General features: G+C 43.7%; 1 protein-coding gene across 2 annotated transcripts; it reads right to left on the reverse strand.

The window, feature by feature from the left end:
- Positions 1–46344: 46344 nt before the first annotated feature.
- Positions 46345–88937, reverse strand: SGMS2 (sphingomyelin synthase 2). Of its 2 annotated transcripts, XM_075287216.1 has the most exons (6): positions 88855–88937; positions 64266–64760; positions 62121–62238; positions 57908–58061; positions 49732–49898; positions 46345–46966 (listed from the first exon to the last, which is right to left on the reverse strand). In XM_075287216.1, exons 2-6 carry the CDS (start codon positions 64718–64720, stop codon positions 46763–46765), a joined length of 1098 nt encoding a protein of 365 aa, XP_075143317.1. In that variant the 5' UTR covers positions 64721–64760; positions 88855–88937; the 3' UTR covers positions 46345–46762. The 2 variants fall into 2 exon arrangements, with proteins under 2 accessions (XP_075143317.1, XP_075143324.1); XM_075287223.1 differs by lacking the exon at positions 88855–88937 and having other exon boundaries at positions 64397–64546.
- Between the last annotated feature and the right edge of the window lie 55242 nt (positions 88938–144179).

Here is a 144179-nt window from a genome sequence, read left to right on the forward strand (position 1 = left end):
CTCATACTGGTTCTGGCTCTCACCTCTCAGATTTATTCTGGCTCTGACCTCTCATACTGATTCCGGCTCTGACCTCTCAAACTGATTCGGGCTCTGACCTCTCAGACTGATTCCCGCTCTGACCTCTCATACTGATTCGGGCTTTGACCTCTCAGACTAATTTTGGCTGTGACCTCTCATACTGATTCGGGCTCTGACCTCTCAGACTGATTCTGGCTCTGACCTCTCATACTAATTCTGGCTCTGACCTCTCAGACTGATTTTTGCTCTGACATCTCATACTGCTTCTCGCTCTGACCTCTCAGTCTGATAACGGCTCTGACCTCTTAGACTGATTCTGGCTCTGACCTCTCAGTCTAATTCTGGCTCTGACCTCTCATACTGATTCTGGCTCTGACCTCTCATACTGATTCTGGCTCTGACCTCTCAGACTACTTCTGGCTTTGACGTTTCATACTACTTCTGGCTCTGACTTCTCATACTTCTTCTGGCTCTGACTTCTCATACTTCTTCTGGCTCTGACCTCTCATTCTAATTCTGGCTCTGACCTCTCTTACTGATTCTGGCTCTGACCTCTCATACTGATTCTGGCTCCGACCTCTCAGACTGATTCTTGCTCTGATCTCTCATACTGATTCTGGCTCCGACCTCTCAGTCTGATTCCGGCTCAGTCCTCTCATACTGATTCTGGCTTTGATCTCTCATACTGATTCTGGCTCTGACATCTCATACTGCTTCTGGCTCTGACCTCTCAGACTGATTCCGGCTCTGACCTCTCAGTCTTATTCCAGGTCTGATCTCTCAGACTGATTCTGGCTCTGACCTCTCAGTCTGATTCTGGCTCTGACCTCTCATACTGATTCTGGCTCTGACCTCTCAAACTGATTCTGGCTCTTACCTCTCAGACTGATTCTGGCTCTGACCTCTCATACTGATTCTGGCTCTGACCTCTCAGACTGATTCTGGCTCTGACCTCTCAGTCTAATTCTGGCTCTGACCTCTCATACTGATTCTGGCTCTGACCTCTCAGACTGATTCTGGCTCTGTCCTCTCATACTGATTCTGGCTCTGACCTCTCAGACTGATTCTGGCTCTGACGTCTAATACTACTTCTGGCTCTGACTTCTCAGACTGATTCTGGCTCTGACCTCTCATACTTATTCTGGCTCTGACCTCTCAGACTGATTCTGGCTCTCACCTCTCAGTTTGATTCTGGCTCTGACCTCTTATACTGATTCTGGCTTTGATCTCTCATACTGATTCTGGCTCTGACCTCTCATACTTCTTCTGGCTCTGACCTCTCATTCTAATTCTGGCTCTGACCTCTCATTCTAATTCTGGCTCTGACCTCTCTTACTGATTCTGGCTCTGACCTCTCAGACTGATTCTGGCTCTGAACTCTCATACTGATTCCGGCTCTGACCTCTCAGTCTGATTCTGGCTATGACCTCTCATACTGATTCTGGCACTGAACTCTCATACTGATTCTGGCTCTGACCTCTCAGACTGATTCTGGCTCTGAACTCTCATACTGATTCTGGCTCTGACCTCTCATACTGATTCCAGTTCTGACCTTTCATACTGCTTCTGGCTCTGACCTCTCATACCAATTCTGGCTCTGACCTCTCATTCTAATTCTGGCTCTGACCTCTCAGACTGATTCCAGCTCTGACCTCTCAGTCTTATTCCAGGTCTGATCTCTCAGACTGATTCTGGCTCTGACCTCTCAGTCTAATTCTGGCTCTGACCTCTCATACTGATTCTTGCTCTGACCTCTCAGACTGATTCTGGCTCTGTCCTCTCAGACTGATTCTGGCTCCGACCTCTCAGACTGATTCTGGCTCTGACGTCTAATACTACTTCTGGCTCTGACTTCTCAGACTGATTCTGGCTCTGACCTCTCATACTTATTCTGGCTCTGACCTCTCAGACTGATTCTGGCTCTGACCTCTCAGTCTGATTCTGGCTCTGACCTCTCATACTGATTCCAGTTCTGACCTTTCATACTGCTTCTGGCTCTGACCTCTCATACTGATTCTGGCTCTGACTTCTCAGACTGATTCTGGCTCTGACCTCTCATACTTATTCTGGCTCTGACCTCTCAGACTGATTCTGGCTCTGACCTCTCAGTCTGATTCTGGCTCTGACCTCTCATACTGATTCCAGTTCTGACCTTTCATACTGCTTCTGGCTCTGACCTCTCATACTGATTCTGGCTCTGACTTCTCAGACTGATTCTGGCTCTGACCTCTCATACTGATTCTGGCACTGACCTCTCATACTGATTCTGGCTCTGACCTCTCAGACTGATTCTGGCTCTGAACTCTCATACTGATTCCAGTTCTGACCATTCATACTGCTTCTGGCTCTGACCTCTCATACTTCTGGCTCTGACCTCTCATTCTAATTCTGGCTCTGACCTCTCAGTCTGATTCTGGCTCTGACCTCTCATACTTCTTCTGGCTCTGACCTCTCATTCTAATTCTGGCTCTGACCTCTCTTACTGATTCTGGCTCTGACCTCTCATACTGATTCTGGCTCCGACCTCTCAGACTGATTCTTGCTCTGATCTCTCATACTGATTCTGGCTCCGACCTCTCAGTCTGATTCCGGCTCTGTCCTCTCATACTGATTCTGGCTTTGATCTCTCATACTGATTCTGGCTCTGACATCTCATACTGCTTCTGGCTCTGACCTCTCAGACTGATTCCGGCTCTGACCTCTCAGTCTTATTCCAGGTCTGATCTCTCAGACTGATTCTGGCTCTGACCTCTCAGTCTGATTCTGGCTCTGACCTCTCATACTGATTCTGGCTCTGACCTCTCAAACTGATTCTGGCTCTTACCTCTCAGAATGATTCTGGCTCTGACTTCTCAGACTGATTCTGGCTCTGACCTCTCAGACTGATTCTGGCTCTGACCTCTCAGTCTAATTCTGGCTCTGACCTCTCATACTGATTCTGGCTCTGACCTCTCAGACTGATTCTGGCTCTGTCCTCTCAGATTGATTCTGGCTCTGACCTCTCAGACTGATTCTGGCTCTGACCTCTCATACTTATTCTGGCTCTGACCTCTCAGATTGATTCTGGCTCTGACCTCTCAGTCTGATTCTGGCTCTGACCTCTTATACTGATTCTGGCTCTGACCTCTCAGACTGATTCTGGCTCTGAACTCTCATACTGATTCTGGCTCTGACCTCTTATACTGATTCCAGTTCTGACCTTTCATACTGCTTCTGGCTCTGACCTCTCATACTGATTCTGGCTCTGACTTCTCAGATTGATTCTGGCTCTGATCTCTCAGTCTGATTCTGGCTCTGAACTCTCAGTCTGATTCTGGCTATGACCTCTCATACTGATTCTGGCACTGACCTGTTATACTGATTCTGGCTCTGACCTCTCAGACTGATTCTGGCTCTGAACTCTCAAACTGATTCTGGCTCTGACCTCTCATACTGATTCTGGCTCTGATCTCTCATACTGATTATGGCTCTCACTTCTCAGACTGATTCTGGCTCTGACCTCTCAGACTGATTCTGGCTCTGACCTCTCAGACTGATTCTGGCTCTTACCTCTCATACTGATTCTGGCTCTGACATCTCATACTGCTTCTGGCTCTGACCTCTCAGACTGATTCCGGCTCTGACCTCTCAGTCTTATTCCAGGTCTGACCTCTCAGTCTGATTCTGGCTCTTACCTCTCATACTATTTCTGGCTCTGACCTCTCAGACTAATTCTGGCTCTGACGTCTCATACTGCTTCTGGCTCTGACCTTTCAGGCTGATTGCGGCTCTGACCTCTCATTCTGATTCCAGCTCTGACCTCTCATACTGATTCTGGCTCTGATATCTTATACTGATTCTGACTCTGATCTCTCATACTGATTCTGGCTCTGACCTCTTATACTGATTCTGGCTCTGATCTCTCGTACTGATTCCAGTTCTGTCCTTTCATACCGGTTTTGGCTCTAAACTCTCATACCAGTTCTGGCTCTGACCTCTCAGACTTATTCTGGCTCTGACCTCTCAGACTGATTCTGGCTCTGACCTCTCATACTGATTCTGGCAATGACCTCTCAGACTGATTCTGGCTCTGACTTCTCATACTGCTTCTGTCTCTGACCTTTCAGGCTGATTACGGCTCTGACCGCTCATACTGATTCCAACTCTGACCTCTCATACTGATTCTGGCTCTGACCTCTCATCCTGATTCTGGCTCTGACCTCTCATACTGATTCTGGCTCTGACCTCTCATACTGATTCTTGCTCTGATCTCTCATACTGATTCTGGCTCTGACCTTTCAGACTGATTCTGGCTCTGACCTCTCATACTAATTGTGGCTCTGACCTCTCAGACTAATTCTGGCTCTGACGTCTCATACTGCTTCTGGCTCTGACCTTTCATACTGGTTCTGGCTCTGAACTCTCAGACTTATTCTGGCTCTGACCTCTCAGACTGATTCTGGCTCTGACCTCTCATACAAATTCTGGCTCTGACCTCTCAGTCTGATTCTGGCTCTGACCTCTCATACTGATTCCGGCAATGACCTCTCAGACTGATTCTTGCTCTGACCTCTCAGACTGATTCTGGCTCTGACCTCTCATACTGATTCCGGCTCTGACCTCTCATACTGTTTCTGGCACTGATCTCTCATACTGATTCTTGCTCTGTCCTCTCATACTGATTCCGGCTCTGACCTTTCCTACTGCTTCTTGTTTTGTCCTCTCATACTGGTTCTGGCTCTGACCTCTCAGATTTATTCTGGCTCTGACCTCTCATACTTATACCGGCTCTGACCTCTCAAACTGATTCGGGCTCTGACCTCTCAGACTGATTCCCGCTCTGACCTCTCATACTGATTCGGGATTTGACCTCTCAGACTAATTTTGGATGTGACCTCTCATACTGATTCGGGCTCTGACCTCTCAGACTGATTCTGGCTCTGACCTCTCATACTAATTCTGGCTCTGACCTCTCAGACTGATTTTTGCTCTGACATCTCATACTGCTTCTCGCTCTGACCTCTCAGACTGATTCCGGCTCTGACCTCTCAGTCTGATAACGGCTCTGACCTCTTAGACTGATTCTGGCTCTGACCTCTCAGTCTAATTCTGGCTCTGACCTCTCATACTGATTCTGGGTCTGACCTCTCATACTGATTCTGGCTCTGACCTCTCAGACTACTTCTGGCTCTGACGTTTCATACTACTTCTGGCTCTGACTTCTCATACTTCTTCTGGCTCTGACTTCTCATACTTCTTCTGGCTCTGACCTCTCATTCTAATTCTGGCTCTGACCTCTCTTACTGATTCTGGCTCTGACCTCTCATACTGATTCTGGCTCCGACCTTTCAGACTGATTCTTGCTCTGATCTCTCATACTGATTCTGGCTCCGACCTCTCAGTCTGATTCCGGCTCAGTCCTCTCATACTGATTCTGGCTTTGATCTCTCATACTGATTCTGGCTCTGACATCTCATACTGCTTCTGGCTCTGACCTCTCAGACTGATTCCGGCTCTGACCTCTCAGTCTTATTCCAGGTCTGATCTCTCAGACTGATTCTGGCTCTGACCTCTCAGTCTGATTCTGGTTCTGACCTCTCATACTGATTCTGGCTCTGACCTCTCAAACTGATTCTGGCTCTTACCTCTCAGACTGATTCTGGCTCTGACCTCTCATACTGATTCTGGCTCTGACCTCTCAGACTGATTCTGGCTCTGACCTCTCAGTCTAATTCTGGCTCTGACCTCTCATACTGATTCTGGCTCTGACCTCTCAGACTGATTCTGGCTCTGTCCTCTCATACTGATTCTGGCTCTGACCTCTCGGACTGATTCTGGCTCTGACGTCTAATACTACTTCTGGCTCTGACTTCTCAGACTGATTCTGGCTCTGACCTCTCATACTGATTCTGGCTCTGACCTCTCAGACTGATTCTGGCTCTGACGTCTAATACTACTTCTGGCTCTGACTTCTCAGACTGATTCTGGCTCTGACCTCTCATACTGATTCTGGCTCTGACCTCTCAGACTGATTCTGGCTCTGTCCTCTCATACTGATTCTGGCTCTGACCTCTCAGACTGATTCTGGCTCTGACGTCTAATACTACTTCTGGCTCTGACTTCTCAGACTGATTCTGGCTCTGACCTCTCATACTTATTCTGGCTCTGACCTCTCAGACTGATTCTGGCTCTGACCTCTCAGTCTGATTCTGGCTCTGACCTCTTATACTGATTCTGGCTTTGATCTCTCATACTGATTCTGGCTCTGACCTCTCATACTTCTTCTGGCTCTGACCTCTCATTCTAATTCTGGCTCTGACCTCTCATTCTAATTCTGGCTCTGACCTCTCTTACTGATTCTGGCTCTGACCTCTCAGACTGATTCTGGCTCTGAACTCTCATACTGATTCTGGCTCTGACCTCTCAGTCTGATTCTGGCTATGACCTCTCATACTGATTCTGGCACTGAACTCTCATACTGATTCTGGCTCTGACCTCTCAGACTGATTCTGGCTCTGAACTCTCATACTGATTCTGGCTCTGACCTCTCATACTGATTCCAGTTCTGACCTTTCATACTGCTTCTGGCTCTGACCTCTTATACTGATTCTGGCTCTGACTTCTCAGACTGATTCTGGCTCTGAACTCTCAGTCTGATTCTGGCTCTGAACTCTCAGTCTGATTCTGGCTCTGACCTCTCATACTGATTCTGGCACTGACCTCTCATACTGATTCTGGCTCTGACCTCTCAGACTGATTCTGGCTCTGAACTCTCATACTGATTCCAGTTCTGACCTTTCATACTGCTTCTGGCTCTGACCTCTCATACTTCTTCTGGCTCTGACCTCTCATTCTAATTCTGGCTCTGACCTCTCAGTCTGATTCTGGCTCTGACCTCTCATACTTCTTCTGGCTCTGACCTCTCATTCTAATTCTGGCTCTGACCTCTCTTACTGATTCTGGCTCTGACCTCTCATACTGATTCTGGCTCCGACCTCTCAGACTGATTCTTGCTCTGATCTCTCATACTGATTCTGGCTCCGACCTCTCAGTCTGATTCCGGCTCTGTCCTCTCATACTGATTCTGGCTTTGATCTCTCATACTGATTCTGGCTCTGACATCTCATACTGCTTCTGGCTCTGACCTCTCAGTCTTATTCCAGGTCTCATCTCTCAGACTGATTCTGGCTCTGACCTCTCAGTCTGATTCTGGCTCTGACCTCTCATACTGATTCTGGCTCTGACCTCTCAAACTGATTCTGGCTCTTACCTCTCAGACTGATTCTGGCTCTGACCTCTCATACTGATTCTGGCTCTGACCTCTCAGACTGATTCTGGCTCTGACCTCTCAGTCTAATTCTGGCTCTGACCTCTCATACTGATTCTGGCTCTGACCTCTCAGACTGATTCTGGCTCTGTCCTCTTAGACTGATTCTGGCTCTGACCTCTCAGACTGATTCTGGCTCTGACGTCTAATACTACTTCTGGCTCTGACCTCTCAGACTGATTCTGGCTCTGAACTCTCATACTGATTCTGGCTCTGACCTCTCATACTGATTCCAGTTCTGACCTTTCATACTGCTTCTGGCTCTGACCTCTCATACTGATTCTGGCTCTGACTTCTCAGACTGATTCTGGCTCTGAACTCTCAGTCTGACTCTGGCTCTGAACTCTCAGTCTGATTCTGGCTATGACCTCTCATACTGATTCTGGCTCTGAACTCTCATACTGATTCTGTCTCTGACCTCTCATACTGATTCCAGTTCTGACCTTTCATACTGCTTCTGGCTCTGACCTCTCATACCAATTCTGGCTCTGACTTCTCATTCTAATTCTGGCTCTGACCTCTCAGTCTGATTCCGGCTCTGACCTCTCAGTCTTATTCCAGGTCTGATCTCTCAGACTGATTCTGGCTCTGACCTCTCATAATGATTCTGGCTCTGACCTCTCATAATGATTCTGGCTCTGACCTCTCAAACTGATTCTGGCTCTTACCTCTCAGACTGATTCTGGCTCTGACCTCTCATACTGATTCTGGCTCTGACCTCTCAGTCTAATTCTGGCTCTGACCTCTCATACTGATTCTGGCTCTGACCTCTCAGACTGATTCTGGCTCTGTCCTCTCAGACTGATTCTGGTTCTGACCTCTCAGACTGATTCTGGCTCTGACGTCTAATACTACTTCTGGCTCTGACTTCTCAGACTGATTCTGGCTCTGACCTCTCATACTTATTCTGGCTCTGACCTCTCAGACTTATTCTGGCTCTGACCTCTCAGTCTGATTCTGGCTCTGACCTCTCATACTGATTCCAGTTCTGACCTTTCATACTGCTTCTGGCTCTGACCTCTCATACTGATTCTGGCTCTGACTTCTCAGACTGATTCTGGCTCTGAGCTCTCAGTCTGATTCTGGCTCTGAACTCTCAGTCTGATTCTGGCTCTGACCTCTCATACTGATTCTGGCTCTGACCTCTCAGACTGATTCTGGCTCTGAACTCTCATACTGATTCTGGCTCTGACCTCTCATACTGATTCCAGTTCTGACCTTTCATACTGCTTCTGGCTCTGACCTCTCATACTTCTTCTGGCTCTGACCTCTCATTCTAATTCTGGCTCTGACCTCTCAGTCTGATTCTGGCTCTGACCTCTCATACTTCTTCTGGCTCTGACCTCTCATTCTAATTCTGGCTCTGACCTCTCTTACTGATTCTGGCTCTGACCTCTCATACTGATTCTGGCTCCGACCTCTCAGACTGATTCTTGCTCTGATCTCTCATACTGATTCTGGCTCCGACCTCTCAGTCTGATTCCGGCTCTGTCCTCTCATACTGATTCTGGCTTTGATCTCTCATACTGATTCTGGCTCTGACATCTCATACTGCTTTTGGCTCTGACCTCTCAGACTGATTCCGGCTCTGACCTCTCAGTCTTATTCCAGGTCTGATCTCTCAGACTGATTCTGGCTCTGACCTCTCAGACTGATTCTGGCTCTGTCCTCTTAGACTGATTCTGGCTCTGACCTCTCAGACTGATTCTGGCTCTGACGTCTAATACTACTTCTGGCTCTGACCTCTCAGACTGATTCTGGCTCTGACCTCTCATACTTATTCTGGCTCTGACCTCTCAGACTGATTCTGGCTCTGACCTCTCAGTCTGATTCTGGCTCTGACCTCTTATACTGACTCTGGCTCTGACCTCTCAGACTGATTCTGGCTCTGAACTCTCATACTGATTCTGGCTCTGACCTCTCATACTGATTCCAGTTCTGACCTTTCATACTGCTTCTGGCTCTGACCTCTCATACTGATTCTGGCTCTGACTTCTCAGACTGATTCTGGCTCTGAACTCTCAGTCTGATTCTGGCTCTGAACTTTCAGTCTGATTCTGGCTATGACCTCTTATACTGATTCTGGCACTGACCTCTCATACTGATTCTGGCTCTGACCTCTCAGACTGATTCTGGCTCTGAACTCTCATACTGATTCTGGCTCTGACCTCTCATACTGATTCCAGTTCTGACCTTTCATACTGCTTCTGGCTCTGACCTCTCATACCAATTCTGGCTCTGACCTCTCATTCTAATTCTGGCTCTGATCTCTCAGACTGATTCCGGCTCTGACCTCTCAGTCTTATTCCAGGTCTGATCTCTCAGACTGATTCTGGCTCTGACCTCTCAGTCTGATTCTGGCTTTGACCTCTCATACTGATTCTGGCTCTGACCTCTCAAACTGATTCTGGCTCTTACCTCTCAGACTGATTCTGGCTCTGACCTCTCATACTGATTCTGGCTCTGACCTCTCAGTCTAATTCTGGCTCTGACCTCTCAGACTGATTCTGGCTCTGTCCTCTCAGACTGATTCTGGCTCTGACCTCTCAGACTAATTCTGGCTCTGACGTCTAATACTACTTCTGGCTCTGACTTCTCAGACTGATGCTGGCTCTGACCTCTCATACTTATTCTGGCTCTGACCTCTCAGACTGATTCTGGCTCTGACCTCTCAGTCTGATTCTGGCTCTGACCTCTCATACTGATTCCAGTTCTGACCTTTCATACTGCTTCTGGCTCTGACCTCTCATACTGATTCTGGCTCTGACTTCTCAGACTGATTCTGGCTCTGAACTCTCAGTCTGATTCTGGCTCTGAACTCTCAGTCTGATTCTGGCTATGACCTCTCATACTGATTCTGGCACTGACCTCTCATACTGATTCTGGCTCTGACCTCTCAGACTGATTCTGGCTCTGAACTCTCATACTGATTCTGGCTCTGACCTCTCATACTGACTCCAGTTCTGGCCTTTCATACTGCTTCTGGCTCTGACCTCTCATACCAATTCTGGCTCTGACCTCTCATTCTAATTCTGGCTCTGACCTCTCAGACTGATTCCGGCTTTGACCTCTCAGTCTTATTCCAGGTCTGATCTCTCAGACTGATTGTGGCTCTGACCTCTCAGTCTGATTCTGGCTCTGACCTCTCATAATGATTCTGGCTCTGACCTCTCAAACTGATTCTGGCTCTTACCTCTCAGACTGATTCTGGCTCTGACCTCTCATACTGATTCTGGCTCTGACCTCTCAGTCTAATTCTGGCTCTGACCTCTCATACTGATTCTGGCTCTGACCTCTCATTCTAATTCTGGCTCTGACCTCTCATACTGATTCTGGCTCTGACCTCTCAGTCTGATTCTGGCTCTGACCTCTCAGTCTGATTCTGGCTCTGACCTCTCATACTGATTCTGGCTCTGACCTCTCATACTGATTCTGGCTCTGACCTCTCATACTGATTCTGGCTCTGACCTCTCAGACTGATTCTGGCTCTGACATCTCATACTGCTTCTGGCTCTGACCTCTCATACTGATTCTGGCTCTCACCTCTCACACTGATTCTGGCTCTGACCTCTCATACCGATTCTTGCTCTGACCTCTCATACCGATTCTGGCTCTGACCTCTCATACCGATTCTGGCTCTGACCTCTCATACCGATTCTGGCTCTGACCTCTCACACTGATTCTGGCTCTGACCTCTCATACCGATTCTGGCTCTGACCTCTCACACCGATTCTGGCTCTGACCTCTCAGTCTGATTCTGGCTCTGACCTCTCACACTGATTCTGGCTCCGACCTCTCACACTGATTCTGGCTCCGACCTCTCACACTGATTCTGGCTCTGACCTCTCACACTGATTCTGGCTCTGACCTCTCACACTGATTCTGGCTCTGACCTCTCACACTGATTCTGGCTCTGACCTCTCAGACTGATTCTGGCTCCGACCTCTCATACTGATTCTGGCACTGACCTCTCATACTGATTCTGGCTCTGACATCGCATATATATGCTCTCATGCGGGTGTCCCATATTTATATGTGCTCATGTATGCGCGCATTTTTTTGGGACACCCAGTATATATATATATATATATATATATATATATATATATATACACACACACACATACATACATATACTCGAGCACATATATATGGGACACCCACGCGAGCGCATATATATGCGATGTCAGAGCCATATATGCAAGCGCATGTGTATGCGAGCGCATGTATATGCGAGCGCATATATATGGGACACTCGCGCATATTTATATATATATATAAATATATGCATATATATAGAGGGTGTCCCAAAATAATGCACGTGCACATGTGCGCAGGTGTCCCATATATATCCCATATATGGCTCTGACATCGCATATATATGCGCTCGCGCGGGTGTCCCATATATATGTGCTCGAGTATATGTATGTGTAGTAAAGTGTGGGGGGGGGGGAGTTGGACTCGGGTGGGTGAGTGGTGGGTATGGTGGGGGTGGGTGGTTTGGGGTTATAACAGTCCGTGGAGTCTCATCTTCCTCTTCGTTGATGACCGTTATATGGGGAGGTTGGGTGGGGCGGGGCGGTTGGTTTGGGGTATAACAGTCCGTGGAGTCTCATCTTCCTCTTCGTTGGTGACCTCTATATGGGGAGGTGGGGGTGGGGTGGGGCGGGTGTATTGGGATAAATATAATAGTCCGAGGAGTCTCATCTTCCTCTTATTTGGTGACAGTTGGACACATATTGGGCAGCGATCTCCACAGTGGCCTCTTCTTCTCCCAGTAGGATGTAGAGTTTCCTCTTCTCGTCTGCAGATATGAAGTCTGGGATGTGGGCAGAGAGTCTTTGGTAGTAGACGGCCCTCACAGCTGAGTATTTGGTGCAGTGTAGCAGGAAGTGGGTCTCGTCTTCTAGGGCCCCCTGGTCACAGTGCTGGCACAGTCTGTTCTCCCGTGGCTTGTACGTCTGCCTGTATCGTCCCGTCTCTATCTCTAGGTTGTGGGCGCTCAGTCTGTACCGGCTCAGGGTCTGTCTGTGCTTGGGGTGGCGTATTCTCTCCAGGTAGGTGGCCATGGTGTAGTCCCTTTGTAGGGATTGGTACACGGTGAGTTTCTTGGAGTTATTTATTTCCTTTCTCCATTCTTCAATGTACCGCTCTCTGTTTGCCTCTGTGGTCGCCTTTATTTCGGCCTTGGTTATCAGCTGTTGGTGTTTTTGGTTTGGTGGTTGGCTGCTGTTTGGTTGGTGAGTGTCTGGTTTGCTCAGGTGGCTTAGCCAGGCTTGGTGGTGGTAGGAATCAGGCTTGCTCCCCTGGATGTGTGCCTGGAAAGCTAGCGCCCTCTTCTGTATGGTGATCCATAGGGGGAGTCTGCCTAGCTCTGCCCTGCAGGCCATGTTGGTGGTGTTGCGATGGACATGGAGCAGGTATTTGCAGAACTCCAGGTGGAAGTTCTCTGTTGGGCTGGAATCCCACTTTGACTGGTCTGGGTAGGTGGCTGGGCCCCAAACCTCACTGCCATAGAGAAGGATCGGGGAGATGACAGCGTCAAATATCTTCAGCCAGACCCTCACCAGTGGTTTGAGGTGGTACAGTTGTCTTCTGATGGCGTAGAAGGTTCTGCAGGCTTTTGCTTTCAGGGTTTCTATTGCTGCTTTGAAGCTTCCTGATTGGCTGAGCTCCAGCCCCAGGTAGGTGTAGCTGTTGGTTTTCTCCAGTGTGGAGCCGTTCAGTGTGAATTGTGGGGTGGAGGCTTTATTGTGGCCCTTCTTCTGAAATACCATGACTTTGGTCTTCTTCTGGTTGATGGGTAGGGCCCATGTGGTGCTGAATTTTTCCAGCACTGACAGGCTTTCTTGGAGGTATTTCTCGGTGGGGGCCAGGAGTAGGAGGTCGTCGGCGTATAGCAGGAACTTCACCTCTCGATTGTTCAGGGTGAGGCCTGGGGTTGGTATATGCGCTCCCATATATATGCGACACCTGCGCACATGTGCGCGCGCATTTTTTTGGGACAACCTCTATATATATGCATATATTTATATATATAAATATGCGCGGGTGTCCCATATATATGTGCTCGCATATATATGGGACACCTGCGCACATGTGCGCACGCATTTTTTTGGGACACCCTCTATATATATGCATATATTTATATATATAAATATGCGCGGGTGTCCCATATATATGCATATATAGAGAGGGTGTCCCAAAAAAATGCGCGCGCACATGTGCGCAGGTGTCCCATATATATGCGAGCGCATATATAATAGAGCGCATATATATGGGACACCCGCGCACATGTCCCATATATATGCGCTCGCACATATGTATACATTTTTTTGGGAACCCTGTATATGCGCGCACATATATTTATATTTAGGGTGTCCCAAAAAAATGCGCGCGCACATGTGCGTGCGTGTCCCATATATATGCGCTCGCATATATGGTTCCCAAAAAAATTTATACACATTTTAGCAGCTGATATCTCAATTATTTATTCTTTCTTTACAGACTGAACCCATTAAACCGAGTGATGGCATACAGACTTGACTTTGAAAAAAGGAAATTTATTCTAAAATGCTACTGGAAGTATGAAAACGCAGTAGAAGTGCAAAGACAATTTAGGAGGGAGTTTAACAAAGAACCACCTACACGAGTTACCATCACTCAAATTAGAGATAAGTTTGAAGCTGATGGAAATGTTCAGGACGTCCATAAGAAGCGTTCTGGAAGACCACGTAACAATTATAATATACTAGCTGGTACCCGCGACTTCGTCTGCGGTGATTGTAGAAGTGGGTATATATGAAATGTAACTTTGTTTTTTGTTTTTGCTGTAATTCAGAGAATACGTGAGACTTTTGTGTTGGATGTAATTTGTATTTGAGCTGCTATACAGTGTTGTGAGAAACTTTACATAGTGACTTTGGGACAGAAGTATTTGAAGTTAACCCTTTCCCGCCGATGGCGTTTTTCGTTTTTGACTCCCCTCCTTTTAAACCCCATAACTTTTTTATTTCTCTGCTCCCAGAGTCATATGAGGTCTTAATTTTTCCTGGGACAAATTTTTCTTCATGATGCCACCATTGTTTATTCTATATAATGTACTTGGAAGTAGGGAAAAAATTCTGAATGGGGTGGATTTGACGAAAAAATGCATTTCTGCGACTTTCTTACGGGCTTTGGTTTTACAGCGTTCACTGTGCAACCAAAATGACATGTACCCTGTATTCTGTGTTTAGTTACGATGCTGGGGATACCAAATTTATATGGTTTTATTTACTTTTTGACCCTTTAAAAAAATCCAAAACTGTGTTAAAAATTATTTTTTGAAAAGTCGTCATATTCCAACAGCCGTAACTTTTTTTATACGTCCGTGTACGGGGATGTATAGGGCGTCTTTTTTTGCGGGGTCGGGTGTACTTTTTAGTTCTACCATTTTCGGGAAATGTTATTGCTTTGATCACTTTTTATTCAAATTTTTATCAGAATCAAAACAGTGAAAAAACGGCGGTTTGGCACTTTTGACCATTTTTCCCGCTACGGCGTTTACCGAACAGGAAAAATATTTGTATAGCTTTGTAGAGTGGGCGATTTTGGACGTGGGGATACCTAACATGTATGTGTTTCACAGTTTTTAACTACTTTTATATGTGTTCTAGGGAAAGGGGGGTGATTTGAATTTTTAATCCTTTTTATTTGTTTTTATATTTTTTTTACTTTTTTTTTAAACTTTTTTTTTGCGTTTATTAGACCTCCTAGGGGTATTGACATGGGTGGGCGGTGTCGCGGATTGTCAGAGCGGTGGGGGTTGGCAAACATGGCTGCTCCGGAGCGTTAAAGAGAACCTCCTGGAGTATCGTTAAGGTGAGGGGCAAAGTGGTAAAGTATATGTATATGAGATTGTGTGGGGTTAAGGGCTAGGCTGTAGAGGGCAATATGAATTTTGTGGCTTGCTATGGTCCAAAGTGTGTGAGATTGCAGAGATGGTGGTGTGAGTTTGGGTTTTGTGGGGGTCCTGGCACAAACGTATGTGCACTATTGTGACGAAAAGTAGCATATTGCGCAATCGGGTGTATTAACTATGTTTGTGGAAACGTTCAGCCAAATCGGTCGAGCGGGTCTTGCGTGATTGAGTAACAAACACACAAACCCACAAACATCCAAACTCACAAACTTTCACAGGATGTATCTATGTCCAGGAATGTGTATTTCCTGTATTCTTATTGATAATCATATACATATACAATGTCTCTCTTGGCCAGTTATGGCTCCTTCCTATAGACACTCCACTCTACCGTAGCTGCTCCTGTAGTGATGTGACTAGATTGGAGTTTCTGGCGGTAGCTCCTCTAAGCAACTCCATTCTAGTCACTTCAGTACTGAACAGTCTACATTGGAGTTGATTCTAGTAGTTCCTGCCTCCAGCCACTCCAATCTAATCACCTCACTAGTGAATTGTCTAGATTGGAGTTGCTCCTGGTAGGTCCTCCCTACAGTAACTCCATTCTAGCCCGTTCACTAGTGAGGTGACTAGATTGGAGTTGCTGGAGGGAGGACCTACCAGGAGCAACTCCATTCTAGACGCAACCCTAATACTACACTCCTGTAAGGACCTGCTGACGTCAGACGTCACATGACAAGGGAAGGGGGCGTGTCTATGCTTGTAACACGATCCTTCATATGAAGAAGAGATATCAGTGAGGAAAATGGAGAAACGCCAGGTGCCTGGTGTACTGTGTGACAGGAGCAGAGTGTACTGTGAGGGGGACAGAGATATGAGGAGCAGAGTGTACTGTGAGGGGGACAGAGATATGAGGTGCAGGGTGTACTGTGAGGGGGACAGAGATGTGAGGTGCAGGGTGTACTGTGATGGGACAGAGATGTGAGGTGCAGGGTGTACTGTGAGGGGACAGATATGAGGTGCAGGGTGTACTGTGAGGGGACAGAGATGTGAGGTACAGTGTGAGGGGGAGAGATGTGAGGTGCAGGGTGTACTGTGTGACAGGGGCAGAGTGTACTGTGAGGGGGACAGAGATATGAGGTGCAGGGTGTACTGTGAGGGGACAGATATGAGGTGCAGGGTGTACTGTGAGGGGACAGAGATGTGAGGTACAGTGTGAGGGGGAGAGATGTGAGGTGCAGGGTGTACTGTGTGACAGGGGCAGAGTGTACTGTGAGGGGACAGAGATATGAGGTGTAGGGTGTACTGTGAGGGGACAGATATGAGGTGCAGGGTGTACTGTGAGGGGACAGAGATGTGAGGTACAGTGTGAGGGGGAGAGATGTGAGGTGCAGGGTGTACTGTGTGACAGGGGCAGAGTGTACTGTGAGGGGGACAGAGATATGAGGTGCAGGGTGTACTGTGAGGGGACAGATATGAGGTGCAGGGTGTACTGTGAGGGGACAGAGATGTGAGGTACAGTGTGAGGGGGAGAGATGTGAGGTGCAGGGTGTACTGTGTGACAGGGGCAGAGTGTACTGTGAGGGGACAGAGATATGAGGTGTAGGGTGTACTGTGAGGGGACAGAGATGTGAGGTACAGTGTGAGGGGAGAGAGATGTGAGGTGCAGGGTGTACTGTGTGACAGGGGCAGAGTGTACTATGAGGGGGACAGAGATATGAGGTGCAGGGTGTACTGTGTGATAGGGGCAGAGTGTACTGTGAGGGGGACAGAGATATGAGGTGCAGGGTGTACTGTGAGGGGACAGAGATATGAGGTGCAGGGTGTACTGTGAGGGGACAGAGATATGAGGTACAGTGTGAGGGGGGAGAGATGTGAGGTGCAGGGTGTACTGTGTGACAGGGGCAGAGTGTACTGTGAGGGCGACAGAGATATGAGGTGCAGGGTGTACTGTGAGGGGACAGAGATATGAGGTGCGGGGTGTACTGTGAGGGGACAGAGATATGAGGTGCAGGGTGTACTGTGAGGGGACAGAGATGTGAGGTACAGTGTGAGGGGGAGAGATGTGAGGTGCAGGGTGTACTGTGTGACAGGGGCAGAGTGTACTGTGAGGGGGACAGAGATATGAGGTGCGGGGTGTACTGTGAGGGGGACAGAGATATGAGGTGCGGGGTGTACTGTGAGGGGGACAGAGATATGAGGTGCAGGGTGTACTGTGAGGGGGACAGAGATGTGAGGTGCAGGGTGTACTGTGTGACAGGGGCAGAGTGTACTGTGAGGGGGACAGAGATATGAGGTGCAGGGTGTACTGTGAAGGGACAGAGATGTGAGGTGCAGGGTGTACTGTGAGGGGACAGATATGAGGTGCAGGGTGTACTGTGAGGGGACAGAGATGTGAGGTACAGTGTGAGGGGGAGAGATGTGAGGTGCAGGGTGTACTGTGTGACAGGGGCAGAGTGTACTGTGAGGGGGACAGAGATATGAGTTGCAGGGTGTACTGTGAGGGGACAGATATGAGGTGCAGGGTGTACTGTGAGGGGAAAGAGATGTGAGGTACAGTGTGAGGGGGAGAGATGTGAGGTGCAGGGTGTACTGTGTGACAGGGGCAGAGTGTACTGTGAGTGGGACAGAGATATGAGGTGTAGGGTGTACTGTGAGGGGACAGAGATGTGAGGTACAGTGTGAGGGGAGAGAGATGTGAGGTGCAGGGTATACTGTGTGACAGGGGCAGAGTGTACTATGAGGGGGACAGAGATATGAGGTGCAGGGTGTACTGTGAGGGGACAGAGATGTGAGGTGCAGGGTGTACTGTGAGGGGACAGATATGAGGTGCAGGGTGTACTGTGTGATAGGGGCAGAGTGTACTGTGAGGGGGACAGAGATATGAGGTGCAGGGTGTACTGTGAGGGGACAGAGATGTGAGGTACAGTGTGAGGGGAGAGAGATGTGAGGTGCAGGGTGTACTGTGTGACAGAGGCAGAGTGTACTATGAGGGGGACAGAGATATGAGGTGCAGGGTGTACTGTGAGGGGACAGATATGAGGTGCAGGGTGTACTGTGTGACAGGGGCAGAGTGTACTGTGAGGGCGACAGAGATATGAGGTGCAGGGTGTACTGTGAGGGGACAGAGATATGAGGTGCGGGGTGTACTGTGAGGGGACAGAGATATGAGGTGCAGGGTGTACTGTGAGGGGACAGAGATATGAGGTGCAGGGTGTACTGTGTGACAGGGGCAGAGTGTACTATGAGGGGGACAGAGATATGAGGTGCAGGGTGTACTGTGTGATAGGGGCAGAGTGTACTGTGAGGGGGACAGAGATATGAGGTGCAGGGTGTACTGTGAGGGGACAGAGATATGAGGTGCAGGGTGTACTGTGAGGGGACAGAGATGTGAGGTACAGTGTGAAGGGGGAGAGATGTGAGGTGCAGGGTGTACTGTGTGACAGGGGCAGAGTGTACTGTGAGGGCGACAGAGATATGAGGTGCAGGGTGTACTGTGAGGGGACAGAGATATGAGGTGCGGGGTGTACTGTGAGGGGACAGAGATATGAGGTGCAGGGTGTACTGTGAGGGGACAGAGATGTGAGGTACAGTGTGAGGGGGACAGAGATATGAGGTGCGGGGTGTACTGTGAGGGGGACAGAGATATGAGGTGCAGGGTGTACTGTGAGGGGGACAGAGATGTGAGGTGCAGGGTGTACTGTGTGACAGGGGCAGAGTGTACTGTGAGGGGGACAGAGATATGAGGTGCAGGGTGTACTGTGAAGGGACAGAGATGTGAGGTGCAGGGTGTACTGTGAGGGGACAGATATGAGGTGCAGGGTGTACTGTGAGGGGACAGAGATGTGAGGTACAGTGTGAGGGGGAGAGATGTGAGGTGCAGGGTGTACTGTGTGACAGGGGCAGAGTGTACTGTGAGGGGGACAGAGATATGAGTTGCAGGGTGTACTGTGAGGGGACAGATATGAGGTGCAGGGTGTACTGTGAGGGGAAAGAGATGTGAGGTACAGTGTGAGGGGGAGAGATGTGAGGTGCAGGGTGTACTGTGTGACAGGGGCAGAGTGTACTGTGAGTGGGACAGAGATATGAGGTGTAGGGTGTACTGTGAGGGGACAGAGATGTGAGGTACAGTGTGAGGGGAGAGAGATGTGAGGTGCAGGGTATACTGTGTGACGGGCAGAGTGTACTATGAGGGGGACAGAGATATGAGGTGCAGGGTGTACTGTGAGGGGACAGAGATGTGAGGTGCAGGGTGTACTGTGAGGGGACAGATATGAGGTGCAGGGTGTACTGTGTGATAGGGGCAGAGTGTACTGTGAGGGGGACAGAGATATGAGGTGCAGGGTGTACTGTGAGGGGACAGAGATGTGAGGTACAGTGTGAGGGGAGAGAGATGTGAGGTGCAGGGTGTACTGTGTGACAGAGGCAGAGTGTACTATGAGGGGGACAGAGATATGAGGTGCAGGGTGTACTGTGAGGGGACAGATATGAGGTGCAGGGTGTACTGTGTGACAGGGGCAGAGTGTACTGTGAGGGCGACAGAGATATGAGGTGCAGGGTGTACTGTGAGGGGACAGAGATATGAGGTGCGGGGTGTACTGTGAGGGGACAGAGATATGAGGTGCAGGGTGTACTGTGAGGGGACAGAGATATGAGGTGCAGGGTGTACTGTGAGGGGACAGAGATGTGAGGTACAGTGTGAGGGGGACAGAGATATGAGGTGCGGGGTGTACTGTGAGGGGGACAGAGATATGAGGTGCGGAGTGTACTGTGAGGGGGACAGAGATATGAGGTGTAGTGTGAGGGGGGAGAGATGTGAGGTGCAAGGTGTACTGTGTGAGACCAGTAGTATTATTACATGTACATTAGATTTATGTCTGTCAAAATAAAGCCAAAAAATATTCCTATCTAAGGCCTGATTCACATCTGCGTTGGGGGTAGTCTACTTGGAGACCCCCCCCCCTTCCCAAACAAAATACTGAACACATTAAAAAGCAGTTATCTAAGAAACCACATGGACCCCATAGACTACAATGGGGTCCGTGTGTTTTCCATGTAGTGTCCGCACGAATAATGCAGAGGGAAATGTAGTGCTTGAAGCACTATTCTCTTTGTGTGATCTGTGCAGACACCGCACGGAAAACACACAGACTCCATTATAGTCTATGGGGTCTGTGTGCTTTCTTTGCTAACCTCTTTTTAATGCATGCAGTATTCTGTTCCGGGTTCCCCAAGCAGACTCCCCGAATGGGATGCCGAATGCAAATGTGAACCGGGCCTAAAGCTCCATTCTCACTTGCATTGGATGACCAGAGTCCCCCCCTCCCCCCGTTTAAAATGTGGAGAGAAAAGTCCTGAAAGTCTGTGAGTTTCCGCGGGTAACCGCATTTTAAGCAGCGTTGCCGCCGTTGCTTTTCCCACGGCAATCTTTCCCACGGCAATCCCCCCCCTCGAATGGAATGCAATTGCAATGACTGGAGAAAAAAAACCCAGTAATTTGGACATTCTGATACATTTTTTTCAGGTGTCCACTGTATAGTATTGCAGAATATTCTGTACACCACACTCAGCTTTACACCTTGCCTCTAGCATGGCATAATGCAAGCTATACACTTATAAGTTTGGAAGCCTTGGATCTGATAACACATCAAAGTTATGACACATGTATTACATAGTCAGAGTCACATGTCAAATAGTGAATAATCTTATAAGACCAATTTGTAACAGGATGTACAAAAAAAAAAAGCTTCCTCATTAAGGTGTAAATCATGTAACCAAGGCATAGAAAGCAGCCCTTCGTTGAAGTAGATGGTACAACTGGGCACTACTTTTTGAAGGACCAATGCCTCAGGAATACCAACCTATCTTTCGAATTCGGAGATCTACAATAGAAAAGAAGGGGCTGTCTCTACATAGGCCAATGTTTGCGTACAATTTCAGCTACTCTATTGCTGACTTCTGAATGTGTAGAAATAAATGCCACCACAAACCTGACTCTTGAAATAGGGTGAACCTGCACATTCAGTGCCTTGCAAAAGTATTCATATACCTTGAACTTTTTCACATTTTATAACTTTATAACTTGAATGTATTTTATTGAGATTTTAAGTGCTAGACAAACTCAATGTGGCAAATAATTGTGAAGTGGAACAAAAATGGTTTTTAAAATTTTAATCAAATAAAAATATGAAAAGTGTGACGTGCAAAAGTATTCAGCCTCCTATATATTCTGAGAAGGTTACAGGCAATCTCGCTGTAGCTCCCCCAGGTTTTTAACTTATTTGTAGTCCAGTGGGGGTCTTGAGTATGCCTCAGCTCCAGGTGTGAGTCCTTGGCTTGGGCAGAAAAAGCTGCAGATTCTGCACACCAATGCCGATCCAGGGAGTGAAAGGCGTCGTTCACACGGGGCACGGGACCGCGTATTTTGGTCCTGATTCTGATGCAGGAGGCCGCATCAGAATAGGACCAAAATGTGCCTGTCGCGGCTTCCGACAGTCGCGTCTTCCCGCTCTGAAGTAGGCCCAAATGAATGGGCCTATTCAGGAGGGTGCTGTCGCGAGGCGGACGCCGGGGCTGACTCAGCTGCGGAATCCGCCTGAAGAAAGGGCAGCTCGCTTCTTTTTTCCGTGAGCCGGAAGCTAGTGTTCTACATAGACCTCTATTGTGAGGAGGTGGATTCGGCGTCAGAATCCGCCCCCTCTTGCTCTGTGTGAACGAGCCCAAAGGAAGTGCAAGGGTCTGTCCTGTAACCCTGAGTCCGATGTGACAAAGTTGTGCTTGTTTTGTTTGTGTCTGTAGTAAGCCACACGTATACGTTAACTTGTGAATTTGATGGTTTCATCAATTATATTTAAAAATCCATGGAAATCCTCCAACTCAAACATCCCACCAATCCAAAATAAGAAAATATCATCAATACATTGCCACCACTTTACAACCGTACTGAAGTGGTAGGTAGGATACTTATACAAAGCTCTCCTCCAATTACTGCGTGTAAATATTCCCGAGAATACCGTAATTCTATCATTATTTTAACATCACCCAGTTTTATTTAAAAAATCAGCAGTGTCCTTTATGTAAGAAGTCTCTGTATCTATGATGAATAACACCGCCTGCCTTTGGTTTTATGGTGAGGGTGTCATAATGGGTATGAGCTTGTAATGCTACCATTTTGCCTCAGGTCATGTTTGCATATATAAAATGTGTATCATCATCTCTCCATGTCAGATTTCACCGCTGTAATAAATACATGATCAACAATGGAGATATCGCCTGGAGGAGGAAAATTAATTATTAAGCAGTCCAATATCACTCAAAGCTGAGGCTAGGCTCACACTTGCGTCAGGCTCTCCATCGTTTCAGTCCACCAGGGGACACCAAATGACAGAGAGCCCGTCCGCTAAAATTGCAGTTTCCCACAGACACCCATGGACCCCATAGACTATTATTTGGTCTGTTACGTTTCTGCCGTTTTTATATCAAAACTGACTTAAAGAAAAGTCCTCCATGCAGGACTTTTCTCTCCGCTACCTTTTAGCGGAATCTCTCAGACGTGGATGTGAAACTAGCCTAATTCATTATTCTTAACAAGAGGTACGTTCCTAGCTCAGTAAACCTCGCCTTCAGCTTAATGTTTCTAAATAATTGATATACTGTAAGTCCACATTAAAGTTGAAACTTCTCTCACATTGGCTTTCAGACAGAAACTTAAACCCTTATTCAACACCAATAATTGACTAATAATTTACCACTAGATTTTCTTTATGTCGACTGCCCATCAGGTTACCAATGGCTGGTAACAGTCCTTCCTAGACGATGTTACTGAGTAAGCGGACATTTTATTGTGGCCGCTGGCATGCGCAGTTGGCTCTGCCCGAGGCCTAGAAGATTGAAACCCAGGACGGAAGAAGACACATCGAGAGGCTGTTCCAGAAGAAGATAGAGGCTTTGCTGGAGAGTTCTCTCGCAGCATTGGGGACGCCCCCAGTGCCGTTTGAGCACTGGGGACCGCCCCCAGTGCTGCGAGAAAACTAATTTGCATACCAAAGAAAACACGGATTTCTACTGAACGGCGGCACGGAGAAGATATCTAAAGGTAGGAGAAGAATAGCCTTTCTTAAGGCTATTCCTACGTGTTAGTAAGAAAAAAGGGTATCTAATGATACCTTCTATATCCTTGATACCTGTCCCAAGTATCAAGTATAGGATCCCTTTAAACCTGTCCTCAATATCTCAAACACCTATGCAGAAAGAGGAGTCCTCAATTGACCTTCTATATCCTTGATACCTGTCCCAAGTGCAGCAATCTCCTTTTACAAAAAAATCATTATTTAACACTAGACTAGAAGTCCCAGACATTTCAAGCTCCCATTTGAAGCAATGGTAGAAATGTTAAATGACCCCTCTCTGGGACTTCTAGTGTTAAAGGGGCTCTGTCAGCAAAATTTTGCTGTATGAGCCCCATATATGCGTGAATAGCCTTTAAAAAGGCTGTTCAGGCACCGCTAATCTAATTTTAAACCCTCCGTCCCATTTTAAAATAAAACTATAAAAACATATATGTAAATCATACCTAAACGTGCATGCTGGGCGATCGTGCACAATTAGACGTCATCTTCGGTCCCTCCTTCCTCTTCTTTCTTCTTCCAGCGACGTCCTCCTCTTCTGGATCTTCTCCACCTTCATCTTCAGTTTTTCCGGCGGATTGTATTCATAGCCCGTGCATATGTGGGGCTCGTACAGCATAATTTTGCTGATAGAGCGCCTTTAAAATAATGTTCAGAGCATAATTATTATTATTATCTGAAACTTAGAAAAAAGTCATGGATTCTGTGTAAACAGCTTAGGCTGTATACTTGATCTCATACCTCTAGGAATCCTCTTAAATTTGTAGTATTCACCCATTGTTGCCAAGAGTAGCTGTAGTGATGTCACCCTCTTACAGTCACTTTCCAACCTCCTTTTTAAGTCCATAACTTAAGCTGTCTTAAGAAATCCAGCGTCTCCCATGTTCTCTCCAAGGATACAGTCCACATCTTCCTCCTGTAGCTAAAAACATCTAAAGATAAACTGTAATTTCAATAGAAAAAGCTCAGAGTAATGAAGTTATCCAGAAAGCCAATAAACAATAAAAAATATTATCTGCAATCATAAAGAAAAAGTAAATATATATGTACACTCATAAGCAATGAAGTATGAGAATATAGACGTCGTCAAACAATTTGCTTTTTGCACCTTGCCATGCCGCTGACTGCAGTGAACACTGCAGCTTTATAAGTCCCTGAATATGCAGTTAAAACTACAGTTCCCAGGGCGCTGATGGTAAGTGCTGGTATTCAATATCAAGCTGCTCCTCATAATACCACACCTATGAAGGGCAACACGGTGGCTCAGTGGTTAGCACCGCAGGCTTGCAGTGCTGGAGTCCTGGGTTAAAATCCTGCCGGAAACAACATCTGCAAGAAGTTTGTATGTTCTCCCCTGTGTTTATGTGGATTTCCTCCCATATGCCAAAGACATACAGATAGGGAAAAATATACATTGTGAGCTCTATATGGGGCTCACAATCTACATTAACAAAAAAAAAAAAAGTCAAGACGGACACAAAACATGCAGCAAACTGGTTTGTTTAGAAAAAAAAAAAAGAAAATAAATAAACCTTGACTTCAGGCACAAAATGAGCAAAACAAAATATAGCCTTAACTTCAGGCAAAAACAAACTACCGTATTTTTCGGACTATAAGACGCACTTTTTCCCCCCCCAAATTTCGGAGGAAAATGAGGGTGCGTCTTATAGACCAAATGTGGGGGGAGGAGCGGATTTACAGCATGGCCGCGCTACTGCCACCGCTGGTTTTCTGCAGCGGCAGGAGCGTGACAATCTGCAGGCCCCGGCAGCTAAGACAGTCCCCGGCATCCGCCGGTCTATTACAGCAGATGCCGGGGAGTGTCTTAGCTGCCGGGGCCTGCAGATTGCCACGCTCCTGCCGCTGAAGAAAACCAGCGGTGGCAGTAGCGCGGCCATGCTGCAAATCCACTCCTCCTCCACAGGTCCCGGCAGTCAGTTAGCCCCCCCCACCGGCCCCATACCTTTAGTGATGCAGGCCGGCTCCTGCACGGCGAGGCCGCAGGAGCCGACCTGTTCCGATGACAGCCGGGAGCCTAATGAAGGCTCCGAGGCTTGTCATAGATATATATTACTATCGCGGCTGGTCTATGGCACTCCGCGATAGTAATGTATAGAATACACTTGTATTGCCGTCTATGGGACTTGCAATCAAATGATTGCAGGTTCAAGCCCCCTAGGTGGGGGATAATAAGATAGTAAAAAAAAAAAAAAAAAACACTTAAAAAAAAATATAATAAAAAATAAAATAAATATTCACCTCCTTTCCCTAGAATACATATAAAAGTATAACATTACTGTGAAACATATACATTAGGTATCACTGTGTCTGAAAATGCCCGGTCTACTAATAGTTTTATGTACAGTGAACATCAAAATCAAAACTGCTAAACCACCGGGTTTTTCTCTCTGTTTTGCCTCTGAATTAAATAAAAGGTGATCTAAGCAATAAACATTTCCCAAAATGGTATAACTAAAAAGTACACCTGGCCCCACAAAAAAAAACGCCCTATACATCCCTGTACAGCTGCAGGGTCACCTGTCAATGTGGCCTTGCAGCTGTTCCAAAACTACAACTCCCATACATTAGATATTTTACCATTTTTTGACTGAAAATTTTTTTTCCCCTATTTTTCTCCTCTAAAACCTGGGTGCATCTTATAGTCCGAAAAATACGGTAAATACCTGCTGGCCTGAGCCGCTAGCTAAACAGAACTGATCACCTAGCTACCATGTTTCCCCGAAAGTATGACACCCCCTGAAAGTAAGGCATGCGGGGGTTTCTGTTGAATTGCCTAATATAAGGCATCCCCCCAAAAAAAGGCATGCCTGGCAGTGGTGTGCGGGGTTTCGGGGGGCGGGGCTTAGCGGAGGTATCAGGGGCGGGGCTTAGCGGAGGTTTCAGGGGCGGGGCTTAGCGAGCTCCACTTCACTGACACAGCAGCCGTGCTCCGTGTGCACAGCAAAGCCGGCTGCTGCCTCTGCTGTTGTAGGATGAGCTCTCCCAGCTCATCCCAGAGGCAGAGACAGCAGCGGCCATACAGAAGAGGCGGCATCCGGCTTTCCTGTGCACACGGAGCACAGAGCACGGCTGCTGTGTCAGTGAAGTGGAGCTTGCAAAGCTCCGCTAAGCCCCGCCCCCCAAAGCATCGCTAAGCCCCGCCCCCCAAAGCATCGCTAAGCCCCACTCACCACTTCCAGGACGAACAGCAGCACCAGCGCTGCTAAGAAGAAGGGAAAAGTAAGTAGGATAACTTCCCCCCTCCCCTACACTACACTACACTACCTACACTACCTACAACCGGCAGTTATGCTGACGCTCCACAAGGAAGTGCCGGCATGACTGCCGGTTATAATAAGGCAACCTCCGAAAATAAGACAGGTTCTATATTTAGAGTGACAATTTAATATAAGACACTGTCTTATTTTCGGGGAAACACGGTATACATGTGGCTTACTACCAGGCACCGGACTTAGGGTTACAGGACAGAACCACACATAATTTTGGCAAGTCTGTCTGGAACAGCTTGGGTTACTAGGGCGTTTGTTATATATTGCTGCATGTTCCAGTTGACGGTGTAATTTTCTTGGTGATAGGGATCGGAGCTGAGGCACAGTATAGCCACTTCTTTATAGATGTCGCCCCTACCTGTAACAGCCAGAGCAGTTCAGAATACCTGCTACATGTCACTTCATGTATCAAGAACAACATGGAAGGGACTGTATTTATTTCCCCCTCTCAGTGATAGTGATCAGGGCAGAAGAATAATGGAGATTCACATATCATATGACTGGCAATCTCTTTGTATGCATTGATTTGATGGAAGTCAGGCAATGAATAAAATCTAAATTTGGAACAATGGAGGGAGATGGTTTATTTAACCTCTAAATTGCCAGTTTTTGTATTAGTGGAGGTTGGATACACAGACTTATTAAGGCTGAGGCCACACACTGCAGAAAACCTGTGTTTTTGTTGCACTTTGAATGCATTCTTTTGAGCCAAAGTGGCTTCTAAAGGAATTTCAAACAATCCGCAACTGAAAACATGCAGGAAAATGGAAACCTTACTCCACATCTGTTGGGACTCGGGAGGGCTATATGAAGGCTGTGTTACATAGTCAGATGTAGGTCCACAGAAGTGTCGATCAATGAGAAACATGGTGATCGGCTCTTGTCTGCATCAGCCTAATGAATGGGGGGGGGGGGGGACACGGACTCTACTGCAATATTTTCTCCCCCATTTGACTACATTCATTATTAGCAGAATTGTCTTTACTTATGGGGATGTCCTGATAATCTGCATCTATCAGCTGACCAGCAGCTATATTAGTCCGGTGGCAGACGACAGGCCCACTCTTTTCTATGGGCCCATACACGTGACTTTGATCTTCCATTCTCAGAGCCATATGAAATTTTAAAATCCACGCAAACACAGGGAGAACATATAAACTCCTTGCAGATGTTGTTCCTGGTGGGATTCGAGCCCAGGACTCCAGCGTTGCAAGGCTGCAGTGCTAACCACTGAGCCAACTTATTGTCCCATATATTATCATCTTATCCCACTAGTTGACTTGAACCAGCGGTCTTCTACTCTCTGGTTCAGTAGTGTACACTGCATTACTTTTTTTTTTTTACAGTGAATATAGAAAGTCAGCCATTGCAGACTATGTATGTGACACAGGCAGACCCGGACTCACTAATCAGACCCTGGGCTGCCATTAACGGGGCTCTATCAGCAAAATTATGCTAATAGAGCCCCACATATGCGTGAATAGCCTTTAAAAAGACTATTCAGGCACCGTAAATGTTATAAAACCCCGGTCCCGTTTTTAAATAAAAGCATTAAAACATATATGCTAATCGTACCTGAACGTGCACCATGGGCGGGGATAAACGGTGCGACGTTAGCTTCGGGCACGCCTACCTCTTCTGTCTTCTTGTAGTTACGCCCTCTGGTTCCGTATCTTCTTCCGTCTTCTTGTCTTCAAATCCCACGCCTGCATAGTAGCGCTTCCCTCCGGAGCTTCCCTCCGGAGCGCTGCTGCGCAGAACACTCGTGAACTGCCATTAAGTAAAATGGCGAGTGAGCCTGCGCAGTAGTGCTCCAGACCCACTGGGTCTGTTATTTCTTTCTCTCCAATACCCAAAGTGCAAGGTTCTCTGGAACTAGAGCTTTATTATCACCCCGTCATCAGTGTGTTCTCTGCACCTCAGGCAAGAAACCTCAACACAGATTTCCTGCTCTTCCTGTTTTACAATATAGTTGTTTTCTGTATGAAAAAAACAACTATGCAGCACATTTTCTTATAACTCTATATGGCGCACTTCCTGTTATTCTACCAGAAAATGTATAACTTGAGAACTGGATGTTATTGTTCTCCTTGATATAGCATACAATTCAATACAAAGTTGCCATATGTTCTGCGTCAAATATTATATTTTAGTTCACCACTAGAGGTCTCCCTTTTACCACTAAACAGAATCACATTCCATTGAATGCTGTATTTATAGATCTATGTACTGTTTACATAAACTTTATAATAAAAATGGGAAAAATAAATGAAAAAAACATTTCTCAGTTCTCATACGTAGTTACTCACTTGTCTAACTAGAAACGAATGGCAGTGTACAATTATACAGCAAGGCATGATTAGTGATGATTAGTGACCATAAATTTTTAAATGGGGCCTCTGATACATGTACATATATATATATATATATATATATATATATATATATATATATATATACACACTCACACACAAAGATGACATGGTGGGTCACGTTTGGAAGGTTTACATTTAGGGGCATAACTAGCAAAGACTGGGCCCCATAACAATTTTTGGACTTGGTCTCCCCTTCCACCAACATAGCTTCCCCTTTCCTGGCCCCCACACAGTATAACACTCCATTTGCGCACACTATAATATCCCATAGCAACCCCTCCTTACAGTATAATGTCCCATAGTGGCCCTTCTGAAGAGACCCCATGGTATAATAATAGCAGTATTTGTTCTGGTTTGCTCAAGAAATACCCTTGCCAGGAGATCCCAGGTTTACTCCAGCATGTAATAGCTTTTTGAAAAAAAGTAAGGGGGGGACGACCCAGTCTTTGCTAGTTATGCCCCTGTCCATATTGTTTTAATTCCCGTGAAAAAGGCTTGCGAAACTTCCCAAATGCAGTTCTGAATTATTGAAAATGAAGGGGGAGTTAAAAACCCCTTCAGAAATGAGGGGTCCCTAACAAATGGCTTTCAGATATTTTATTGTAAATAGGAACAACGCTGTTACAATTGTAAGCCTTCTAGTGTCCACAGTAAGTTGAAGAACGATTAAGCGTCTAAAAGTTATTGCCACATAAAGTGACACATGGCAGTTTTAAAAAATGGGGCCCGGTCCATAAGGGTTTAAAGGAGTTATCGGCTTTATTTTATTTTTTTTAATTAATGGGTCTATCTTTAAGATTTAGGTCATAGATTTTAGATTGGTGGGTGTCTACATACCAGGATCTCTGCCAATCGGCTCCCAGCTTGTAAACAATACAACACAACTAACTTGTTACTACATTACTATGGTGAGAAGGAGAAGAAGCCTACAGAGGTGATATGTTGATGTGTGATATATACCGAGTGTAATTCTAAATATCTGCCAACTCTATTGCTATGTTTATAGATAACGCACTGTGCCATTTCTAGTGCTCCATGCATAAATGCTGCACATTACTACGCCTATTGCCATATACTGTATATGGCATATATACACAGTGCAGTTGTGTGTATATATCTCTTTATCTTATAAAAATGAATTTCTGTCTGTCTGTTTTCTATGCGCGACCAAACGACTGGAATTATCTTCACCAAATTTGGCACAGAGATATTTCCGGTGTCCAGGAAGATTTAAGATGAGAACCCAACTCATTCGGACGTACCATTCCGGAGATACAGCTTTCCCAATACCCTGACCCCCCATTAGCCAAAACAAACCTGCAAGTCTTTCACTCGTATTCCAACTGCCATACACACGGTCACTCCACATTAGATACGCACTTCTGCACACAATACCACACCGGGAGGGTTACACACACGCATCTGCACACAGTACCACATGCCAGAGGATTAGATACGCACGTCTTCACACAGTACCACACGCCAGAGGATTTGATACGCACCACTGCACACAATACCACATGTGGGAGGATTAGATATGCACATCTGCACACAGTTCCACACACCACAGGATTAGCTATGCGCAACTGTACACAATACCACATGCTGGAGGATTGGATATGCACCAATGCACACAGTAATACATGCCACAGGATTAGATACGTGCATCTACACACAATTCCACATGCCGGAGGATTAGATATGCGCATCTTCATACAGTTTCACATGCCAGAGGATTACATACGTGCATTTATACACAGTTACACATGCCGCAGGATTAGATACGCACATCTTCACACAATACCACGTGCTGCAGGATTAGATACACACGTCTGTACTCAGTTCCACATGCCGCAGGATTAGATACACCCATCTGCGCATAGTTCCACTCGCCGGAGGATTAGATACGCACATCTTTACACAATACCACACAATGGAGGATTAGACACACGTCGCTGCAAACAATACCACACAGCGGAGGATTAGATACGCACAGCTGCACACAATACAACACGGGGAGGGCTAGATACATGTGTCTGCACACAGTACCACTTGTCAGCACACAGTACCACACACCGGAGGATTAGATACATGCATCTATACACAGTTACACATGCCAAAGGATTATATATGCACGTCTGTACACACTTTCACATGCCAGAGGATTAGATTCGTACGTATTTAAACAATACCACATGATGGAGGATTAGATATGCGCCACTGCACACAATACCACACGCTGAAGGATTAGATAGACTCTACTGTGCAAAATACCACACGGGGAGGGTTAGATAGATACGTTTGCACACAATACCGCATGTCAAAGGATTAGATTTGCGTATCTGCACACAATACCACACACGGGAGGATTAGATACGCGCCTCTGCACACAGTACCACATGCTGGAGGATTAGATACACAAGTCAGCACACAGTATCACAAAACCAGGGAATTAGATATGCGCGTCTGCACACAATACCACAAGCCGTAGGATTAGATACACAAGTCAGCACACAGTACCACACGTGGGAGGATTAGATACATGCGTCTTCACACAATTCCACACGCAAGAGGATTAGATATGCACCACTGCACACAATACCACAGGCTGGAGGATTAGATACACGGCTCTGCACAGAGTACCACATATTAGAGTTTTAATCCAGGTTTCCATAACAACCAAGCCATTTTTCTTCACTGCTTTAAAGGGGAAGGGTGCTGTGGATGACACTGTTACACAAGGTCACATACACACAGCTTTACTCCAGGTCTCTAACAACCGATCGCAGGTTTTTCACTGATATCCGAATTGAGATGCTTATGGAAACACACAAACGATATACAAAATACACCAGGGCAAAACTGGACAATTCTTATGGGGCCACTACACCGGGTCCTCCTGCTAGTAACATTATATATACAGTATATATATACAGTATATATATATATATATATACACACACAACTGCAGTGTGTATATATTGTATATATTAACTGCACCTTTATATCGACGCTGCACAATACCACTTCAATTGCCCTTTAATGAAAATTATTACTATATATAACTATATAAATTTATTATTGCTGCGATTGTACTGATCCACAGTACAGTGGTAATATATATCATTTTGGCTGTACAGTGAACACTTTAAAAACTAAACCCATAACAAAGTGTCACAAATGCAATTTTTTTCCTTAGGGGGCATTCACACAGAGTAAAGTGGTGCTGATTCTGCCATGATAACTCGCGGCAGAATCAGCGCTGATAAACAGACTCCCATTGACTTCAATGGGTTCCGTTTAACGTGCAATCCCCAAAATGCTATAAATAAGGCCCCCAAAAATGGGCCTTAAACATGCTTTGCAGGTGTGAGAATGGCAAGAATTTTTATTTTTCAAAGTTTTGGATTTTTGTAACAGTAGTGAAATATAATAATAACCACATTGCCATGATCATATTGACCCTCTGAATATGGGTAACTTCATTTTTTCTGCACAGCTTTCCAGTATATGGTACTGAATAATAAATGGTGCCATTGTGAAGTACAAATTGTCCTGCAAAAAAATAGGCCCTCATGCAGCGTGTGAATGGAAAAATAAAAAGCTAAAGCTTCTGGAACGCAGGAAGTGGAAAACGCAAAAACAAAAAGATGGGAAGGGTTTAAAAAAAAAATTAAAAAAATAAGATAACGTCAGAATTGACAAATAATACAGTGCCCACAAAGCCAGTTAAATATACGAGATCCAAAAATAGGAACCTTCATGTGTGCTGTAGTGTATACTGTAGCTCATTCAGCAGTCAATCCATGGCCATTAGAGAAGAGCTGTGCTTAGTGTTATACTCATGCTAAGTGATGTGCATTAAACTAAATGTTTGTTGTCTCTTTCTGTAAAGATGTAAGATACAGTATGAATACAGTGCACAGTTAAATGGATTATAAAATTGCATTAACGGCAAAATAGCAATGAAAGAAAAATTCTGCCTGTCATTTCCCTGCAATTACCTTAATGTCAAATGTGTGTTGCTTAAGACTCAGTTACGGCAAGCTCAGTTCTTAAGGCCTACAGCTATTCTCTGATGCAAGAGTCTTGTGTAATACAGACATTGGTTTACAAAAAGTCTGATTTAAGTTCTCCAATGGATTACAGTGATCAAGGTGTATACTATATTATATGACACAATATATGATATAATATGTTTTTTTAATTACAGCATGGTGCCTCATGTATAGTTGTAACCACTGCTATAAATCATACAGGTATTCCTCTGTTATGTTAGCAAGGTTGCATGACTAATTAACCCCTTCCCACCGATGGCACTTTTTGACTTCCTGACCAAGCTCGATTTTTCAAAACTGAAATGTGTCACTTCATGTGGCAATAACTTTGGAACGCTTTAACTTACCAAAGTGATTTTGAGAATGTTTTTTCGTAATGCATTGTACTTCATGTTAGTAGTAAATTTTGGTAGATATGTTTTGTGAAATGATGAAAGAAAAGGAAATTTGGTGGAAATTTTGAAAAAAATATGCATTTTATAAAGTTTGAAATGATGTGCATTGCATACAGATAGTCAGCCCACCAAAATTATATCATAAATCTCATGTCCCAGATCTCTGCTTTATGTCGGCATCAAACTTTAGTCACCCTTTTATTTTTTACGGACATTATAAGGTTTACAAGTGAAACAACAATATTCAAAATTTTCAAGAAATTTCCAAAACCCATTTTTTAAGGGACTAATCCAGTTATGAAGGCGTTTTGAAAGACCCTTGTATTAAAGCCCCCCATAAATCACCCCATTTTCAAAACTGCACCCCTTAAATAAGCCAAAACAACATATATCTAGTATTTTAACCCTATAAGTGCTTAACAGGAATTAAGACAAAATGGAGATGAAATTTACACATTTGATTTTATTTTACTAATATTTTCGTTTAGCCCTAGAATTTGCACATTCACAAGGCATTAAAGGAGAAAATGCATCCCACAATTTGTTATGCAAGTTCTCCCGACTACCATAGTACCCCACTTGTGGGTGTAAACTAATATATGGACGCACCGCGAGACGCAGAAGGGAAGGCGCGCCAAAGAGCTTTTAGAGGGCAGATCCGGCTTTGAACAGTTTCAGGAACCATGTCGCATTTACAAAGCCCTTGAGGTGTCAAAACAGTGGAAACCTCTAGAAAGTGACCCCGTTTTTAAAACCGCACCCCTCAAAGAATTTATCAAGTGATGTAGTAGCATTAGTAACCCCGAAGTGAATGTGTAAGCTATGCGGAGTAAATTGGGTCACCAAATCCCATTCTATTTTCCCCACCAGCTCCTATGACGCGGACGGGGAAGAGGGGCATTCTGGGGGATCAGCGCTGGTGGTGTCTTCTCTCTTATAAGCTCTAAATATGGGGTGTCCCCTGAAAACACTCGCACAGCTTATACATTTCCTTCTAGTCGCAGCCACTTATGTCCTAATGATTGGACGACTTTTGGGGTTTTTGTCTTCACATTGTACAAGCTAGATTTTTATTTTTATTTTCTGGCAATGTGGCCATATGAGGGCTTGGTGTTTGCGGTATTAGATGTACTTTTCAATGCCACCATTTTGGGCCCTGTAACTTATTGACTACATTTTATTAACTCTTTCTGGGTGGGATGTAAAAGGAAACATCAATTCTGGCATTGCTTTTTAGCATTTATTTTTTTCCCGTGCAGCGTACAGCATAAGTAACATGTTACCTTTATTCTGTGGGTCGGTACGGTTACGGCAATACCTCATTTATATTATTTTTTTAATGCATTGCTATTTGTGCAGAATAAAATTCAATTTAGGAAAAAAATAAATTATTTTGTATCGCCATCTTCTGAAAGGCATAACATTTTTATTTTTCAGTAGAAAGAGCTGGTTGAGGGCTTAATTTTTGCGGGATAACCTCTGCTTTTTATTTGTACCCTTTTGGTTTTCATCTGACCATTTGATTACTTTTTATTGAACATTTTGTAAGGGAAAGGTGGTGAATAATCATTATTTTGTGCGGTTTTCTAAATTTTTTTCATGATGTTCGCAGTTTGGGTTAAATGTTTTAATTTTATTGTTCAGGTTATTATGGACGTGGTGATGCCAAATATGTAATTTTTTTTTCCCGATCGGCACCATAATATATCGAAACCCCTGAGATGTCAACCACGAGTGTTCCAGGGCATGGTCAGCCGTAACATATGGCTGACACTTGCAGGGCATGGTGCGCACACAGGTTCTGAGCATGCACCATGCAGCCCCTGTAGTACTAAGGTGGTTTGCGGGAAGTCCTTCCTGGCAGCGCCATACTATTACAGCAGATGTCGGGAAGGGGTTAAAGGGATTCTACCATTACAATCCTTTTTTTTCTCGTTGACACGACAGTATAGCCTTAAGAAAGACTATTCTTCTCCTACCTTTAGATGTCTTCTCCATGCCGCTGTTCAGTTAAAATCCTGTTTTTCGCCGGTATGCAAATGAGTTCTCTCGCAGCACTGGAGGCAGTCCCCAGCGCTCAAACAGCACTGGGGGCATCCCCAATACTGCAAGAGAACTCTCCAGCACCGCCTCCATCTTCTTCAGGAACCGGGTCTTCACATCTCTTCTTCCGGGGGTTGGGTTCAAACTTCTAGGCCTCCGGCCTAGGGCAAAGCCCTATATATTGTTCATTGAATGCTTGTAGGAACTGGTTTATTCCCAATTACCACCTCAGATACCTGTGTAAAAGCCCCACTTTGCAGAAATGTAACATTTTTTTGTTTCAGATTTTGCTGTGGTCTAAGTGCCGAATTTTAATTTTTTATTCCATTTCAAGCCACTCCTGACTCTGGCTCTCAAAACCGCAGCAAAACCTGCAACAACAAAAAAAACACTGCGTTACTGCAATGTGGGGCCTTAGCCTAAAGCAGGTTTCCCTCGTCGTTGATTCACTTGCTGGCTCTCTTCTTCCATCCTGTTTTTGCCAAAAACCTGGAGGGCAGGCTTAAGGTGTTTGATGGGCAGGCCAACAGCAAAATGATGCCACCAAGGCGCTGCTGAAGCGCACATTGCCAAGCATTATGCTCCACCGATCTCTTGAATGTGAAACCAACTATGGTAAAACAGGTTGTTACAGTCACACTGAATTTTCTTCAGTTATTGTCCAAGCACACTGTTGTAGCCCTTGTCAGGGCTCAGTAGATAAGTGTAGTTCACTTAGTCTGTCCGTAGTGCTATATTGTGTGTGTGTGTGTGTGTGTGTGTGTGGGGGCTTTCCTCACCGCTCAGCATAATGACTGGGCCATAAGAAATGCCCCCTCTTACAGTATAGCACTATGGACAATGGACTATGGCAGGAGGGGCATTCCCAGCTAGATTGTCAGGAACGCCCTTCTAACAGTGAAGAGCTATCAGCAACGGCACCGATAGCTCTTCCCCTGGGGCACATAACAGGAAAGCCAACCGTGCGTAGAATTCAGAGCACTGAATGGGCCTTGGTGGAATCAGTGCACTGTTGGCTTTCCCGTTATGTGCCCCAGGGAAAGAGATATTGGTGCAATTACCGATACCTCTGCACTGTCAGAAGGACGTTTCTGACAGTCTAGCTGGGCTGTGAGGAATGCCTCTCCTGACAGTAGTTTCTGTAGCACTGTACTGTCAGAGGCTGAGCGGTGAGGAACGTTCCCTCCACCCCCTTCCTGACAGTACTCGTCCATAGACAGTACTTGGGGGGGGGGGGCATTCCTCACTGCTCAGTGTCAATGACCATTCCCACTATACTTCATACCATGAGCACTTTCATAGTCTACAATTGTTGATTTTTTTTTTTTCTTGTTCTCCTAAATTGACTGATTTTTTGGGGGGGTCAGTTGCAGGATTTTTCTATTTTTGTTTTAACATGACTGATGGTGGTTCTCAAATGGTCAATGATGGTCATTCACGTTCACTGGCAAAGATGCTGGCTGCAATACACAGTGGTCTTTGGCTGTGTGATCTCTGTTGAGGCCGAAGTCACTGTATAGCTCCCACCCTAGAGATAAGCGTCTATCTTGGTTATAATTTATTATTAGAGATGAGCGAACAGTGTTCTATCGAACACATATTCGATCGGATATCAGGCTGTTCGATGTGTTCGATTCGAATCGAACATCACGTGGCAAACTCCAAAAAGATTTGATTCCCCTCCCACCTTCCCTGGCGCTTTTTTTGCACCAATAACAGCGCAGGGGAGGTGGGACAGGAACTACGAGAACGGGGGCATTGAAAAAAATCGGAAAAAGTCATTGGCTGCCGAAATCAGGTGACCTCCATTTTAGACGAATAGTGGATTTCAGATCCGGGTCATATGAGACTGTGAACTTTGTGACTAAGAGACAGGGATAGCTGTACAGGCAGGGATAGCTAGGGATAACCTTTATTTAGGTAGGAATGTTATTAAAAATAACTTTTTGGGGCTCTATCGGGTGTGTAATTGTGATTTTTGTGAGATAAACTTTTTCCCATAGGAATGCATTGGACAGCGCTGATTGGTCGAATTCCGTACTCTGGCCAATCAGCGCTGGCTCTGCTGGAGGAGGCGGAGTCTAAGATCGCTCCACACCAGTCTCCATTCTGGTCCGACCTTAGACTCCGCCTCCTCCAGCAGAGCCAGCGCTGATTGGCCAGAATACGGAATTCGACCAATCAGCGCTGGACAATGCATTCTATTAGCATGATGAAGTAGAGCTGAATGTGTGTGCTTAGCTCAACTACGCCGGTGGAGTAGTTGAGCTAAGCACACACATTCAGCTCTGCTTCATCAGGCTAATAGAATGCATTGGCCAATCAGCGCTGGCCAATGCATTCTATTAGCGTGAGCTGAGTGTGCACAAGGGTTCCAGTGCACCCTCGGCTCTGATGTAGCAGAGCCGAGTGTGCACAAGGGTTCTAGTGCACCCTCGGCTCTGATGTAGCAGAGCCGAGTGTGCAGAAGGGTTCTAGTGCACCCTCGGCTCTGATGTAGCAGAGCCGAGTGTGCAGAAGGGTTCTAGTGCACCCTCGGCTCTGCTACATCTGATGTAGCAGAGCCGAGTGTGCAGAAGGGTTCTAGTGCACCCTCGGCTCTGATGTAGCAGAGCCAAGTGTGCAGAAGGGTTCTAGTGCACCCTCGGCTTTGCTACATCTGATGTAGCAGAGCCGAGTGTGCAGAAGGGTTCTAGTGCACCCTCGGCTCTGCTACATCTGATGTAGCAGAGCCGAATGTGCATAAGGGTTCTAGTGCACCCTCGGCTCTGCTACATCTGATGGGCTGACCGGCACACGGTGTAGTTGAGCAGAACTGGCTCAACACTGCTGAGTCTCTGCATACCCATAGGAATGCATTGGCCAGCCTTCGGCCAATCAGCGCTGGCTCTGCTGGAGGAGGCGGAGTCTAAGGTCGGACCTGAATGGAGACTGGTGTGGAGCGATCTTAGACTCCGCCTCCTCCAGCAGAGCCAGCGCTGATTGGTCGAATCCACCAGCATAGTTGAGCTAAGCACACACATTCAGCTCTACTTCGTCATGCTAATAGAATGCATTGGCCAGCGCTGATTGGCCAGAGTACGGAACTCGACCAATCAGCGCTGGCTCTGCTGGAGGAGGCAAAGTCTAAGATCGCTCCACAACAGTCTCCATTCATGTCCGACCTTAGACTCCGCCTCCTCCGGCAGAGCCAGCGCTGATTGGCCGAAGGCTGGCCAATGCATTCCTATGGGTATGCAGAGACTCAGCAGTGTTGAGCCAGTTCTGCTCAACTACACCGTGTGCCAGTCAGCCCATCAGATGTAGCAGAGTCGAGGGTGCACTAGAACCCTTGTGCACACTCGGCTCTGCTACATCAGAGCCGAGGGTGCACTGGAACCCTTGTGTACACTCAGCTCACGCTAATAGAATGCATTGGCCAGCGCTGATTGGCCAATGCATTCTATTAGCCTGATGAAGCAGAGCTGAATGTGTGTGCTTAGCTCAACTACTCCACCGGCGTAGTTGAGCTAAGCACACACATTCAGCTCTACTTCATCATGCTAATAGAATGCATTGTCCAGCGCTGATTGGCCAGAGTACGGAATTCGACCAATCAGCGCTGGCTCTGCTGGAGGAGGCGGAGTCTAAGGTCGGACCAGAATGGAGACTGGTGTGGAGTGATCTTAGACTCCGCCTCCTCCAGCAGAGCCAACACTGATTGGTCGAATTCCGTACTCTGGCCAATCAGCGCTGTCCAATGCATTCCTATGGGAAAAAGTTAGCTTGCGAAAATCGCAAGCTGACAGGGATTTCCATGAAATAAAGTGACTTTTATGCCCCTAGACATGCTTCCCCTGCTGTCCCAGTGTCATTCCAGGGTGTTGGTATCATTTCCTGGGGTGTCATAGTGGACTTGGTGACCCTCCTGAGACGGATTTGGGTTTCCCCCTTAACGAGCATATGTTCCCCATAGACTATAATGGGGTTCGAAACAGTGAGCGGCTGTTCGAATCGGATTTCGAACCTCGAACATTTTAGTGTTCACTCATCTCTATTTATTATGTATCATCATAGAGAGAATTCCTTAATATAGTCTGTAAGCTTTTAGGAGCAGGATAACCTCACATCAATACAAGGGATGAGAGTCACAATGTATCTAAAACTATGCATATTGTAAGCCTCTAAACAATATTGTTAGGCTGTAAACTTTCCTAAACAGGATAACCCCCATCATCACTGGGGATGATATTATGTTTTATTATTGTATACACATTTATGAACATTGTGAGCCTTGAGCATTATTTCCTAGTCTGTAAGCTTTTCCTGGCAGATTTCTTGTATGGGGCAGCAGTAGGCAGATGGATAGACGTGATCCAGGGTATATCGTCAATCGCCATATTTGGGGTCAGGGAGGAATAATTTTTTCCGCTGAGACTCAGATCTCAGAAGTTTTTCTTTGCCTTCCTCTGGATCATCAGGTTGGGGCTCTTATCTCAGGATCTTATTATTGGATGTTCAGATGAACCATCACAGGAGCCCAGACTCCAAGGACCTGAGATAAGAACCACAACCCATATCATTTAGTATAATATAAGACAAGCTGTTATTTAAAAAACAAAAAAAAAAACCCACCTTCACAGCATGGCAGCAGCGGAAATAACGGAGTGAAGAAAAAAAACAAAGCTTGAAGCCTAGTAGACTCATCCCAAATTACAAGTTGGGATGAGCGAACCAGATTCGACCTGAGATTTCCAAAAGTTTAAGGTGGGCCCAAACACTAAACCTTTGGCGTTTACCACCCAACAAAACAGTATTATACTATGGGGTCTTCTCAGACCTCAGAGTATAATAAGTGAAGTACCCAAGTTGTGCCCAGAAAGCATTCTACATACCATTACTTTGCCTCCAGAAGTCTGAACTGATGACAATTGGCAGGAAAGTGTCACCAATACATGCTGCTTCAGTCAAATTCCATCAGTATGGTACAACAGAAATTTGGATTTATCTTACTGGGCAATGTTTTTCCACTGCCCTTTCAATTTTTGCACTTGTTTGCCTTGCCATTCAGCTTCCCTTAGACAGCAATAGCACTCAAACCGGCATCTGCTGTTCTAGTTCCATCAATGCTAAGGTACGAGTCGTGCACTTGGACACACTAGTTGGCGCACCAGTGTTGTATTCAGCAATTCCTCACATCCTCCTCTGACTTCCCTTTGCCCACGAATTGTTTACATTCACATGATCCTCCTTCGATTGTTGGTCCTTAATCACCTCATTCTTGCAATACTCTTGCCACTAAGACATGAGAAAACCACACAAGTCTGACAGTTTTAGAAGGCTATTCTAGCACTGATGACTGATCATTTGCTTAAATCATTCCACTTTTCCATTCTAATGTGGATTCACTCTGATCCACAGAATATGTCTTCACTGGATAATGCTGAACTCTGTAATATCCATACGGTAAAGCTCTAATCACGAAAGGGCAGGGGTCTCTAATAAAGTGGCCATCTAGCAAACCCAGGGTCTACATAGCTTTTTGTTGCTATAGCAGTTGCTCAGCAGTTTTTGATATACAGCCAAGATAAATTTTTAATGGAAACGATATATACTTGTCAAAGATAGTCTAAGAAGCAAGGACAGCAATATTTCCGAAAGTGGTATAAGATGTGTTATCAGTATAAAAAGGTCTTAGAAGAAGATTAATGGATAAACTGAGTGATGTGCAGGAAAAACACTAACAGCTATACACCTCGGATCAGTCAGCAATGCTTAATATCCAGCTAAAAATACTGCTAACTACGCTGAGCTGCACTTAGAGGCCACTACAGCTCATTCATCAATTGCATAACATACAAGGTTCACACACATCTGATCCACGTATTTATTTTCTTGGAAACCCACACATATACTTTTTATTGCATTCTGGATAATAATGGTAACCAACATGGTCCTCCAATGATTCGGACAAAGCTGGATATTTTCTGTAGCTCCCACCACTCCTGAGCAATCAGTTCAGTTGACTTCAGGGTCTGATACACTAATTAGACTCTCTACTGTCAAGTGGGCGGAGTCAAGCAGAATCAGACTTGATTCTGAAGTCTGACACTGCCTTTCTCTGATTGTGATCTTGACCGCTGACACTGTCCATTCTCTTGTCAATTAACTACTCCTGAATGCAACCCCAGATTCAGCGGAGTGCCGCCTATTGAAGGATGCAAAAAAATGGAGAGGGAATAAGATCTTATTTAACAAAACATTGTAAATTTGTTAAAAAAAACAAAAACACTGTGATCCCTCTCAGGTCTGGCTGCGTAGGCCTCAGTATGTGACAAAAAGTATAGTGCACGTAAGATGGGTTGAAACGTGGACCATGTAATCTTAGATGAGCATCAATGACCCAATTAAACATGCTGAAGGCTCATGCCCATAGCCATAGTACAAATCTGTGTTGCACTGATGTAGTACTTATAGACTAGTATCCATACTGAACCTCTGTGGTCCCTCTTCTTTTACATTTTTCATATTTCTTTGCACGCCAGAACTATTTAAGGGAATATAATGTTCCTGTAACTCTATAATATGAAACTGTAGGGACTCCCCATGATGTTGTATTAGGTTTACAGCGTGCATGTGGCCTAAGGATTCTAATTTACAAAGAAATCTCTGTGGTAGAATTTACTGAATCCGAACCCAACAAGGACTTATAGGAAAAACTACAAGACCATAACAAACATGAAGAAATATATTAAAAAAAAAAAAAAAAAATCTATTGCCAAGTAAGAGTTATGTTTTTCATCAAAGATTGTGTAGAAATAGCAGACAGAATAACAAAGTGATAAAAACATGACAGCACCATCTTGTTTTATTTTATATTAACAATTTTATCAAAATTTTAACCATTTGCATATTCTTGGAAAATAAAAAACATCTCATACTGTGTACAAAAATATGCTATGTATACACTTACCGGTTTTTCCATTAAAAGCTTAGATTTAAGTCACTTTTTGGTATCAAGAAACCACAAATGAATGAAAACATTGGGATGATTGCATGTTATCCTTGTGCCGGCATTAGACGTGATACTAAGGAATTGCAAAGAAACCAAAACAATCTATGATATACCTTCAAGGTGCAAAACAACAAAGGGGTACATAGAAAGAACGCACAATACGTACATGACATAAAAGGTCAAGATAACATAGTAAGTAATGAATATTCATCATCACAATATGTTTCACGCTTTATCGTGCAAGGAACTTCTATTCTTACTGTAGAACAAAAGTGTGAATGTCTCAAAATCAACCTTAGCAATTTTGTTTCTTGACTGTTGTAAGGGGTTGTTTACATGGAGGAATTTGAAGCTGATTTTAAAACAATTTTTTTTCTCAGTATGCTGAAAAAGAAGTGTCCTGCTCTACCTTCCCATCGATTCAGGAGGCGATTCAGCCACAGAACCAGGGCCGAGGCGCATGATGAATAGCCCCATTGTTTCTAATAAACATGCAAATTCCCTTTAGTACATTACTTTGGCTTTTCAATATGGGTTTACTTACGGACAGAATTTGGAGGGGAGTCCAAGGCAGAAGACCACTTCAAATACTGATTTTGATGTGGATTCTGCCTCCTATGGTTTTCAGTGAGATACTAGGATCAAAGCAGGACACTATAAAATTACATATTCTGCTTGATTCATCCGTGGCTAAGTGAATGAACTTTGTGAGTGAAAGCCTGTCCTGTCACTGGATGGAGATCTGACTCAAATTCCTCCATCCGAATCCACTGTGTGAATGGGTTCTAAGCGAGGGCTCTATAAGAATCACTGCATTGTTGGAAAACCATTTCAGTTGCCTTTGACAAGATATCAGCTGAAAATAATGGCAGGAATGGCTTGGTGATATATAGGAGACTATTTGTATATATATCACAGTGAAGGTCACCATGGGTACCCCAAGTGAAGTAGAGTCTAGGTAAGGCTTTGATGCCATAGCTAAATACCTAAAATATTGCTCTGTCATCTAAACATATAGCAACTTGACCCCATTATAAGTATTGGCTGGTGTTTTGTTAAAGAGGACCTTTCACCACTTTTGGGCACAGGCAGTTCTATATACTGCCAGAAAGCTGACAGTGCGCTGAATTCAGCGCACTGTCGGCTTTCCCGATCTGTGCCCGGTGTGAAGAGCTTACGGCCCGGTACCGTAGCTCTTCTATGGTCAGAAGGGCGTTTCTGACCATTAGCCAGAGACGTCCTTCTGCCTCGCGGCGCCTATCGCGCTGTGCTGTGGAGCGGGGAGGAACGCCCCCTCCCTCTCCTGATAATGCTCGTCTATGGACAAGATGTGTGAGCAGAGGGAGGGGGCGTTCCTCCCGGCTCCACAGCACAGCGCGATTGGCGCCGCGAGCCAGAAGGACGTCTCTGGCTAATGGTCAGAAACGCCCTTCTGACTGTAAAGCGCTACGGTACCGGGACCGATAGCGCTTTACACCAGGCACAGATCGGGAAAGCCGACAGTGCGCTGAATTCAGCGCACTGTCAGCTTTCTGGCAGTATATAACACTGCCTGTGCCCAGATATGGTGAAAGGTCCTCTTTAATGTACATCTCACAGCTCCAAGAATTGCTAATATTTAGTTGGGGTCATTCTTAATACGTCAAAGGTTTTCATACATTTTACCACACTAAAGAATCACTATTATTCGTAGTTTCAAGTTGCTGCAGTAGTCAGTTATGCCATTTGTCATCTCCAACCCCATCCTCCCTATTAGAAAGCCCATTTTGGAGAATTTAATAAAAGGTTCTATCCCAGTTTTCTGGTGAGAAAAGTTGGAATTTTTGGGCACGTAGTCGGTTTTGCTTTAAAAAAAAACTAAAAAAAAAATAAAATAAAAATGGATGGGTCTTGGCAGAGAGGGTGGCTTCCCTTGGCCAAACAGATTTATTATAATTTACTCCTTAAACTAGTGTAAAGTATAGCTCAAATCTAGGCTAGCTGGCATAGACTTGAGTTCCTAGCACACAAGAGGACAGAAGAGGACACATTGCCTCTTCGGTGCATCTCCTGGCGCACAGGGTTTTATAACTGGTGTAGGAAAAATTCACCACCTATTCCTTGGAGGATTTTCAAACATGTAGGAAAATCTTTTGAGTCACGTTGCTTAAGCATATTCTATGTAATGTGTCCTGGGATGCTTCTGACTTTTAAGGATAAAGGTTGGGCCTTTGGATTTCAACTACCGATCATTTTGTCCCCATATAGATAAGTGTGTGGCTGTGGCTTTCTCCCCTCTCTCCATGCAGCAGAGATGCATGCTCTGCCAAACCTAGTAGACATGTGTATGGTGTAGTTGTCAGCTATATAAAGACTAGATAACTAAAGATTTCTGTTTCTTGAAAAGCAACCAAAGTCCTGTAGCGTGTCTAACAAATGATAAATGATAAATTACAGATAAATAAACAATGCACATAACATGGTGATAACATACAGTAAAGGTAGCCGACACCCTGACGCTTCCAGTATTCTCTTCTTGTATAACAGGAAGAAACCTGGATACCTTAGTAGAATCTTAGACATTTAGAAAGAGAAAAATATAACATATATTTACACATACATAAATGAAATTCAATTAAATACACAGCAAAATCTGATAACAAATATAATATATTGATAGATTCTTTTTTATTGTGCCACTAAAATACGTAAACTTTAGAAGCTAAAAGTATATGTTCACCTTTGAACACCATTCTACTGCTTATTTGTATATATTTATATTATATTATAATCAAGCTACATGAAATGTTACCATCTGTGGAGCTGGAATCTCCCAGAATCCTTCACTGGCTCAGTGTTTGGTCAGCACCTTTCTAGGGCTCTAGACTAGACAATCTTAACCTGCGACAGATACCGCATATCAAAGTGTCTGATACGGTTTGATAAATTTGTCATATTCTTAGACTGTCTACACTAAGAACTAGAAATCCCCTTTTGGCTAAGGAGTCTCCTAGCGAGCTGTTAGTCATGTTTTTTTTCGCAGCGTTTTTCACTGAAAGTCTTGAGAATTTTGATAACTTCTATTATACCTATACGGAATATGCCAGCATTTCTGTAGGTATAATTCACTTGCTGCAATTTGCAAAAACGCCTTTTTGAAATCACAACAATTGGGCTCCGGATTTTTTTTCTACAATGTGTCGATGTGATTAGCCAGAATCCCATCCACTTTGCAGGTAAAGTTTTTTGCAATGTTTGGCCCCGGCCTTAAAGCCTCTTAACCTTATCTGTAAATTATATCTATATACACACTTGTTTGAAGGTGAACACATGCCTTATGGCCAAATACTCATCTCTGAAACAGTCCATAAGACTGAAGGTGTCAGTACTATATAGTACTTATAACACATTTGCCTCTCTTATTGCAAGTTCATAGTCTAAAGGCAAACTTTTTCCATTTGGATTTTTTTTTAGTATTTACATAGTTCAGGTAATTCTTTAGTATGTGTACTGCATGTAGTATCATTTTGAGTGACTGTCAGAATGCTTGATATCTATTTTGAACTACGTTTTCCTTCACATACACCATTTTGTTTGATTTTTGATTTTTTAGACTGTTTGTTAAAGAAAAATCTCCTTGATCTTGAAGTGCTTTTTTTATACGGACATTTTTGTCATACATGTTTTGGCTATAGAGAAACCTAAGGGAAAATGTCTGAAGAAAATGCCTAGAGCTGAGTTTTGATGCCATGAACCCAAGAAACACTTCAAAAGTGAAGGAAAACACCCAAAGGACATAATATGTCCCCCCCCCCCAAAAAAAAACAACCCTCCCCTAAGAAAAGGTGGAATTATTCCATCTCTATGTCTGAGGTCACTTTAAATGTATTTGTTTTGGAAAGGACTCTTATATCTCCTATATGGCCCCCCATTTAACGCAATAGACTATAGAGAGTCAAACATATTCTGTATAAACAATACCCTTAATAGCATTTTATGGGGGACCCAAATAGGGTTCACAGACATTTTATGGGCTACGCCACTCTTTACCTGACAGGGATCCAAAAACTGTAGTGCAAATAGTAAAAGAATGTGTTGAAAGACGAAGTGCGCTACAGAGCGATACTTGCGTATCTGGTGTGCAACTACCTTTGTAATCAAAGATATAACATTTGGTCCAGTTTGTTATTTACATTTGCATCTTCTTAGAACAAGAAGATATTCCTTTGGTTAAGAAAATATTATTAAATAGTTTTTGTCTCTTCATGGGTGAATTTAGGTGCATTTTTCAACATCTTCTCCTGTCTTCTGAACCCTGGAGTAGGTTTTACATGAAGATTTGAAGCAACTGGGAGGCCAAGAGATGGGCCAAGAGAAGCTGCATGGTATACAACCCTGGACATTCTTCTCAAAGAAGGCAAAAACAGGAAACCACCAAGTTCGAGAAAGAAGATTACTTGCAGATGAAGTTTTCAAACACTGAAATATAGATAAAAGTTTACCATATTATTTTTTTTATTGAAACTGCAGAAAAAACAAACACCCCCCCCCCCTCAAATACAGAGATCACCTTTCACCACCTCCACCAACTACAGTTTATAACATCAGTTAGTAGGCTCTGCTCCACTGATTCCAGCGCAGTTGGAACTTTTTTCTCTGACTCCCACCATTCTTGAGCAATCAAGGCCATTAGTTTTGGTATCTGATATGCTATTTAGGTTCTGTACTTTCAGGTGGGCAGTGTATGTTAGGAGTAGAAATGTGGTGTGAGGTGGACAGTATCAAAGTTCAAAAACTGCACCATCACCACATTTTAGTTGGCTCATTTTTGGCACATCTTAGTGCATTTAGGAAAACTGAGCAACAGTTTCATAAACCACCTTACAACATCCTGTTAAAAATCTAGCATGTGCCATGCTGTATAAAAAAAGGAGCTTACCTTTAGCCTGAGGATTTTTTTGTTCCAGATTTTGCTGCAGTTTTTTGAGCCAAAGCCAATAATGGATACAATAGGAATGGGGAATATATAGGAAGTACTTCTACTTCTTTTCTCTGCTTAAAGAGGACCTTTCACCACTTTTGGGCACATGCAGTGTTATATACTGCTGGAAAGCTGACAGTGCGCTGAATTCAGCGCACTGTCGGCTTTCCCGATCCGTGCCCGGTGTAAAGAGCTTACGGTGCCGGTACCGTAGTGCTCTATGGTCAGAAGGGCGTTTCTGACCATTAGCCAGAGACGTCCTTCTGCCTCGCGGCACCTATCGCACTGTACTGTGTGAGCGGGAAGGAACGCCCCCTCCCTCTGCTCACACATCTTGTCCATAGACGAGCATTATCAGGAGAGGGAGGGGGCGTTCCTCCCCGCTCCACAGCACAGCGCGATAGGCGCCGCGAGGCAGAAGGACGTCTCTGGCTAATGGTCAGAAACGCCCTTCTGACCATAGAGCACTACGGTACCGGCACCGTAAGCTCTTTACACCGGGCACGGATCGGGAAAGCCGACAGTGCGCTGAATTCAGCGCACTGTCAGCTTTCCAGCAGTATATAACACTGCATGTGCCCAAAAGTGGTGAAAGGTCCTCCTTAATCCATGTCTGGCTTTGGCTCAAATCCCTCCCTCCCCCCCAAAACCTACAAAATCTGTAACAAAAAAAGTTGAATTTCCACAGCGTGGGGCCTCAGCATTAGAAACACTTCTCTGCGTCTGGACACATACAGGCTCACTGAAAAAGAGGCCACATTTACCTGACGTTATGTGACACTAGGAATGCTAGGCTTTATTAGTATTTTGCACTTGTGCAGTCTCTACCATATACCATGTGGGCCTGTCTGCATCCTGCAGTGAGCCATTGCTTTATCCAACATCAGATATATGCGCTCTTTTCCAGTGATATGGGTTTCGACATGTAACATCACAACTTTTCAATAGTATACAGGGGTTTTTTGTTTTTTTTTTAGCAGCATCCCAAGCAAGGTTTTAAAATAAAATTAAAAAAAAAAATTATTTAGTTATCTTACTGATCTAATAACATTGCAAAACCTATTGGCTCACATTTACTGATAGTCCTGCAGTGTAATCTTAGTCAGGTAGTCTGAAAATTTGCCAAAAAAGTTTTACATTTAAAAAGAAAAAAAAAATGATATATAAAATTCAAATAATTTCTTTTCCCTAAAATATTTCCTATATTGCTCTTGGGTGCCTGGTATTTAAAACAGAATGCACAGATCCTGAAAAGCAGCTATGCAAAAATCATAACATCTGCCGTGATAGTATGAAACGTGTCCTTAACCCATTTGTGACTAGCCCATTTACATTAACAGGATGCTGCAGCCCATTCATTTAAGTGTTCTCTTAACACTGCACATAGCAATCCTGTTATACTCTGTATCTCTCAGTACTGGCCAGAACTAGCATTATTCACATGACAGTGCTGTTTTTCATGAACTCAAAATCATATCGGCCTGTTCAAGTCCACTGAAGGGATTTATTCACATGACTGAATAACTTCCATTTTTGAAATGGCACCATTACAAAGAACAATGGTTCCCATAGAAAATAAGCACTCAGATAATTATGAACAGAGAAAAAAAAATTATGGCTTTTACTCAAAGTATGAGTAAAACAGAGATGCCAAAAGTTTTAGGTCCATCATAACACCAGGATATGTCATCTCATTTTAACTGCTAGGGGTTCATTCACACAGAGGAAAATGGTGAGGAATTTGGTGTGGAATTTCAGCGCTGAAAAAAAGCCTCCCATTGACTTCAATGGGTTCCTTTAAATAAGAATCTGATAATATTTTTAAGAATTTACATTAGGGACTAAAGAGTAGAAGTACCCGCCACACGTGACTGCTGCGGCCAATCAGTGGCCTCAATAAAGGAATGGGGGAAGGGATGTAATTTCCGGTGACATCCCTGTTACCTTCTAGAGGCCGCTGATTGGCCTCAGCAGTCACGTGACCACTGAAGCCAATCAGTGGCCTCAAGAAGAGAACTGGGATGTCACAGGAAATTACGTCCCTGGTTCCTTTATTGAGGCCGCTGATTGGCCTCAGCAGTCACGTGGCCACTGAAGCCAATCAGTGGCTTCAAGAAGAGAACTGGTATTTTTTTCTCACCTCCCCCTGCCTAATTAGAAAACATGGCAGAAAACAGCAGCTAGAACAAGGTTTCCAGCAAGAAAAAAAAAATCTGGAAAACATAACCAATTAAACAACAATATACAATGCAAGTCTGCTTACCTTTTCATTAGCCATGGCATGATACCACCAGAAGAGCCTAGTGGTTATGAAGTAAGCCACTATTACATCCACAGTGTAGTGCTCATGTGCAACCAAAATGCAGATCACTCCAGAAGCGCTTAGCAGCCAGCAGACTATGTGATACCACCAGAAGTGACGTGGGGAATCTGCAAAAAGAAAAAACAACATGAAACCACCATAGCTAAACCCTGTGACCCATTCACAGTTACCGTAATTTATCTACATTGTAGTTCCATCTCCAAATGCTGATACAGTATGTGTGCAGACTTGGGAATTTCAGATTGTTTACACCAGTAAATGACTTAAGAATAACTAGTCTGCTTCGCTGTCAAATTCTTAGGTTCATTTATAATACTGTTCTTTAAGAACCCTGGTAAGTGTCCAGATGTTCTGCCAAGTACTCGAGCAGTAATGTAATACCGCAAGAAACTATTTTCTCTTTTGTAAATGGGTCTGCAGTGATACTCAGCTAAGTACAGAAGTGTGCCTGCTACACGTGTAAATCCTGGGATATGTACACTGAGTGAAGGCTTTGTATACATGCACAGCACATTGAAGTTAATCATTCTCCATACATTACACTTTACAAAATCAATTTCATCTCTTTTACTGCTTGTAGTAAAACTTGCTTTCACAGTCAATTGTATTGACATCCAATCTATATACACTGGCATGTATATTAAAAAGCTAGATCCTAAGTCACTCACACCTTTATAATATACAGTACCTCCATTTGAAACGCAGGTTTGACCGAGTTAGCTGTAATTGTCAGGTTCTGGGGAACACAGTTATACGCTGCTCCTTGAGCTAAAGAACTGGTCTGAATTTTAAGGTACAAACAAAATTTCTCTAACAAAACAGTTTGTCTGTAGGAGGACTGCAGGTACATTCAGATGGTCAGTTTAGAGGCAGTTAAAGAGGACCTCTCACAAGCTCTACAAAGTCCAGCTGTTTGCATTACAGTAGGTGCTGCTCCACTGATTCCAGTTGCAATTTCTTCTTTAACCCCTCCATTCTTGAGTCCTTTTAGTTTCATGGATGGTGTCAGGCAGGAGAAGGAAAGATATGCAATTCCGTGCTTTGACGCTGTCCATCCCTGATTGGAGCGCTGAATCACAACTCCTTGCTTTCTCCAGAGACTAAATAGCTTATCAGGCACCAAAACTAACTGCACTGATTGCTCAGGAATGGCAGAGTCTAGGCTAATAATTCAAACTGCACCAGAATTAGTGGATCAAGAGATGATAAAAACTGGAGTTGGTGGAAGTGGTGAAAAGTCCTCATTAAAGTTACATTATAATATTAGGAAAAATAGCCTTAAATTTTGATGTAGCTTTGGTTGTTACAGAATTAACATGTTAAGTAAAAATGTCTCTTCTGAAGAAAATAATCCCCCCCCCCCCCAAAAAAAAACCCCTTTACAACCATATAAAAAACTGCAGCAAAAACACATTTGTTTTATTCAATTTGTTTTTCCAAAGCTGTTTTGATACAGTTTAAACTGCACCAACCTGACCATCTTCTACTCCATAGATATCAAGTACTGATGTTAAGCTGGGGCCTCACATTGCAAAAACACTGTGTTTTACATTACCTGCAAAGTGGATGGGATTCTGGCTATTCCATCTACACATTGCAGAAAAAATCCCCTATTATCCCCTGGATATTGGGGTCCCTTAGGTGTTGAGCAGTATCCGCCACTCACTTCTCAGGATATGTGAGGTAGTAGTGGAGCAATACCCACTACTACCTCACATATTCTAATAAGTGAGTAGCGGACACTGCACATCATGTAAGGGACCCTTGATATCCAGGGGATTATAAGACCATTTGCCTCTGGTGAGAATATAACCAGAGGGGATTACAGCATGGTCGTGGGACCTCACGAGGACGTATTCATCCATAACATAGGATGTTCTATTTTGGAATTTACTGCACAGAATTGTATTTTCTCTAAAACCATAGAGAATCTGATGAAGGCTTATATAATGCACAAATCTGGATTTGGGGAATGCCTGGCGACCACTTGTGCATAGTGCCTAATGTAAAATTTGGTAGTAGAAAGATAATGGTACAGGGTGGGGGCTATGATGTGGCTGGATGATCTTAAGTATAAGAAAACGAGAAAATATTACATTTTCTGACAACTGAATAATTAAAGAATACTAATATCATGTTACTAACAGTAATGTTCACATTACCCTAAGGAATGATCCTAGAAACTGGAAGTCAGTAAAAGCCAGTGAGAAGGCTGAAAAATGGAGCACATGCTGGGACTACTGCAGGCTGTTCAGTCTGTCTATCTGTCTGCACTGTACCAGATGGAGTAAATGCAACTCTTTAAAAAGTCTTAAAAATTGTTTCAATCTCACAAATTCGGAGTAGAGTACAAAATAGGGCAGCACCTCAGGACAGATGTTACACTTACAGAGACAAATTCAGTGCAAACTGTCCCACTGCAAACCCTAGCTAAACGGACTAGAAAAATTACTGTGTCAAAGTAATGTGTCTCATTAGGGAGATACGATACAGGGACATATAAGACATGCATGCCCTGGCAAGAATTCTGGGTAAGGAATATGCAAATAATATCTCATAGGTGAAAAGGAGGAATTTGCTCCCCACAGGCTAATGACTCACTTTCAAAGAAGCCTAAAAGCAAAATCTTGGAATAGTAGCCAAGACAGAAAACTTCCTCCAAAAGAAAGAAGGTCCCATCTGCAAACAGCTGTTTTGAGCTAGCTGCCTCTCATCAGTGCCGAGCAGAGTACTGGCTGGCTGTGTGAGGTCTCTGCGAGAGATTCTGTTTTTACGTTTATTTGACTTTGTGTTCATTTTTGTGGGACAAATACGTACGGGGAACCTGGGGAAAAAAAAAAACAACTCTTAAGGGCTTTGTTTTTATGGTCTTCATTTGTGCAGCCAAAATAACAAGTCACCTTTATTCTATGGCTCCGGGTACAGCAAATTAAAAAAAAATCCAAGATTTTCAAAAAAAAAAAAAAAATAGAATGAAGGGGGCTTTTTTTGCGGGGCCAGATGTACTTTGTAGTTATACCATTTGGGGGAATGTCTATTGCTTTGATCACTTTTTATTCAAATTTTTATCAAAGGCAAAACAGCAAAAACAACGACAGTTCGGCTCTTTTGATTTTTGTTTCTTGCTACTGTACGGGAAAAATATTTCTAAAAAACTTTGTAGACCAGACACAAGGATACCTAACTTGGGCACAAGGATACCCAATGTGTGTGTTCAATATTTTTTTTACTTCTATATGTGTTCTTAGGAAGGGAGCTCTATTCATTTTAAAAAATTAATTTTTTTTACTGTAATTATTAGACCCTCTACGGGTCTTCAACCCCAGAGAGTCTGATCATTAATGCAATGCATTACAAAATTACTGGCACTTCTAATACAGGCTGATAGAGTAGCCTGTAATAGAATTTAATGCCAAACAAATCTGGGAGCCTTCATCAGGCACCCATCTGTCATGGTAATGGATCACTGGACCAGGGCCGCCGATAGGCCAGTACTACTGGTACTGGCGTCAGGGGCCCGGCCAAATTGAAAAATGGGGGGGGGGAGGGGGCCCGGTTTTGGCCCGCAACCGTGTGCCGGCCCCCTGGCGCCCGTAGCAGTCATTGTGTATGTCCTATTTCAACTCAGATCTGCATCCAGAGGACGCAGATCTGAGTTGAAGACATACGCGGCTGAAGCAAGGAGCTGACACAGGTCAGCTTCTCGCTTCGCGCCTCTCTCCCTGACACATATGCGGCAGAAGCAAGGAGCTGACATGTGTCAGCTCCTCGCTTCGCCGCCGCTGCTAATGGCTTGTAGACGCAATGTGATCACATCGCGTCTAAAAGCCGGTAGCCGGCGGCAGCGGCGAAGCGAGGAGCTGACACAGGTCAGCTCCTCGCTTCAGCCATCGCGTCTACAAGCCAGTAGCCGGCGGCGAAGCGAGGAGCTGATACAGGTCAGCTCCTTGCTTCGCCGCTGCGCGCCTCTCTCGCTGTCACATATGCGGCTGAAGCGAGGAGCTGACCTGTGTCAGCTCCTCGCTTCGCCGCCTCCGCTACTGGCTTGTAGACGCGATGTGATGATGTCACATCACGTCTATAACTGTGCGCCAGTGAGAGAGAGGCGCGCAGAGAGCTACGAGGGAATGAAGGAGAAGGTAAGTCAGTCAGTGTAATGTGGAACGTGAAACTGGGGGCAGAGAGAGGACGGCATGACACTGGGGGCAGAGATGGAGAGGACGGCATGACAATGGGGGCAGAGATGGAGGGGACATGAATATGGGGGCAGAGATGGAGAGGACGACATGACAGTGGGGGCAGAGATGGAGGGGACATGAATATGGGGGCAGAGATGGAGAGGACGACATGACAGTGGGGGCAGAGATGGAGAGGACGGCATGACAATGGGGGCAGAGATGGAGGGGACATGAATATGGGGGCAGAGATGGAGAGGACGACATGACAGTGGGGGCAGAGATGGAGGGGACATGAATATGGGGGCAGAGATGGAGGGGACATGAATATGGGGGCAGAGATGGAGGGGACATGAATATGGGGGCAGAGATGGATAGGACGACATGACAGTGGGGGCAGAGATGGAGGGACATGAATATGGGGCAGATATGGAGGGGACATGAATATGGGGGCAGAGATGGAGGGACATGAATATGGGGGCAGAGATGGAGAGGACGGCATGACACTGGGGGCAGAGATGGAGGGACATGAATATGGGGGCAGAGATGGAGGGGACATGAATATGGGGTAAGAGATGGAGGGGACATGAATATGGGGGCAGAGATGGAGGGGACATGAATATGGGGGCAGAGATGGAGGGGACATGTATATGGGGGCAGAGATGGAGGGCATGAATCTGGGGGTAGAGATGGAGGGGGGGGGACATGAAACTGGGGGCAGAAATGGATGGGCAGACATGAATCTGGGGGCAGAGATGGAGGGGGGACATGAAACTGGGGGCAGATGAAGGGTGTATATGAAGCTGGGGGAGAGATAGAGGGGGGACATATAATGTACGGGTGACTGTAGGAGGATTATACTGTGTGCGGGCACATGAAAAATTAATGAGAATGGGTGGAGTCAACATAACGGTGGGTGGGGCTAAATTTGCCACACATTTTGTCCCACTTTTGGTTCTTCAAAAGTTGGGAGGTATGGGTACAGGGGGCAGTGGAAAGACGTTAGAAGGTGGACGGGGGGGGGGGGGGATTGTTGGGGCATCGGGTGTGCGGCACTGCGGAGAGGGAACTGGGGCCTGATTAAGCCTTGTAAAGCTGCTAAATAAAGGTAAATGTAATAAAGAATTGGTATGTCGCAAAATAAAGTAGTTTTAAAATGGCGGCAGCGGGGGGGGGGGGGGGGGCCAGACACTTAGGCTGTATGGGGCCCCAAAATTCCTGATGGCGGCCCTGCACTGGACTGTCGATCCTCCCCAAAATGGCAAGTGCAGGACTGGGGAAAATGGCACCTCAATCAGTTTTGACCAAGGTTCCCAGGACTTTAATCCCGTTCTCGTATCGATCGCCTGATCTTTGCAGATGTCGGTAAGGAGTTAAACCTGTTCAGTCCTTTGAACTGTGCCCGATGGAGTGTTCATTCTTGTTTGGTCTTCAGTTTGGTGACTTTGGTTTGTTTCCCGACTCCACTTTTGTTACCATCCTGATGTGTTGTTCTTCGATGTATGACATTTGTTTTCTCATGACTCTGCTTCTCTTCTGTCTGACCCTAACCTTTGGACTGGACTGATCTACACTTTTGCCTATGTACTTTGCACTATCTTTCTGGACTTTGGGTCAGCTGCCACCTGAGACAATTCATAGAGGTAGCGACCTGGTGGTCCCCTGCTGCAAAGACCAGATCCTTGTATAGGAATCAATGGGTGAAAACCAAGACAACATCTTCAGGAGTAGCTCAAAATCAAACCGGTTACATGGCACAGTGGGTCGATGATCTACTGTCCATTATAAGGTGTCGCTCTTTTTTTTTTTTTTTTTTTTTGTACCAATGAGGTCTTGCATTTCATTCACACGTCCCAAATAATACACTGCTAAAGAATGTATGGAAGGGATAAAAACTGCAATCCCACTGTCTATGCCCTTCAATTCGTGAGAAAAAAAAACTGGAAAAAAAAGTCCTTGAAGCAAGAAAACACTCAAATAGGTGCAATAGAAGCCTGGTAGATCATTATCAAAAAAGATACAAAGTATGTGGTGTCAATAAACCATTAACTTTAAGTCAGGTCACAAAACATGGCTGGATTAAATATGTGCAGTTAAACCCTCCAGTTATAAACAACTTTTCATAAAGGAATTAAAGGAATAGTATATAAGAAATGTTATAAGCCAAGGGGGGGGGGGGGGGAATACAGCAGCTAATGGAAAATTTCAAAAATGAAAATGGTCGGAGTTTTTGGGTGCAGTAGATGCTGGGTGCTGGAGAAGGGGAGGGGGTGTTTCGGTTGTCTGTCTGCCCCTTCCCTGAGCTTGAGGACTTTTTTTTTTCCCCCACTTGGAATTCTTGAAACACTTGACTCAAATATAAGCTGAGGGAGACTTTTTCAGCACAAAAACTGTGCTGAAAATCTCGGCTTATACTCGAGTATATGCGGTAAGTATTAAATGAAAAAAAAAAAAAGTGATAATTAAAGAAATATGTTTTTGTCTCCACTTTTCAGGCACAGATTAATCTATGAAGAACGGCGATAGAAAAGACACTCAAATAATTGCTGATTCTTCATTCACGCTATTCTAAACTGTTTTAACACTATTAGGTTATACAGCTTGATGTGTGAAGCTGAATAAGGAAACAAGCAGTCAGATTGAAGATAAGGAGCAGGAGAACAGCTTAATAAGTGGAAAAGGAAACAGATTTCCTTAATAAAATATACTACAAAGCTTCTTATATTCACATGTACTACTCATTTATGAAAAGTGGTTTATAACTGGAGGCATGCTTTAAGCTCATTGGCTGCACTTCATATGCAAAACCAAGACAAGTGTCACTCTAAATACTGCACAATATGTACTTTGATGCAGCTGTTTTTTTTTTTTTTGTTTTTTTTAATAAACAAAAATGAATTTTACACCTTGAGGCAGAAAATATTGTAAGCCTGAGACATCACTCCCTCTTCTAGAGAACATGTGCCTATAAAAAGAAATCATTACTTCATTTTACATCCTGAATTTCATAGCAGTGATAAGTGACTTGGCTTGCAAGCGAATACTCATCTAATGGTCCAGGATGCTACATAAATGGTGTTCTGGTGTTTTGAAATAGCATTTTAAGAGTTATCAGATACGATCATTCCTGTGATGTCTACAGCCTCATCATCATTAGCACCAGTTTAGGAAAGGGCACAGCATCTAATGTGTGCACTACAATTCAGCAATTACACTTGGCTCAGATGTGTCAGAACTAGACAGAGAGCACCGCTCAATTGATGTACGTACAGAAACGCTTCTGCTTTCTCTACCCAGTATCTGGTGTTAGATAAAGGGCATAAGATCTATGTTATGGGGAGCGTTTGTCATTACTTCAAATATTATATACAATGGATAGGTTATGTAAAAATGGCTTGATTGGGGAATTTTTGAGGATAAATCTCACAAATACTCCTATTTGTATTATCTGACGCACACGTGCCTGGCAGCCCCTCCTGAATTATAAAGGGTCCACTGGGTTCTGTCGTGATTTTTGCCATTTTGATAGGGAAATCAGTGCTCTATACTGACAATCTGCAACAGATACTAATACAGCGGGGATGGTCGAGATACTTGGAAACCAGTTAGACCCCCTCCAGGCATCAGTTTATTTTTGTTTTAGTACCAAGATAGCAAAAAGAGCCATAAACATCGGTAGAAAACAGCAAAAGTTAAACAACAAATTTCCAGCCTGCTGACAGAACCAAAGAACCTAGGCCATACCAGAGTTCCACTGTTATACAGTCAGCTGACCCCAAAACGAAGACTATCACTGATCAAGTAATGCTTGCTGTTCAGGTATCTCAACAAAAATAATGATACTCCAAGATGTCAGAGATGGAATAAAGAGTCTGCAATGTGTTAAGGTACCTTTCACACAGTAGATAAAAAGACATCACTGGTAAAACATTTCAACTTACATTCTTTGATGAATAGGTAGGTGAGAGTGAGAATGACAGTGTGGCCACTATAAAGAAAGTCTCCACACAAGATGTGAGATCCAGTTATCGTCAGTCCACCGCCCGTTATTAGCCGTAAGATTCTTTGTGCTTTGGCATATGAATCGCCATTCAACTAAAAGTGGAAAAAGAAAAAAGAAAATTTGGAAAACAAAACAAACTCACTCTTATAAAGGGTTGTCCAAAATAAATAACTATATATATAATTTTTTTTATTGTATTTTTAATTAGGCCAGGGAAGGTAAAAAAAAAAATAAAATAAATTAAAAACCTATACTCACTTGTACCCAGTGCTCCAGTGTCTCCCAGTGTGGTAGTCATGCTGCTCTGGTGTTTTCTTCAGGCAAAAGTCCCTGCCATACGTGACCAGTGAGGCCAATCAGAGGCCTCAATGAAGGACATGGGATGGCACTAACTGTCACGTCCTGTGTCCTTTCCTTAGGTTACGGTTTGGCCTCAAAGGTCACGTGACAAAGGAAAGAGACACAGGACGTCACAATGTGGCAGGGACTTCTGGCAAAACAAGACAGCAAAGCAGCAGGATCGGACCACACTGGGAGACTCCGGAACACCAGGACAGGAGAGTATGTTTGTTTGTTTTTACCTACCCCGTCCTAATATGAATTTAGTCCCCAGGTGAAGAGTATCTATCCTATCACTATGTAATGAAGATAATGGTCTGGAAACATTGTAATTCATTACAACTAGCATTAGATATATAATCTAGAAATACACTTTAGGTGTATGATGAAAATGTCCACCCTACACTACCTATTGAAATGTTTTCACGAGTTTAGAAAAGGTAAAACATCTGTTCTTAAAGGGTCGTCCACTTCAATCAATCTTTTTTGTTAGGAAGGTCCCAATGCCTAGATCCCCAGCAATCAGGTGTAGAATGTCTGAGAACCCAGTGGCAAGTGTTCATTTCCGATGAAGCACTACTAGAGAGGAAATGAAGTATTCTGTGGTTTCAAATTAAAGAGGACCTTACACCTCCTGGGGCACATGCGGTGTGATACACTGCTAGAAAGCCAATAGTGTGCTGAATTCAGTGCACTATCGCCTTTACCATTCAGTGCCTCCGGTGAAGAGTTATCGGTGCAGGTACCGTAGCTCTTCACTGTCAGAAGGGTGTTTCAGACAGTCAGTCAGGAACACCCCTCCTCATAGAAGCGTCTATAGTGCTGTACTTTAAGAGGGGGCATTCCTTACTGCCCAACGATGACGCTGAGCGGTGAGGAACGCCCCTCCTACTCCTGATAGTACTTGTCCATAGAAGAGTCCCTTAAGGGCATTCCTTGCCGCTCTGTGTCATCGCTGGGTGGTAAGGAACGCCCCCTCTCACAGTACAGCACTATAGATGATACTGTCAGAAACGCCCTTCTGACAGTTAAGAGCTAACGGCACCGATAGTTCTTCACCGGGGGCACAGAACAGGAAAGCCGATAGTGTGCTGAATTCAGAGCACTGTTGGCTTTCTAGCGGTGTATTACACTACATGTGCCCCAGGAGGTGAAAGGTCCTCTTTAAATAAATATCCTTTCTATATAGTGCACAGGCATTCTGGTCCTCCAGGCTAAGAGATGCATCTGTAGCCACTCTCCTCCCTAGCTTATAGACATGGGTACTGAAAATGGAATCTTTCTTTTTGTTCTAAACCAGATGAATGATAATAAACAGACAAAAATGCTCAATGTACAGAGCTGCTATGGTGTTGGATAATAAGAGCTTACTAGTAACTGGGAATCAATTAGGAGAAAAAAAAAAAAAAAAAGAAGAGATCGCTGCCCTAGATATTGTGTATGACTATTTTTAATAGACTCTCACCTAACAAGTAAAGTCAATGTGTTCCTCCGTGCCAAAAAAAATTTGTAACCCTCGTCTATTGATCCTTTGTACAGTGATGTGTTTTACAAAGGTAAGTAAATGCGTGTCACACCCTGCTCATTCCAAGCCAAGTAATCCTTCTTCAGGTTGCATTGTTATCTACCAACATCGCCCTTCTGAATGAAACAACAGGCCTGAGCAAAACAGTGGTCGAGTCAAGTGAAACCCAGGGAGATCAATGGTAATGGAGAGCCCAATTATGAAACTTTTGCACTGGGCCCACCAATGAGTATAAATGGCACTGATCTACAGTTTTTGACTCGTGAAACTATGGAACAAAATTGCCAAAAGGCATTTTCAGCTATTTCAGTGTATACGGTGTTATTTATACATTGGATGACTTGACTGTATACCAGATTCTGGCAACCACAGCTCAGAGATAGATGGACACAGGCCGGGTTAGTGAAGCACACCAACTAAGCCGACGGGGACTTAGCAAGAGAGTATTTTCACCTGAATAAGTTCAATTACTGCAAACTCAATAAAGAAAATGTAATGGAAAGAAGAAAATTTGTATTTCTGAGAAAGAGAATTAGCCCATTAATATTTACACCTCATTCTCCTCTCCCAGAGAAGCTTTATTTTTCCAAGAATAATTCATGTTGACAAATGAATCAGCACTTAAACACTAAAGCAAAGAGAAAGCTCTAGTATGTCAGCTTGCCGGGCTAGTTTTACAGATAGTGAAGTGAGGTGAAAGAGTATGCAAGATCCAAATTTTATCTTCAGGCCTTATGCACATAATGTATCCATGTTCACAGTCTGCTCAGGACCAAACCACAAAATCACAGGCACATGTTCCCATACACACAGCTATAGTGCAGGGCAATACCATCATCATATGACAAACGAAAGTAAAATCTGAAGCGTACTGAGGTACGCTCGGTCCTAGGCCCCCTGCTCTTTTCTCTCTATACAGCCCCCATTGGACAAACCATCGCCAGATTTGGCTTCAGGTACCATCTTTATGCTGACAACACCCAATTATACACATCTTCCCGTGACATCACCCCTGCACTCATACAGAACACCAGTGACTGTCTCTCTGCTGTCTCTAATATCATGTCCTCGCTCTATCTGAAACTAAATCTCTCTAAGACTGAACTACTACTGTTTCCACCATCTAACAGATCTGTCCCTGATATATCCATTGCAGTCTCAGGCCTTACTATAACTCCTAGGCAGCAGGCCCGCTGCCTCGGGGTCATGTTTGACGCAGACCTTTCTTTCACCCCTCATATTGAATCACTCGCACGTTCATGTCACCTCCACCTCAAAAATATCTCCAGAATACGTCCTTTCCTTACCAGAGATACACTAAAGACACTTATTGTCTCTCTGATTCATTCTCGCCTTGACTACTGTAACTCCTTACTAATCGGTCTTCCCCTCACTAAACTCTCCCCTCTACAATCTATTCTGAATGCAGCGGCCAGGCTCATCTACCAGGCTAGACGCTACAGCGATGCCTCCGGTCTGTGCCAGTCGCTACATTGGCTGCCCATTCAATATAGAATAAAATATAAAGTTATCACCCTCATCCACAAGGCTCTCCATAATGCTGCACCTCCCTACATTTCCTCCCTCATCTCTGTCTACCGCCAAACCAGTGTTCTCCGCTCACTCAATGACCTAACACTTACATCCTCTATTATCAGAACCTCCCACGCTCGTATACAAGACTTCTCCCGAGCTGCACCACTTCTCTGGAATGCTCTACCCCGGACAATCAGATTAACTCACAATTTCTACAGTTTCAAACGCAAACTAAAGACGCATTTTTTCAGACAGGCCTATCACAATTCCTAATGCAAACCCTTCTTGATGCCTTTTTAGCCTAACATATTTGTCCATGCTCTATCCACATGTTAAAGGACACTACTAGTGACGGCCCATAAAGCTTTGTTTGTGTAATGGCTGCAACCTCTATTACAAAATTGTCTGAACACTGTATAAGCAATGCCGCCCCTCCTACCTCTTGTGTCATCCTCTCTACCTCATAGATTGTAAGCTCTTGTGAGCAGGGCCCTCAGTCCCATTGTGTGAAATGATGTTCTTTGTTTTGTATCTGTCTATATCTGAACCCTACAAATTGTACAGTGCTGCGGAATATGTTGGCGCTATATAAATAAAATTTATTATTATTATTATTGTAGACCCTATAGAAGTCTATTGGTTCCATATTACGACTTTATACAACACAAAGATTATACAGGGTCATAATACTGCCATGTGCACGGAGATAGCAAAAAATACATAAACAGGCTTAAATTATGAAAGTCCTTACCTTTGGCGCACACTGGAAATGCATTCCGGGCACAGGGAGGGTTGTAACATACATTGTAATACATCTGTATAAGTACAATGTCCCAACAATAAAAAAGTACCTTCGGCCCACAATTGATCTATAAATAAAAGACAAAGAAAGTCTTATGAGCTCTGGAATGCAAATTTAGTAATGGGCAGGATAGCTAGGCTAGGGAGACAGGGAGGGGGAGTATAAAAGAGAGGGAGGGGCTGAGTGAGATGGAACTATTGTAGAAGCTACACAGGAAACTGCACACCAGGAAGCTAACAGCACATAAACAAATGCATAGGATGCCAGCAGCAACTAGAGACACCCAGAAATTACTCCAATACTGCTAAAGGTATATGGGTGTACTTACTAACCCATTACTAGCACTAACACACCTTTCTTAAAAAAGAAAAAAAAAAAAAATTATATAGATAGATACATAGATAGAAGAAAATTCAGACAGCACCTCCCAATGTGAACAGGTGCAAGCTACCGTGGCAAAATACATAAAAACTTAAAAAACATAGCAGCACTCTGACACAGCACAAAGGATATAAGGGACAAAGACAAAAAAAAAACTATAAAAATACTACAACGTAAATATATAAATAAATTTGAGGTTCTTCGTTGTACATATTTGATCAAACAGTAGGAAGCCCACCTGCCCCGACAAGGCGACCTCATTAAGGTAGGACCCTACACTAATACCTCTCCTGGACCCTGTGCTGTGTCAGAGTGCTGATATATATATATATATTTATTTATTTTATTTTTTTTTTACTGGAAAACCCCCTTAAGTCTATGACTAATGGTCATTATGATAGAATGATCTTATCTCCTTTCTAAAGAAGCTTTATGTATTAAACATGATAGATCGTTCTCTATACTACTACTTCAGATAAAAAGCCTATTTTAATTCTTCCGCATATTAGTAAACATATGGTGGTTAAAGAAGACCTTTCATGTGCTCAGGGCTGAATTCGGCTTTCCCGTTCTGTGCCCCTAGTGAAGAGCTATCGGTGCCGTGACCGTAGCTCTTCACTGTCAGAAGAGCGTTTCTGACAGTCTTTCAGGAACGTCCCTCCTCACAGCAGCATCTATTGTGCTGTACTGTGAGAGTGAGCGTTGCTTACCGCCCGGCGATGACGCGGAGCAGTGAGAATCGACTCCCCTACTCTTGATAGTTCTCGTCCATAGATGAGGCCTGGGGGGGAGGGGGACTGTTCCTCACTGCTCAGCATCATGGATGGGTGGTACTGGTAAGCAATGCCGCCTCTCACAGTACAGCACAATAGACGCAGCTGTGAGGAAGGGCGTTCCTGACAGACTGTCAGAAATACCCTGTTGACACTGAAGAGCTACGGTAAAGACACCAATAGCTCTTCAGCAAGGGCACAGAATGGGAAGCCGATAGTGCACTGAATTCAGCGCACTGTTGGCTTTCTGGTGGTGTATTACACTGCATTTGCCCCGAAGACATGAAAGGTCCTCTTCAACTGCAAGCCATCCTTTTGTGTATACTTGATATACTATCTTCAGTTCTGTTTCTTCCTGGTTCTCTCAAAATTGACAACAGGCCCATTCATTAAAGGGGTCATCTAACTTTCTACTATTAATAAAAGTTTCTTAGGATACGGCATCAGTTTTAGATCTGACCAGATAAGCTGTTCCAGTACAGTGTGGCTGTTTCCATGTCGGGAGTCGTGCAGCTCAAAAGACAGTAAGTGGCAAGAGGATGAAGTTTTACAAAAACCCCATTCTTATGTGGTTGAAAAAAACCCGTATGAGCATTTGGATTATACATGAAAATCTGTATTCTAGATTCTCTGCCATGTCTAAAGTAACTGTTTGCACCACTGGTATAAAACAAGTGATGATGTTCAGCACTGCTCTGGTTATGAACCACCAGTCTAGTTTGGGGCTGCCCCCAATAATACTGGCTTTGTGATCCTGTTCTGTTTGATACCATACCAAATGGGAATATAACAGCCTCAATATTCCATCTCTAGTTTCAACATTTCTTATACGTACTCATTTTGGGGTGTCAAAAAGGTCTTTATAAAATAAATAAATATATATATATATATATATATATATATATATATATATATATATATATATAATCACAGTACTTACTTATATCTAAGGAAAAGCCACTGGATAAACCATATTCCAACCAAAATCATTCCATTTATCTCTGAAACAGAAAATGCCCACTTTATTCGATCAATATAGTCAAAGAACTTGTCCGGTAAGGGTGGGCTTACTTCTTTAGGGGGAACTCTTTCATGAACAACTGTGATCATAACTGTGGTGAGGACCATATTGAAAAGAGCATAGACAAAGGCAATGCCAGTTTTCCACCATTCTAGAGGATACTTATTTTTAGAGTCTTCTGGCAAACTGATCTGAATATAGTCCGGATACTTCTTAGCACCTTTCCGTAGACCATTGGGTAAACCTTTGGGTTTAGTCTTAACATTTTTGTCATCTTCGCTGTTTGAGGACACAGATCTTGGGAAGCCATTCAGCGTCTCACTGCGAGGAGCTTCTTTATGTACTTCCACGACTGCAGTCTCAATAGTATCCATTTGGGCAAGTTTATTGACAACAAATTTGATATAAAATTACCTAGAACAAGAAAAGGAAACAATTTTAGTGATAATTGAAATCTGATGGCCAGTGATTTTCTACATTTTCCATAAAGGGGTATTCCTATCTCAGACACTTAAATCATATTCAAATTCTGGTTGGTGCAAGTCCCAAACCTTATCTCATGGGTACTGTGAAAGCAGAGGTAACTGCGTTTGTGGGTTTCTCCATTCACTGCTTGCATGGCTATTTTCGGAAATTAATATAAGGCATATATGATCTTTTATTATTATGGAATTTTTGCACATGCAATGTTGTCATAGTAAATTGGACTGGCTCTACAGAATTGTGAAAGACACTACTGGAGGCTCAAGTTCTATACTTATAGAAAGGAATGGAGCAATAATCTGCATTCAATGTTTTCCACAAACCGCTAATGCAGCTTTATAGAGTGTAGTAAAGACATTAATAATACTTTCTGTGGTGGCAACTCATTATTAACTCGGTTAACTATTACTAAAGGATGAGCAATGTGTGCCTACTTTAGTTATGTCATAATTCAATGCCTGAGAACATAAATCCACATCAGCTTCCATCTCAGCATTTCAGACAGGGAATATTGGGCATTGGTTCTACCAGGAGAAATCCAGCATGCAAAGCTACTTTTCATGATGTCCTACTAACTTCTCCCTTACACTGTGAATACCATTGTTCTACACAATACAATTAGGTTGCTTTCTACTATGGGTACCATGGCAGAAAGTTGGCAGTACTTTTGGGTTGGTCTTGCCCACTGTAAGCGATTTGCCTACCGTAGTATTTTTTGATAGCCCCATCTACCACCACCGTGGCTTCAGCTACTGGTTTGCTGACACCACCTACTTGTGTTAGCCAGACCTACAACATGTAGGCCACTTTTAGTATTTTTTCTTTAAGGTCCACTTTCCAAGTTTCAAGCAATTTTTGTTGGTTATGATTGAATTTTACAAAATATTACAAAAGTGTCTGACCTCTGCATAAGCAATGCCGCCCCTGCTACCTCTTGTGTCACCCCCTCTACTTCATAGATTGTAAGCTCTTGCGAGCAGGGCCCTCAGTCCCATTGTGTGAAACGACTTTCTTTGTAATGTATCTTTGTGTCTGTACTTGAACCCTACAAATTGTACAGCGCTGCGGAATATGTTGGCGCTATATAAATAAAAATTTATTATTATTATTAATTTGCTATTACTAGACTATTTGAACATTGGGATGTTCCAGACAATGTCATTTATCTCAACAAAGATATTTGTGAAAGCAAAAAAGCAATTTCAAAGTCTGCCTGATCCCTTGACAATCCCCAATGCACAATGGTATAGATGCATTTTTCATTTAGATCCAAGAATGACAGTGGTGACATACATATGAACAGTACAAAACGTACCCTCTCAGATACTGCCATGTTAGTCTGACAGGTGCGTGTGGACGCTGGTCATTTCTGACAATATCTCATGAGTTGGGATTAGATTGTTGATAGACGACCCATTTACAGACAAAATATGAAGTTTTCCAGCCCATTATCCCTGAGCTGGTTATAAATCACTATAGCAGGACAGACAATCCTTAGTCAGGTTTGTAAATATTCTACTAGATGTTCTGTATTGGTAAAGATTAGGGTTATAGGACATGTCATGCTACAATTATATGACATCACATGAGCCACAGATTGACTCTCGGCACGCCAGGATTCTCTTAGTAAAGAGGTATGCAACCATCACATTAATAGGTTTTCAGCAATAGAGATTAATGATTATATTCATTTTCATGATCTCTGCTGGTAGCCACTGAATGCTTTCCTATATGTTTATCAGATTACTGAATCACAACTTTCTATGGGGTTTTATATATGGTTTGGAAAGAATACAACCCATCACATCAGTATATTCTTAAATGTGAATCAATGAAAAAGGGAACAAGGCAACAACAACTGCAATTCCCTGATTCACAGCAGATAAGGCCAAATGGTTTGTCTGGCTTCCTGTTTTCCCACCAGAGTATGAAAGCAAATAGTAAATGATACTAATGGAGCATTATCCTATTGCGATGTTCAGAAATAAAATCATCTATTCTCCTTCACATCCCTACATCTTCTACGTGTTCAACAAGAGTTCATCTCAGTCCGACCAGAAGCTTACACAAAAAGATGTTCTCTACTCTTCTGCGGCCCATAGCAGTTATGACCTCTCTCCAGGGGACTATGAAGAATTATGCTGGTTACTAAAATTATGCGCTTTGTCATCGGGGTTTTGTCTTGTGTATCTTTATTGACATGTGAAGAGCAAAATGATATATAAATTGACATTTCTACCTTGTGTAAAGATAGCCACATTGCTGCTGACCCCCCCTTCTCTGTATATGTGTATGCTAGACCAAATGTGCATGTGTACTCAATGGCTAGACGGGATTACGTTGCTGTCAGACACTTCTGACCGCTCATTCTGTGTCAGGACAAGGATCAGGCATGGTGAAATCCAACATGTTTGATCTTTCTATTTGCAGACATCTTCTATCATGAGGCAGTACCATATACATTAGATAACTCGTCCTGTTGAAATCAGTGGGCTCAGCTGACCATTGTTGAATGTGTATGAGCACTCACTCTCACTTGTTAGAACAATATATTTTTATATACACAACACTATATGCTGCCTTACCTTATAAAGTTTGACAACACTGACATGGTCTACTTAGATAACATCGAAGAGAAGCAACAATACCAGACTAGTAATATGAATATTCATCCTAGTTGGTTTCTTCATACATATATTCCCTTATGTAGCCTCACCCAATCTCCACTATCACCTGCACCAAGTACATTCCTGTTAAAAACAACACATCAGACCTGTTTTTCCATAATGTGTTAGATAAGCCTTTATTTAATTAGGTATATTTTCATGGTGACTATAACAACCAAATCTAGAGCTAAGCGCTACTCCCTCATGTCTGCGCCTAGCCTGGGTCAGTCTCACAGGAGTAATGCTGGCATCCTATGACCAACGGTTGTCTTATCACATAGGAACAAATCACAGTACTGGTATAATAGATGCTCACTTACGTACAACTGGGACTCAACATTTTAACACAGCCTTATTTACATCCTTTTGAGAGAGTGAAGGGGCGAAACGGTTATTGAGACCAAGAAGGAGCAGGAATGCCCCAGTGGTATCTCCTATGCTAGGAAATACAGGGATACAAAGCGTTTGGCGAAGTTCCTGCACTGGGACCCCTATCCATTGCTTGTGCAAATATATAATTCTATAGCATCCCTTCTTAGAACTTGGCACTCCCCTTTGTCCATCTTGGAAATATAGAAATAAAATGATACCTGGCCATTACTATTGTAAAGTATGTATTGTTTTTAAATGTGGTCACTTTTGTTGTAAACACCCCCCCCCCCAAAAAAAAAAAACAAAAAAAAAAAAACTGATAACATAAATTTCCATTTCAGCTTGACATACTATTACTGGGTCAGTTCCCAATATATTCACGTCTATGATACACAGGCTTTTACTGTATTATGTATTATTATAATGGTTATCTATATTTATAAGATGGCCTGGAATTATCTTCATGTTACTGATCTATCCGGTCCTGTAACTTTAAATGCTCTCAAATGTGAAGGCTTTGGTTATGCAACTCTTGAAGGCATTCTTCCTTAGTCATAAAGACAGATATAGGAGAAGATACTTCTGGAGACAGCTTATTCCCTCGCGCCTTTGAGAAGATGCTTGGTTGAGCAGCGCATACATGTCTATGATATACATCTATATCAGACCCTGTAATGTGCCAACCATTTTTAAAACACACTTGGACAGATTTATTAATATTGATGTATCATATGACAGTCTGGGGTAGTTTTCCCTTATAACTCATAACAGCAAGCTTGAGAGATGAGCGAGTAGTGAAATATTCGAGATTCGATATTCGTTTCGAGTAGAGCCTCAATATTCGACTACTCGATCGAATATCGAATCCCTTTATAGTCTATGGGAAAAAATGCTTGTTTCAGGGGAAACCACTATTCGACTAAAGGAGAGTCACCAAGTCCACGAGTAGCAGGAGGAGAGTGTTTAGGAGGAGCGCTGTGCAGTTAAAGCGCACGGACCTGTTATAGTCTATGGGGTCCATGCGCTTTAACTGCACAGTGCTTGCAGTTGTGCTGATATTCCGTTCAGGGAGGGGTCCTCCTGCGGACTCCTTCCGAACGGAAGGCAAGCGCTAATGTGAACCGGCCCTAACTCTTCCTGCAGAGCCAGCATTAATTGGCTGAATGCTATACAGTGTACAGCATTCAGCCAAGCAATGCTGGTTCTGCCGAAGGCTTGTCTGTGAGGAGGCGGAATCTAAGATCGGACTATAGCAGTCTCCATTGTGGTCCAATCTTAGACTCCCACTTCCTCACAGACCAGCCTCCGGCAGAACCAGCGTTGATTGGCCAAATGCTGTACACTGTATAACATTCGGCCAATCAACGCTGGTCAATGCATTCCTATGAGAAAAAGTCAGCTCCCGCGTAACTGCAACCTGCCAGCTCTCCAGACTAGCAAAGACGAGCCTGCTGCAGAACCAGAAATAGCATTTGGCAAATCAACGCTGGTTCTGAATCAAATCTTTACTGCGAATAGCGACAGTATTCGGACGAGTATGAGTATTTCGAATACCGTAGTATTTGTTCGAATACCTACTCGATCATCTCTAGTTATAATCAATCTGCCACATTGTGCAAATGCAGAGGCACACGTGTGATGCAAGAAAGGCCTTGTGCCAATTGTAAACCAGAAGTTGCGTAGAGCGATTTATGAACTCCCCCCATTAATTTCATGATGTTAGATAGATGAAAGGTCTCCTGATGAAGCCAGTGCGCGGCAGAACGCGCGGCGGGGGAGTGTTCCTTATACTCCCTTTCTCTTTGGATTTTTCTGCATCGGTGCTGCACTTTCATCTATCTAACATCATGAAGTCAGGTATAATTCTGGTGCTAGTTTTCCCTAGTATTCGGTTACTATTTGTGCATGCTGATTTATTTAATCATTAAGACATTTACTTCATATGTGATCTAGTTATTATTGCATGTCACTTATATAACATTAGCCTATGTAGAATCTCCCATAGGCATTTAGGGGGTGTGGTTCTAGGAGTGTTGGTCGCAGTTTTGTGACCTTCACACTGTATATTTTAAGTACCATATAATACGATATGATTGTTTGATATTTTGTAATAAAGTTTAATAATTTGATACCACTTTTGGTAATCACGTGTGTTTTTGGGTGTGAAGTCTAGGAGAGATCCATTAAAATGTATGATGAATGTGAATGTAGACTTACAATGTGTAAAGAATAATAAATAAAAAAAAGAAAAATTTCACTGCACAAATTCAGCACACGAAAGTCTTTTGTATTTTCTCTATTATGTAGGTGGATGGGCAGTTAGGTATTTGTCTGCCAAGAACAATAATACTTCCTTAGCTACATATTTGTCATCGGTCATAGCTTCAGATATGTTAAACCACATTCATATTAACTGAATACGTGTCACTGCCAGAAATGGTCACACAAAGTAAACATTTAGCATGTTCCTTCAGAGTCAGGAGTCACAAGTTGACCTTTCTCAGATACTTACCAGTCTTTCTTTATTTTCATCAGTTTTGATACCATTAGATGTCACCAATGTCTTCCCTGCATATAAATAAAGCTATTCATTACCAGCCATTGTATTGGCAGTGTCAGCAATTTCACAAAGATTGCAGTATACAAATTAACATCCTCTATTGTAATGCAGCATGTTCTCCTCCACAACAAACCATGGCTAATATGCTTACATACCGTAGATACCCTCTGCTTCTGTATACAGATTGCCCACTCAGGAACCTGAGAAAGCTGGATGATCATCCCTGTAATGGCGAGCTTTCTTAGACACACACATTCTTAAAACATGACGTAAAGCAGATAAAGGCCTGCAGGTGTTCTTTTTACCAAAGAACGGGGAAACTGAACAACCACACCTTGTTATTCGTTCTGTTCAATCTGTGACTTATTGCTCATTCTGACATATAACACATGAGACAACACAGGTTATATTATTTTACAGCGTATATTAGCAATGACATATGTAAAGTAAGGTGTGGCACAATGCAGATACTCATGACTTCGGGGAATGATCAAACAGCGAGGGAAACGGCTAAAGCAGATGAAAGCCTTCAGTGTGGCTTCAATGAATCACTGGCTAAAAGTAATATACTACTGGTATTTCCTATTAGTAATACTTGTTCTGAATCATCCGTAATCCTGCATGTTACAGGGGAAAAAATTCAACCTGCCTTCAATGTTGTTGGAAAGACTGACACCTTGTAAGAGCAATGCCACAGGTCTGCCTATTGCCAATACGTGGAATGTCATAGGAAAAAGAATTCCATAATGAGAAGGGTAACTCCACTTACAGTCTGTTCACATTCATACTGGAGGCTTCAGAGGCATTACCTGCCACAAATTCTGTCAGATTTTGCAGAAAAAATAACTGCATAGTAAGCCAAATGTGTCCATGGGTTCCATCATCCATCACAACATTTCTGGCGACGCATCATGGCTTCACAAATAAATGGAAGGGATGATGCAGATGTGAACAGTGCCATAAATGCTTTGCAAAAAAGGCTTACAGAGCGTATTGTCGCCTGCTATGGGGACACTCTTCCCTGGTGGGTTTACCGACTAGCACTTAACCAGTTATATACTTTATGCACAACCTTTTACTACATCTTAAAAGGTGGCCAAATACCTCTACCCCTAAATGGCGGATGTTGGAGGAAAGAGTAATTGGACATGCTGGCTATATAAACGCTCAGTACTTTGTTCTCACAGAAGGTAGGCCTCCACTAGAGGTGTCTGGCAGCTGCTTATTTCTCTCTCCCCACTGAGAACACATACACTGCCAGCATATTCAGGTATGCATGTGAATGGGAAAAAGGCATAGGTAGTGGCGTGGATGATGGCAGGGGCGTAACTACCGGGGAAGCAGCTGCCACAGGGCCCGGGACATTAGGGGCCCGGCGACAGCTGCAACCGCTGTTTTTTTTTTGTAGGCCGTTACCGGATGGAGTTACGCCAGCCGGTAAGGGGCCCTATATACTTACCGATCCTGGCAGGGGCCGGGATCGGTAAGTGACACCGCGGGCCCCACAAGCACTATTATACTTGGAGGTCTTTTTGGACCCCCAAGTATAACGATCGGAGGCCCGGGAGAGGTAAGATAACATAAAAAACTGGGTTACTTACCTCTCGAGGCTCCGGGCAGGCTTCGGCCTACTTGCGTGAAGTCATATGATCCGTGACGCAGGGCCCCGGTCACATGACGTCCGGGAAAATGGCCAACAGCGACGGAGAATGCAGCGGAGCCGGGAGATAGGTAACAGTAGTTTTTATGTTTGTATCCCTCTGGGTCTCCTGGTCTGAAAAGACCCCAGAATATAATAATTGTTCATATGTGTCCACAATGGGACATAATACTGTGTACCGGGGCCAGTATGGGGACATAATACTGTGTAGTGGGGCCAGTATGGGGACATAATACTGTGTACTGGGGCCAGTATGGGGACATAATACTATGTACCGTGTACAGGGTCCAATATGGGGTTTATTACAGTTTGCGCAGAAATGCAAAGGGGGGGGTTTGGGCAGCGTTAGGGGTCAGTTGGTCGAGGTCTGCAGGGTCGGGGGGGGGGGGGGGCATGTCAAAGGTTCGCCATGGGGCCCCGCCATTCCTAGTTACACAACTGGATGATGAAAATAGCTGTTAGCCAAGAGAGCATTCAGCATACTTCAAAGAGGCTCTATCATTGGGATAAGTCATTTTTATCTAAGCACATACTTGCATAGGCTTTAGAAAGGCTATTCCACACCTAGCTTTTGTATGATAATCACCTCAGTAGTTTTTGAATGAGCCCAATCTTATTCATATGCTAATGAGGCTCCAGCGTGCACTCCGGAAGTCTCAGCGAGCACCCTCTTGCTGTGTGTACAGCACAGGCTGCTGCTGACTCATCTCCCTGCTCTCACACACATAGCAGAGAATAGCAGAGGGTGCCCGCTGAGACTTCCAGAGTGCAGGCTGGAGCCAAATTAGCATATGAATAAAAACGGGTTCATTCAAAAACTACTGAGGTGATTAACATACAAAAGGTACGTGTGGAAAGCCTTTCTAAAGGCTATGTATGTATGTATGTGCTTAGTTAAAAATGACTTTTCCCAATAATAGAGCCCCTTTAAGATAGCACCTGAACTGCCCCTACACACGCACTCTGGCCTGAGCGATGCACATGTAGTGAACTCACAGAAAGCAGCTAAGCCAAGAGAACTGCAGTTGGCAAAGCCCCATTGAAATCAGCAAGTTCAGGTGGTAAACATCTAATGTGTAATGCTCAGAAGTATACAGTACTTCTCTGTGCATGTATTTTTTACGAAAAGCTAATTTAGCCATGGGCAGAACAAGGATCACCACAAACAATGTAATGTTCATTTTGTTGGGGAACAGAGAGTGCCCACAACATGTAAATACACAAACTCTCTTGACTTACATTTTTGCAATTATTACACAAACTAGCTGGTACCCGCGACTTTGTCTGCGGTGATTGTAGAAGTGGGTATATACAGGCGTGGGTAAGGTTTTCGTAGTGTGTATAAGGTAAGGGATATGAAATGTAACTTTGTATCTTGTTTTTGCTCTAATTCAGAGAATACGTGAGACTTTTGTGTTGAAGTTAATTTGTATTAGAGCTGCTATATATACGGTGTTGGTATAAACTTTACATAGTGACTTTGGGACAGAGGTATTTGAAGTTAACCCTTTACCGCCAATGGCATTTTTTGATTTTCGTTTTTGACTCCCCTCCTTCTAAACCCCATAACTTTTTTATTTCTCCGCTCCCAGAGCCATATGAGGTCTTAATTTTTCTGGGACAAATTTTTCTTCATGATACCACTATTATTTATTCTATATAATGTACTGGGAAGCAGGGAAAAAATTCAGAATGGGGTGGATTTGAAGAAAAAATGCATTTCTGCGATTTCTTACGGGCTTTGGTTTTACGGCGTTCACTGTGCAGCCAAAATGACATGTCCCCTGTATTCTGTGTTTCGTTACGATTCCGGGGATACCAAATTTATATAGTTTTATTTACATTTTGACCCCTTAAAAAAATCCAAAACTATGTTAATTTTTTTTTTTTTTTGAAAAGTCGTCATATTCCGACAGCCGTAACTTTTTAATACGTCTGTGTACGGGGATGCATAGGGCGTCTTTTTTTGCGGGACCGGGTGTACTTTGTAGTTCTACCATTTTTGGGAAATGTTATTGCTTTGATCACTTTTTATTCAAATTTTTATCCGAATCAAAACAGGGAAAAAAACGGCAGTTTGGTACTTTTGACCATTTTTCCCGCTACGGCGTTTACCGAACAGGAAAAATATTTGTATAGCTTTGTAGAGCGGGCGATTTCGGACGCGGGGATACCTAACATGTATGTGTTTCACAGATTTTAACTACTTTTATATGTGTTCTAGGGAAAGGGGGTGATTTGAATTTTTAATCTTTTTTATTTGTTTTTATATTTGTTTTACTTTTTTTTTTTTTTTTTTTTTTTTGCATTTATTAGACCGCCTAGGGCAGTGATGGCGAACCTTTTAGAGACCGAGTGCCCAAACTGCAATCCAAAACCCACAAAATTTTCGCGGAGTGCCAACACGACAATATAGACTTAATACTATGCGGATCCACAATTGCGGACAGTTACTGACCAAAAATTACAGTCATGTGGGGCTTTACAGAGCTTTCAATAATACAAACAACGTTGTACTGAAATGTAAAGGTCTCGGCATTTGGTACTTTGAACAATTAATTTTCACTATTTACATCGCACAGGATCTGTTTTATAGTTACCGTGTAATATTCTTACATCCTGTACTAATATCACGTCTGCTATAAAACAGATACTGTGTGATATAAATAGTGAGGGGACCCCAGACAGTATTATATGCTCTGCAGTGGGCCCACCACACAATATTATATTCTCCACAGTACCACAGTAGCCCCCCAGTGTTATATGCTCCGCAGTAGGTGTCCCCCCCCACAGGATTATATGCTCCACAGTGGCATCCACACACAGTATTGTGTGCTTATAAATAGCCCCCCCCCAGTATTATATGCTCTTTAGTACACCCCCCAGTATTATAAGCCACCCCAGTATTATAAGCCCCCCAGTATTATACACCCCACCCAGTATTATAAGCCCCCCCAGTATTATACACTCCCCCCAGTATTATAAGCCCCCTCAGTATTATACACTCCCCCCCGTATTATACACTCCCCCCAGTATTATACACTCCCCCCAGTATTATACACTCCCCCCCAGTATCATACACCCCACCAAGTATTATAAGCGCTCCCCCCAACATCATATACACAGTGAGCCACTCTCATACTCACCCCTGAAGAGCCGCCGGCATCCACCTTCTTGTCACTGGCGGCGCTGATGACGATCCGCGGCCTACCCTGACAGCTTTCAGCTGTATGTGCATTTGCACATACAACTGAAGGCAGTGATCGCTCATCAACGGGGAATCCTGTACCGGATTCCCCGTTGGTGAGCGATCCGGGCGACCGCACGTGTGCCAGCATGGAGGGCTCTGCGTGCCCTCTCTGGCACGCGTGCCATAGGTTCGCCATCACTGGCCTAGGGTTATTGACATGGGTGGGCGGTGTCACGGATTGTCAGAGCAGTGGGGGTTGGCAAACATGGCTGCTCCGGAGCGTTATAGAGCGCCTCCTGGAGTATCGTTAAGGTGAGGGGCAAAGTGGTAAAGTCTATGTATATGAGATTGTGTGGGGTTAGGGGCAAGGCTGGAGAGGGCAATATGAATTTTGTGGCTTGCTATGGTCCAAAGTGTGTGAGATTGCAGAGATGGTGGTGTGAGTTTGGGTTTTGTGGGGGTCCTGGCACAAACGTATGTGCGCTATTGTGACGAAAAATAGCCTATTGCGCAATCGGGTGTATTAACTATGTTTGTGGAAAATTTCAGCCAAATCGGTCGAGCGGGTTTTGCGTGATTGAGGAACAAACATCCGAACATCCAAACTCACAAACTTTCACATTTATAATACTAGCTGGTACCAGCGACTTCGTCTGCGGTGATTGTAGAAGTGGGTATATACAGGCACGGATAAGGTTTTCGTACTGTGTATAAGGTATGGGATATGAAATGTAACTTTGTATCTTGTTGTTGCTGTAATTCTGAGAGCACATGAGACTTTTGTGTTGGATGTAATTTGTATTTCAGCTGCTATACGGTGTTGTTATAGTGCAGGAGGGAACCTACCCCTTTCGCCGCCCGAGGCGAATGACAGAAAGCCGCCCCCCCCCGGAGGGGGCGTGGCGGAGAGAAGGGGGGGGGGCAAAGCAAAGGGGCGTGGCTTAGCGGCGTTCGCAGGCAGATAGCAGGCACGGAGAGGACCTGCTCTCTGACTGAGCGTGAGGGGAGGCCGCTGGAGCAGCGCTGCTTAAGCGGCCTCCACAATCCACCGCTCGGTGCTAAGGCAGTCCAGGACAGCTTGACCTGGACTGGCTTAGGTAAGCAAAAATGCCGCCCTCCCTGGGGCCTTGACATAGCGCCGCCTGAAGCGGTCGCTTTAGGTCGCCTCATGGGAGGTGCGGCGCTGTTCTAGTGTCTTTGGGACAGAGTTATTTCAAGTGAATATACTTGGATATACGATATGGTATGATTTTTTATTTGCCACCAGTACATGTAAGTTTTGGGCACAGGATACTCTTGAGCAAGCAACATAAAGTCTGGCCCTGTGCATGACAGTGTAGTAACCAGTGGCGGATCCAGGGTTTGCGGGGCCCTGGGCAATTGACTTTGGCGGGGCCCTACGCGCAGCGCGCCGCAGCAAATTAGGCCCCACCCACTTTTATGTTGACTCCACCCATTCTCATGCATTATTCATGTGATTCCACACAGTATAATCCTCCTACAGTCACCCGTAAATTATATGTCCCCCCTCCATCTCTCCTCATTTTCATATACACCCTTCATCTATCCCTAGTTTCATGTCCCCACCCCTCTATCTGTCCGCAGTTTCATGCCATTCTCCCCCTTTATCTGCCCACAGTTTCATGTCCCCCCCCGTCTCTGCCCCAGTGTCATGCCGTTCTCCCCCCCTTCATCTGCCCCAGTGTCATGCCATTCTCCCCCCCTTCATCTGCCCCAGTGTCATGCCATTCTCCCCCTTTATCTGCCCACAGTTTCATGTCCCCCCCCCCCGTCTCTGCCCCAGTGTCATGCCGTTCTCCCCCCCTTCATCTGCCCCAGTGTCATGCCATTCTCCCCCCCTTCATCTGCCCCAGTGTCATGCCATTCTCCCCCCCTTCATCTGCCCCAGTGTCATGCCGTTCTCCCCCCCTTCATCTGCCCCAGTGTCATGCCGTTCTCCCCCCCTTCATCTGCCCCAGTGTCATGCCGTTCTCTCCCCCTTCATTTGCCCCAGTGTCATGCCGTTCTCGCCCCTTCATCTGCCCCAGTGTCATGCTGTTCTCCCCCCTTCATCTGCCTCAGTGTCATGTCGTTCTCCCCCCCCCCCCTTCATTTGCCACAGTGTCATGCTGTTCCCCCCTCCCCTTCATTTGCCCCCCCAGTTTCTTTGGGCCCCCTCCATCTCTGTCCCCAGTTTCATGCCGTTCTCTCCCCACCCCCTTCATCTTCCCCAGTGTCATGCCATTCCCCCCCCCCCCTCCCCTTCATTTGCCCCTCAGTTTCATGGGCCCCCTTCATTATTTTCCACCTTAATATTTAATACAAAACAAACACTTACACTCACCTTCTATCACTCACCTTCTGTGGGCCCCGGCACTTGCCCGACTATGCCGAGGCTGACCGGGACCATTTTGTTAGGGCCGGGCCGCGGGGCCCCGCTAAGCTTGCCCGGCCCTGGATCCGCCCCTGGTAGTAACTCCATGTGCATTAATAGCAATTAACCCCATCATGTCCCTCACATTAACCCTTGTGTAAGAGTTACTGATATGTGAGAGACTTGGAGGTAATAATTAAGCATCTTCATTATTGAGGTCTTTTATTATTACCTCCATATGTCTCACATAGTAGTAACCTTTATATGAGGCACTTAGGGGTTAATATGAGGGACATGATGGGGTTTATTCCTATTAATGTGAGGCACATGGAGTTACTAACATTAACCCCTTCCCGACATTCGCCGTAATAGTACGGCGCTGCTGGGAAGGGCTTCCCGCAAACCGCCGTACTATTACTGCGGATGCATGGTGCGCACACAGAAACTGTGTGCGCACCATGCACAGCGGGTGTCAGCCATAATACACGGCTGACAATGCCCCGTAACACCCACGGTCGGAACCGGGTCCGATCGCGGGTGTTAACCCCTGAGATGCCGGTGATCAACATGACCACCGGCACCTCCGGGGTTACAATGTCATATGGTGCCGATCGGCACCCCCCACGCCGGTTTCGGGGGGTGCCGGTGTTCGTAGGGGGCAGCCCGGGGTCTGATCAGTGACCCCGGGTCTGCCCCTTCACTTACCCCGTCCTCGCACCTGGCTGATCCTGCCGTAAATGAAGCTGTCAGCCTGTGCGTCTACACAGGCTGACAGCTTCCTATACTCTGCAATACACGTGTTACACGTGTATTGCAGCGTATCTCTATTGAAGCAGTGATCAGCCGATCACTGCTTCAATCCCCCATGGGGACAGAAAAAAAAAGTTACAAAAAAGTAAAAATAAAAAAGTTTAAATAAGTTTAAAATAAAATAGAAATAAATAAAGCCCCAAAAATCCCATTTTCCCCATATAAAATGTTTTATTATGTAAAATAAAGAAAAATAGAAAAAAACATTACATATTTGGTATCGCCGCGTCCGTAATAACCTGAACAATAAAATTAAAACATTATTTAACCCGAACGGCGAATGTCGTAAAAAAAAAAACGTAGAAAACCGCACAAAATAATGATTATTCACCACCTTTCCCTTACAAAATGTTCAATAAAAAGTAATCAAATGGTCAGATGAAAACCAAAATGGTACCAATAAAAAGAAGAGGTCTTCCCGCAAAAAATAAGCCCTCAACCAGCTCTGTCTAGCGAAAAATAAAAACGTTATGCCTTTCAGAAGATGGCGATGCAAAAACAATAGATTTTTTTCCCTGAATTGAATTCTATTCTGCACAAATAGCAACGCATTAAAAAATCATATAAATGAGGTATCGCCGTAACCGTACCGACCCGCAGAATAAAGGTAACATGTTACTTATGCTGTACGCTGCACGGGAAAAAAAAAAAATGCTAAAAAGCAATGCCAGAATTGATGTTTCCTTTTACATCCCACCCAGAAAGAGTTAATAAAATGTAGTCAATAAGTTACAGGCCCCAAAATGGTGGCATTGAAAAGTACATCTAATACCGCAAACACCAAGCCCTCATATGGCCACATTGCCAGAAAATAAAAATAAAAATCTACCTTGTACAATGTGAAGACAAAAACCCCAAAAGTCGCCAAATCATTAGGACATAAGTGGCTGCGACTAGAAGGAAATGTGTAAGCGGTGCGAGCGTTTTCAGGGAACCCCCCATAATTAGAGCGAGAAGACACCAGTGCTGATCCCCCAGAATGCCCCTCTTCCCCGTCCGTGTCATAGGAGCTAGTTGGAAAATAGAATGGGATTTGGTGTGCCCAATTTACTCCGCACAGCTTACATATTCACTTCGGGGTTACTAATGCTCACTACATCACTTGATAAATTCTTTGAGGGGTGCGGTTTTCAAAATGGGGTCACTTTCTAGAGGTTTCCACTGTTTTGACTCCTCAAGGGCTTTGTAAATGCGACATGGTGCCTGAAACTGATCACAGCCAGATCTGCCCTCTAAAAGCTCTTTGGCGCGCCTTCCCTCCTGTGTCTCGCTGTGCGTCCATATATTAGTTTACACCCACAAGTGGGGTACTATGGTAGTCGGGAGAACTTGCCTAACAAATTGTGGGATGCGTTTTCTCCTTTAACCCCTTGTGAATGTGCAAATTCTAGGGCTAAACGAAAATATTAGTAAAATAAATTCAAATTTGAAAATTTCACCTCCATTTTGTATTAATTCCTGTTAAGCACTTATAGGGTTAAATTACTAGGTATATGTTGTTTTGGCTTATTTAAGGGGTGCAGTTTTGAAAATGGGGTGATTTATGGGGGGCTTTAATACAAGGGTCTTTCAAAACCCCTTCATAACTGGATTAGGCCCTTTAAAAAATGGGTTTTAGAAAATTTCTTGAAAATTTTGAATATTGTTGTTTCACTTGTAAATCTTATAATGTCCGTAAAAATTAAAAGGGTGACTAAAGTTTGATGCCGACATAAAGCAGAGATCTGGGACATGAGATTTATGATATAATTTTGGCGGTCTGACTATCTGTATGTAATGCACATCATTTCAAACTTTATAAAATGCATATTTTTCAAAATTTCCACCAAATTTCCAATTTTTTCATAATTAAACACAAAACATATCAACCAAAATTTACCACTAACATGAAGTACAATGTGTTACGAAAAAACAATCTTAAAATCACTTTGGTAAGTTAAAGCGTTCCAAAGTTATTGCCACATAAAGTGACACATGTCAGTTTTGAAAAATCGAGCTTGGTCAGGAAGTCAAAAAGTGCCATCGGCGGGAAGGGGTTAAACTAATAACCCCAAATGCCTGACATTAATGAGAACAGTAATCCTATGTACCTGTGTGTTTTTCAGTTTCACTTTGCTAGCAGCTTCCTGTCCTCCTCGGGGAATGTTTGCAGGATGCAGACCACTATAGCAGGCACAGACCTGAGCGATTAGGCTCCACCCCCTGGGTTTCCTGCACCCCTCTCAAAGGGGAGTGTCCTTATGCCTCAGCTCTAGCAGCCCACTGAAGAGACTCGGACTGCATTTAACTCTTGCAGGTCCTGTGCTGCTGGTGTGCCAGTGAAATATGGCAGGAGTGCCACTCTTGGCATGCTCACCTCTGCTGTAGAGGGTAATATGAATTTTGTGGCTTGCTATGGTCCAAAGTGTGTGAGATTGCAGAGATAGTGATGTGAGTTTGGGTTTTGTGGGGGTCCTGGGAAAAACGTATGTGTGCTATTGTGACGAAAAGTAGCCTATTGCGCAATCGAGTGTAGTAACTATGTTTGTGGAAAATTTCAGCTTGCTATGGTCCAAAGTGTGTGAGATTGCAGAGATAATGATGTGAGTTTGGGTTTTGTGCGGGTCCTAGGAAAAACGTATGTGCGCTATTGTGACGAAAAGTAGCCTATTGCGCAATGGGGTGTATTAACTATGTTTGTGGAAAATTTCAGCCAAATCGGTGGAGCGGGTTTTGCGTGATTGACTAACAAACATCCGAACATCGAAACCCACAAACATCCAAACTCACAAACTTTCACATTTATAATATTAATAGGATTAATAGGATAGGATAAAAGGAATGGCTTCAGCCCCAATTCTTCCTGTAATACAAACTGAAGTATGAAAGCATGTTATTGTATTAGCAGTCAGAGGTTTTCCGGAAACTATGGATTATTTCCTTTATAAGGACCCTTCCTAATTGTGAAACTACTTTATGTTCTATATCAAGTGCTCAAGACATCAGCCTACGTCTTATCATCAGCCGTCAGTGTAACAACATCCATCAGGATCTGCTTGCAGCCACAATGGGGTCTGCCACTGGGGAACTCCCACAACACTGCAATACTTGCCAAGTAAGCAGCATGTGGTGGACCATTCAAGCTTTGATCTCCAGAGTAAACCGCACGTCTCCAACATCTCTTCTGATAAACACTCATAGCGCCAATGTAATTCAATGTAGAACCTTCTGACACAGCTGTATCTTTGATGGGTCGAACACACTATACCTAGTCATTGTAGTGATCACAGAGTCCCTGCTCTAAGTGAGTGTATGCCACCGCATTGCACGCCAACCACAATTATAGATCTCTAAGAAAACACAAGCTCTCTAGAATAAAGATGCCAGAAATTATGAGGTAATAACTGCATGCTGTATTTCCTGACCATAAAAATCAAATGGAGACCATCAGTGAGGAAAAAAAAAAATAAACCTCATCTAACAGAGTTTACAGGAGCAGCGTTGCTGAAATACAACCACTTCTTTTAGATATACATCTATCTGTATGCACACATATTCTAGAAATACGGCCACTCCAGAACTAATAATAAATAAGTAGATCATAGCGATGTATTTCAAACTGCAGATATTCTCAGGGCATACAATGTTATTTACCAGGAACCTGATAGACTACAAATAGAAATCTAGTTTATACTGTATGTGATGCTAACAATACACAAAATAACTCTGATGGCTTTCCTGTTTAGTCACACATACCTGAAAAATACCTTAATAGAATTTGTCCAACACCCCTTCTATTCCAAAGAAGAAGGAAGTATATAAAGGAGGTGTCACACATGAGAAGGACAAGTGACAAACATCTTCGACCCCAAAAATTTCAACAACACAGTGCTAAGCAGCCTTCAACTTCCATAGTAAATGAAGGCACCCATAGATTTCATGTAACGCCCTTTATTTATTCAATAGAGGAACAGCACATGAGCCCGACAAACTACTTAAAACAAGATCAGGCTCAGCTACGGTGCAGGATCCATGAGGCCTCAGTTCCTGAGCCATCAACCTCCCCATTGAGTGGGCTTCTATTGATTGAACTCTACCAGATTAAAGAAATGTAAAGGGTAAAATAAGAGAAATGTGTATATACCCAATAAAGGGTAAAGGCCACTGCATTCTCCTTATACTCATTCACTGTCAAAAAAAAAAAAAAAAAATCCCCCCAGACAGATTTGAATCGCTACAAAACTCTGTATGTAGTGATATCTCAGGTCTAGTTCACATCTGCATTTGGTATTCTATTTGGGAAGTCCGCTTGGGGAGAACAGAATACCGAAAACATTAAAAAGCAGTTTTAGCAGAGAAACCACACGGACCCATAGACTATAATAGGTTTTAAAATCACATGCAATTCTGAAGCTCCTGAGCTACAGCTGGACAATGTATCTCGTACTGTAAGATGTGGCTTATTAATATAAAAAAAAAAACCTGAAAATAAGCCATGAAAGGAAGACACATATTGACAGAATGGCTTCACACACAAAGTACAACAAATATAGACTGTCTAAAAATACCAGCCAAGAGCAACGTACACAGAGAGTAATGGCTACACTAGCCCATTATAGAACACCATTCAGACTTTCCATAGTGAAAAACAATAAAACAAACAAAAATGCAGTAATGCTTACATCAGCAATACCGGTGTACAGGGCAGTACAAGGGAAGAGATCAGGCCTCGTTCTATTAAATAGCGCTGGCATGAGCAGCAATGTAAGCACCTGCAGATAATATATAACCACCTGGAAAACAACATTTTACTTCTGCCAACCCAGACATTACTTATACGTGTATTATACAACAAGGTTTTGTGCACAGTCCACATTATAAGGTCAAGCTGTATAGGTAGGGGTTCACTTTTCATATAAAGGGGTCTTCTCAATAGTCGAAATAGCCTGATGACCCAAACTAACAGACTGACTAATATAGTGATGTCACTGCGGCATCCTACTTGACATGACCTTACTATGGTTGATATCATATCATTACACTGCTTCCAGAACAGAAGAGAAAAAGGGCAGAAATGGAGAGGCGAGTATATTAGTACGTTATTTTTATGTGTCTTGGAAACTCAAAGTTATTTCTTTAAAGAGGACTTTTCACCATCTCCACCAATTCAAGTTCTTAGCATTTGTTAGGCTGGGTTCACACCATCGTTGGCTCTCCGTACAGATTTCATTTCCCTCTCCGCTTGAAAAATACAGAGAAAAAAGTGATGCAAGCAGCGCTTCTCCCTCAGTTTTTTTTTTTTGCCCTTTTTGAGTGGAAACCGAGCAAAAACCAGATGGTCCCCAAGTGGATTTGGTTTCCGTTTTGGGGATTGCCATGCAGACCCCCGAATGGAAACCTGAATGCAGATGTGAACCTAGCCTTAATCAGCACTGCTCCTTCTTGCTCTGGAATTGTTACGGCAAGAGAAAAAAATTCTGTTAGTTTTGGTACCTGATCTACTATTTAAGCTCTGTAATGTCAGAAGGCCAATTTCAGGCAGGGCGGTGTGATTCAGAGCTCTAATCAAAGGAGGACAGTCTCAAAGCTCAGAATCACACCCCTTGTCTGCTCCTGCCCGACACAGCCCTCCTGATACTACAGATCCTAAATAGAATATCAAGGACCAAAACTAACTGCATTAATTGTTCAGGAATGGTGGGGGATAGAGAGAAAATTCCAACAGTCCCAGAATCAGTGCTGCGGTGCTTATTAACATATGCGAAGAACTGGAGTTGGTAGATGTGGTTCACACCTGCGCCCAGTCACAGTTTGGGGATTCTGTGCCCCAAATCCGCTTGAAAAATGCGAAAAAGAGAAGCCATTATAGTCGTAATTGGGTCCGCGAGTAACCGCTTTTTAAGCGGATTGGGTTGTTGTTTTTTCGTTCCCTCAAGTGGACCCAAAGAACGGAAACCCGAACACAGGTGTGAACCTAGCGCAAGTCTAAAAACTTCACCGAAACCAAACAAAGTTTCCCATGTAAACCATGCAGCCTGCCAGCCCCCGTTTGTTTTATAGCATACTTAAAGGGGTTGTCTGGTATAACTGGAAATACCTACACTACAGTAAACCCCCTCCCCCCTCCTACTTTCTAAATAACATAATTAATCAAAAATGTATATTTATCCACAGGGCCGGCTCCAGGTTTTTATGGGCCCTTGGGCGACAGAGCCTCAGTGGGCCCCCTTGTAAAGGAGGTGGGGGAGTCGAGACACTGTGTGTTGCAGATGAAGCGAGTGATGTCATGCAGGAGTGTGGCGTCACCAACGCCATACCTCCCAATCTTTTAAAAAGCTCTGCGCGCCGCTGCAAATTTAGCTCCACCCACTTTTATGTGGATTCCACCCATTCTCATTCATTATGTGCTCCCACACAGTATAATCCTCCTACAGTCACCTGTAAATTATATGGCCCCCCTCCATCTCTCCCCCAGTTTCATATACACCCTTCCTCTGCCCCCAGTTTCATGTCCCCCCTCCATCTCTGTCCCCAGTTTCATCACGTTCTCCCCCTTCATCTGCCCACAGTTTCATGTCCCCCGTCTCTGCCCCAGTGTCATGCCGTTCCCCCCCTCCCCTTCATTTGCCCCTTCAGTTTCATTGGGCCCCCTCCATCTCTGTCCCCAGTTCCATGCCGTTCTCTCCCCACCCCCTCCATCTGCCCCAGTGTCATGCTGTTCCCCCCTCCCCTTCATTTGCCCCCCAGTTTCTTTGGGCCCCCTCCATCTCTGTCCCCAGTTTCATGCCGTTCTCTCCCCACCCCCTTCATGTTCTCCAGTATCATGCCGTTCCCCCCCTCCCCTTCATTTGCCCCCCAGTTTCATGGGCCCCCTTCATTATGTTTCACCTTAATATGTAATACAAAACAAACACTTACACTCACCTTCTATCACTCACCTTCCATCGTTCCCCCGACGCTCCTCTCTCTCTCCCTCCAATCACATACGCGATGCAGGAGCTGTGAGATCAGCTCCTGCTTAGCTCCGGCCCGGATTGCGTGTGTAGGCGTGACGCGATGACGTCATCGCGCCTACACACGCAAGCCGGGCCGGAGCTTTAAAGCAGGAGCTGATCTCGCAGCTCCTGCATCGCGTATGTATTCCAGCTCATCGGCGGACGGACGCCGATGAGCTGAAATTGTGACAGGCAAGTGCTGGGGGGCCCCCAGAGGCTCTGTGGGCCCCGGCACTTGCCCGACTATGCCGTGCGCTGACGCCGGCCCTGTTTATCCATATTCCTGGGGCAGTCACGTGACTACCCCAGGGACATTTTCTGATTATCTGGTGACGATCCATTTACCCATTTCCAGAAACAGATCAGCAGTATTACTACCTGCTTTCCCAATCCACCCTATTATACTTACCAAGCTGCTTCACCCTAAGGCTGAAGCCCCATATTGTGGAAACGCAGCTTTTTTTATATACATATTTTGTTGTGTTTTTTTGAGCCAAAGCCAGGAGTGGATTGAGCAGAAGGGAGAAGTATAAGAACTTCCTATATATTTCCCATTTCTTTTGTAGCCATTTTTGGCTTTGGCTCAAAAAACCGCAGGAAAATCTGCAACAACAAAAAAAAAGCGGCATTTCCGCAAAGTGGGTCCGTAGCCTAAGTGTGAGATGGAGCGCTGTCAGAAGTCTTTCCTCCCCACTGCGTATAGAGAACAGATCTTTAAGTTGCGATATCCCTTCTACTACCTTTTCTTACTTTTTTTAAAATCTGTACCTACTGTCTCTTTAATGCCTACCTTGGAGGTTTTGTATTTGTATCATCTATGCTGCTGTAACACACTGAATTTCCCCATGGTGGGGCTATTAAAGGATTATTTTATCTTCCACTCTTCTTCCGATGGCTGATGGCTCCTCCTCCTTTACTGATTCTGCAGGAACGCCCTCTACTCTGCGCACTGCTGCCGATAATCCACCTCTACTGTGTGGATGATCGGCAGTAGTGTGCAGTATGGAAGTTACATAGCAGGAAGCTGAACCAAGTAAACAAATGCAGGAGATACCAGGAGCTCCCAGAGCGACCCAGAAATCACTGCTAAAGGCATATGGGTGTACTTATTAACCACTAACAGACATTTAAAAAAAAAAAATATATATATATATATATATATATATATATATATATATATATATATATTTATTTTTTATTTTTTTTATTATTTTTTTTTGCCCAGAAAACCTCTTTAATCTAAAGTACAATAGAATAAAAATTGCACTAAATACTGACCAGTATTCTACAGACAGCGTCAAAGGGACAGAAAGTAAATGTACATGTATAAATGCAGTTCTAGATGTATCAAAGGTTATCCACTGAACGTCTAAGACTTTTGTCATCTTGCCCACATAGTAATGTATTACAAACACTAAATAAATGAAGAACTCCAGATACTGTGACCCATTACACACACAGTGAAGATCATCTCATATGACATCACAACATGATAACTTGAGAGGAAAGTATGTTGTTATGTAAGTACAGTATTAAACGGGCACACACCTCTCCAGGAATGGCAGATGTGTGGAGAGAAATAGTGCAAACTTTCCTGGCCACTGATGGGCATGGCAAGTACATAATGTACTTTATCTCATCTCCCTGCTACAATCATTCCCATGTAACACACATCTCTCTATTGATTCCTGCCATAACAGGAGGCTGGCATGAAGTCTATATTAAGGAACAGTCCAGTCATCTTTAGAAATGTGATGACTCATGTGATTTCTTATGTGTACTCACACATCAATAAGTCTGTAGACCCCAAATGAAGTAAGAAAGGCTTGCCAACTTCAACAACACCTAAAATGCAACCCCTCCATGCAGCACTTCTATATTACAGTGTTTTTCCAGTTTGTCCAGAGTATTTATACAAATGACCTGTTCTTAGGAAAAGTCGTCAATATTCTGGTACAACACCTGGCACCTGCACCGATCAGCTGCCGAGAGCAGAACAACATAGTGGCCAGAGACAGAAGGCTCTGTACACTATATAGTGGCTGTGCTGGGTTACCGCAGCTGAACTGTTGTGGGGCAAATACAACACCTGGCACCTGAACTGATCAGCTGCCAACAGCAGAGAAACATAGTCGCCAGAGCTGGAAGGAGAAGACTCTGTACACTATGTAGTGGCTGTGCAGGGTTACTGCAGCTGAAGTGTTGCACCAACTACCCCATCTACATAAGACATCAAAGCTGTTTTTTCTCCAAATGTAGAAAATTGCCACACATAACAAAGGTATATTGTTTACCCCGGTAAAGTGCTGTGTGATGTGGTAGTGACAGGACAATATGCTTGGGGGAGGTTTGTAAGATTTGCACAGCAACTGTGATCGCCCTGACACTCCCTGCCAAGCACTGACACATACCAGGACTGGATACTGTACACACAAACAACATGTACTTAGCTCTGCAGGGAAGATCAAAGTTGACAATATCCATTGTCTTGTAATGTGATCAGAGTATATCACCTTGTTGACCTTCCATTGTTGGTCACTTTCAGAGATTACGAATACAATGCAATTCTGATACTCTGCCATAGGACTGCAAAATAATCTGGAATCCTACCAGACTGGAAGTCTGAGCAGAGATCACAAATAGAAAGCAAATTTCCTTTCAGAAAGTTAAAGGTGGTGTTATCAAATCTGAAACAAATACAAAACTGACCTATTTCATCCCCCAATACTGTATAATATTGTGCTGTATACCGCCCAATCTGCTGCAGCCTTAGTGGTATATGGCTGAAGACCACTGAGGAAGGTTTGTATATGTGTATGATATGGCAGGGATCGAACAGGTGGATATAGAAAAGCCATTGCCTGGGTTTCTTCAATTTGTGTCATATCTTAAACAAGCCCTTTAATGTAGATGTCACTGACCGCCCAATAGTCCAGAATGTGCTACAGGCTAAAGGATGCCTGGTGTGTCAAGCTGTGCCCATGAATAGTGGCTCCCAGGCTGTGTGCCACATACCATTAGCTGGCATACCCCACTGACCTGATGACTTGTTGCACACAGTGTGGCATGTGATGATGGGTCACCCTGCACCTCCAGCACTGGACCAGCTCACTACATGGCACTGCTGCCACTCCCAGCATACATAGGAACTTTCCTCTGACCAGAATCTGACACATTGCAGAAAATGCTCCAAAGCCTGTAGATACTTGCATGCTATGTGTGTATATATATGTGTATATTATATAGGTGCTTAGTCCACAGACACATCTATAGATGGATAGACTGAGCAGTGCCCACAGCCCCTACACCTAGATAGACTGAGCAGTGCCCACAGCCCCTACACCTAGATAGACTGAGCAGTGCCCACAGCCCCTACACCTACCAGTCCCCGCTGCACCTGACAAACTTTGCGCACTCACCTGCAGAGCCGCTGGTGTGACGGAGCTGTAGCGGCGGGGGGACGCTCGGCTCCCGGGTGCAGCACTGCCGCTCGCTGGGTGAGTCTCCAGTAGTCTTCATGATCCCTGCCCGACCCCTTTTTTCTCTATGTCTCCAACCTCAGCGCTGTGCTCCTCCTGTCCTCCTCCTCCCGCCTGACATCACAGGCGCTCTCCTTCCCGCCCACTCCATAGCCAAACCCTGACTCACTGCTCTTCTGTCAGGCAGGACCAGCGCCCACCTCAGTGCCCGGCAGCAGACAGGTGCCAGCGGCTGCTGATTCATGGAGGGTGGGCACACGGCAGCAGGCTATGTCCTATCCTGTGACCGGAGCTACAGACACATGATCGTCTCACAACCTCTATATCTCCCAACATCCACAGATACCCAGACCCTCTGACTGATTCAGTCCGGCCGCACAGCTTGTCTAGTGGGGCGTGTCTAGGGGCGTGTCTTAGTGCCGGCTGGACAGTTCAAGAAGATGAGATAAAGATGGAGGGAGGACATGAAACTGGGGGAGAGATGGAGGGAGGACATGAAACTGGGGGAGAGATGGAGGGGGACATGAAACTGGGGGAGAGATGGATTTGGGGCATGAAACTGGGGGAGAGATGGAGGGGGGACATGAAACTGGGGGAGAGATGGAGGGGGGACATGAAACTGGGGGAGAGATGGAGGGGGGGACATGAAACTGGGGGAGAGCTGGAGGGGGGACATGAAACGGGGGGAGAGATGGAGGGGGACATGAAACTGGGGGAGAGATGGAGGGGGGACATGAAACTGGGGGAGAGATGGAGGGAGGACATGAAACTAGCGGAGAGATGGAGGGGGGCATGACACTGGGGGAGAGATGGAGGGGGGACATGAAACTGGCGGAGAGATGGAGGGGGGACATGAAACTGGGGGAGAGATGGAGGGGGGACATGAAACTGGGGGAGAGATGGATTTGGGGCATGAAACTGGGGGAGAGATGGAGGGGGGACATGAAACTGGGGGAGAGATGGAGGGGGGACATGAAACTGGGGGAGAGATGGATTTGGGGCATGAAACTGGGGGAGAGATGGAGGGGGGACATGAAACTGGGGGAGAGATGGAGGGGGGACATGAAACTGGGGGAGAGATGGAGGGGGGGACATGAAACTGGGGGAGAGATGGTGGGGGACATGAAACTGGGGGAGAGATGGAGGGGGGACATGAAATGGGGCAAATAAAGGGGGATATGAAACTGAGGGAGAGATGGAGGGGGGGCATGAAACTGGGGGTAGATGAAGAGGGCATTTAAACTGGGGACAACTGGAGGGGGCATTAAACCTCTAGTTGCCCCCAGTTTCATGTCCCGCTCCAGCTGTCAATTTATTGCCCCCTCCAACTACCCCTACTGTTTACATGTCCCCTCTAGTTTTCACCAGTTTAAACTGGGGCACCAGGAGAGGGACTTAATACTGTGGGGCAGTTGGAAGGGAATATTATAATGGGGGGGCATATAATGTACGGGTGACTGTAGGAGGATTATACTTTGTGGTTGCACATGGAAAGATGATTGGGAATGGGCGGAGTCAATGTAGAAGTGGGTGGAGCTAAATTTTCCATGGCGCAGCCCTCTAGCATAGTTTCAATTTCTTATACAGCCCCATGGGAAAATTAATTGCCCACCCCTGCTCTAAGCTGTGGAGATGAGAGAGTTAATAATGGCACCCCTGCAGATGGGTAGAGCTGTTATTGACCTGATGTCAATGTTATGTTAACTCTCTCCTTTCCTGTACCCCCACTGCATTAAAGGGGCTCTATCAGCAAAATTATGCTGATAGAGTCCCACATATGCGTGAATAGCCTTTAAAAAGGCTATTCAGGCACCGTAAATGTTATATTAAACTACACCCCCCCCCCCCGGTTGATCTACTTACACATCGTGAACGATGGGTGGGCATTCCGGGTGCGCCGTCTTCTTCATCCACGCCTCCTCTTCCTCCGATGTCCTCGGGTCCCGTCCTCCTCCGGCGCTCGCGAACTGACATTGATAAAAAAAAATGGCCTTGGGCGCATGCGCAGTAGCCGTAGTAGAAACCGCATGCTACTGCGCATGCGCCCAGGCCATTTTTTTTATATCAATGTCAGTTCGCGAGCGCCGGAGGAGGACGATCTGGTAATCCAGAACTCATTCTCTGAGTCTGTTTGACCTTCCTTCATGATCTATGTCTTATGTTGTTAGGATTAGGAGGACTCTGAAGTGTCCTATTAGATTTAAGCTAGTGGGTGCAATGGGTGGACTCCAGTATATGTAATACAGAGTGCACCCTTATGTATGACCCTTTGTATGTTACCCAATAACTGAGAAGTTGTTGTTTGATGTGGTGCGCACAATAATGTATAAACTATAGGGAGAGAAATATTGGTCCACAGCTCATAACCATTTCATTCAATCCCTTTGCCACAGATATATAAAATCCAACCCCTACCCATGCAGGCTGCCATTACAGACATTTGTGAAAGAATGGGACCCCAGCGAAATTCAGCAAGCACAATGCCAAGCATCAGATGGAAAGGTATAAAGCATGCGGCCCAACTGGACTCTAGAGCAGTGGTAATGTGTTCTCTGGAGCGATGGACACATCTCTATCCGGAATTCCAACGGACTGTGTTTGTCAAATGCCAGGAGAAGGTTACCTGCATGACTGCATTGTGCCAACTCTAAAGTTGGTGGAGGGAGGATAATGCTATGGATTTGTTATTCAGGCCTAGGACCCTTAAATTCAGTGCATGGAAATACCATCATACCAAGATATTTTGGACAATTGCATGCTTCCAGCTTTTTGGGAACAGATTGTGGAAGGCCAAATTCTGTTCTAGCTTGACTGTGCGTCAGTACACAAAGCAGGGTTTGGTTGGATGACTTTAGTGTTGAAGAACTTGACTGCTTTACACAGAGCGCTGACCTTAACACAATCCAATACCTTTGGGATGAACTAGAACGGAGCCAGTCCCTCTCATCCAACATTAGTGTCTGACCTCACAACTGCTTTTCTGGATAAATGGGCAAACATTGACACAGACTTACTCCAAAATCTAGATGTAGAAAGTCTTCCTAGAAAAGTGGAAGCTCTTTTAGATACAAAGTGGGACAACTTCCATATAAATGTCTATGGATTTAAAATGGGATGTCAAAAGCTCCTTTTAATACCCAGCTGTCCCTATACTTTTGTCCTTATAGTGCATCCAAATTAAAGAGGTTTTCTGAGCAAATGATGACCTATCCTTAGGACAGTTCATCAATATCAGACAAGTGGGGGCCCGACACCCGGGATCCCCGACGATCAGTGATTGTTAGCAGCTGTGTAAAAAACAGAGGACTAGGTATGTCCACACAGAGTTTTTTTGCCACTGGATTTTGAGGCGGAATCCGCCTCAAAATCTGCCTGCAAAAAGCCTCCCATTCATTTCAATGGGAGGCACTACCTTTTTTTTTCCTCTAGTGTTTTTTTTCAGCTAGCGGAAAAAAAAGCGACATGACCTATTTTCAGGCGGATTCCGCCTGGAAAAACCCACTGAAGTCAATGGGAGGCAGAAAAACCATGACTTTTTTTGTCACTTTTTTTTTTGCAAAAAACACTTCAAAAACCGCTAGCGTTTTTCAAAGAGAAGTCTCCAGGTCCATACACTGTGCTGGAGCAAAAGCAAAACAGAAAAAGCTCCAAAAAACGCCTCATGTAAAAAAACTGTCAAAAAAAGTTTCCTAATTCCTGAAACAGATTTTTTCCGCTGCCAAAAAACTCAGTGTGAACATATAAGGGTATTGACATGGAAGACAACCATCTCTTTCCAGCTCTGTTCTTCATGGAGCGGTTGATAAGAACATGGTAGGTCATCAGTATCATTTGCCTTGAAAACTACTTTCGGCTAAAGCCCCACTCGTAGCAAACTGCAGCCAAAAAACTGCAGAAAAAACTGTGGCAGAAACACATCACTTTTTTTCTGCAGCACTTTTCACAGAAAGCCTGTAGAATCTTCCACTGCTGACTTTCAGCTTCTATTATACCGATAGGGAAACCGCAGGTGTTTCCTTAGGTGTATTTGTCTTGCTGCGATTTCCAAAACCACAACGCTGCAAGATGCTGCAATTTACAAACACATGCCAGTTTTTGGAATCGGAGCATTTGTGCTGCAGAATCTTTTCTGCAATGTATGGATGGGCTTAGCCAGAATGCCATCCACTTTACAAGTAATGTCAAACACAGTGTTTTTTTGCTTTGGATGTACGCTGCGTTTTTGCAATGTGGGGCCCCGGCTTTAGGCTAAGGTCTCAAGTTGTAGAAAAGCTACTTTTTTTTTGCTTTAGTTCTTGCTACATTTTATTTATTCTTTTGAGTCAATTCCAGGAGTTGGATGAACAGATCGGAGAAGTTACATTTTCCATTCTATTTGCAGCCTCTCCTAAGTTGGGTTCAAAAAAATGCATCAAAAACTGCTATAAAAAAGCAGGTTTTCTGCACCCTGGGGCCTCAGCCTTAATGCCTATGAATTTAGAATGGGATGTCATAAAAGATCCATATTGATTTGTGTCTACTCTTCCCTGACAGATGATGTTGGGGGAACCAGGATCAGGCATGCTGAATTTTATGTTTTTGATCCTTTTGTTCTCAGGGGTGATAAGCTGCCACTAGAAGTGCCTGGGAGGTGCTTATGCACAAAAATATGGAATTTTTTGATGTTTGCTTCCTGCGAGCCATTTTTCTGAAAATTGGACCCCAGATTTACCATAATTTAGCTCATATAGATGCCAATTCCTAGCGTTTCTGGAGCATGGAGGGCCATTGATCCACCTAATTTATTCTGAGGCATGTCCTCTTTAATAAATTAACCAAACTGCTGCACAGGGTTGGTTTGGTTTTTTTCAACAAAAATATACATATGTGGTACTTTCAAAGATGAAGAGCACATAAAGATCACACAGTTCCTGTAATAGAACATAGATTACCAATATACTATGCTTTTTATTACATGAATAGCCACTTGACACGATTATTTTGGTAAAGGGGCATTCACACTACCGTCATTGTCCGACAGGTAGTGTCCGCTGCTAGTGTCCGTTCAAAATCTGGCACGGACATTAGGAGTGGACACTAGCTGTGTCCGTGACACTTTTCATTCATTTAAATGGCGATTGGGTGCATTCTTTTGCACTCAGTGCCTGTCCTTAACTGTCCGTTTGTAAAGATGTCCGACTTTTCAAGCGGACAGAAAAACCTACATGTCGGGTTTTGCTGTCCGCTTGAAAAGTCGGACATCTTTACAAACGGACAGTTAAGGACACAGTGTACCAGCATTCAGTCGCAACTAACCTCAGGTTCCGGTCCAAAATATTCCGTCTGGACTTACCCTTAAGCTGTATTACACAACCTTGGGCAAGGAGCAAACTGAGCTGAGTAATCACAAGGAGTTTGATAAAAATATCTTTCCTTACAATATATATATATATATATATATATATATATATATATATACACTCACCGGCCACTTTATTAGGTACACCTGTCCAACTGCTCGTTAACACTTAATTTCTAATCAGCCAATCACATGGCGGCAACTCAGTGCATTTAGGCATGTAGACATGGTCAAGACAATCTCCTGCAGTTCAAACCGAGCATCAGTATGGGGAAGAAAGGTGATTTGAGTGCCTTTGAACGTGGCATGGTTGTTGGTGCCAGAAGGGCTGGTCTGAGTATTTCAGAAACTGCTGATCTACTGGGATTTTCACGCACAACCATATCTAGGGTTTACAGAGAACGGTCCGAAAAAGAAAAAACATCCAGTGAGCGGCAGTTCTGTGGGCGGAAATGCGTTGTTGATGCCAGAAGTCAGAGGAGAATGGCCAGACTGGTTCGAGCTGATAGAAAGGCAACAGTGACTCAAATAGCCACCCGTTACAACCAAGGTAGCCAGAAGAGCATCTCTGAACGCACAGTACGTCGAACTTTGAGGCAGATGGGCTACAGCAGCAGAAGACCACACCGGGTGCCACTCCTTTCAGCTAAGAACAGGAAACTGAGGCTACAATTTGCACAAGCTCATCGAAATTGGACAATTGAAGATTGGAAAAACGTTGCCTGGTCTGATGAGTCTCGATTTCTGCTGCGACATTCGGATGGTAGGGTCAGAATTTGGCGTCAACAACATGAAAGCATGGATCCATCCTGCCTTGTATCGGTAACGGTTCAGGCTGGTGGTGGTGGTGTCATGGTGTGGGGAATATTTTCTTGGCACTCTTTGGGCCCCTTGGTACCAATTGAGCATCGTTGCAACGCCAAAGCCTACCTGAGTATTGTTGCTGACCATGTCCATCCCTTTATGACCACAATGCACCCAACATCTGATGGCTACTTTCAGCAGGATAATGCGCCATGTCATAAAGCTGGAATCATCTCAGACTGGTTTCTTGAACATGACAATGAGTTCACTGTACTCCAATGGCCTCCACAGTCACCAGATCTCAATCCAATAGAGCATCTTTGGGATGTGGTGGAACGGGAGATTCGCATCATGGATGTGCAGCCGACAAATCTGCGGCAACTGTGTGATGCCATCATGTCAATATGGACCAAAATCTCTGAGGAATGCTTCCAGCACCTTGTTGAATCTATGCCACGAAGAATTGAGGCAGTTCTGAAGGCAAAAGGGGGTCCAACCTGTTACTAGCATGGTGTACCTAATAAAGTGGCTGGTGAGTGTATATACACACTGTAAAAATAAGAAGGAAGTAGAGTTAAACAGGCTTTTATCATTTGTATTACCGGTATGTGTTAATGCTGGGGCAGCATTTTATGAAACATTTCCATGTCCCCTGTGATCCTGGAGGTCAGCCAATATGCCACTGCATTACAGTACAGTGCATCCAACCAGGTGGCTGAATGTCAAATAGCTTTGTTCTTTTGATGGTTTCTTTGTCTCTAGATAGCCTCCTTTACTATTTATGCTTATTGTCCTTTTGATAAAGTACGCTTTCACTTTAGATCTTAAATTTGTCACAGACTTCCAACATATTGCATTTACTATACTTTATTTATCGGTATTGTGATATATAACAAAGACTTGATTAAGTTTGATACTATTGTAACCTTCTACACTGTCTACCAATAAGTATTTGGATAATACTGTGTGCAGGGGCCACTATGGGGCATAATAGTGTGCACAGGGGCCACTATGGGGCATAATAGAGCGCGAAGGAATGCGGTGGGGGGTCGTTCGGTTGAGGTCTTCGGTGTTGGTCAGGAAGGGGGGGGGGCATGTCAAATGTTCGCCACGTGGGCCCCACCATTCCTAGTTACGCCACTGGGTAGAACCCAGCAGATACTTCCTTATGGATGGGATTGATCGATACAATACTCCCAGATGCCTGTTGAAACTCCTGGTGTATGTGAGCTATTGGTTGGGTGCGGTTTCTCTGGCCAGCACTTGTCGCTCTCTATCTCCCAGTTTCGGGGGTCTGCTGACTTGGGGCACATTCCGACAATCAGCGTTCACTTTCCACTTCGTAATCACATAGGCCACTGTGGATTTTGGGTAATTCAGTTCCCTTGCTGTGTCCCTTAAGGATCGACCATTTCTGTGGTACTCCACAATTACCCCTTTCTCAAAATTGGACAACTCTGCACTTCGTGGCATCTTGCATTCGACTAATGCCAATGTTGTTTCCTATTTAATGGCAGAAGGCGTGACGTACATCCGACCGCAGATATCGTCATTTGCATGGGTGTCCAAATACATATTGGTAGACAGTGTATTTCTACCTTCTTCTCAATCCACTCCTGGATTTGGCTCAAAAACTGCAGCAAAATCTGCAAAAAAAAAAAAAAGAAGCTGCTTTTCCACAACGTGCGGCCTCAGCCTTAAATAGAATGTGGCCCACTTACAAAGCAGTCCAATCTACAGGCAGGATGGTACAAAGAAGCTGAACAGATTGATATATAGTTATATTACCAGTGTCAGTGTAATATGTCATTTATGCCTCTACTCATTCTGGGTTTCTCCTAAACTAGCTCCTCCAGTTTGATAGCATACTGTCTACAGATTGGATTGCATTTGCATTTTAATAGTAACAGGAGTTTCATAAGAAAAAATCTGCAAATAATGCGTTTTTTGAAAAGTCAGTGGAAGATACTGTAAACTATAAAACATACTATAAATCAGAAAATTCCACAGATTGTTTTACATCTGATTAAAATATATGCGAATACAGTATCAGTGGAGAGATAATCTTGAGGTAGAATAAGCAATTGCAAATATTTTCAGTGAAAAGGGTGTGTAAAATAGTCCAAATATGTAACATACTCTCGACACATATTTCATTGCTATTAAAACCTAGGGAAGAACAACCATTGGTTAAGGTTTACTAGGCCCACTCCTTGGGAAATGCCTGAAAGTGAGAAGTCAACAAAATAGTTTTCCATCATATGTTCTTGCTCTGCTTGGTTTGGTAATAAATAAAGATGAATTACTGATCTGTAATCCACATGTGGTGCAGGTTCAGAGCAGAAGCAGTTGCTTATAGTATAGTATGCCAAAGCAGTGCACAAAGCCTCATCATAACAATCTTCTCTCTTTTACTTTTTTACTACTTTGTCTTAGACTCCCATGTATTATTATGGGTCCATGATGATCTTAGGCTCACTATATGAAATGACTGGGTCCATCATCCATGTGCTGTTTGTGCCGTTTTACCATGAACCAGTTGGTGCACCTGTTCATGAGCATGTATTCTAAGGGCTTATTCACGACCGTTTTTGCAACATCCATTTTAAGAACACATTGAATCCAATGTGTGTATTCACATGGCTGTTTTTTGACAGTCCGTTTTTAGCGGCCATCGAAAAAACTGACATGAACTGTTTTGTCCATTTTCAGGGACACCCGGATTCAATAGAAATTAATGGATCCATTTTTAGCTTATGTAAAACAGACTGACGACCGTTTTATCTCCTTTAAAAATGGATCAGTGGGTAGGGATAAAAAAAGAAAGGCCAATTAAATTCATCTGTATTTTTTACTGACAATGAAAAACTGATGCAGCATAGAGGACACTTAGCCCTCAAAAATGGAAAAATGGAATGGATACAAAAGTCCATAAAAAACGAACATTAACCCTTTCCCGACGTCAGCCAAAATAGTACGGCCTATGTCAGGTATTTAATTATGGCAGCCCCTTAGGAGCTGATTGGTCATCACAGCTGCCATTTTATACTGCAGAGACCAAGCGCTAATGCCCACGATTAGAGATGGACGCAGCCGACACACAGGGGGTTAAGTGGCCGGCCGCCGGCAAAGTCTGCGTGCCAGCCGCTTCCATTCATTCCTATGGGTGCATGCTATTTGAAACGGCCGTTTCGAATAGTACTCGCTCATCTCTACCCAGGATCAGTGCGGGCACTGATCGTGGGCATTAACCCCCCCCTCCCCAGCATCTAGGTCAAAACTGACCAAGGTGCCATTTTGCTGGGGATCACCAGCACCTGTGGCGAGCTCCGAGGTGGTGCCCCATGGCATTAGTGATCAGTCCACCTGGGGTTCAAGACCCACTAGGGGTACTAATAAGCATAATAAAAAGAATGTATAAAAAAAATACATATATATATATATATATATATATATATATATATATATATTTATTTAAATTAATCACCCCCCTTTCCCTTGAGCACATATAAAAACTACTTCAATACAGTGAAACACATACACATTAGGTATCCCTGTGTTTGAAAATGCCAGTCTACAAATCTATAAAAGATATTTTTCCTGTACAGCGAACACTGTAGCGGGGAAAAAAATCAAAAGTGTCAAACCGCCGTTTTTTCCCTGTTTTGCCTCTGATAAAAAAGTTTTTAAAAAATGATTAAAGCAGTAGACATTCCCCAAAATGGTATAACTAATAATGACAGCTGGCCCCGCAAAAAAGACGTCCTTTGCATCCCGGAAATATAAAAAAGTTACAGGTGTCAGAATATGGCAACTTTTAGAAAAACATTTTTTTGCAAAGTTTTAGATTTTTGTTAAGGAGCTAAAATATAAATAAAACTACATAATTTTAGCAATGGAATCGTACCGATGCATAGAATACAGGTGCCATGTCATTTTGGCTGCAGAGTGAATGCCGTAAAAAAGCCTGCAAGTCGCACAAATAATAATAAATGTTACCAATATGAAGAACAATTTGGCCCACAAACATTAAGCCCTCATGTGGCTCTGTAAATAAAAATGAAATGGGGTTTGGGAGGCTGGGAGTCAAAATCAAAAGTTGCTCCCCGCGGGGGGTGGGGGGTGGGTTAAAGATATGTTTCCAGAAGAATAAGTTTGATATGAATAATTTGTGAGATTATTATTCAATGGGGTTTCATCAGACCCCAGAGTATAATAGGTAATAGGTGATGCCCTAACTAACAGTTATATTCCTTCCCTTACCTCTTCTATGCATCCTCATGGCATCCAGCACTCCCTCTGGAGGCGGAAATGGACAGTCACATCTCAAGTACGCAGTCTCCCATATGTCCAGGCACATATATATAATACCATCCCCAATTGCTGCAACCACACAGAGAGAGTAAAGTGGGACACTATGAATTGATGTCCCAGTTCAAATAATGTGGTAGTTGGTGTATTTGAACTTGCCCGGACCACCAGCCTGTCCATCTCCAACATAATTATCACAGTCACATTAGCACTGTCCAATCAGCATGGAATCTATTCACAAAGCCAACATTGCTAAAGCTAAGCCATGATATCATGCCCAAATCCACTATATGTTTCTTAGATGCGCTTTTTCTCATGGCTCCACCTTTCATATACCATACTCAATAGATGATAACTGGAGTACCGGTGAAATATAGTCAATCCAAGACTAATAAACTATCCAAGACTGATAAGAGCCTGCATGTATCCAGAAACTGTTCTCATTGTGCCTCACAGACTGGGCAATCAAACACAAACCACATGACCATATCGTCTGATATCACACTTACACGGTTCATCCAAGTGGACATTCTGAAGGTGACATTGGTGTGCCATGAACATTGTCCAAAGTATTTTGGGGGGTTTTCAATAAATGGTAGTGGATTAGTTTGTAGTGGCACATGAGTGCATAATCTCTCATTTATGCTGGATGAGCTTTACCATTTATTTTGCTGCTTGTATTTTTTGGATTGCAACAAGTTATATTGTGAAATTTCATTCCTCCTAGATATTCCAAGATCATCTGTCATTGGTATTATTAAAAAGTGTACACATTTAGGAACTGCAGTAACTCAACCAGGCAGTGACAGGACATGTAAAGTTACTGCGTGGAGTTGCTGAGTGATGAGGCATAAAGTGGATAAAAGTCACTAATGCTCTACTGACTAAACTGCAGAGCTCCAAAACTCATGACATTGGGATCTTCATGGTATGGGTTTCCATGGTTGAGCATCTGTATGCAAGGCTTAGGGTATGTTCACATGGAGATTTTTGGCAGCGGATTATGACGTGGAATCCGCCTCATAATCCGCCTCCAAAAACAGTAACGGAATAAAGAAGCGACATGCCCTATCTTACCTCGGATTCCGCGGCTGATTCAGCCACAGCATCTGCGGCTCAAGACACGCTCCTGTTTAGGCCCATTCATTTGGGCCTAAACAGAAGTGGAATGCCGCAACAGAATGCCAATGCACTGCATCAGCATTCCGTCGTGGCTAGCCGTGCGGAAGTTTGCACAGTGGAAACCATTTTCCGCCGTGTGAACATACCCTTACAATACTAAGCATCAGATGGAGTGGTGTGAAGCATACCATCAATGGCTTCTGGATCAGTGGAAATTTGATTTGTGGAGTGACAAATTACACTTCTCTATCTGGCAGTCTATTAGACAAGTGTGGATTTGGCAACTGCCAGGAATATGTTGCCTTCCTAACTGTATTGTGCCAACTGTAAAGAGGGATAATACTATAGGGTTATTTTTCTGGTTTTGGCCTAGGCCCTCTAGGCCCTTTAATTCTCATGAAGAGAAATCTTGATGCTCCAGCATACCAAGACATTTTGGACAGTCCTTTTCTGTTCCAGAATGACTGTGCCCCAGTGCACAAAGAAGGGTCCATAAAGGCACGATTGGGTGATTTTGGTGTGAAACAACTTAACTGGTCTCCAAAAAGTCAATCAAACACCTTTGGTATGAAATGGGATGAAAATTATGAGCCAGACCCTCCCATTTATCATCATTGTCTGACCTTTTAAAGAGGACCTTTCTTGTCCTCAGGCACATGCGGTTTTATATACCGCTAGAAACCCGAAAATGTGCTGAATTCAGCGCATTGTTAGCTTTCCCATTGTGTACCTTGGGGGAAGAGCTGTCCGTGCATGTATCAATAGCTCTTCTATGTCAGAAGGGTGTTCCTAACAATCTAACTTGGAACGCCCCTCCTGACTCTACTGTCTAGAACGCTATACTGTGAGGGGGTGTTCCTTACCGCCCAACCATGATACTGAGTGGTGAGAAACACCCCCTCCCCTCCCTCCTGAAAGTACTTGTCTATAGACTAGTACTTGGGGGGAGGGGGGGTGTGCCTCACAATTCAGCGTCATCATAATTCAACGCACTGTCGGCTTTCTAGCTGTATATAAAAACATATGTGCCTGAGGACATGAAAGGTCCTCTTTAAATGCCCATCTAGATGAATGGGCCAAAACATTTCCTCAGACATGCTCTAAAATTTTGTAGATAGCTTTCCCAAAAGAGTGAAAAGGGGGACCAACTCCATATTAATTCCAATAGATTTAGAATGTGATGTCATAAAAGCTAATATGCAGGTGCCCTAATACTTTTGTCTACATACTGCATATTATCACCTGTATTGATATTCAACATTTTATACAAAACTGTCTCTCAGGTGGATAAATGCAGATGAAAGTTTAATTTAGAAATGAGGCTAAAGCAAAAACAGATTCATTAATAGAAACAGAAAACGTGTACACGGAGGCTTTCTAACAAAGGTCTGTTAGTGCTATTAATGGGATAATAAATGCACCCAAATACCTTTAGCAGTGTTTTGAATGATTTCTGGGTTTCTCTGGGAGCTCCTGGCATCTTCTGCATTTGTTTACCTGGATAGCTTCCTGCTCTCTTATCTTACAACTACCATGATGCATTGCTCTCCACTCAGATCCCCTCTCTCTGTCCCCCTCTCACACCCCTTCCCTGTTTCCCTAGCTAGCCTGAGAACTACTATCCCCACTGAACTACCTCAGCCTACCCCCCATTCCATAATATTTACCTGTCTTCCAGTCCGACTCTATTGCACAGGCAAGGAAGGCTGGCTTCTTCTCCTGTTCACGTCTTCTGGAAGAAGTGAAGGAAGTGACAATTTGTGCCCAGAAGATGCGGACTAGAAGACAGTATGATGGGTTGGGGGGGGGGGGTGTAGTATTAGTTACATTCCGTTTACAGCGATTTGGGCAAATATACATTTTTGATCAAGTAAGTTAGTTAGAAGTTAGGCAGGGGGGGGGGTATTTAGGTTAGTATTAAGTCATCATTTTATCCCAGACAACCCCTTTAAGTCCAACTTCTGGCAACCTGCCAGCATATTGTCCACTTACAGTCAATGTCACTCTTATAGCAAAATTGTTTCCAGTGGTATCTAATAATTTGGCTTACATTACAAAGCAAATCTTAACACAAGGTCTGGACATGGTAGGTTCTAAGTAATTACATAGGTGAACATTCTTGAAAGAAATATAGCAAAACACAACTCAACACCAAAAATATTCTGTATATTGAGGCATACAGAGAAGTGCAGTACATACTACAGTATAACCATGATATAACTATATGCTTAAATCCTCAAGTTCATTCATTGAGTGCATTAAGTTATTAATGCTCACAGATTAATACAATTATTAAGTCTACAAAGAGAATATTACTGAAAAATGGAATCGCCATTAAAAAGCGCCATCGAATAACCTCAATGTTCCAATTCTGGGAAGTGAAAAATAGGTTAAATTTGGAAAGGACTAAAATAGCTTGCTGATAAAGCATTTCGTTTTAAGCTTTGAACATGAAAGTCTATTTTTAGCTGCCTCTCGGAATCTCTAATGGTGACAAATAATATCTCAGCTAACAGATCTGGTTCCCATGAAAATAATGCTAGAAATATGGCATCAGCAAATCCAGTAACTAAATCTTGCTGGAGTAATGTCATTTTATGTAGCCAGGCTTCTGCCATGCTAGAAATAGCACATGATCACCCATTCATATACTCATCAGCAAATATGAACATGTCACCTTCATTTCTGCATTATTCACTGCATTACCCTCATGTCGCTTTATTCTTCATACTCACTTTGTAGACTAATCTCACACGTATGACAAGCGAACACAAATTCCAAAGTCTTCATTATTACTCATTGAAAGGATGTAGGACACCCTGTATTGAGTCAAGTAACATCTTTTAAAAATAGTTTTCTGATAGTAATGTAGTAGAACTATACACAAGTCAGCCATACCGTAAAGATTCTAAAGCACGTGTATGCTGTTAAGGGCCAATAGTGGCATAGTGAGAATACCTGTTGTCAGTGTCAAAAATCTTCTCTCCAAAAAAAACCAATGTGTAAGAGTCCATTCACACGGAGGAAAATAGTGAGGAATTTGGTGCGGAATTTCAGCGCTGAAACAAAAGCCTCCTATTGACTTCAATGGGTTCCTTTTTCTGCTAGCAGAAAAAGGAACCCATTGAAGTCAACGGGAGGCATTTTTTTTCAGCGCTGAAATTCCACACCAAATTCCTCACCATTTTCCTTTGTGTGAATGGACCCTAATACATATTGTAAGCCGATGGCTGGTCAGGTAATGGAGGGGGTGTACGTCTCACCCAGACTACTAAGGTATGTGAGATAAGAAAACTCCAGAAAGAACATTTCTCAGCAGATAACTATTGTCTGCTGAGTGTTATTTCCAAGTTCCGGTTACTGGGCTGGATTTTTAGGAATGGAAGGTAGGTTGATAGTGGGACCTGTCATTCCACCCCCCCTCCAGTCCACACTTTGGGGATGTTTCGGCAGCAACTCAGCTGTTTAGAGTCTCCTCGTCAAGGGAGCTTAAGAAGCCAGCTCTAGCAGCAACGCTTTGGCAGAGCTTCGCTGGAGAGCCAAGAGAGAGGTCATATTTTTGGAGCTGTGTCCTGAATGATTCTACTGGATTTTTACTTCTGTTATTCTAGGTGAGGTAACCTATTCTATGTTTAGTTAGAGCCTAGGCAGGTATTTATTTTTGTATTGTTTCCTTTTGTTGCTGCACTACCTTTTTGAGTGAAAATAAAATTCTACCTTTGTTTTGGACTAAAGAATCTGGACTTGTGTGTCTATGCCACCCCACCTAGCAACCCCAGACCCTGACAATATGCAAATAAACCGTTCACTGCACCCACAGTCACAACGCATTGGGACATAACCAACTTTTTTTTAACCCCTTCCCGACATGCGCTGTAATAGTACGGTGCGTGTCGGGTCTGTAACTATGGCGACCGCCCCGGAGCCGGGCGGCCGCCATAGCCGCCGAGTGTCTACTGCTTTAAGCAGTAGACAACCGGCTCTAATGCCTCCGATCGGTCCCCGATGCTGACCGCAACTCCCCCGAAAATAATACCTGATAACCTGGGGTTTTCAGAAGCCAGACTCATGGCAGTCAGTGCTTTACTTCAACTAGTAATCGAGAACTCGTAGCATAAAATCCAGCACACTGATGCCAGGGCATTGTAAGTGGGTGAGTGCCTTGTGTGTTTTCTTTCTTTATTTCCACTAGCCCTACTTGAAGGAAGCCCACACTTACTAAGCAGTTTTTACCAATTTTTACTGTTAAGGAAATAGTTCTTGGTCCACTAAGGTCGCCATACACAATCGCTAAAAGCTATTTTAAGTGACTCTTTACATCTTGACAATTATTTTCAATGGGAAGAAAGAGACAAACCACTGTAGGAGAATGTAATAAAATTAGACAAGGTAGTTAGAAGCTACAGCAAATGTATCACAGTCGCACATACTGTGTTATAAAGTTGTTACATTATGAAAGACATGTTAGACACTTTTTCATTCCCTATTCCACTCTCTTGGCTGAGAGCATTTTATAAATTCCCTTTTATTAAAGACCCCTACATAGTAATACTCTTGGTATGGGAGGGATTTGGGACCTGATAGACTCCTATAATGGATCTCCACACAATTGTAGCAGTATGGATATACTAAAACCATCCATTTACTTTAAACACCTATAGTATATATCATTCGGTTCTCATCTGACAACCGCAAATGTCTAACATACTCACATTTCCTGCTTTTCCTATAGTTGACAAGCTGATAGACCAGTTATTTTCTACATGTTAGCACAAGTCAAAAATGGATAATAAAACTTGTAAACAACAACAAGAAAAAAAAAAAAGAACCAAGACATGTGCTGTGCATGCCCCCAAGACAGTGAGCTCTTCACAATTCCTGCAGTCCTCCTTAAAGGAAAGAATGGATGGAGAAGTGCTGTCAGTCAGTATCCTTCACCTCGGTGTGTTTATAGGAGTACATGGCAACAATGACTGGGGAGAGTGAAAAATAACCATAGACATTGAATACTTTTGGGATCTTTATACTCTCAATAGGTTACCATGGTGCTTACCCATATAACTACCTCTGGGTCTTTTTATTGCAGGTGGCTGGTGGAAAAGTGACCACGGTTACAGTTACTTTTCTCTGTCCTAATCCGAATGTTTCTTGAGCAAATTTTCTATAATCTAAAGTACTATAAAAATAAAGTACTATAAAGTACTGTAAAAATCAAAGTGTCAATTAACATAATACAAGGTGAATGAACAAAAGAGAAATCTAAATCAAATCAGTATATGGTGTGACCATCTTTTGACTTCTAAACAGCATACTTCTAGTTATACCTGTACAAAGTCAGAGATTTACTAGGTATAGTCAGTTTAGTATTATTCAATTATACCAGACAATATTGATCATCCTATTCATATGTGGGTCATTCCATGCGGCCGCAAAATCACGGGCACAAAATAATGCGACGTATACGCTCGTAACTCCCATTGAAATCAATGGGATCTTTTTGACCACGCAATCTGCTGACACGTGTATACGTGCCAGATTGCGCTCCACTTTACAAAGTGTGAATGCACCCTTAGGGCTCAACCTGAGAATGAACAGGGATAGACAGTGAATGCAGAGCAGATGACAGGCCAGCAACTCTGTCAGCAAGGGATCGTTCACATCTGTACCACGGTCTCCGTTATGCAGGTTTCCGTTTCCTGCCCGAAACTGGACAGGAGACAGAAACCTGGAGGCATTTTTCAAACCCATTCAAATGAATGGGTTTGGAAAGTGTCCAGCCGTGAGCGCCAGTGAGCGTTTTGTGCTTTCCGCGGCAAAACCGTTTTTTTTTTTTAACCGGACACAAAGTCGGACACGGCCGGACACGGTCTGTCAGGTATCTGTCTTCTGTCGGCAGAAGACGGAAACCTGAAAATGCAAATCAGGCGCTGGCATGAACCCAGCGTCATGTGAAGTCTGTCCAGAGTCAGGAAGTAAGACAGAGCTTCAGAACTTACATGTCCTGACTATGAATCAGGGGCAGATCCAGGGCCGGGCAACCGCGGCAGTGCCCGCACCTAACAAAATGCAGGTTGGGTCGGTCGGCAGGGCAATTGCCGAGGGCCCCAGCACTGCAGCAGCGGCTAACAGAGAGCAGTCAGCGCAGGGAGCTGCAGCTATTGATCCAGGAAGCTCCACTCAGCGCTGTCAGGACGCTTCTCCTCACCCCCCCTTCTCTGGCTGCCCTCTGTCAACCAATGAGAGGGTGAGGAGAGCCCAGGAGGCGGAGCTTATCGCTCTACAGAAGATCCCTGCCATCCTGCACACGTGAGAGGGAAAAGAGGAAGCTCCAGCAAACTGAAAGTAAAGAAGGAACACACAGGTACAGGCTGGAGGGGGAGGGGGGTTACACTTACTATGCCTAGTAATGTCAGGCATTTGGAGTAATTCATTTAGTTTTAGTAACTCCTTGTGCCTCATATTAATAGCAGTTAACCCCATCATGTCCCTCATATTAACCCCCTGTGTACTTCACCATAAGGGTTACTGATGTGTGAGATATATGGGGGTACCAATCATGAAGATACTTCATTATTACCTCCATGTCTCTAACATATCAGTAACTCTTATGTGAGGCACACGGGGGGTTAATGTGAAGGACATGATGGGGTTAATTGCTATTAATATGAGGCACATGGAGTATCTAAGCTGTAATGCACATGACTGTACTTTTTAGGGCTCGTTCACATCTGCGCCCGGTCTCCATTCTGCAGGTTTCCGTTTCCTGCATAAAACAGAGGCAGGAGACGGAAACCTGCAGGACTCTTTCATTTGAATGGGTGAGAAAGCTGTCCGGCCGTGAGCGGCGGTGAGCGTTTTATGCTCTCCGCCGCGAAACCGTTTTTTTTAATCCGGACACAGAGTCAGACATGCAGTACTCTGTGTCCGGATTGAAAAAACGGTTTCGCGGCGGAGAGCATAAAACGCTCATGGCCGGACCCGGTCTGTGGTTTCCGTCTTCTTGCATACAGAAAACGGAAACCACAGAACGGAGACCCGAACGCAGGTGTGAACCTAGCGTCATCCTCAATTGTGGATAAAAGTTTGTACTATTATATTTCAATGGGCCCAGTACACATGGCCATTGTTTTTGCGGCTGTGTGTTAGGGCCACATTGAAGAGCTGCAAAATATGGAGCAGGTCCTATATGTGTCCTATACCTAGACCAGTCATGTCCTCATAAATGGGTGGTATTACACAGGGGCGGATCCAGAGCCGGGCAACCACCTAACAAAATGGTCCTGGTTGGCGGGAGGTATGTCCCGATTTTAACTCATCGGCGATGAGCTGAATACATAGGCGTTTAAAGCAGGAGCTGTCAAAGTTCAGCTCCTGCTTTAATGCTACGCTCCGGCATTTGTAGCCACGATGTGATGACGTCACATCGCGCTTACAATATGTGTATGAGTGAGACTGCGGAGAGAGCGGCGGGGGAGCGAGGGAAGGAGAGTGTGTTGTTTTTTTTTGTGTTAAACATTAAAATGGAACATAATATAGGGGGCCCATGAAACTGGGGGCAGATGGAGGGGGAGGGGGGAGAACGGCATGACACTGGGGCAGATGAAGGGGGGGAGAACGGCATGACACTGGGGCAGATGAAGCGGGAGAGAACAGGATGACACTGGCGCAGATGAAGGGGGGAAGAACAGCATGACACTGGGGCAGATGAAGGGAGAGAGAACAGCATGACACTGGGGCAGATGAAGGGAGAGAGAACAGCATGACACTAGGGCAAATGAGGTGGAGGGAGAATGGCATGACACTGGGGCAGATGAAGGGGGGAGAACAGCATGACACTGGGGCAGATGAAGGGAGAGAGAACAGCATGACACTGGGGCAAATGAGGGGGAGGGAGAACGGCATGACACTGGGGCAGATGAAGGGAGAGAGAACAGCATGACACTAGGGCAAATGAGGTGGAGGGAGAATGGCATGACACTGGGGCAGATGAAGGGAGGAGAACAGCATGACACTGGGGCAGATGAAGGGAGAGAGAACAGCATGACACTGGGGCAAATGAGGGGGAGGGAGAATGGCATGACACTGGGGCAGATGAAGGGGGAGAGAACAGCATGACACTGGGGAAAATGAAGGGGGCGGGGAGAACAGCATGACACGGGGCAGATGAAGGGGGGTGAATGGCATGAAACTGGGCAGAAACGGGGGGGACATGAAACTGGGGACAGAGATGGAGGGGGGGACATGAAACTAGGGGCAGATGAAGGGTGTATATGAAACTGGGGGAGAGATGGAGGGGGGACATATAATTTACGGGTGACTGTAGGAGGATTATACTGTGTGGGAGCACATGAAAAATGAATGAGAATGGGCAGAGTCAACATAAAAGTGGGTGGAGCCAAGTTTGCTCCATCTTTCTTATTTTCAAAAGGGAGGTATGGGTTACAAGCATGAGGCTTGGTGGTGCTTCTATGCCACTGGCCTTGCGTGCACGCTCCCAATGCAGCTAATAGTACACAAATAAGGTCAGTTTTATAAGGTGTGCAAGCACAGCTAACTAGTTAAAAAAACGCCTCAAAAATGCATTTTTTGGGCTAATGTTTAAAAAAAATCCTGGGGGGGACCCCTAGACCCCCCGGTAAGTGGGGCCCCGCCAAAGTCAATTGCCCAGGGCCCCGCAAAGCCTGGATCTGCCACTGCTATGAAGAGGAGGAGAGTTTGATAAAACATCCGTTACAGGAAGCAGAACCCATCAAAGGGACTCAGCAATAACACACTTTCATTATATATAGTGAAACTGAAATAAAAACAAGGATTTTTTCATTCAGCAATGACAGTGAAGTCCATGAAGTGGTAGAAGGCGGCACAAGATTGGCAATGGATGACATAACTAGTTCTGTGACCTGTGAATATGATTGGCGCTGATGGCTGGCTACTGTACTCTCCAAAGATAGTGAAAATGAAGACGTAGAATTGACTTTTTTGCATCCTTCTGGTTCAGCACCATCCTTTCTGTATCCAAGAAAACCAGACATTTTAAAACTTAACAAAAATCTGATATTAAAGGGATTCAGTGATTAAAATGACATTTTTTCTCCCTAAAATGACATTTTTTCTCCCTTCTTCTGGAGCTGGCTTCAAACTTCTGGGAATGCGCAGTTGGCTCTGTCGTCGGGCCTCAGGCAGAGCCGACTGTGCATGCCCGCGGCAATTTTCCTGTGGCTGCTTACACAGTAAACTGGTGTAAGTGGCCATTTTCATGTGGCTAATTACACAGTAAGCTCGGGTAAGCGGCCACAAGAAAATGGCTGCTGGCATGCGCAGTTGGCTCTGCCCGAGGCCCAACGGCAGAGCCGACTGCGCATGCCCAGAAGTTTGAAACCAGCTCCGGAAGAAGACGCAGGGAGAGGCAATTCCAGGCAACGATAGAGGTGGCGCTAGATAGAACCGCCCCCAGTGCTGCGAGAGAACTAATTTGTATACAGAAGAAAACCGGGATTTCTACCAAATGGCGGCACAGAGAAGACATCTAAAGGTAGGAGAAGAATAGCCTTTCTTAAGGCTATTCCTATGTGTAAGGGAGAAAAAAATTCATTTTAATGATTGAATCCCTTTAACTCAGGTGGAGCCGAACACCATGACAGGCCGGACATACTCTGTGACACATTGCTAGTAAGTGCTTACGGACAAGATCACATTTCACTCACTAGAAGGGACAAATTGACGATAAAAGGCCAATAGTATAATAACGTCCTATTAAGTGTTTGATTAGTTCATATTTTATAGAATGAGGATGTAACTACTGTACTATTCTTCTTAATAAATTACATGTTTAGTGATATAATAAAAAAAAATGTTACATATAGAAATAGGCATTAAAAGGGGCCACACCGTGGCTCAGTGGTTAGCACTGCAGCCTTGCAGCGCTGGAGTCCTGGTGTTCAAATCCTGCCAAGGACATAAAACCATCTGCAAGGAGTTTGTATGTTCTCCCCGTGTTTGCATGGATTTCCATCCCATATTTCAAAAAAGACATACTGATAGGGAAAAATGTACATTGTGAGCTCACAATCTACATTTAGAAAGAAAAAAAAAAAGAAATAGGCGTTAAAAATATTGGTTCTTTCGATCTTATTAACATATAATTGGGATGAAACTGTATTTAGAAAATCCCACTTGAGGACATGATCAGCTTTTTTCTTTTGGTTTGTTCAATGCATTCAGGTTGAAAATCTGAACAAGTTGTGTTCTGATTATAAGATGTATTTATTCCGGCACTTACGGGATAGTTTTTTATGTTTCTTTACTGTTACATATAAATGTTGAATTCGGCAAGTTGTAATATGAAAAGAAAAAAGAAAGAAGCTCACACAAACATAAAATCAGATGATTCAAGGCTTAATTTTTTTTTTTTTTTTTTTTTTTAAATTGATCCCAATTTGTCCCAAGTTGAAACCCTGTACAAATATAACCAAGAACACAAGTAACACACGTGCATCATTTTATTCACAATTTTAAAACATACGTTTTTTTCACAATTGCGCATCGAAATATTGAATTTGATTTCTCCAAAACAAAATATAAATAAACATCATCTTGTGACATATCAAATGAAAGCCAGTACCTTTCAGAGAAAAATGATGCCTCTCCCACCTCTTTACCTTAATTCTAGCCCAATATATGGTAAAAAATGTAAAGCCATACCAGGCCAAAATTTGCGCTTTTTCAAAATTTTAGAAGTCTGTAAAAAAATTAACGGATGAAGAAAAAAATTCAAAACTTTTTATTTGTAATTAACTTAGGTTGTACTTCATAAAAAAAAAAAAAATAAAAAAAAATCTAAAGACGTCAGGTAAAAAAAACATTCATATTAGGATCACTTGATATGGAATGACCCATGTACGTAGAAACAAAGCCATTAACTGAAAAAGAAAAATTTGTGTGGGAGTCTTAGAGCTGGTGGAGGAACAGCCAAAGGTGAGGTTGTGGAAGACATTTTCACATCAAAGGTCAAACACCATGGCATAACTGAATACAGGAACATGACACAAGGAAGTTATACTGCATCTCTCTAAGTCTCTAAGGAAAGATTTCAAAGTAAACTGGGGTTTTAGGATGTGCTGTTCAAGCTCTTTTTAAGAAGCGGCAAAAATGAGCAACGTTGAGGACCATGGAGGCCTTGGTCAGCCAAGGAAACTTTAGTGTAGTAGATGAAAGACACATCTAGTTTACTTTCCTTTGATATTGGGAGATGTCCAACAGTGCCCTCAGGTCAGAACTGGAAGTGTCAGAACAACCAAGGTACATCCATCTACTGTTCAGAGAAGTTTGGCCAGAAGTTGTCAACATTTAAGAATTGTGATCAAAAAGTCGTACTTTTGACTTGAAGACTTGGCCAAGTGATTCAACTCTGCATAGGAACAGGGGTGCAGAAAAATGTGAGTAGGGAATCTGGACTGATGGATCATAATTTGAAATATTTGGTTGTAACCGAAGGCAGTTTGTTCGCCCATGGGCATTGTTACACCCCTTTTCTTGTAGACATGCTTAAAACTTTTGCACAACAACAATTTTTTAAAAAGAATTTAAAAAGAATGGTGCAAAACAATAACCTTGGTATTCATAAGAAAGAGAATGTAATAGGAATGTATTGACATAAAAAACACACTATCAATGTGTTATCTTTGCACTACAAATGTTTGATGTGCTTTCCATTGGTGACATAGCAGATGTCTAAGCAGTTGTCCAGTTTTGTCCAGACGCATGCTGGCATTTCTTGGTATACGGACTGTTGTCCTATTTGTTTCAGTGATTCAGTGATGTCCATGCTCAATGGCAGACATACTGAGACCGTGATGTAGCTCCACAGAAAGAAGTCACAGGGTGTTAGATATGGCTTTAGTGGCCGCTCGCGCACCTTTGGTGATTTGTTTCCAATATGATCAATCCAATGTTCTGGTAGAATTTAATTTGGGTGTTAGTGAAAATCCAAGTGAAAATGTGTAGGGGTACCATCCTGCTGATTGACTATGATGCCCCTATGATGTAATTATCTGAGGCATAAGCCATTTCTATAACATGTTTAGGTAGTAGTGGCCAGTGGTCCCTTCTGGTTTGCCACTATCCTTGCTAGACTAGAAGGGAGCAGAAGCTTTGCGCCTTCTCATTGCACAGGACACATTTACTTTTGGTATAATATACCAAATATATGGCAGAATAGTAAGCATCTAAATACGAGAAGATTTGTTGTGCACAGGCACTAATTCTAAAGTATATATCCTGAATGTGTGAAAAAACAGTAGCATTGTCCAAGTGCTGGTTTTAAGTATCACACCATTAACTAGCAATTATCAGGATCTAAGGGATATAAATATCATAAAAAATTAAGAGCTTCCTTACTTAACATCAAAGAACTTTTGTCCCACTTCATTTATCACTTAAAGAGAATGTGGGCATTGCTGATATGTAGGATTTAGGATGTAGGATAAACTAATATATAGTAGCTAGACATAATTGCACCTAGGTATTCCCTGAATAAGTCCATTTTTTTCATGAAACAATAGCTTAGGTGAAGCAAATAAACTTTGCAATATATAGTCATGGCCGTAAGTGTTGGCACCACTGAAGTTTTTCCATAAAATGAAGTATTTCTCCCAGAAAATTACTGAACTTATACACTCACCGGCCACTTTATTAGGTACACCTGTCCAAATGCTCGTTAACACTTAATTTCTAATCAGCCAATCACATGGCGGCAACTCAGTGCATTTAGGCATGTAGACATGGTCAAGACAATCTCCTGCAGTTCAAACCGAGCATCAGTATGGGGAAGAAAGGTGATTTGAGTGCCTTTGAACGTGGCATGGTTGTTGGTGCCAGAAGGGCTGGTCTGAGTATTTCAGAAACTGCTGATCTACTGGGATTTTCATGCACAACCATCTCTAGGGTTTACAGAGAATGGTCCGAAAAAGAAAAAACATCCAGTGAGCGGCAGTTCTGTGGGCGGAAATGCGTTGTTGATGCCAGAGGTCAGAGGAGAATGGCCAGACTGGTTCGAGCTGATAGAAAGGCAACAGTGACTCAAATAGCCACCCGTTACAACCAAGGTAGCCAGAAGAGCATCTCTGAACGCACAGTACGTCGAACTTTGAGGCAGATGGGCTACAGCAGCAGAAGACCACACCGGGTGCCACTCCTTTCAGCTAAGAACAGGAAACTGAGGCTACAATTTGCACAAGCTCATCGAAATTGGACAATTGAAGATTGGAAAAACGTTGCCTGGTCTGATGAGTCTCGGTTTCTGCTGCGACATTCGGATGGTAGGGTCAGAATTTGGCATCAACAACATGAAAGCATGGATCCATCCTGCCTTTCAGGCTGGTGGTGGTGGTGTCATGGTGTGGGGAATATTTTCTTGGCACTCTTTGGGCCCCTTGGTACCAATTGAGCATCGTTGCAACGCCAAAGCCTACCTGAGTATTGTTGCTGACCATGTCCATCCCTTTATGACCACAATGTATCCAACATCTGATGGCTACTTTCAGCAGGATAATGCGCCATGTCATAAAGCTGGAATAATCTCAGACTGGTTTCTTGAACATGACAATGAGTTCACTGTACTCCAATGGCCTCCACAGTCACCAGATCTCAATCCAATAGAGCATCTTTGGGATGTGGTGGAACGGGAGATTCGCATCATGGATGTGCAGCCGACAAATCTGCGGCAACTGTGTGATGCCATCATGTCAATATGGACCAAAATCTCTGAGGAATGCTTCCAGTACCTTGTTGTATCTATGCCACGAAGAATTGAGGCAGTTCTGAAGGCAAAAGGGGGTCCAACCCGTTACTAGCATGGTGTACCTAATAAAGTGGCCGGTGAGTGTATATGTTTTGTTATAGACATGTTATATTATATTGTATGCAGGGGCCACTATGGGACATTATACTGTGTGCAGGGGCCACTATGGGACATTATACTGTGTGAAGGGGCCACTATGGGACATTATACTGTGTGCAGGAGCCACTAGGGGACATTATACTGTGTGAAGGGGCCACTATGGGACATTATACTGTGTGCAGGGGCCACTATGGGTCACTATACTGTGTGCAGGGGCCACTATAGGACATCATACTGTGTGAAGGGGCCACTATGGGACATTATACTGTGTGAAGGGGCCACTATGGGACATTATACTGTGTGCAGGGCCACTATGGGACATTATACTGTGTGCAGGAGCCACTATGGGACATATACTGTGTGAAGGGGCCACTATGGGACATAATACTGTGTGGAGGCCACTATGGGGCATTATAGTGTGTATAAATGGAGCGTTATATTGTGTCAGGGCCAGGAAAGGGGCACTATTCTGTGTGGGGGACCAAAGACAAAAGTTTACTATGTGGTCCAGTCTTTGCTAGTTACACCCCTGCCTGTGACTTTAAGTATTTCTCCTGTCTTTGCTTTTAAGTTTTTTAAGTTCATACTCCATAAACAAGTTTAAAGGGAGTCTATCATTGGATAAAGTCATTTTTAACTAAAGACACATTGGAATAGCCTTTAAAAAGCTTATTCTAGTCCTACCTTTCTCCCTGCCATTTCTTATCTTATGGTAATAAGTGGTAATGTACATCACAGAGCACCATTCTCCCCCCACCCCCAGCGCTCCGAGCACCATTCCGCTTCGCTTCCCCCCCCCCACCATCATACATGTCCTCTGAATCTGTGCAGCATCTATCTCAGGCATGCGCAATCGGCTCTGCCACTGTGGGTTCGGGCAGAGCCGCTTGCGCTTGTATGGTCAGCTAGACCACCACAAAATGGCCGCTCGTACATGCGCAGTCAGCTCTGCACAGTTTTTCTCCAATTCCACTCTATTGTGAATTTTTTTCCCATCTTTCCAGTACATTATATGAAATATTGAATGGTACCATTCTAAAGTATACATTTTCCTGCAAAACTTATGCCTTCAAATGGCTCTGAGAATGGAAATGTAGAAAACTTACAGCTTTTATAAGGCGGGGAGTAAAAAATTAAAATAAAAAAAAAAAATGCCTGTGACAGGCAGGGGTTAAATTATGCATGCAATATTTTTATTCACTATGTCGTTTCGTAGAAGATGAAGCTCTGTTTTCTCTCTATGGAGCTGCGATTCGGTCCCCTAGCCACATGAATTAGAAATATTTTGGCAGCAGCTGCCACCAGGGCTTTTTGGCATCTCAGAAAAATTGTTCATGATGTCATAGAATAGGTACAGAAGGAACGCCTGAATAGGGCTCAACCTCCGTATGGGTCCTAATTTTTAGCTATTACACTTGCTTCCTCTACTTGAATAAAACTCTGTTCAGTTCATCTGCCATGTTTACCTGATAACTTGATCCATCCCCAGGTACGAACTGAAATACATCACTCACTGGCCAAAGATCCTAGTAAGGTCTGAGCCCCTTACAGTTTATGTACATGAATAGCATTACACCCCATAAACGACAATGAGAATGATGGGTCTGCAAATTTATAGTGGATAGTAACATTAAATAATATAGTCATCAATCAGTATTAATTTCCGTCATTGTTTGGTGGCCTCAGATTTCAGATCTGTATTGTTCTTATTCTTTGTAGAGCCACATCCTAATCATATTATAGTGTTATTGTATTAAACAGCATGCCTGGAAAATCATACAGGATGTAGTTCTGTACCGAACTGTCTTGATCACTGTAGAGCAGAACATTATTAATAAAGTCCGTGTTCTCCTGAAAGAAAATAAATGAAAAGAAATACATACATATACATACCTCCCAACTTTTGAAGAACTGAAAGAGGGACAAAATGTGCGGCGCCGCGGCAAATTTAGCCCCGCCCACTTTTGTGTTGACTCCGCCCACTCGTTAATTTTTCATGTGCCCGCACACAGTATAATCCTCCTACAGTCACCCGTAAATTATATGTCCCCCCTCTATCTCTCCCCCAGTTTCATATACACCCTTCATCTGCCCCCAGTTTCATGTCCCTCTTCCATCTCTGCCCCCAGATTCATGTCCCTCCATCTCTGCCCCCAGATTCATGTCCTCTCCATCTCTGCCCCCAGATTCATGTCCCCACATCTCTGCCCCCAGTTTCATGTCCACTCCATCTCTGCCCCCAGATTCATGTCCCTCCATATCTGCCCCCAGATTCATGTCCCCACATCTCTGCCCCCAGTTTCATGTCCCTCTTCCATCTCTGCCCCCAGATTCATGTCCCTCCATCTCTGCCCCCAGATTCATGTCCCTCCATATCTGCCCCCAGATTCATGTCCCCACATCTCTGCCCCCAAATTCATGTCCCACATCTCTGCCCCCAGATTCCTGTACCTCCATCTCTGCCCCCAGATTCATGTCCCCCATTCCTGCCCCCAGATTCATGTCCCCCATCTCTGCCCCCAGATTCATGTCCTCTCCATCTCTGCCCCCAGTGTCATGCCGTCCTCTCCTTCATCTGCCCCCAGATTCACGTTCCACCTCCACATTAAACTTACCTTCTCCTCCGCTCCCTCGCCGCCTCTCTCCCTGACACATGCGGCTGAAGCTGCTCGCGTGCTCGCTTCGCCGCTGCGTCTCTCTCTCGCTGACACATGCGGCTGAAGCGAGGAGCTGACCTGTGTCAGCTCCTCACTTCGCCGCTGCCGCCGGCTCCTGGCTTGTACATCGCGTCTACAAGCCAGGAGCCGGCGGCAGCAGCGAAGCGAGGAGCTGACACAGGTCAGCTCCTCGCTTCAGCCGCATGTGTCAGGGAGAGAGGCAGGCAGCGGCGAAGCGAGGAGCTGACCTGTGTCAGCTCCTTGCTTCAGTCGCATATGTGTTCAACTCAGATCTGCGTCCTCTGGACGCAGATCTGAGTTGAAATCGGGACATACCTCCCTCCAACCGGGACCGCGGGACATGTCACCCAAATCGTGACTGTCCCGCGGAAATCGGGACGGTTGGGAGGTATGCATATATACAGTGAAGGAAATAAATGTTTGATCCCTTGCCAATTTTGTAAGTTTGCCCACTGACAAAGACATGGATAGTATATAATTTTAAGGGAAGGTTAATTTTAACAGTGAGAGATAGAATATCAAAAATAAAATCCAGAAAATCCCATTGTATAAATTTTATACATTTAGTTGCATTTTGCAGAGAGAAATAAGTATTTGATCCCTCTGGCAAACAAGACTTAAAATTTGGTGGCAAAACCCTTGTTCGCGCACAGCAGTCAGACTTTTTTTGTAGTTGATGATGAGGTTTGCGCACATGTCAGGGGGGATTTTGGTCCACTCCTCCTTGCAGATCATCTCTAAATTATTAAGATTTTATGGCTGTCACTTGAAAACTCAGAGCTTCAGCTCCTCCATAAGTTTTATATGGGATTAAGGTCTGGAGATTGACTTGGCCACTCCATGACCTCAATGGGCTTCTTCTTAAAGGGGTTGTCCCATCACAAGGATCCTATCTATACTGCTAGTTTATGTGGATTTAAGACTTTTCCTAAATACATTGCTTTATCAAAATTGCTTTGTTTGGCCGCTATCTTATTTTATTCACTTCATTGTTTAAACTCCGTTTTCTATGGCCCTTGGGATTATCTGCTCACATGTCAAGTGATGTAGCTGCCTGCTCTCAGAGGGGGAGGGAGGGGCTGGGAGCAGCTCTGAGCTGTTTGTGTCTTTTAAGTAGCAGAGCTTCTCAGATAGGGGAGGTGAGAGCTCCAGGATTTCTGAGCTGTTATCAGTCGGTTTAATTGAATTTGGCTGATAAGGGCTGAGATAGGAGTCCATTACCTCTGTATGTAATGCAAACTGACTCAAATCCAGCTCTGCTACATCAGCTTCACACTGTGGTAATTCATTTACAACCAATCCCGTGCAAGTGAAACCCCGCCAACCTATGTACCGAGAAGAGCAGGAAGTGAAGAGAGCACAACAGCCTGCAGGTTAGTGAACAAGCGTCATGGGAATACAACTTGCAAAACCACCCCCCAAAAAAACCGGCCACTCTTCCGAAGGTGTATATATAAAATTTAACTTTTAATATAAACTCATTTAGAAAATAGACAAAAAAACTTATAAATTCCCCTTAAAAAACGCCACTCCTTTGTTGCCTTGGCTGTATGTTTTGTGTCAATTTCCTGCTGGAAGATCCAGCCACGACCCATTTTTAATGTCTTGGCGAAGGGAAGGAGGTTGTCACTCAGGATTTTATGGTACATGACTCCACCCTTTCTCCCATTGATGCGGTGAAGTAGTCCTGTGCCCTTAGCACAGAAATACCCCCAAAACATAATGTTTCCACCTCCATGTTTGACAGTGTGGACGGTGTGGGTCATAAGCAGCATTTCTCTTCCTCCAAACATGTCGAGTTGAGTTAATGCCAAAGAGCTCGATTTTTGTTTCATATGATCACAGCACCTCCTCCCAATCACTCTCAGAATCTTCCAGATTGGCCAGATGCCTCAATGATGGACAACATTTTGCTCGCAGAGGCAACCACTGCTATGGAAAAAACAATTTTGGGAGAAGAGGTTGTCCTAGCCTTACAGTCCATGCAATCTAACAAGCCCCTGATCCCAGATGGCCTGCCAGCCTCTTACTACAAAGTGTACTGAGACGACTTACTTAGCTACATGGTAAGGGCTTTCAACAAGCTGACTGGTGTCACTTGTCCTCCCAGACATGTCTAGGTCCCATCTCAGTTATATACATTTGTACAGTCATGGCAAACATTTAGGTTTCACATTTTGATTTATACAAAGTTTCAGTATTTTTTGATCTTTAACTCTAGATTCTCACCTGTGCTCGGGTTTCCCCCAAGTAGACCCCTGAACGAAAATCTAGTACACTTAAAAAAGTGGTTACACTCGGAAACCCATGGACCCCATAGACTATAATGGTCTTTTGCTTGCTGGACTTCTCTCCCCGGATTTTAAAAACCAGTGGGTTGTGTATTTTATACCTGTTATCCTGCGTTCATCTTGTTTGGTGGTGTATATCAGTTAACCAAGAGGTTTTAGAGGTGGTTCCCATGTTATTTTCAAGGTCCTTAGGCCCCGTTCACATGGGACAAGAGGGGGAGGATTTTGGCGCGGAATCCACATCATAATCCGCCCCCTCACAATGGTGATCTATGTAGACTGCTAGCTTTCTTTTTTCCGCTAGTGGCATGTTGCCGCTAGCGGAAAAAAGAAACAAACTGCCCTTTCTTCATGTGGATTCCGCGGTTGAATCAGCTGCAGTGTCCGCCTCGCGACAGCACCCTCCAGACTAGGCCCATTCATTTGGGCCTAATCCGGAGCGGAAAGCCACGACGGGATGCCATGCACTGCATCGGCATCCCGTCACGGCAGCCGCGACGGAATATGCACACGCGTAATTGTGTGTGAACTAGCCCTTATATGGGCTAGGGATTGTGTTGTTGGTTTTACTATGTTTTGTGTTTATTGTGTTTCTTTATACAATAAACATCAACATCTTGGGGGAAATATAACAAAATAATTACCTAGATTAGGTCAATGTGCAGTTTTAGCACTTATGTTAGTAGACATGTTGAAATAACTGGCTTTTTATAGATCAATATTTTCCATTGCTTTATCTAATATTTCATCATTTACTGCAGTTGTCTACATGATTCATCTATTTTCTCCTCAGAGAACTTAACCAGGAGCCATGCGGATATGGGAAGGCATAGGGCAAAGCTGTTGTAACTAGACGATTTTATTATTTAGCCATAGATTCCTTTTCATATTACATTTGTTGCTGTCAGAATAGATTTTGTGTTTTGTGCCCTCTAACATGAACTGTCTGGGATAATGTCTGACTCACAACACAATCCATAAAGTCTGTGTTACATGCTGATAATGTTTGGGATGTATCTTTTGCATGTTCTCTAATAGTTCTCCAGTGACTTTTATGGAGACATGACTATTGAATTTGTCGGCTAATTTTGTATTTTAAAAGGATTCTATCATTGCAAAAAAATATCTTTTAACTAAACACCATGTATTGTAGCCCTTATAAAGGCTATTCCAGCAGTACCTTTATTTTTGCAGCCTGTTTGAATAAAGTGACTTTTCCTCTTTAGCTGCAGCATATTCAGAGAGCACAGGGGGCTTATACTTCCTACACAGAGCACAGTCACGTCATCACTGGATCCCACCTATTAGGCGCTGCCTCTTCTGATTGTAGAGCCTTCCCCTTAGTCTTCATGCTAGAGTCACTAGCATCTCAACACTGCTCTGAAGTCCACCTTTCTTGAAATCCCGCGCATGTGCAGTACGCTCAGATACTTTAAGTTGTGACCAAGAGTACTGCGCTTGCTCCGTACATCATCTTGGATTTACAAATGAAAGAGCGTATACTCTTGTAGTTCTATGAGCTACACGGAGCATACACAGTATGCTTAACCGCGACCCAAAGTGGCTGAGCGTACTACACGTGTGGCATTTCAAGAAAGGCGGACGTCAGAGATGCTGACATGCATTAAGCAGAATTTGTGGATCTTAGGCATTCTTATACATTTGTTGCCAGCGAAAATAGAAAAAAAATTTTTTTGCTTTTAATTTAAATCAGAATTCATGCAACTGCCCCATAGTATGATCATTCTGCATATCGGAGATTATTTTCTACAAATGACTCCTAACTGAGGTTCACTTTGTGAATTGCGTGTGTTGTAGTAATGTTCCACTTTCTTACTCCTATGCTAGGTTTACACCTGCGTTTGAGTTTCCATTCGGGGGATCCTATAGACTATAATAGAGTCCACCAGGTTTCCGCCAGAAAAGGGTGGAAAAATGCGGAGAGAAAGCAGAATGGGAAGGAAGCCCCAGGTGGAGACCGGGTGCAAGTGTGAACTATAAGTTGTAATAATTCTATCTTTGTTGAGCTTATACATATACTTATACACAGTCCAGTCACATTAATGTGACCACCTGTCAGAATCTAGAATAACCACCTTTGGCAGAGCGGACCTCTGCAAGATGTGCAGGAAGAGAGGGGATGTTGTGATGATGATCACTGGGATGTTGAGCCATGCCGACTCCAGTGCCGTGTCCAGCTGCACTAGGTTACGCGGTTGAGCATCCATGGCGCAAACAACCCGATCGAGGTGGTCCCACAGATTCTCGATTGGGTTCAAGTCCGGGAAATTGCTGGCCAAGGGAGTATAATAAACTCATCCTGGTGCTCCTCAAACCACGTGCGTACACTGTGAACTTTATGACACGTCGCATTGTCCTGCTGGTAGATGCCATCATCCTGAGGAAAAACAATTTGCATGTAGGGGTGAACATGGTCCATAAGAATAGATGCATACTTGTGTTGATCCATCGTACCTTCCACAATGATGAGTGCACCGAGATGGCTGATGACACGTGCCTTCTGCGATTGGTTATTTAACATTGACGTCAAAAGTAGGTGGTGCTCACATTAATATGACTGGACTGTGTAATATGTAGGGCTTATTCACATTTTTTTGAGAAACCATTTTACACAGCCGTGACAAAAACAGACATGCTCTATCGTTGTCTGTTTTGATGGATACAAAAATAGAGAAGTGAATAAACCCATAGAATTTCATGGTGAATAAGGCCAAAAACATACCTACATGTCTGCTTTTCAAGGATATTTGTTCAGTTAAAAATTTGAACTGTCATGTACATAAGACTTTAGACTACATGCACACAACAGTGCTAAAAAATTGGACATTGAAAACAGACTAAACCTCCATTTTCCATCAGTGTGTCTCTTTTTCATCAGTTTGTCATCCATTTTTAATTGACAGTTAAACTGATAAAATAGCACAGTGCACAGAGAGGGGAGAAGATAAAGCAATCTTTCGAATGGGAGCTGAATAGTAACACCCCATCGCATCCACCACATATTTTACAGAGCTCCTGGCTCTGTACATGGTACAAATCTGATGGCCCAGCAGCTGATCAGTGGGGATTGTGGATGTCCGGCCCTAACAATCTGACATTGGTGTCCTGTTATATGGATAGGCCCTCAATTCATACTCTTGGGTTACCCCTTTAATATGCCAGTATACGTTAAAGGATTGTACACTGCTCAAAAAATAAAGGGAACACTCAAAAAACACATCCTAGATCTGAATGAATGAAATATTCTCATTGAATAATTTGTTCTGTACAAAGATGAATGTGATAACAATAAAATCACACAAAAATCATCAATGGAAATCTAATTTATTAATCAATGGAGGCCTGGATTTGGAGTCACTCCCAAAGTTAAAGTGGAAAAACTACAGGCTGATCCAACTTTGATGTAATGTCCGTAAAACATGTCAAAATGAGGCTGAGTAGTGTGTGTGGCCTCCACGTGCCTGTATGACCTCCCTACAACGCCTGGGCATGTTCCTGATAAGGTTGTGGATGATCTCCTGAGGGATCTCCTCCCAGACCTGGACTAAAGCATCTGCCAACTCCTGGACAGTCTGTAGTACAACATGACATTGGTGGATGGAGGAAGACATGATGTCCGAGATGTGCTCAATTGGATTCAGGTCTGTAGAACAGGCGGGCCAGTCCATAGCTTCAATGCCTATGACTCTATCCCATCTGGAGACGCCGTGGAGAGCGATCTGCTGCCTGCAACACCCTTCAGCATGACTTGTGTGGCAGTGGGTCAGTAATGGTGTGGAGTGGAAATTTCTTTGGAGGGCCGCACAGCCCTCTATGTGCTTGCCAGAGGTAGCCTGACTGCTATTAGGCATAAAGATGAGATCCTCAGACCCCTTGTGAGACCATATGCTGGTGCAGTTGGCCCTGGGCATTGTAGGGAGGTCATACAGGCACGTGGAGACCACACACACTACTAATCATCATTTTGACATGTTTTAAGGACATTGCATGAAAGTTGGATCAGCCTGTAGCGCGTTTTTCCACTTTAATTTTGGGGGTGACTCCAAATCCAGGCCTCCGTTGGTTAATAAATTTTATTTCCATTGATGATTTTTGTGTGATTTTGTTGTTGTTATCACATTCAACTTTGTACAGAACAAAGTATTCAATGAGAATATTTCATTCATTCAGATCTAGGATGTGATCTTTGAGTGTTCCCTTTATTTTTTTGAGCAGTGTGTGTGTTGTTCATGTTCAACACAAAGCAACTAACAATGCAAAAACCTGATACATGTAACAAAAGTTATTAAAAAAGGATTTTGAAGGACAAATACTTTAACAGAGTCAGGACAATTCTATCTGGGCTGATATTAGAGCACAACTTGCATTCCTTAGTTAGCAGCTTGATATCTTCATAGACTCTACATTGTGCTATTTTTACTTTGGCATGTGTGCCTTGCACATTATTAACATCCATAACTTCCAGTTTTATATTATTCTACAATTGCAGGCAAGCAAACTGACCAGAGAACTCTGGAAACTGAAAAGAGACTGACAACAGAGCTCTCAGTGTGTATATGTGAACTGACCACAGACATTCCACATATATGGGGAAGGTGTTAAAAATACCCTTTTGGAGTAATCCAAATGAAACCATGGGGGATGTTTAAGATAAGTGTAGGATACCAAGCAATAATTATGGACTGCCTATTGGAAGTATGCTAAATATAGAGGGAGTTGGAAAAATTAGTTCAATGGAAAATTAGTTATTATGTATCACATGATTGATCATTGCCAGAGGTTGGAAGAGTCTTGCAGCTTCAGTGATTGCCAATTGGGTTTTGAATACGTCTGTGTTCACACTACCGCTGTCATCCTTGCATTTATGCTCTCATTGACTCTAATGTAAACAAAATAACAGATGCTGTTTTCTGTCATGTTTGTTTAGTTTTCTAATGGAAGAAAAAGTCCTACATGCACAACGTTTTCTTACAGTAAAAAAAAATTAAAAGCATGACAGAAGACAGCATACATCATAATTATTTACATTGAGGTGAATGAAGATGGACACCCCACCGAGGGGGTTCCCTCTGTATCCATCCTGTGACGCATGAAAACAATGGCCATTAAATAACAGTAGTGTGAACCCAGCCTTACTTGGTTTGGAAATTGAAAACAGATATGAGATTGAACTCATATAAGAAATACTGAGGGGTACAGAGTAGATAGGGTTATGAAATTTCTGAAAACAGAATAGAGTACTTGGATATAATGTATGATTTTATTAATAAAAAATAAGTGAACTCACTAAACAAGGACTGACAAAGGGAAGCTCTACGTAGGGTCAGATAGAAGTTATCAGAAGGTACTAACACGACTCTTAAAGTGAACTGATAGGAGAAGATCTGTTAGGGTGAGTTCACACCTGCGCCCGGTTTCCGCTTTGCAGGTTTCAGTCAGTTTTCAAACTCTGAGTTTGCAAAGTGACCGCCTGTGAGCAGTTGTTGCCTCTCCGCGGTGAAACCGTGTTTTTTAACCGGACACAAAGTCGGACATGCAGGACTTTGTGTCTGGTTAAAAAGAAACGTTTTCGCAGCGGAGACCAGAAGACGCTCACGGGTGCTCACGGGCAGACACTGACTGCCAGGTTTCCATCTCCTGTCCAGTTTCTTGGGCAGAAGATGGAAACCCACAAAGCGGAGATCGGGTGCAGGTGTGAACCTGCTCTAAAAAGAGATTGAACGGAGGGGTCTCCAAGCAGGGATGAATGGGGGCCCTGCTGGGGTGGAGGTTAGACTAATATGCCTCTTTTAAATTTACTCTTTAATATGTGTCTTTTGTATCCTATTATATTAAAATTTCTGTTTTTATGCAAGAACTGACTTTACAAAAAGAACTAGAATGGCAGTCAAAGAGATCTCTTTAACAATTGATGCTACAACATCTGTATAATATATTGTCCATTGTCATGTGATTTACATCTACATCAATAAATAAGTAAAGTTTGTGTACTCAGGTGAAGTGAAGGTTTGTATTCTTCGGGGATGTTGGCACCCATCTCTGTACAGTGTGTGACACATCAGCAACCCTCTGCAAGGCTGTAATTGCCAATGCTAAAAAGGGTAATACTGTTTACCAGAGCTGTATACGTGTGACCAGATGTAATGACCTCTAACCACAAGACAAGACCAACCATGGGCCTGTCATGTACTCTGTGTAATCTATGATAAACTTAGCAAGAAATGAGTAACTTCGCTCTGTAAAATAAGTATGAACTGAACACAAAGTATAGAGAGGGAAAATGCTCGCACCGCACCCTGCACGGTTTGTATAAACATCTCTCGAAACCAGGCCTATATTTGTCTTGAAGAAAATATTCTTGGACTTATTCCACAATGCTCTATATTGTGCTTTTACAACACCAGTAAATTCTTATTTGTGATTCTGTTTGAAGCTGGTTGTACTGACTGTATTTAGTCTGTTTAACATAACCCAAAATTGTGGCTTACAGTAGCTGTACAGCTTAGTCTTTCATTACTGGTGGCGGTGACTGCACTTACAGGAAAATTCCATAAATGAAAAAAATGACTATAACACTAGGCATGACATCTGGTACAGTGTAAAGATTTTGTGCTGCTTGCATTGAATACTACATTCAGGTTTCCTTAGATTAAAGGGATTCTACCATTAAAACTTTTTTTTTTTATTGTGGATAAGACGTCGGAATAGCCTTTAGAAAGGCTATTTGTCTCTTACCTTTAGATGTGGTCTCCACCGTGCCGTTCCTCAGAAATACCGTTTTTACTGGTATGCAAATGAGTTTTCTCTTAGCAATGGGGGCGGGCCCCAACGCTCAAACAATGATGAGGGCGTCCCCACTGCTGCCAGAGAAGTATCTCCAAGCGCTGCCTTCTTCTTCGTCCGCCGCGTCATGTTCAATGTCTTCTTCCGGTGCAGGCTCGTAACCGAGCAGAGCAGACTGCGTAGGCGCACAGGCCACGGGAAAATGGCCGCTATCAATACTGTGCAAGCGGCCATTTTCCCGTGACCTGTGCGCCTGCGCAGTCTGCTCTGCTCTGCTAGAAGTTACGAGCCTGCGCCGGAAGACATTGACGATGACGTGGTGGACGAAGAAGGAGGCAGCGCTTGGAGACACTTCTCTGGCAGCGGTGGCAATGCCCTCATCGCTGTTTGAGCCTTCCCCCATCGTTGCGGGAGAACTCATTTGCATACCGGTAAAAAACGGTATTTCTAGGGAACGGCACGGCGGAGACCACGTCTAAAGGTAAGAGACGAATAGCCTTTTGAAAGGCTATTCCGACGTCCTATCCACAAAAAAAAGTTTTAATGGTAGAATCCCTTTAACACAAGGGTAGCCAACAGACGGAGATCAACTGTTACAGCTACGGTGGGTCTTCAGATCAATTTTGTTAGTACCAATCTGTGATAGGACCTGGGGGGGGGGGGTTGAAATACTCCTACTATAATATTATAAATGTGAAAGTTTGTGTGTTTGGATGTTTGTGTGTTTGTTCATCAATCACGCAAAAAACGCTGAATGGATTTGAATGAAATTTGGCACATTAAAACATAGGCTGCTTTATATCCCGGTTAATGACATGGCTTCATGACTGTTATAAATTTATATGTAGAAAAAAAGCGTTCACAGCCCTGTGGTTTTTCTCGTGGTCTTGGTGCGAAAGAATTTTTTTCTTGTGCTACTACAGGTGCACGGGTAACCATGGAATCCTGCCGGTGCAGGTGCCAATACAAAATTCAAAAAAATCCAATAGTAATCCAGCAACCAGTTTTGCATTAGATTAAAACATTATGTTTTATTAGTCCATTTTTAAAAAAGGAGGTAATTCCTTTGCTTTGACAGAAAACCAGTAACAATAAATATGAAAAATGACACAGCACTTACATGAAAAAACGTGTTCGGATTACATAGGACAATAGACACACGATGCTTAACCGCCGTTATAAATTTATGTTCACATACTATATTACATTGGCAGTAGCTTATCTCAGGTTCTGATAAAGCCAGGTCTGTTATCTGTCTATGTAAACACTCAGCTAACCCTCAGTCCATTGTGTACATGCATTTGCATATTATCTGATCTGCTCCAGGCAGTGCTGACACTCTGGATGGGAAAACTCCTTTAATCCAAATTGGCAGTTTGCTACTTTTAAACATGCCAGGAAAAAGAAATTCTAATTTGTTGCAAAATTCTAAAACAACGACAGCTATGAAGGAAGCCAGAGTTCTTCTCAAGCGGAGCTGACGGGGATCATCGGAGCCAATAACACTCTCATAATATGACATCCCAGTGAGTTGCTGAGATGCCGGAACAATCACGGGCACAGCGCGAGGAATGAGTTCAACGGCAGACCAGCTTGACAGCTGCCAAAACACTGGAGCGGGCAGATTATTAACACCAACAACACGCTTATTATATGGCTTCCCAGCGAGCTGCTGAGATGCCAAAACAATCATGGGCACAGCGCGAGGAATGAGTTCAGCGGCAGGCCAGCTTAACAGCTGCTGAAATGCTGGAGCAGGCAGATCATCAGGAAGGCAAACCATTGATGGCAACAATTTGCTGAATATAGGTGGATCATCGATGCCAACAACACGCAAACGAAGTCGTGGGCAAAGAATAGTGATGCATAAAGTATCAGGGGTGCTGCTAGGGTCTTAAATGACACAGCCTGTGGATGAATGTTACATTTGAATGAAGTTCAGAGCTAGAGAATAGGAAAGAATAGGATTGACCAGATGTCACAGGCAAAATACACATTTACAAATTACATTCAATGACAAGCTTTTTAGGGTATGTTCACACAGAGGTATTTGGAGATGATTTTGATGATCATTTCCAGTCATTTCAATGGGAGGCAGTCAAAACTGACATAAATGCTTCCCCCAGCCAAAACTCATCTCTGTAGAAATGTGCAGACAGCTTAGATTCCTCACTTTTCCATCAGCCTCCCCACCTGTATAGCACAAGCTTCTCATCCTGATGCCCTAAACCAGGCATGTCAAACTCAGGGTACCCCGAGGGCCACATGAGTAACAAGAGGTTGTTGCGAGGGCCGCACACAGCAGCTAATGTCACGCACGTATTTTAACAGCAGTCATGAAAACAAGATATCAATTAGTAATATGTAACAGCAACATATATTTAACAAAAATACAGCAATTAAAAACTAAACATTTATTTGCTATCATTTTTTTCAATCTTTTTTTAGATTATAAGTGGTGATCAGTCAGCCTTGTTCTCTGAGAAGATTTTGTTAGTTTCATAAAAGAAAATTATCTATTTACATATACACCCTTCATCTGCCCCCAGATTCATGTCCCCCTATATCTGCCCCCAGATTCATGTCCCCCTATATCTGCCCCAGATTCATGTCTCCCCCATCTCTGCCCCCAGATTCATGTCCCCCATATCTGCCCCCAGATTCATGTCCCCCATCTCTGCCTCCAGATTCATGTCCCCCATCTCTGCCCCCAGATTCATGTCCCCTCCATCTCTGCCCCCAGATTCATGTCCCCATCTCTGCCCCCAGATTCATGTCCCCCCATCTCTGCCCCCAGATTCATGTCCCCCCATCTCTGCCCCCAGATTCATGCCCCCCCATCTCTGCCCCCAGATTCATGTCCCCCCATCTCTGCCCCCAGATTCATGTCCCCCCATCTCTGCCCCCAGATTCATGTCTCCACATCTCTGCCCCCAGATTAATGTCCCCCCATCTCTGCCCCCAGATTCATGTCCCCCCCATCTCTGCCCCCAGATTCATGTCCCCCCCATCTCTGCCCCCAGATTCATGTCGCCACATCTCTGCCCCCAGATTCATGTCTCCACATCTCTGCCCCCAGATTCATGTCCCTCCATCTCTGCCTCCAGATTCATGTCCCCCCATCTCTTCCCCCAGATTCATGTCCCCCATCTCTGCCCTCAGATTCATGTCCCACATCTCTGCCCCCAGATTCATGTCCCCCCATCTCTGCCCCCAGATTCATGTCCCCCATCTCTGCCCCCAGATTCATGTCTCCACATCTCTGCCCCCAGATTCATGTCCCCCATCTCTGTCCCCAGATTCATGTCTCCCATCTCTGCCCCCAGATTCATGTCCCCCATCTCTGCCCCCAGATTCATGTCTCCACATCTCTGCCCCCAGATTCATGTCCCCCATCTCTGTCCCCAGATTCATGTCTCCCATCTCTGCCCCCAGATTCATGTCTCCCATCTCTGCCCCCAGATTCATGTCCCCCATCTCTGCCCCCAGTGTCATGTCCCCCATCTCTGTCCCCAGATTCATGTCTCCCATCTCTTCCCCCAGATTCATGTCCCCCATCTCTGCCCCGTGTCATGTCCTCTCCATCTCTGCCCCCAGTGTCATGTCCCCCATCTCTGCCCCCAGATTCATGTCCCCCATCTCTGCCCCAGATTCATGTTCTCTCCATCTCTGCCCCCAGATTCATGTCCCCCATCTCTGCCCCCAGTGTCATGTCCCCCATCTCTGCCCCAGATTCATGTCCCTCCATCTCTGCCTCCAGATTCATGTCCCCCATCTCTGCCCTCAGATTCATGTCCCCCATCTCTGTCCCCAGTGTCATGTCCCCCATCTCTGCCCTCAGATTCATGTCCCCCATCTCTGTCCCCAGTGTCATGTCCCCCATCTCTGCCCTCAGATTCATGTCCCCCATCTCTGCCCCCAGTGTCATGCCGTCCCCTCCTTCATCTGCCCTGTTTCACGTTCCACCTCTATGCATACATACACACATTAAACTTACCTTCTCCGACGACTCCAAGTCCTCGCTCCCCCGCTGCACTCTCTCTCTCTCCCGCCTGCCGCGACCATCGCGGTCGCAGCTTTCCCCTCCGCTGTCGGCTCAAATGAATGAGCCGACATAGGAGGGAGCTGCCAGGGGTGGAAGCCGCGCGGCTCAACCCGCGCGGCTTCCGTCTGAAGATTTAGACGCGATGTGACGTCATCACGTCACATCACGTTTACACAGCAGCGTGTAGTAGCGAGTAGCCGGGAGAGTATTGCACCTCTGCGGCCCGCACAAAAGTCTCAAACTTTGTCTCTTAGAGACAAAGTTTGAGACTTTTGTGCGGGCCGCAGATATGCCTGTAAAGGGCCGCATGCGGCCCGCGGGCCGCATGTTTGACATGCCTGCCCTAAACAGTGTCATCCTGCTATCCATAATATTTTCCTAATGCGCTATTCAAGCAGATAGTGTACATGACATTAATAGTGGCTCATAGTGTCAATTCAGGAGGTTGGCCTGAAGAAGATGCACTGGAGCACAGAAGAGCTGTGTAACCCTAGGTTCAGCATTTTTTTTTCTCTGTTGGTTTGGGTCTACATGCAGACCTGAAAGATGCTAAGCCCATCCAGTAAAAAAAGCAGTTATGTACGGACTCCATAGACTATAATAGGGTACGTCTGGCATCGGTTGGGTTTTTTCTCGACTTATTTTAGACCGAATTTGCAGTGGCGTCTTCTATGAATGTTTAGATCGGCGTCCCACTGATCAGTCATTTGATAGCACTGTGGCGTTCAGTAAGAGACTCGTGGACTCTTTATTACATACCAAGCACAGCGACATACACTGTAGGAGAACCCCAATGATTTAATATTGATGACCTATCTTAAGGATAGGTCAAAAAATTTTAAATAAAAAAAACGCAGAAAAATTCTGTTCAAAATAACTTAAATATTCCTGCACTAATATCATCTATATTAAAACCTAACCTTTATTATATACATTATTATTGTTTATTTATATAGCACCATTAATTCCATGGTGCTTTACATTTGGGGGTTACATACAATACACAGAATATACAGGCAGATATAATACTAACAATGACCGACTGGCACGGTGGGGTAGAGGGTCCTGCCCACGAAGGCTTACAGTCTAAGAGGGATAGAGACAGAAGATGAGGGGAGAGACTGTTCTGGTGATGTGGTGATAGTGTAATTGGAGTTTGTAGGCCTTCCTGAATAGGTGAGTCTTCAGGGCTTTCTTGAATCCTGTGATTGTGGGGATCAGTCTTATGTGTCTTGGTAAGGAGTTCCAGAGTATGGGGGATGCACGGGAGAAATCTTGGAGACGGTTGTGTGAGGAGCGGATGAGGGCAGAGCGGAGTAGGAGGTCATTGGAGGATCTGAGGTTACGTGTGGGCAGGTAGCGGGAGATTAGTTCAGAGATATATGGAGGGGCCAGGTTGTGGATGGCTTTGTATGTTAGTGTTAGTAGCTTGAACTCAATTCGCTGGGCTATAGGTAGCCAGTGGAGGGACTGGCAGAGGGGAGCAGCCAATGAAGATCGGGGGTGAGGTGGATTAAACAAGCAGCACAGTTTAAGGTGGATTGGAGGGGGGCGAGGGTGTTTGCTGGGAGTCCATGGAGAAGGGTGTTGCAGTAATCTAAGTGGGAGATTATGAGGGCATGGACTAGCGTCTTAGTAGCTTCTGGGTTGAGGAAGGAGCAGATTTGATGAATGTTCTTGAGTTGGAGGCGGCAGGAAGTGTTGAAGGTTTGAACGTGCGACTTGAAATAAATATCTTCCCCATCAATACATAATAAATTAATCCCTAGACCATAGATAAAATGCCAGCAGACTTAAATAAGTATGCATGGTAGTAGTCTCTTGTAGAGAAACACCAAAAGACAACCCTCCACATTTACACGATCCTCTTGTGAGTAGTGCCAGGGAAAACATGTAGTAAAGTTAGTGAACATAAGGGTGCATTCACACCTGGCACGTATACGCCGTGTGAGATTTTGAGCGCCGTATTCGCTCCCATTGATTTCAATGGGAGCCTGGATCGTATACGCCGCGTTATTTTGCGGCCGTGATTTTGCAGCCACAAAATAACGCAGCGTATACGATCCAGGCTCCCATTGAAATCAATGGGAGCGTATACGGCACTCAAAATCTCACACGGCGTATACGTGCCAGGTCACATGGCACGTTACACCGTGTGAATGCACCCTTACCCTTAAATTGCCCTGCATTTTCACATATTTATAATTTAGAAGTCTTCTTCCATGTGAACATATAGAGACCAAGTTCCACCATTAGATTATAGTATGGGATCTTTCAGAGTCCAACAAGATCCTCAATGTAATTCCAGTACTATACTCCCAATATATTCTATCCCGAACTCCTGATACTTTTCCCCCATTGCAACCCAATGGTCATCAGAGGACTACTGTAGCATAGGATAATAGATTATCCTGACTCATAAAGCAATATATCAGCACACTGATGGTATGGTATATATGTGTATTCCACCTGGCCGCACTCACCTCCACATCCTTTAATACAAAATATGGTCTAATAGGCTACTCAGCGCATCTATCATGCTGCCCAGGTATCTGCTCCATTCATACAAGTGCTCTGGCTTATGATCCTACAATGAGGCTTGACCCTGTCTTATCTAAGCATTGTAGCATCAATAACAAGACTGTCCTCCAGTGTTCCTATCTCCCACCTCTGCTGACATCCAGCTTACTACTAAAGCAACCAGCACTCTGTCCAAAACCCAGCATTTCTCTGACTTATCCCAAAATGAAAAGCTAACTCCTAAGGGCCGATGACGTACCCTGTAGTTAATCATAAGCAGTTATTAATAAAGGACATACAATTAACCACATTGACTTCCATATGTGCAGAATTTCTATTAAAATCAAAACAGTTACAAAAAGGTGAGTAAATGATGTCATAATATTGCTAAAATAATGTGATTATATAATGAACGCACAATGCCCTATATAGGTAAAAATTCACATAAGGGGATAACGATGAATCACATAAAAATCAAAAGTGAGTTTCATAGAGATAAGACATAGCAGACCTTCCTTTAGCCAATAATCTAGATACACAGGTAAATGAATTTAAGTAATTAAAGGATAGAGCCTTACATAGTAGATGAGGTTGGATAAAGACATGAGTCCATCAAGTCCAACCTATAACCCTACAATCCCCTACAGTGTTGATCCAGAGGAAGGCAAAAAAACCCATGAGGCTCATGCCAATTGCCCTATTTCAGGGGAAAAAATTCCTTCCCGACTCCAAATATGGCAGTCAGTATAAAACCCTGGATCAACGTGTCCTTAAAATCTAGAGACCATAACCCATTATATTTTTCTCTTCAAGAAAGGCATCGAGGCCCACTTTGAACTTGTTCAGTGAATCCGCCATCACCACTTCCTGGGGCAGAGACTTCCAGAGCCTCGTTGTTCTTACTGTGAAGAATCCCCTTCTATGTTTCTGGTGAAACCTTCTCTCCTCTACTATTTAGTACATAGTCATACATTTTATTACGTCGCCCAAAGTGCATTACTTTACATTTGTCAACATTAAACTTCATTTGCCAAGTCTCCACCCATGCTTCCAGTTTCCTTAGATCCCCTTGTAATATTCTACTATCCTCCTCATTATTGATTACCCTACAAAGTTTAGTATCATCTAAACTTTGTAGGGTAATCAATAATGAGGAGGATAGTAGAATATTATGCTTTATTATGCTCTAATAGACTGATTTAACCCTACAAATCTATTCTGCTTCTTTAGAAAGAATCCTTTTGTCCCAATGACCACTCCCAGGAAATCAATGTACCTTGTCTTTTGAGGAGATTTTAAATGGAATAGCGTTTACCATATTTATATATATATATATATATATATATATATATATATATATATATTTGTACAGGTTTAACATAGTTACATAGTAACATGGTTAAGGGACTACGGGTAGCAGGGACACTGGGATTCAGCGATCATGCTATACTTGAGTTTGAGTTTGGGGTTGCAAGAAGAAGAAGAAGACCTGAGAAGACACAGACTTCAAGGCTCGACTTTAGCAGGGCAGACTTCAAGAGCCTGAAGGCAAGGGTTAGCAGAATTCCATGGTGCAAAATTCTTAAGCACAAAAATGCACATGAAGGGTGGGAAATCTTCCGTAGGGAAATCATTAAAGCACAGGAACTAACAATACCTAGAAGGAAGAAAAATGGGAAGCACCTAAAAATGTCAGGATGGATGACCAAAAAATTACATAATCTGCTAAAAAGGAAAAAGGAAACATACAAAAAGTGGAAGATGGGAACTATACCTAAGGAAGAGTACACAGCAGTCTGCAGACTCTGCAAGACAAGCATCAAAGGAGCTAAGGCTGAACACGAATTGAAGCTTGCAAAAGAGGCAAAGAGTAAGGTAAAAGGATTTTGGGGATATGTTAAAAGCAAAAGAAAAGTGAAGGAGACCATTGGAGTCCTGAAGAATGACAAAGGAGAAACAGTTAACATGGTGGAACAGCAAGTGGAGCTACTAAATTCATATTTTTTATCCGTCTTCTCCCAAGAAACTAATGGAAATATCGACATTAATGGTGATGGAGATGAGGGGAAGGAGGACTCCAAGCTGACTATAAGCGAAGGTCTGGTAAGAGAGCACTTAGCCAAGTTACAGGAAACCAAGTCCCCAGGACCAGATGATTTACACCCTAGAGTCCTGAAAGAGATAGCAGAGGAAATAACAGAACCCCTTGCTATAATCTTCGGTAAGTCATGGGAAACAGGAGTGGTCCCTTTAGATTGGAAAAGGGCAAATGTTGTCCCCATCTACAAAAAGGGGAAAAGGGACGATCCAGGAAATTACAGGCCGGTAAGTCTGACCTCGATAGCAGGAAAAATCTTTGAGCAAATTGTCAAGGAACATTTACTTCGGTACCTGGATGGGAAGGCATTAATTAACCAGAGCCAGCACGGCTTTATGACCAATAAATCTTGTCAGACTAACCTGATTTCCTTCTACAACAAAATCACTGAATGGTTGGACCAAGGGAATGCCGTGGACATAGTATATCTTGACTTCAGTAAGGCATTTGATAAAGTATCACATAACCTTCTTATTGAAAAAATGATTAAGTATCGTTTTGACAAAAAATCAGTTAGGTGGATTCACAACTGGCTTAATGATCGGGCACAACGAGTAATACTAAATGGCTACACATCGAACTGGAAGAAAGTCAAAAGCGGGGTGCCGCAGGGCTCTGTTCTGGGCCCAGTACTTTTTAATATTTTTATAAATGATCTGGACGATGGAATTTTTGGGGAACTCATAAAATTTGCAGATGATACGAAGATAGGAGGAATAGCCAACACTAGAGAGGAGAGAGCGTGTATTCAAAAGGACTTAGACACACTGGAACAATGGGCTGAGGCGAACAAAATGGTATTTAACAGGGAGAAATGCAAAGTTCTACATCTGGGTAACAGAAATGTAAAAAACATATATAGTATGGGAGGAATAGAACTAAGTGATAGCATAGGGGAAAAGGACTTGGGCATAATAGTAGATCACAAATTCAACATGAGCCAACAGTGCGGTGCTGCTGCAAAAAAGGCTAATAAAATTCTGGGATGTATTAAGACAAGCATTGAATCTAGATCAAGAGAGGTCATTATTCCGCTGTACTCTTCCCTGGTCAGACCACAGCTGGAATACTGTGTACAGTTCTGGGCGCCTCAATTCAAGAAAGACATCGATATATTGGAGCAAGTCCAGAGAAGAGCAACCAAAATGGTGGAAGGTCTGCAAACCATGTCCTATGAGGAGCGGCTAAAAGAACTGGGATTGTTTAGTTTGCAGAAGAGAAGGCTGAGGGGAGATTTAATAGCAGTCTACAAATATCTGAAAGGTAGTCACAGTGCAGAGGGATCTACCCTATTCTCATTAGCACAAGGAAGTACAAGAAGCAATGGGATGAAACTAAAGGGAAAGAGATACAGATTAGACATTAGGAAAAACTTTCTGACAGTGAGGGTAGTGAGAGAGTGGAATAGGCTGCCACGGGAGGTGGTGGGCGCTCCATCAATGGAAATCTTCAAGCGGAATCTGGATAAACATATAGCTGGGATGATTTAGGAAGACCTGCACTCGCAGGGGGTTGGACCCGATGGCCCTTGAGGTCCCTTCCAACTCTACCATAAGAATAAGAATAAGAATATGACCCCTTAAACAATTCTTCTCCAGACTAAACAGATTTGACTCCTTTAATCTCTTCTCATGTCTGAGGTCCTCCATGCCCCTTATCAGTTTTGTGACCTTCCGTTGAACCTTTTCAAAATCTTGTACATCCTTTCTATGAAGTGGTGCCCATAAATAAACTGCATTATCCAGATGGAGCCGGACCTCTTATAAAGTGGTAATATTACATCCATGACCTGCGAGTTCCGTAACGTTGCATGCTGTAATTTAATCTATAATCTACAAGTAGACCCAGGTCCTTCCCCACCAGTGACTCTCCCAGCTTTACTACCCATAGGACTTATGCTGTGTGCAGATTATTTTTACCCAGAAGCATAACTTTACATATAAGAACTTGTAGAAAATGAAAAGTAGACGGCACAGCCAGTTCCAAAAGTGTAGTCATATAGACAACTTACTGGAGTAATCTTATAGATCGGAACTACTGAAAAACGGTGGTGCTGACACACCCTAGAACAACAGCATATGATATGAAAAAGATAAAGAGAAACTTTGGGTGGGCACTCACCAATCAGTAGACAGCATGGTCTTCTTAAGATAAAAATAATAAGTCTTTATTGAAGTATATAAAACAAGTCCTCAGGGAGGGAGAGATAGCATTTATGGCAGAAAAAGGCAACAGCCGTTTCGCGTTGTACCAAACGCTTTTTCAAGCCTAGTATGCAAACTAGGCTTGAAAAAGCGTTTGGTACAACGCGAAACGTCTGTTGCCTTTTTCTGCCATAAATGCTATCTCTCCCTCCCTGAGGACTTGTTTTATATACTTCAATAAAGACTTATTATTTTTATCTTAAGAAGACCATGCTGTCTACTGATTGGTGAGTGCCCACCCAAAGTTTCTCTTTATCTTTTTCATAACTTTACATATATTTATATTGAACCTCATTTGCCATGTGGATGCCTAAATACTCTGTCTGTCCAAGTCTGTTTGTAACCTACGTACATCCTCCATAGACTGCACTGTACTACATAGCTTGGTGTCATCTGCAAAAATAGAGACAGTGCTATAATCCCATCTTCTACAACATTCATAAATAATTTAAATAACAGCAGACCCAGCACTGAACCCTGGAGTACACCACTTATAACAGATGACCCAGCACAGAATACTAAAATACACCACTTATAGCAGAAGACCCAGCACTGAACCCTGGAGTACACTGCTTATAACAGATGACTCAGCACAGAATACTGGGATACACCACTTATAACAGATGACCCAGCACTGAACCCTGGGGTACACCACTTATAACAGATGACCCAGCACTCTACCCTGGGATACACCACTTATAACAGATGACCAAGCGCTGAACCCTGGGGTACACCACTTATAACAGATGACCCAGCACCGAACCCTGGAGTACACTACTTTTAACAGATTACCCAGCACTGAATCCTGGGGTATACCACTTATAACAGAGGACCAGTTTAAATTGCAGCCGTTGACCACAACTCTCTGAATACGATAGTTTAACCCCTTCCCGCTGGTGACATTTTTTGATTTTAATTTTTTACTCCCCAATTTCCAAACCCCATAACTTTTTTTATTTTTCTGACACCTTATCTTTTTTATATTTCCATGTACAGGGATGCATGTTTGTGGAGGCAGATTTACTTTTCAGTTATACCAGTTTGGGGAATGTCTATTGCTTTGATCACTTTTTATTAAAATTTTATCAAAGGCAAAACAGAAGAAAAAATGGCCGTTGGCACTTTTTATTTTTTCGACTTTCATTGTACGGAAAAAATATTTTTATAAGTTTGTAGCCCGGACATTTTTGAATACAGGGATACCTAATACGTACTACTACCACTGTGTTTCAGAGTATTTTTGAACTATTATATGTATTCTAGAGAAAGGATGGGAGGGGTTGATTAAAAATTTTTAGCCCCCCCCTAGGAGGTCTTGAACCCCAGGTCATTTGCAATGAATGCATTGCAAAATATTGGCATTTGAAAAGCAGATCTCGTGCACCTTCGTGAAAATGGTGTCTCGGTCAAGGCTGGAGGCCTTAATGCACCATCACATTGCCCCCTTTGTGAAATACTTTAATTACAATTGACATGTCTGACTCTAGAGTCTAGATCCTTATGGGCTTCGGTCTCATCCCTACTTATGTTACAGTGACTATATTGAACCACTCTCTGAATCTCATCAGTCACCAGATTGATAATTATATCTATTGCCAGTATGTATTGGGGCTTAAACCTATTACTACCTATTGCTACCCCGGTAGTTACGCCCCTGCCTACATGGTTTCTTGCACTGTCACACATATTCCATTTCGTACCAACTGGATGGAGATATTCTCTCCTAGAAGCAATGCTTCTAGTACAGGTTACCAACAGAGACTACATACAGAGTCAGATGGAGCATGAATGAACATCCATTAATCTGTGCCTATATATATATATATATATATATATATATATATATATATATATATATATACACACACACTATATTCACATGTTCATACAAGACCTCTAGGTGCTCAGTGTTTTATTTTTGTACTAATAGGTTCACTTTATTTATGATTACTGAAAAATGGGTGTGTGGCCCCTGGCAGGAGTGTGGCCCCTGGCAGCAGAACTCTTCATGACATCATAATGTATCACAGCAACGTGAGGCCACACCCATTTGTAAAAAAAAAAAAAAAAAGAAAAAAAAGTATCCTAGCTTCAAGTGACCTCACAATGAGGCACGGAACTGTAATATTCCAGCCGACTGTGTTCTCAGTCACATAAAGACAACTGGTAGAAGAAAAGGCTGCAGCATCCAACTGGAGAAGGTAATGCTGTCTTCTTTACCAAACCTCTGCCATGTAACATGAAATCCACTCCCCTAGGTGTGGGGAAAGGCTGATTCCAAGAAGGGGCGCTATATTGCAGGTGTGGGGACCTCCCTTTACACTGGTACGTATAGCTACAGATCAGTAGGAGACTTTGAAGGAGTCAGAGCAGGTGCAGGTATAACAGTTGTAACTGCTCCCGGCGGGTGCCGATCACTGCAGACAGAATATAGAGTAATGTACAGAGTGAGTTAGTTACTAACAGGCCAGATATACAAGTGACTGTCCTATAGTGTAATCTACAGAGTGAGCTAGCTGCTAACAGGCCCGATATACAAGTGACTGTCCTATAGTGTAATCTACAGAGTGAGCTAGTCGCCAACAGGCCCGATGTTCAACTCCTGCAAAACCAGTCATCATAGGTAATGTATAAAGTAATACGCATTGTTGGTAAGTATGAAATATGGTGGCATGACTATTGATGTCATAGTAATGTTACTGTATATACTGTAAGCTCTTAGAAGCAGGTTCTTCTAAATCTTTATCCCAACATTACCAGAAACATTGTCCAAATTTCTGCAGACAGCAAAATCCAAAACTTATATCTGTCATTTTTACAGTTAATTGCATTGATTAGAAAGAAATCGTTAACTGTAATTAATTTCATAATTATTTTTAGAAACTTGGCTAAAATATCAGTCATCTAATCTATAATCCATATTAAAACATTTACTTCTCAAATGTGTCATTTTGCTTACATTTTGTGTCAGTAAAGATGGTGCAAATTTCCTCTTGCCCTATAATCCCAGCAATGATGCATGGACGTTAGGAATTATGGCAGTAGCTGTAAATATTGGCCTTTATCCCAAATACATTATTTATTTTGCTTACTTACCGTATTTTTCGGACTATAAGACGCACTTTTTTTCCTCCCAATATGGGAGGAAAATGTGTGTGCGTCTTATAGTCCGAATGCAGCGTGTGCAGCGTCTGTGTCCTGTCTATGAGGAGCAGCACGGAGAGCAGCACGGTGCCTGCCTGCTCTGCCCCTCCTTCCCTGTCTGTGTCGCGTGTTTGCAGGAGCGAGATATGAGAGGCAGGGAAGTAGGGGCGGGCCAGACAGGTGAAGGAAGCGTGGTTTCAAGCTTGCCGAGAAAACCACGCCTCTTTCACCCGTCTGGCTCGCCCCTCCTTCACTGCCTCTCTGATCTGGCTCCGGCAATGAAACCACACAGACAGGGAAGGAGGGGCGGGCCAAACGGGAGGAGGAGGCGTGGTTTTCTCGGCAAGCTTGAAACCACGCCTCCTTCACCCGTCTGGCCCGCCCCTACTCCCCTGCCTGTGTGGCTTCATTGCAAGAGCAAGATCTGAGAGGCAGTGAAGGAGGGACGAGCCAGACAGGTGAAAGAGGTGTGTTTTCAAGTTTGCTTAGAAAACCACACCTCCTTCACCCGTCTGGCCCGCCCCTTTTTCTCTTCTTACATAGCTTCACTGCAGGGTGTCTCTTTCCATCCATGGATGAGATTAGATAGAATAGATAGACAGACAGATAGACAGACAGATAGACAGATAGATAGGAGATAGATAGATAGATAGATAGATAGATAGATAGATAGATTAGATAGATAGATAGATAGATAGATAGATAGATAGATAGATAGATAGATATGTTCAAATCACCCCATATCCCTACAATACATATAAAACAAAAACATTACTGTGAAACACATACACATTTGGTATCCCTGTGTCCGAAAGCCCCCGGTTCTATTTACATTGGTGAAATATTATATTATTAGGTTATTAAATATTTTACCAATTTTTTTTCCTTAATTTTTTTTTTCCCTATTTTCCTCCTCTAAAACCTTAGTGCGTCTTATGGTCCGGTGCGTCTTATAGTCCGAAAAATACGGTATGTAGCGCCATCATATTCTGTAGCCCTTTTCAGATACTGTCAACATTGACCTTAAGGGGGAATAGTGCTGCAAAACAGGGTGGTTGTTCACAATTCTTCCCGTAACCAGGGCTGCTTTAACCATAGGGCCAATGGTGCACTTGCGCCGGACCCTATGGTAGTGGTGGCCCCCCTTGGGACAGCAGGGAGTTCTGCGTATTTCGAAGTGGTGGTGATGGAGGGTCCACTTATGCAGCCTTTTGAACTGGGCCCCCCAAAATGTTAAAACATCCCTGCCTGTAAGAAATCCCACAAAGTACATCAGCTCTGATCTGCCATTACCCGACCTATAAATTGTGGTCTAGAGAACGTGGCACGAGCTTCCTACAAGAGGCACACGTCCGCCATGATTTCAGCCACAACAACAGTCGGCCAAGTGAAAAAAGGAGAAAATGTGACATCCATGCATGATGCTAATATAGCACGTGTGTATGCAACACCTTTACTGCAATATATTGTCTGCACCATTTACATTATAGGAGCCTCATTTTTTTGGTCAATAAGGGGTAAAGACAAAATTCTCTGTCTTAGATTGTAAGCTCTTGTGGCCAGGAGGAAATCTCATAATACATTGGGGGAGATTTTATAAAGCACAATGCATCACAAAACACTGGAATGTATAAAATGTTACAAATGTATTACTTTTTAAGTAATACTTTTAGGAGAAAGGGTGTGGGGAAGAGAAGTATAAAGTACTAAACCTAGCATATTGACTCATATATTCAGCCTTCAAAAAAATAAATTACCAAAATGTAGCCATTTTACAAGATTATTGACAAATCTCCCCAAATGTAACCTATACCCCAGGCCCAGAATATCTTAATACAGTAGGTTGTATTATCTGTCTGTATCTATTTGCAGTAAACTTCCTTTCACCAGCATTGCCAGGACCCGATTATCAGAGATTCTGGACTATAAGTATAAAGCAATGACATCTGATCTTTCAAAATAAATAAATAAATATATATATATATATATATATATATATATATAATTTCTTTTCATTATTTTTCAGTAGTTTTCTCATTAAATCCCAATAAACTGACAAGTATAAATCTATTAGAAGGTCTGGACTATTGGCCACCATAGTAAACGAAGTTTGCTGCATGCTCCACTGCGTAGGTTGTCATCTCTTATGAGCAGGTTATTTCAGGTCTTTACTCTTAAATGACCACATTTATTCCAAATTTATGCAGTCTGCATGACCCAAAACTTATCATTCATTATAAATTATTTATCAGATTTTTTACATTGTAATTAAATGTACAAAATAACCATTTTTACATACATTTGCCAGTCAGTGTAATTCCATAGGGACATTTACTTGTGAAATTTGTCATTTTGCTTATGCTTTGTGCCAGCAATTTCCTCTGACATGCGCTGCAGTCCCCAAAATGGCACATGGATTATGGTAAATTTGGAAGCAGTTCTATATATTGGCTTACACCCAGAATATACCATTCTTTGACGTATAGTGGTGAAGCAGTTTAATTTAATATATGGTGTTTGTTACCAACTTTTCCTTTAAGGAATTCTCTTACAATGTACGCTCTGAGCTACCATTATGCAACCTATAACCTGTGGTCTAGACAAAGTGGGCACAAGCTTCCTGCATGAGGCACATGTCCGCCATGTTTTCAGCCACAGCCACATTAGGCCAAATTAAAAAAAAAAGAGAAAATGTGACATCCATATATAATGTAAATAGAGGGCATGTGTATGCAGCCCCTTTAGCGCAATATATTGTCAGCGCCATTTACTATACAGGAGCCTCATGTTGTGGTCAATAAGGGGTAAAGACAAAATTCCCTGCATTGGATTGTAAGCTCTTGTGGACAGGACGCTCTCTTATTGTAATACAATGTAACATTATTAGATATATGGAATAATCAGATTATTATCTCTTCTGAGTTTACATACAGGAATACAACAATATGCAGCCGGATAGATGTGATCCAGGGAAACATCCGATCGCCACATTTGGGGTCAGGAAGGAATTATTTTTCCCCCATGAGACACAATTGGCCCAGAGTTCTCTGGGGGTTTTCTTTGCCTTCCTTTGGATCACTGGGTTGTGGGTCTTCCCTCAGATCAGAACAGTGATGATTATTACTGATGACAGATGGCGGAGCGATCACTCTGATCAGCATTCGGGAGTTTGGACTTTGCCAGGTCTGACTGAAGAGCCATAGCCTATGTTATTTAATGTGATAAAATACAAGTAATATATTATTTACTGCTGCTTATTACTCTGAAAATAAAGAGGAAGAACAGATTCTGGCGTTGTCTTGTCTGGAATTATTTTATTACATAATTACCACAAAGAAACTGAATGGCTGCGCTTGATAGTCCACGGAGAACTGAAGGAAAGACTCATAGGATTACGTTTCTTACCAATAATACCACAAAAATTACATGAAAAGTTCAAGTATCAGATTAACAAATTTTCATAATTCCAAGCTGAATAATCAGATGGGAAAGCCACACATTAATACTGAGTCCTCCATCTCTGCTCTTTGCAACAGTTATCATTTTTGGTTGACAGAAGATGGTTCCATCAAGGAACCTTTGTCTATGATATCCATATAGCCAACATAATACATGGAGCATGAATGTCCTATTGGGACGACTTCCTTAAGATCTCCAAAGTCGATCTTCAGAGTCTAGTTGACTATAACAGGCCTTAATAAGGATGCATAGTTATCTATACCTAGAAGTCTCTACTATTATAGGACTAAAGGAAGTGCATTGGTCAGTTCTTACCAAGGGGTCACACTATGTTTATATCACATTATAGAACAAGGTGCAGCCCGTATTAGACATGTGTCCAGTAAAAGCCACAGAATGTCAATAGAAATTCATTGCATACAAACTACAGTAAACTCTGCATGTATGGATTCAGCGAAGGGTCTCATTCATACACATGTAATGCAACCCAAAACAACGGCCCAACCAGGTGACTAATGAATATCAAAGGCATTTAACCATTTATTCCTGT

This window comes from Leptodactylus fuscus, chromosome 1 (genome assembly GCF_031893055.1).
Source record: "Leptodactylus fuscus isolate aLepFus1 chromosome 1, aLepFus1.hap2, whole genome shotgun sequence".
Taxonomy (NCBI): domain Eukaryota; kingdom Metazoa; phylum Chordata; class Amphibia; order Anura; family Leptodactylidae; genus Leptodactylus; species Leptodactylus fuscus.

Bases quoted from the DNA above. Each gene is read 5' to 3' on its own strand.
- SGMS2 (XM_075287216.1), bottom strand. From the start codon at position 64,720: ATGGATACTATTGAGACTGCAGTCGTGGAAGTACATAAAGAAGCTCCT. The intron at 62,239-64,265 runs GTAAGTACTGTG...TTTTATTTATAG, and splicing joins TGGCTTTTCCTTAGATATAA to ATCAATTGTGGGCCGAAGGT. The intron at 46,967-49,731 runs GTAAGCAGACTT...TCTATATTTCAG, and splicing joins ATGCCATGGCTAATGAAAAG to TGTTTGAAAACTTCATCTGC.